Here is a 144,179-nt window from a genome sequence, read left to right as displayed (position 1 = left end):
AGTTACAAGCTGGTGGACCCTCTGAACCAGCGGGCTAGTTTGTACGGAGGATGGACGACTAACTACCACCTGTTTGCTGTACCACGCCAACAAGTAGAAAGGAGAAGAAAGCAAATACTTGGACATATGTTTGATGTATCTTTACGTGTGCAAATATCGTCACTTTTCTGCAGGGTATCCACAATTGCTGACCAAACACATCGACCTGGACAACATTCAACAATAGGAAGGATTGATTAAATGCAAATTCTTGCCTCCCACGGACTTGTGCCATCCCGTTTTATCACACCATTGCCAAGGAAAACTGATGTTTCCCTTGTGCCATACTTGTGTCAACTTATTTAATGTTCTGGACCTGGGATACAAACTGTTAGAAGTGTACGAAATTTACCACTTTCTTAAGACACAAAAATACCACAAGGGCGACGAGACTCAGAAAGACATTTTTGCAGACTACATGGATGCTTTTTTGAAACTGAAAGAAGCCAGCAGCTATCCTTCCTGGTGCCATACTCCCAAAGACCAAAAGAACGTCAAAGAGAAATACTGGGAACAGGAAGGCATCACTTTCGACCATGTGGAAAAAATTGAAGGAAGGTTATCATTTGCCATGATGTTAAATTGCTTGTGGGGCAAAATGGCACAACGACCGTCTTTACCCAAGATGGAGTATTTGACAGAACCTTCCCACTACTTCCAGATGATTCACAACAAAACTAAATGCATGAAACATGTGGAAGTCCTTTGTGAGGACTTGATCTCAGACAATTACGAAGAACTGGAAGCCGATGAATTTGGAAATGTCATCATTGTGGCTTACATGACAGTCCATGCTCGCTTAAAATTGTACAAAGTTTTAGAACTGTTAGGAGACCGTGTCCTGTACTATGACATGGACAGTTGCATCTACATCCATCGCATAGGTCATTGTTGCCCTAAAACTGAAGGAGACCGTTTAGGAGCCTGGATGGACGAGCACCCTGACGATAATATTCTAAATTTGCTAGTGGCTTTCCTAAAAATTACAGCTACGAGTTCAGAGACGCACAAGAAGTGCACACCAACTGTAAAGTGAAAGGATTGACTCTCAATTATTGCACCAGTTGAGTGGTGAACTTTGGCGTACTGAAAGTAGCCTTACAGTCTGGACAGGATAAAAACTTTAAAGTAACCACCTACGAACTGCACAAGATTGTACGATTACCCACATACTCGTCAGTCAACCTCTGGAAATAGTGTATCAAATCGTGTACCAGAAGCAAGTACAACTTCCCAACAATTTTACTTTACTGTCCGGACACGATGATATTGGCCAGCATATAAAGGGGAAGATGTTCGTGACCGATACTTGTAACTACCAACATCAATTGAGGAAGATGCATACTTTTAAACAGACATCATTAAAGTTCAGGGATTCTCAAGTGGAGTGCGATGCTGTGCCTTGCGATGAGAGTATTAGATCTGAACAACCTCGAGTCCGTAGTAAATATCGTTAATGTACATTGTGAAGCGTTTTAATTTTGGTGGCAAAAACAAATATTGATTTTGGTAAATTTAGTGCTGATTGCTGGTTCCATTGTTGCACAGTGCAATGTTAACTCCCGAAACATACTTACTGTTGAACTACAAACTCGAGGTTGTTCGGATCTTACCTTTCGGTCAAGGGTGAAAAGACCCAACGTCCATTGCATTGGAAGAGGGGTGGTGTTGTGCATACTTCGAGCATAGGCATTGACTGGTTCCCTGCTTTGTTTACTCCCTGTGTTGCACACCTCTATTCATATAGCGGAGTGCAACGCAGGGAACATAACGAAATAAGGAACCAGACTAGCATTGGCAAAGTTATGACAGAGTAGGTTCCCCTAATCTCGCAAGCTCTCACACGCTTTCCATCGAGCTCAGGAAGATGTCATCTTGATGTTTAACCTCAGTGCTTGTTGTACTAGAAAGTGATCTCCAGATTAAAATGTCGTGCACTAAGAATCATTAGCAAAGAAAGTGAAAGAAGCAGAACACAAAAGAGTAACTGTGGATCTAATTTCAATGAAAAATGGAGAAAATAATTCTCTTGACTGGAATACGGCACATCCATTAGTATTACTGGTGTGAGTTCTGATCGTGTGATTGCGAAGACTGCAAAAGTGATAATCCTTTCATGACAGGGTTTAAGAATTTTTAAAAAATCTGCCCTCATTTGCCACAAGATATCTGGAGAACACATTATAACCCAAGACATTCTTTCACAACAAAGAAATCAGTAAACTTGCCAAGATAAATGTGTTTATTTGGATTACACAGTCAGGGGTCATTGCAGATTTTGTTGGTTTTTAACTTTGCTGCAAAAAAGAAAGATCGTAAAGTTCAAGTGTAATTTATTAGAAACAAGATGAATCATTAGCCTCCTTGATTTTTGGATAAATTTTTCTAGGACGAAGTACAATAAAACCGATAATAGAACACATTTTATGACAGGCAGTAAATTAACTGCCATTTGGTTAAAAATATTTATTAGGCTTTTAGTATTGGCTTGTATGTAATGTGTTGGACTATAATACTGCTTTAAAAAGATTATAAAAAGACTGTTAAAAGTACGACTTTAAAAGAAAAATGAACTAATAAAATTATTCTTTAAATAGACAATGCATTTGTTTGTTAACTGTGCATGTTGGTTTATTTTTATGTTTAGAGAGAGAGAACGAGAGTATGCTATGCAAGTTGCAATATCCTATTTCAAGCTGAAAAAGTTCGAGTCAGATGAAAATTTATCAGTACATTTTTGACCCCCACATTTTATATTTGACCCCCAGTTCTGACACCAAGGTTTTATTTTTACTCTCAGTTTTACAGCCCTGGGAGATACACTGTGTCACAAACTGAACTAAGTATGTTGAGCTGTTTTGAAAATTGAACTATTCTTGATTACAACTGGCTTAAGTTGGAAATTAGCAGACGCAGTTAGGATAAGCTAGCAGTGTTGGAACTACCATGGGGTGCAGATTGGTGTCCTCCCTTGTGTTTTATTGTTACATGGTTTGAATCCCCATCCTTGATTCAAGGATGGATACTTCAAATTTTCTTTGTAACAAGCCCCTGTGGCTATGTGTACATATACACTGCTGTTGGGCATTTCTGCGCACCTAAGGTTTTCATTTCCAATACTGAAGCAAAACACATACCAAATTCGAGCGATTGACAAAAATAAAATACAGCAATGCTTACCATTTGAAAAGATGCATTTGTCACCAGAATATTCTGTTCAAAATAATACTAATTTTGGACACACAATATGTGGGCTTATTCTGCGCATAGCTTTGAAAAGATGTAAGGTTTATCCATCTTGCTATAAAAATGAAATATATTACTTTGGACTGTTTCTGTCAGCAGTTCAGTCAAGTAATTAGGTCAGGTTTATAGCTAGTTTTACAAAATTCAATGTAAAAATGACAATAAATGGCAAGAGATATTAAGCAAACTAAACTGATCTTGTAAAAAAAAGTTAGTAAAGTTCAACATTTTATGAAATATTAGCTATTAGGTGGAAGAGAAACAACAATGAATAGGATGTAATGTGTTTACAATGTCTTGTTGCTGGGGGAAATTACTACAGAATTTAAAAACAGATTATACACTGGGAAACTGCTTGAGAATTTATGTTCTAGCGGCAAGTAAAGATGTTGGGTAGCAGACGATTTTGTACGTGTGGGACAACTTCTTGCAAAATTGGAAACTATGATTAAAATACAGTTTTGTTTTAAGGTACACATTTCCATCTTTTATATAATGCATTTATTTGTATAATTCTAAAAGATGCTTAGTAAATTTAATTTTGTGGATTACAAGTTCAAGAAGGTCATGGAGTGGGACTTCACGCTGCCATTTGGATATCCCCTAAATGTGGGATATTTCTGTACACTTTATGAATATCACTTTTCTTAATTAATGTACGATTGTTCTTTCTGGACACACGGTACTAATTATATGGAAGAACTGTGAACCAGTCTAGAAATGGCTAGAAATGGGTGAAGAAATGATAGAGTATTTACAAGTTTGGTGGTCCATAATTGGTTAATAATGAAAATTAAAATTTTAGGAAAAATATCTTTTGAGAGCTTATCCTATATGTAATGTAAAACAAAGATTGACAAATTTCTACTGATGCAATTTTAGCATCTTTACAGGCTTGACTCGCGAGCACTCAATACTAAAAGTAGCACCCTATTCATTTGGTGCAGAATCAATAACACGTGTTTCAGGCACATGTATGTAAACAAAGTGCCGCGGGTCATATGGTGTTCTCCACACATAAGCTTGCACCAAGGTTAGATGTGCATGAAGAATTATAGATGTCATTATTATCACCCAGAAATTTTAAGTTATTGAATTTTGAATATGATAGTGTTTCCATATGTTTACCATTGGAGTAGAATTAGTACCGCGAGTCCTTCTGGATACAAAATGGATTTTTGACCCAAAATAGCACGTGATCAAATGTTTACAGAAATGACGTATCGTTGCGCAAAATTACCCGACGCGCAGAATAGGCCGACATAGCGGTACGTTGACCTACTGACGATTTCATAGGATGAATTTGCTAATTTGGCAAAATAAAGATAAGTTTTATAGACTTGGGGTATCTGAGGGGATCATATTCGATTACAGGAGACGATATTTAATAGATGTCATCGATCCTTATATAAAATACTGGACTTATTTGATCCGTCACATGTAGCGTTCGTAGGTCGCTGCCATTGCTGTTTATAATTCACTGAGCATGCGCATGGTAGGTCCAGTATGGTACACACGTACGGAGAGCGATATGAGTTACCAAATTACGGTTCAGCGATTGATTCTGGATAAATTTTCAATAAAGTATTCATTTTTTGGGGGGTGGGGAGGGACGATAATTTCAACAAATGTATCCTTTTGGTTGGAAATAATCATTATTTTTGCATAGATTTATAGTCTCAAAACTAGTTGGGTTTTCCATCATTTTTTCAACTTCTCCAACATCCAACGCTTTTCTACCAGTGTTCCAACTTTCAACGGTTTTCCAGCAAATTTCTAACTATATGGTATTTAAAGCCCAGGAAATTTTGAATCGAGGGCCAAAATGCCAGAACGCCGGTGTGCGAGCAAAGAGACAAGAGACCATCCAAAGCCCAAATTCGTTGGATATGTACAACAGTGTGTACCAGTCAGGTTTAAGAGTCAAAATAGCAAGACATGGGTGTCAACTTTTCTTTATTTTAGTTACTTATATAATTTATTTAACATTTATTTTGCAATTATATTTAATGTATTTAACAATTTCGTATGTTATAGAATTTTAAGATACACACAGCTAATGCTGTAATTTCAGCATTTAAAGTAGAACTTAAATTTCTCTTATTATTCTAAAATAACAATTTCTTCAGTTTTAATATTTCATCTAGGATCCATTTTCATGAGTGTAAAACATTTATATATGTGACATTTAGTTCCTGTTCTTTGGGAAGATTTGTTTGCAACTCCCAGTTGTGTAAATGTAAGAGTTCGCCTTGACGTCAGGATACATTGCAGTTAGAAAACTTCGTTTGGGTGATCATTGGTGACGTTTTCTCACCACAAATCGCCCCGTTCTAATTAATCGTGTGTGGTTATTGAATGAGTCCAAGTTCTCTTCACATATCACACTTTTGCTAATATTAATTGTTCGTGGTCATTGAACGAGCTTTTCTCTTCACATACTATGCATTTGCAAGTATACATTGTGTGATTATTGGATGAAAATAATTATTTCCTCATATCACACTTAATTCTATAAATGTACGTGTGATAATTGAATGTATATATCTATCTTCAAATATCACACTTTATTAGACTAAAACTCTCGATCTGATGAACGTACATGGGTTCGTCAGGCAAACATAATCTCCCTCCCACCATACTACATCTGACTTCAAGTTATCTGGTAGGACGCCGTCTAAGGGACACAACTCTTTTCTGTCGAGACAGTCAATGGACAAGTTTTCTCCCTTTGTCTACTGCAGTCCTGTATAATTCAAGTCTACATTATCTACTAGAATCCTAATTGATAAAAGTCGTTTTCTTCCCAGGATTGTGTATTATATGAATAAAGACAATCTTCTCAATAGTAAAACCCCGACCCCCTTTTCAAAGCCTGTAAGTAATAATAAGCTGAGTAGGAGTCAAGTCACACCGATAAAGAAAGTTGGTGATATTTTCCCCTGTATACCAGTGACTGCAAGCAAGGATCAAGGTCAAGGATACCCGAATACCAGACCTAATGCCAAAGTTTGCATCTTCGTCATCATGACGCGTTTCCGGGAATTTAGGTGATTGCTGAATATTCAGTTTATTGCTGCATAATGTATTTGAATCTTGCATCTTGAATAAATATGTTTAGTATGCATACAAAAGTCTGACTGTGTCATGCTTTTAATCAAGTTTATTGCATAAGGTGTCATTAGCAAATAAAGTATCAGTGGTGTCAATGGTTGTCGTATCACAAAAAGTGATAGAGAAATAAAGTACCTAACGGCCAAAAATCCGTTACACTTATTACAAGAACTGAGGTCATTGAATTGGGGTCGTCGTGTGGTGTGTTTCTTAGCGACTTCCTTTTTTGAGATTCGCATTACCAGCGGATTCCTTGTTCGCTGTTTACGAACAGTACTTGCCACCAAATAAAACATGAAAGTGGTCCCTTTAAATGTCCAAAAGAGACTCATTCTGTTAAAAGCCTTGCGTTTTCATCTAGATACTTCTCGACCTCTAAGATTCATCAACTTTTAGGTACTGTGCGTGTGCGCGTGTGTGTGTGTGTGTGCATTCGCATATGATTGTGTGGATAGTAGAGTGTGTGTTTGTGTGGATAGTATAGTGTGTGTTTCTATGCATTCGCATACGTTTGTGTAGATAGTAGATTTGGGGGTTTGTATGCGTACACCTACGTTTGTGTGCATAGTAGATTGTGTGTGCGCGTACGCTTCTGTGGATAGTAGATATTGGGGTTTTCGAAAGTATTATTGGAGTATATTTTATAGTAGATATTGGGGTTTTACCCTTCCCTTCTCTATGGATAGCAGAGTGTGTGTTTGTATGCGTGCTCGTACGTTTGTGTGGATGGTAGTGTTTTTCTTCCCCTTGCCCTTCTGTATGGATATTAGAGCATGTGTTTGTATGCATTCGCATACGTTTGTGTGAATAGTATATTTGGGGTTTGTTTTTTGCTCCTTCCCAAGTGTGGACAGTATATTTTGGGTTTGACTTTTCTTCTTACCCCTGTGGTGTGTGTGTATGTGTGTTCGCGTAAATTTGTGTAGATGGATTTTTGGGTTCGTATGCGTTCGCATATGTTTGTGTGGATAGTAGAGTGTGTTTGTATGCGTGCACGTACGTTTGTGTTCATATTATATTTGGGTTAGGTTTTTCTTCTTCTTCCCGTGTGTTGATATTATATTTGGGTCTTTTTCTTCTTCACCTCGTGTGTGGATAGTATATATATTTTTTCCTCTTCCCGTGTGTGGATGGTAGATAGTGGGTTTGTTTCTTTCCTATTCCCGTGTGTGGATAGTAGATTTGGGGTTTGTTTTTTGCTCCTTCCCGTGTGTGGATAGTATATGTTGGGTTCATTTTTTTCTTCCTCCCTCTGTCTGTGTGTGTGTGTGTGTGTGTGTGCATTCGCGTATGTTTGTGTAGATAGAAGAGTGTGTGTTTGTGTTGATGGTAGAGTTTGTGATTGTATGCGTTCGCATATGTTTGTGTTGATAGTAGATTTTAGGGTTTGTATGTGTGCGCGTACATTTTTTTGCATAGTAGAATGTGTGTTTGTATGGTTGTGCGTCCGTTTGTGTGGATAGTAGATACTGGTGTTCTTGATAGTAAATATTGTAGTATTGTTGATAGTAGATATTGTTGTTTTTTATCCTTCCCTTCTGTGTGGATAGCAGAGTGTGTTTGTATGCGTTCGCATATGTTTGTGTGGATATTATTTTTGGGGTTTGTTTTAGTTTCTTCCCTGTGTGGATAGCATATAATAGGTTTGTTTTGTTTTGTTATTTTCCTCTTTCCGTGTGTGGATATTATATTTGGGGTTTCTTTTATTCCTCTTCCCCTGTGTGCATAGTAGATAATGTTTTTTTCCCTCTTCCCCCTTGTGGAATGTAGATAATGTTTTCTTTTCCTCTTTCCGTGTATGGATAGTATATTTGGGGTTTCTTTTTTTCGTCTTCCCCTGTGTGCACAGTAGACAATGTTTTTGTTTTCTCTCTCTTCCCCTGTGTGGAATGTAGATAATGGTTTTTGTTTCTCTTTCCGTGCGTGGATAGTAGATTTGGGTTTTGTTTTTTGCTCCTTCCCGTGTGTGGATAGTAGATAAAAAAATTTCCTCATCCCGTGTGTAAATAGTATATTTGGGATTTGTTTTTTGCTCCTTCCAGTGTGAGAATAGTTCATTTTTGGTTTGTTGTTTCTTCTTCCCTCTGTGGAGTATGTGTGTGTGTGTGTGTGTGTGTGTGTGTGTGTGTGTGTGTGTTTGTAAGTGTTCGCGTATGTTTGTGTGGATAGTAAATTTTGGGGTTTGTATGCGTTCGCATACGTTTGCATAGATAGTAGAGTGTGTATTTGTGAGGACAGTAGAGTGTGTGTTTGTATGCGTGCGCGTACTTTTATGTGGATAGTATATTTGAGTTTGTATAAAAATAGAAGAAGCTCAACGGCCCTTTTTAAGAACCACTCATATGCCTCGAAAAGATTTGCTTTCTTGCCTAAAAACGTTTTAAGAGAAGAAGACCTATGCGCTGCCCTCTTTGTGACGGAATGATGTTAATTAAAAAAAACCACACCAAAGGCCCTTTTAAGGGCCACTCATATGCCTTGAAAGGATGTCTATGTATATGTCTATATCTCTACTGTATTTGTCTCTCCCTAGAGTAGCACATATTAATGTTAGCCCCTTGCTACATTGTTACCAATGTCCAGTACCATGATGCAACCTCACCTGTTCCATTACTGTTATATACAACAACCCCACTTTCCTTTGACGCTATACAGGCCCAATATTCCCCATGTTCAATTCCCCTTGACGCTAAATGTGCCCAGTGTGATCTGAAAAGTCTTGACGCTAAACGTGCCCAACGGGGGTCTGTCATTTATTTTCCCACTGACGCTAAACAGCCCCAATACACTACTTATATAACAACAGTGTTTTCCATCACGTCCGCGTGATGAATATTTCAATCCTCTTTTTATACTTAAGGTGCAATAAGATAACAAAACATAATTGGACTACAATATGCTAAGGTATATAGACCAACTAAAACACAAATTAAAAAAGCGCATCACATGCATTCACAAAACAAAATACGAAGCCCTTAGACACTTTATGTTTTCAACAGTAAGTAATTTATTTGCAGCTTAATGTATGCATTCAAAATTTCTTTTAACACGACTAGGTATAGATAAGGAATACAATTGGAATGGATTTGGTCTACATAGAGCTGTCCTAACAACTAAAGGGAATACTTACTACAAATCACTCACTAATACACAACACAAGGACAAAATGACTTTGGCAGAGTCACTCAACATACAAACCCAAAAGGACCAAAGGAATCCCTCCCCGGGACTTAATAATTTTTGGGTAAAAGTGCTTTGGGTTAGATTAGTAAGTCTGCACCAGACTCTAACATAAAAGAAAAGGAACTGAACTTACAAGATGGAATTTAGAGTTAAGAATGTTTGAGCTTCAGAACGAAGAAAAAGAATTGCAATTGAAGAAAGAGGAGAGTGAGAAAGACAAATGTAACTGCAGAGAGAAAATACTGTTATAGAGTTTAACGCCATTTTCAGCACAAGGTATGCTATACATGTCGGCCAGTATAAACGGTGGAGGAAGAATACGGGAAAACCTCAAAAGGAACCACCGACCCACGAGAAATTACTGGCAAGCTTTCTCACGTACCCACATTGGCCGAGCCCGAGACTCGAACCCACACAGACATAGGTGAGATGGATGTGATCCGTAACGGTGATCGCTTTAAACCACTCGACCACTCGGGGCCCCAGAGAAGAAAACAAATGCATTTAGATAAAGAGGAAATAGAGGTGCATATTCATTTACCGTTGCAGAGAGAAAGAGAAAGGAAGGAAAGTAATATCAGTTTAAATTAAAGGAATTATAACTGGCAAATGAAAAGCATATCCCCACAGACAAACTGAAGTTTGGATGTTACTAAAATATTAGGTTATTAGCCCATTTTAAAGAAAAAGAAGTAGATAAATATTTTCCTCATTTTGATAAAAATTATTGAAAGTTTGAAATGGCCAAGGGAGCATTGGTCTCTGTTATTAAAGAGTGCACCTTTTGGCGAAGTTCGTGACATCTACACATCCCTGTCAGTACAACAAAGTTCTGATGATGATCTCGTTAAAGAAAGTATCTAGACGAGCTATGAGTTGGTGCGTGAGGCTTATCGACAAAAGCTTATGAACTATAAAATAAAAAAAGAAACTGGACAGACCGATGTCGAATTTGCAAGAGAAAAAGAAGTTATTTGATACGCTGTGCTTAGCCAAGAAAGTTGGTCAATATTATGAAACCTCAGACAACTCTTATTAGTTGAAGAGCTCAAGAATTGCGTCCATGGTGACGTTAAGACTTGCCTTGATAAGCTCTTATAGCTGACTAGTATTCTTTATTTCATAAATTTTCTTTGTCACAAAGTCCTCCACTAAGCAGTCTTCTGGTAAAAAACCATTTCAGCTGAATACGAGCACTTCCGAATTTCAAACTGGCACAGCTTTCACAAATCAAGTTTCTGATAAGACTGATCAGAAGTCCTTATCTCCCCCTACGTGAACATGTTGTAAAAAGAAATGACACTTTATTTCTGATTGCCACAGACTAAAAACTAAGTAATATAATCAAAGCAGATCTATTCCGAATGTTCTTATTTCTAAGAGATAAATGTGACGGCCATGTAATGAAAGACTACATTTGTCGGGTCAAACAAACCCTAGTCTGATTTTTATTATAGAAATTATGAATCCTTCATGTCGAAGGGTTTAGCCTTACTCATTAATAATTCTGCCAATCCTAGGCGCTTCTCGGAGTCTTTTGTTATCTAGTACTTTTCCTTTTTCTGAGAAGTCTTCATCAAACGAGTGTGCTTATGCAGGGAGTAGAGTGCAGCTTTGTTAATGTTGTTCCCCATCGTGAAGAATTGTCATCCAACTAAAGTAGTGAATGGGGCCACCCTAGGGACAATGGGAATTACCATTACAGACCCCCCCGGGCCACTCTGGGGACTATGTAAATTTAACATGGGGAAAATTGCTGGGCCACTCTAGGGACAAGGGGAATTAACATGGGGAATAGAGTTTGGGCTTGTCTAGGGACAAGGGGAATTGAACATGGGGAATAGAGTTTGGGCTTGTCTAGGGACAAGGGGAATTGAACATGGGAATAGAGTTTGGGCTTGTTTAGAGACAAGGGGAATTTAACATGGGATTTTTTTTTTTAAATTTAAAAAAAGGGTAGGCAATGGAAAGTCAATCTCTTTTCGAGACCTATGAGTGGCCCTGAAAAGGGCCTTTGGGTTTATGTTAATGTATCCATTAACATAAAGGGCACTGCATTGGTCTTCTTCTTGTCCTTAGGCTGCGCCTCACTGTAGGACCGTAAATCAGCACTCTTTTGAGGCATCCTTGTCTTTCTACGTAGATCCTACGTATCCACAGACTGGTGTCTGTCCTGTGGACAACGGTCCACTTGGATCGGACATACATTAGCATGTCCGTCCTAAACATCATTGAAGACACAAGGGTGGATGATTCAACTGTGGTCCACATCTTGAGGCGACGAGAACAGGTGAATCAATGCAGTGAACTGCGCTTATTTATAGGTAGAGGAAGGATTGAAACGGATTGAGTTCATTCACCAATCCAAACACGCGTTACAAAATTCAGTCAGCCCGCATCCAATCCGAAGAGAACAGTCTGTGACGTCACGTGGTCTATATAGATTCGCTAGCTCCTGTGTGTAGTCAATCTATGCGACAGTGATTCAACATGACGGAAACTCGGAAAACGATCCATTGGGGTGCACCAGCAGTGGAGACCGCCCAAGGGAACCCGGACTTACTTTCAGAAGAGGTAAATTGGGATTTTGTGGATTTTCTTACCTCGCAAGAATTTGTTCCGGAACCTTCGTTACCTTCTTCATTACCGCAAGTGGAGAATTTTAGACAGAGACAGAAAGAAGAATTGGAGAAATTTATACAACGACAAAAGGAAGCTGAACAAGCTTTTCTCCTACAGCAACAGCAGCAAGAAGAAGAGGTAAGAAAAAAACAACAAGAAGAAGAAGTAGCAGCAAAGAAACAAGAGGGTGAAAATCAAACGGTCACGGTACTATTAGACATTTTAGCGGAGTTAAGAAGTCTGAAACAAATGTATCAGACTTTTTTATTACGACCAAAGAGAATACGACCTTCCCGAGCTAAACACGTCAACCCTGTGACTAAGCCTACAGTACCACCCTTAGTGATTTCAACCAAATCATCATCATCAACAGTACGCAGTCCAGAAGTAGGCCTCGGCCGTGGCAAAGGCTTAAGACAGTTAAAGTTGATTGCTTAAACTCACCCCTACACCAAAAAAAACCCCAAAGGCCCTTTTCAGGGCCACCCACGTCTCTCGAAAAGAAATACAATTTCAATTGCCAATAACTAAAAAAATAAAACATTTTACCCCTATAGTACGTGTATATGAGTGCGTGAGTGTACGTTCTTATTTTAAAATCAAAACTCAAAGACACTTACCTTATATAATTAATGTATTCTTTTATCAATAGTTACAATCCAATTCACAATTCACAACAGAGCACTTTAAAAAGTTCTTACACTCCTTCTGTCTCATTGTTTAGTCTCTCTGTTTTTTAAATTTCTTCACCGTCACAGTTTTTTCCTCCTCTTCCTCCTCACTTTCTTTCCTTCTTCTTTTCTTCTCCTGTTTCTTTTTCTTTACCTGGCTGCTTTCTTCCTCTGACGAATCCCTCTCTTCCTCTGAAGAATCCCTCTCTTCTTCTGAAGAATCCCTCTTTTCATCAGACTCCTCTTGTTTCTTTTTTGGGCAATCTGGAGACCAATGTCCTTTTTCTTGACAATAATAACAGGTATCTTGACTTTTGTCTTTTCTAGCCCCTTTTTTTCTTTTTTGATGGTCTGGACACTCTGAAGACCAATGCCTTTTCTTCTGACAGATATAGCAAGTATCTTGACTTTTATCTCGAAAGGAAGGAGAGTAGTCCGTCGGCTGGTCTGAAGAGAATTTTATAATGACCCCTTGCAAAGCTCTGATGAAACGTTCCATCTGGGTAGTCTCTTCCATCGTTGTGCTCGGTTTGAGAGTGAAATGAATAGTGAAAGGACAAGACACACACCCTTTTATATACGCTGGTCTGCCATGACTATAAATTAGTCTGTGGTGTTTAAACTTGAGTCATTTGACATTTTGCACTCAAGATGAAACGATCCAATTCATTTGAGAATAAAGAAGAAGAAAGTAAGAGACAGAAACGTGATCTATCGCCTCGTACCAGAGCTGAAGTCTTGGCACAAATTCATGCCAGTGATTTTGAAGAGGACATGAGTGAACCAGAATCTAAACCCTCTAAACAAAGTTAACCACCCTTAGTCAACCCTGAAAAATACTATTCCATTCGAGAGACGGAAAGGCGCTCCTCTAGAAAATTTAGAACCACGGCTTACAAATACACGGTGAAGTTTAAAGATTTCAAGGCTGAAGTACCGTTAGAGAAAGCAGAAGGGTTCATCACCGGAGTGTGGGATTCTTTGCTCACCACACTCAAGCGACAATGTCAACCCAAAGAAGACGATCGCTTGAGACTTTCCATACAACACGACGGTTTGAGATCCCCTGTTTGGATCGAGTTTAGCACCCCTGCAGAATTGACCACTTCCAAAGTCATGGACAAAATTCAACACGTGCAACAATCTAATGACCAGTTTGACATCACCGATGGAAAAGCCACACTGGACATGACCCACGTCTCTCTTCCTCAAGGGACTGGACGCAAAAAGATCTTATTGGTGAACGAGCTTCGCAACACCAAAACAAGTCTCGTCCGAATTAACAACCCTCAAGACCAGATGTGTTTAGCCAGGGCTATCGTGGTGGGACGAACCTATGCCAACAAGAACGACACGGTAGAATGGAAAAGAGCCTGGGAAAATATTCGAAAATCGGACCGAGCCAAACAACGAAACGAAGCAGGACTCCTGTTGCAACAAGCTGGCCTGTCCAAAGACACACCCTGTGGCATTCCTGAGATGCAAAAATTGCAAGATGTTCTAACTCCACGCTACACCTTGAAAGTGTACCCTCAAGAAATGCGCGGGCCTCTGTTGTTTCGAGGGAAAGACTTTAAGGATGGAAAATACATTCATGTCTATTATCACGATGACCATTTCGATACCATTACCAGTATCACCAGATTCCTGGGATACAGATATTACTGTGAGAAATGTGACCATGGTTATAATAATCGAGAGCAACACAAGCATTGTGGATTGAAATGCTCAGGATGTTTGGCCTCTCAACATTGTCTGAGCGAAGGACCAGTGCCTTGTTCAACTTGTCTGCGCACGTTTGTCAGCCATACCTGTTACCAACAACATTTGAAGACGCAAGGTTCACAGCAGAAATGTGCTTGTCAACTGCTGAGATTGTGCCCTACGTGTGGACAAGGCATACGTACCAATAATGCCAAGGCACACGTATGTTCAGGAAAGAAAAATTGTCACATTTGTCACCACATCGTGGACTTGGAACACCAATGCTACGTGCAAAAATACCAGCCCCCACCAGAGAAAGAGGACGGTCACAAGAAGAAAGGCAATTTCATCTTTTTTGATTTCGAATGCATGCAAGAGACCGGTATTCACATTCCTAATTTCTGCGTGGCTCAGCGAGCGTGCGAGAAGTGCATTCAGGAACCTATCTTCAGTCATTGCCCTCACTGCAGTAAGATTCCCGGAGGGCGTGAAAAAATCTTTCGAGGACCGAACACGTTAGCCGATTTTGCCCAATGGGTCTTAGACCCCATCGACAAGACGTGGAGCCAAGAGGACATCGAACGTTACGGAGATTGTCATCGTCATGCCACGGTGATGGCTCACAATTTCTCCGGATACGATGGACAGTTTCTTTTGAGATACTATACGGAACAAGGCACCGAGCGTCCTAAAGTGACTTTGAACGGAGCCAAAATCATTTTCATGCAAGTAGGACAAGTACAGTTTAAAGATTCGATGAGTTACTTGGCCATGCCTTTGAGACGAATGCCTAAAACGTTTGGAATGACAGAAATGGCTAAAGGGTACTTTCCACACTTTTTCAATACGGAAGCCAATCAACACGCCGTTCTACCCCATTTACCTGAGGCTCACTATTACTACCCCGACAACATGCGTACCGAACAACGAGAAGCTTTCTACGCTTGGTACCAGGCTCACGCCTCGGACCCTTTCGACTTTCAGGAAGAAATGTTAAAGTATTGTCGTTCCGACGTGGACATTTTACGACGTTGCTGTGGAAAATTTCGAGAACTGTTCATGGAACACGGAGGGGTCGATCCTTTGAAAGAAGCTTGCACAATTGCCAAAGCGTGTTCCTTAGTGTACAGACAACGATTCCTGCCTGAAAACACCGTGGCTGTCATCAGCCCTCAATCGACCAACTATGTCAAACGTCAATACTCGGTCAAAGCCCTACGTTGGTTATATTACTTGTGCGACAAGGAAGACAAATGGATTCAGCATGCTCGCAACGGAGGTGAAAAGACCATCGGAACGTATTCGGTAGATGGCTGGGACTTAGAAAACCTCAAGATCGTGTACGAGTTTAACGGTTGCTTATTTCACGGATATCCCGTCTGTTACCCTGATCGTAGCACTAAAAATCAGTTTTTACAACGAACCATGGAAGACTTGTACCAGGACACTTGTGAGCGACGCCTAAAGTTAGAACAGGAAGGATACCAAGTGGTGGAAATGTGGGAACACGAGTACCATCACCGTTTGAAAACCGATCCCGAGTTTAAACGCCTCGTGGAAAGTAACAAGCTGATGGACCCCCTGAACCCGAGGGATAGTTTGTACGGAGGAAGGACCAATGCCACCTGTTTGCTGTACCAAGCCGACGAAGAGAAAGGAGAAGAAATCAAATACTTGGACGTGTGTTCGCTGTATCCCTACGTGTGCAAATATTGTCGCTTTCCTGTAGGGCACCCACAATTGCTGACGGAACACATCGACCTGAAAAACATTCGACAATACGAAGGTCTGATCAAGTGTAAAGTTTTGCCGCCCACGGACTTGTACCATCCCGTGTTACCTCACCATTGCCAAGGCAAACTGATGTTTCCTTTGTGCCGTACTTGTGCCGAAACGTGCAACCAAGACCAGCCTTGCCATCACACCCAGGAAGAACGGGCTTTGACGGGGACGTGGGTCAGCGTGGAATTGTTCAAAGCTCTGGACATGGGATACCAACTGTTAGAATTGTACGAAATTTGTCACTTTCCCAAGACACAACAATACCACAAGGGTGACCCCACGCAGAAAGGCATTTTCGCCGACTACGTGGATGCCTTTTTGAAACTGAAGCAAGAAGCCAGCGGCTATCCTTCCTGGTGTCACACTCCCGAAGACGAAAAGACATTCAAAGAGAAATACTATGAACAAGAAGGCATCACTTTAGATCACATCGAGAAAAACGAAGGCAGGCGATCGTTTGCCAAAGTGACGTTAAATTGCTTGTGGGGAAAAATGGCACAACGTCCGTGTTTACCCAAGACGGAATATTTGACCGAACCTTCCCGCTACTTTCAGATGATTCACTACAAAACCAAATTCATGAAACACGTGGACGTCGTTCGCGAGGATTTGATCTTGGTCAATTACGAAGAAGATCTGGACTTTGTACAAAACGACCCTTTTGGAAATGTCATCATTGCGGCTTACGTGACAGCCCATGCTCGCTTAAAATTGTACGAAGCTTTAGAACTGTTAGGGGAACGCGTCCTGTACTTTGACACGGACAGTTGCATTTACATCCATCACCCGAGTCAACAGCACCCTGACATCGAAGGAGACCGTTTAGGAGCCTGGACAGACGAGCATCCCGACGACAAGATTCTAAGTTTCGTCAGTGGCGGTCCCAAAAATTACGGCTACGAATACCAGGACAAACAAGGAGAAGTGCACACGACGTGCAAAGTGAAAGGATTGACTCTGAATTATCGTACCAGTCGAGTGGTGAACTTTGGGGTACTGAAAGAAGCCTTGCAATCGGGAGAGGATGAACACTTTAAAGTGACCACCTATCAACCTAACAAGATTGTACGTTTACCCACTCACCACATCGTCAGTCGGACCTTGAAAAAGTCTATCAAATCGTGTACCAGAAGCGAATGCGACTTCCCAATCATTTAACCTTACCGTATGGACACGTCGGTATTGGTCTGTATATAAAAAAGAACCCTAGGCAAGATCGATAGTTCACTGTGACTACCAAGACCAAGCGAACAAGATGAATACTTTCAGAGAAACACAAAACAAGTTTAGAAAGGCACAATTCAAGTGTGGGGCTTCTGAAGTGGAATGCGATTGTGAGCCTTGCGATGGATACGATGCTGTACTTTGTGACCTTAGCGATGCCGTAAAGCATCGTGGGAACTTTGTTCTCACTACTCCTATCATGGAAAATGATGCTGTGCGTGTCAAACCTGAGGGATGCGAAAGCGATGCCGCTCGTCCTCTTGGACATTTTACTGGGTTTCGTTTTAAAGGGGAATGTTCACCTTCACGTCTACCCCCCTACGGATGTCATCCAGCTCTGAGCAAACTCCTGTCCATGTCACCCAACCCTCATCGAAACGAACCTGTGAAAGACGAATATTCGTTTCCTGTGCGTTTGTCGGAATACTGCGACTTTGAAAATCGTCTTCAATCGTTCAAAGGAAAATGGCCTAAGTATCTGGGAGGACCGACCCCCGAAGAATTAGCCAGAGCCGGATTTTTCTACTTGGGCGAAGGAGATAAAGTCAAGTGCTTCAGTTGCGGTGTGTCACTTCACCACTGGGAACCGCAAGATTCGGCCTACGTAGAACATGCTCGATGGTCACCGAATTGTCATTTCTTACCCTTAGTAGGACCGAGACATTAAAGTAACTTACCATGTCGTTGACGAAGAAGAAACCAGTTTGGCTAGGAGTCAAATGTTGGACATCAACGAGACCAGTATTTAAACTTCATTTCAAAAACGATATTGAATCATTACCTAAAGAACTGCAAGAGAAGATTTACAAGGAAGTTTGGCAGGGGTTTGCCAGAGTGAAATCTCAATGGGTGACTGTATAACTTTTGTGCCGAGAAATTCACAAGAGGAAAGTGAAAAAAGTCAACCAGTGTGTTAGATTTCTTTCGGCCAAGTGTGCATTCGTCCTATTGTATTACTCTAGACCGTTTACATCAAAAGAGTTCAGTGACATTCTTGGACGTTACCCTGAATGGCAGTGGTCAGAAATTACTCACTATGTGGATTACTTTTGCTCTAGGAGAAGATTGTGAATTGTACGGACTGACCTATTCATGGATACTTTACAAGAGAACATTCGTGCTTTGCCTGTGGAGTTGAGAGAACGCATTTACCGAGAGCTGGTCAAAATACAAGTCAAACGTAAAGAACAGTTGCATCCGTTACGTCACCAGATCTTTAACCACTGGTACCTGAATGGTATAAGAGAACTGATTCGTCAGAAATTGTTTCAGTGGTCAGACCTTGTTCAATACTTCCATGACCCCGATGATCCATGTGTTGATTATTTTGGTTACTTCGAGATTCACCTACAGCAATACATTGAGGAAGACAAGGTAAAGGATTACTGACATATTTTACGTGGAATCTACTTAGCGGAAGAGGAAACTTCTAAACGATCTCTGACGTTTCGGTTACATTATGCAACATTTAAATTCCCCACTGGAAAACGAAGATCTCTGGCTAGAAAGTACGTGTATTCTTTTCGAAACAAAGAGACTATAAAGACAGGCTGCCATGCCACGACTTTTATCACATGTAATCCAACAGATTCCGTGGAAGGAACTCAATGACCATATTCAAACCGTGGATCATTACCATCGATTATTACAAGAACTGTATCCAATCAATTTGGGACGACGCATAGTGTGTGTCTTAGTGACTTGTTTTCTGGGATTTCGTTTACCAGCCAATTCCTTGTGGACTCTTTACGAACAGTATTTACCACCCCATTCAACATGAAAGTGGTGCCTTTAAATGTTCACGAGAGACTCCTTTTGCTCAAAGCCTTGCGTTTTCATCTGGATACTTTTCGACCTCTACGGGAAAAAAAGATTCGTCAACTTTTATCTACCCAAGACGTGTATGACGATGTGTGTGTAGCTTGTGACTTACACCCCCATTGGACAGATGTCCGTGCCTGGAAAAAATGGGATTTTGAGGCTTGGACCCAAGAAATGGCCCAGTATGCTCGAGAGTTGTGATCCTTCCTTTCAACGTCCAAAGAAAAAAGTTACTTTTCAACCTGTGTTAGTGACGGTGCAGAAGAACCCGCCACCCAGGACAGGACTGTCGTGGACAGGCCTGAAAGACCCTTTCGGGAGGACACTAATGTGACCTTATCCCCCAATAGAACTGGTCAGAACTTTACCCAAAACATGTTGTACAGACACTTCTTTGTATTCCACGTTGATGGTTATCATGTGCCTTTTATCGTTGTACTTAAGCCTTTGGCTTTTATGTATTTTTGTCTTTCATATTCATGTTTAAAACATTCAATAAACGTGTTCTGAAAAAAAGTATATAAACTCTCGTCTTGTTTGTTTTCGTGTCACAAGTGACATTCCTGACACTATGGCTACCTCTGCTGTCTCTGCTCCCTCTTCCTCCACTGTCAAAGTCATCGACGAACACTTAGATCGTGCCAGATGGGAAGCTTTGTATCTTCGTCATCCCTTTAACATGCTCATTGCCAGACCTTGCGGTTCAGGCAAAACCGAATTCGTCAAACGTTTGATCGAACATAAACATCATTTGATCGATCGACCACCTCAGCGGATCGTGTGGTGTTACAAAGAGTGGCAATCGGCGTACAGCCTCTTGCGAGAAAGTCAAGGCGATTCCATCGTGTTTGTGGAAGGCATTCCTAAAGAAGACGACGCCATCGTCTCTGACTCCCGTCAAACCCATTTGGTCATTTTTGACGACATGTTAGGAGAAGACGAAGAAGAAATTAAACTGTGGTTCACGCGCAAAGGGCATCACCGTAATGCCAGTGTCGTTTACATCACCCAAAATTTGTTTCAACAAAGTAAAGCCCATCGCACCATCAGTCTCAATGCGCATTACGTGGTCTTGTTTAAAAGCCCTCGAGATAAACCGCAAGTGCAAGTCTTAGCCAAACAGTTAGGAACGCCTTGGCTGACTCAGGCGTACGACGATGCCACTCAAACTCCACACGCCCATTTACTCGTCGATTTGAAACCTACGACCACCGATGATTTGCGATTTCGTACCCACTTGTTTCACCACTGGTGCCAAGACGGAGGGCCTGTCCTGTACACGTCTCCGTCCTCGACTTAACTTCACTCAACAAAAAAATCTATAAAAACCTCAGACCCTTTTCGTCTGTCTCACACAACGTCAACATGACGTCCCTTCAGTCGCATCTTCCCGTCAAATTGATTCGTGCCTTGTATGGCATCAGTCAAGAAAAAAATCCACAAATACGAGCTCGTGTCTTAGAAGCTAGTCTCAAAGAAGTCTTACGATGGTTCACGGTGACGGTACGTCAATTACTCCAAGGAATCATACAGATTCCTCATCAAACCAAACGCCTTTTTGATCGAAACAAAGTCGCTTTGACCCAACTGACCGATCCACGCATCGACACTAAAACCAAAAAACAAATCATTTTGAAACTTGGAGGGAGCGGTACTCTACGAGGGGTCATCATTCGCTCTCTCTTAAGATGGGATCGTAATGCCCCCAAACTTCTCCCCAAGAAAAAGGTCAAACGAAGCTCCAAGAAGAAGAAAAAGACCAGGTCCCCAAGGAGAACTTCTCCAGTGGCGGGACCCTCCTCTTACCAGACACCACCCCGGAAAAAGAAAAGAAGCCCCCAGAAAAAGAAACAGAGAAAAAGTCCCCAGAAAACGAAAAGCCCACAGAAGAAAACTAGTTGCAAGAGAGGCACTTCGGCCAGGACGCAACCTTACACTCGCAAACCACGACCTGCCACGGCGGTGACTGCGTCTCCGGCAGCCTCACGTTCATCCACTTCTCCGTTGATGACACCAAGAACTGAAGAGTACTTGGAGACGTTGATCACACCAAGAACTTCTCCGTTGATGACCCCAAAAGAACTTCCCCAGTGGCAGGACCCTCCAATTTAGTGGCAGTGGCTGCTGCTCACAAAGTACCTGCTCCCAAAATCAAAGTCCAAGAAAGATCGGGCATGTTACAAAGTTTACTGGATTTGTCCAAGCAAGAACTGGCTCAATTTAGTCCGTTGCGTACCCCTGCACGACGTGTCATGCCTGTCCTGAAGTTGATACGACGTAAAGACAATCAGTGGCGACGCGTTCCAGTATAAAAAAGGCCTGTGACCAAGTAGGGTATCAGTGTTTTGGTGCTCCTAAAGATGTCACCCTCCAGAAAACATCCCTCTTCTAAACAACCCCAAGGAAAGAAAAGAAAAGGACTGCCTCCTCGTTTAGTCAAACTTGGGGACATGTTATCTGTCCTGTCCAAAGCTTCTCCACCCCTACGAAAAAAACTCATTCAATCAGCCTCCAAAGAGGTCATCGATACCGTGTGCGAATGTTGTTTGAACGTCTTGAAAGGCACGATCCCTTTGTCCAAACACCAGAAACAATGCTTAGGCAAACATCGTCACGTTCTTTGCCAAATGGTTCAAAAGAAAATTCCCCTTCGTCAAAAGAAGAAGATGTTGTTCCAACGTGGAGGTATTTTACCCCTCTTGTTAGGCCCCTTACTGAAAGGAGTCTTGGGAACCATGTTGGGAGGACTGGTGGGAGCAAGATAAAAAGGCCCTCGGAAGTCCCAAGATCTCAGAATCGACCCCTAACAACCCCATGGAAGGACGAAAACTAGCTTTAGTGCCTTACAAACGATGGATGGAATACCATCGTTGGCAAGAACAACGCACCCCGCATTTACCTCCCAATCCCCATTTGAGCGAGATGTCCCAGTTACAACACGAATTGCAGTCCTTGATGGATCGCCAAGATTTGTCCGAAACAGAAAAATCGCAAAAGTACGGTCAACTCTTGCAACGACTGCAACTCTTTCACCAGAAAGCTTTAGACGAAACAGCACTACCACCACCACCACCACCACCATCACTACTACCATCCCCAGGGGTCACCACAGATGCTACCCCACGAAGACCTGAGGAAGAAGAGATGCGAGAAGTGTTTCAAACACCGTCAGCAGCACCCATTTCGAGTAAGATTTCAGCATCCTTGTTGACCCCGTCCCCCACACCCCAACGAGAAGAAATGAAAGCTTGGGTTAAAAATATGATGTCCACTCCTCCTTCGACAGAAGTGAAAAAGAAAGAAGGGAAACCAGAAGTGAAAAAAGAAAAGAAGACCAAAGCCATTCCATTGCCACCTCCACCACCATTACGTTCGACTTCTACTCCCGTAGCCCATCGGGCACGTAAATCCGTTTCTAAACCACCCTTTCGTCCCACCCAAAGTAGCATCACCGAAGAGTGGATGACTTATTAACACACAAACAAACACAAAAAATGGAAAAAGTCTTAGCCAGCATTTACTACGATCCCTCGCATCCTGCAGGTTACGCAGGAGTTCAAAAATTGTATCGTGCTGCCAAAATGCGACTGAAAAGTCTCCGTTTACCTCAAGTGCAACGATGGTTACAAGAACAAGCTACCTACACTTTACACAAACCCATTCGACGCAAGTTTGCCAGAAGTCGCACCCGAGTGGAAGGCATCGATCATCAATGGCAAGCCGATTTAGCCGATGTCTCTCATTTGGCCAGCTACAATCGTGGCTACAAATATTTGTTTTGTGTCATCGACGTCTTTTCCAAATTTGCCTGGGTCGTGCCCTTGACTTCCAAATCCAGCAGCGAGTTAGTGCGAGCCCTGCAACGAGTGTTGAAACAAAGCGGTCGTCACCCTCTTCGATGGCAAACGGACAAAGGCACCGAATTTCTGAACCAAGCTTTCCAAAAAGAATTAAAGAAACGTGACATTCATTTTTTTACAACCGAGAATCCCGAAACCAAAGCCAGCATCGTGGAACGTTTTCAACGCACTTTGAAAGAACGCACGTGGAAATATTTTACGCATCACCACACTCTGAAGTACATCGACATCTTACCGCACCTGGTGCAAGCGTACAACCAATCTTACCATCGAAGCATCGGACGTGCCCCGCAAGAAGTGACTCCCGAGAACGAAGTGTTGATGTTTGAACGCCTGTTTGGTACGTCCCCGACGAGGGCTGTCCCCAAGAAAAGTGGAGAGTTGACCGTAGGAGATTGGGTGCGCATTGGCAAAACCAAACGCACTTTCGACAAAGGTTACTTACCTAACTGGACGACCGAATTGTTTCGTGTCACTGGACGAGTGCATGGCCGTCATCCTGCCGTCTATAAATTGGAAGACATGAACGGAGAAGTGCTCAAAGGAACGTTTTATTTGCCCGAGTTACAACGTGTCACCAAAAAAGAAGACGACGTGTACGATATCGAAAGCATTCTCGAACGCAGAACCCGTAAAGTGGGCAAACGACGTGTCAAAGAAGTCAAAGTACGTTGGAAAGGATATCCGCCCAGTTTTGTTTCTTGGATCGACGCTTCGCAAGTCATCGACTATAAAAAGAAGTGAACATCATGCCCTTTCACACAGACGCAGCTACTACGGCTACCAATCCTTCACCCAGTTCTTCTCTACAAGATTTGCAAAAACAACCCTTGTGGGTGTACTGCGGAGAACGTGTGCCTAAAACGCAAATCGTCTTTTTCTGCCAAATCTTCGTGGTGTATTGTGTCATCGGGGTAGCCATTGCCAATTTGAGTTTGCAACAAGGAGACAAACAATTGTGGACCATTTTATTGAGCAGTTGCATCGGTTACCTGCTTCCCAATACCTCCCTGAAATTCTCTTCGAACGGGAACCACGCGAACCTTGTGTCCAGTGCCAGTGCCAGTCACCACTCCAATAACAACAACAACGACCCCATTTTAGGCGGAGACACGCCTCTGACGTCCAGTAACCCCTCAGACAGCCACAGAACTCTGGAATTATGAGTCACCAAAACCAATTTTACTTAACCTTACCCAGTGACAGTTCTGTGGAGGTGTTCCCCAACAACACGTTGTGCTGTTACACGGCCAAATTACCTCAGGCCATCCCATTAGATCACGAAGCCCATTGGGAAGTGGCTTTAGTAGAAATCATTCACCCGACCCAAGTCCTCAATGTCCTTCCCAATCAAAATTTTTTTGATGTGGAAGTTCATGACGAACCATTGCAACAGTACTTGGATACTTATGGCAAATATGACAAGAAAACCCCTGGCACAAAAAATCAACAGTATACCACCTATCACTTGTTCATTCCTCCAGGCTATTATTTTAGTGGTCAACATTTGGTCAGCACCATAGCCTCCAGGTTTAATGTCGTGTTTCTTAAAGCTTTGGAAAGTGTCAAAAAAAGTGTCACCATGGAATACCACAAAGCAGCTCGTCGCTTCTTGATGAAATTTGACGGCAGTAAAATCCTGTCCATTTTATTTTGTCCTGAATTGTTTGACATGTTGGGCGGAGACATGGACATGAGAATGGCCATGATCAAGAAAAAGGAATTACCAATCATTTACGACAACGAGTCTTTTAGCAAGTTATTTCGTGCCCCGGTAGAACTGAACCAAGGACTGAATTTGATGTTCGTGTATTCCGATGTGGTGGAGTACAACGTGGTGGGACACACCTCTGTGCCGTTACTGCGTGTCATTCCTTTCAAAGTGGATTCTGCCACGAACGCTGACGAGGAAGGTGGAAACACTTATCACGTCCACCGCGAATTTGTACATCCTCACTATTTGCCTGTCAGCAAGTCGTATTTGGACACGGTCAACATTGCAATAAAAGGAGATCTGGGACAAAATATTCCATTCACCAAAGGAAAAGTCACGGTGAAACTCCATTTTCGAAAACGGTTCTCTCACAACTCGTAAGTCATGTATCCAGTGTACCGAGGGGTTGCTCGACAGCGAGGACACGGTTTAGGAGATATGTTAAAATCGGCCTTTCGTTCGGTGGCCCCGGTGTTGAAACCGATGGTGACACGCGGATTGCACGCCTTGAAAGATGCGGCACTGACGCAAGGCAAAGAATTTCTCCAAAATGTCATCATCGACAAACAAAACCCTAAAGAAGCCTTCATGAGGGCAGGCAAAAATGTCTTGCTGCAAACGGGCAAAGACCTTTTGGGCCGCCGAGAAACACCTATAAATGCCCTGCACGCTACCGAGTCAGGCATTCAGCAAGGACAAGGCAGAAAGAGACGACGAAGAAAACACCCTTTCACCAGATTTCACACTTCTAAAGCGAGAAAGGCAAAGAAAAGAAGAACCGTTCGAGACTTAGACGTTTTCGATTATTGAGACACAGAACAAAATGATGCACCGAGAATCTTGCGCTTGTTCCAAGTCGGAACTGGATCTGTTTGCCATGCCCCCCCCCCCATGATGACGATGCAAGAATCCCAGTGGGTGAAATTTCACCCCGTCTCCTCTTTGATGGATTCAGCTCCCATCGAGTTTGAAATCAAAGGACAGCCCGAAGATTACATCGATCTGAATAGCAGTTACCTGTATTTGAAAGTGAAAGTGATCGAACCACCCAACGCTAACATAGACAATGATGATGTAGTAGCTCCCGTCAATAATTTCATGCATTCCTTGTTTAGCGAAGTGGACTTGTACTTGAATAACAAACTGGTCAGCAGCAGCATGGATACTTACCCTTACCGAGCGTACCTGGAAAATCTCTTGACGTACGGAAAAGAAGCCAAGAACACTCATCTGGATGCTTGCGTGGTATGGAAACCTGACAAAGCGACTAAGTTCAACAGCCTTACAGATGCTGGGGATGCTCAAAATACAACGGGATTTGTAGAACGACGAGCGAAAATTCATCTAACTCGTAGTTTAGAACTGATGGATCGCTTGCATCTAGACATGTGGTTACAAGAAAAGTATTTGCTGAACGGGGTGGATATCCGCTTGAGACTGAATCGCAGCAGTGCCGCTTTCCATTTGATGGCTGCAGAAAATTTCCACTTACAAAACCATCATCCAAGATGCCAGACTCTACGTGCGTCGTGTGGAAGTGTTACCTAAAGTGGGAAACGACGTCAGTCAGACGTTGAGCTGAACGACCGCCAAGTATCCGATCCGACGCGTGGAAGTGAAAACCTTCACCATTCCTGCTGGACAGCGATCCATGATCGAAGATCATCTGTTCCAAGGACAGTTACCCAAGCGTTTGATTGTTGGTATCGTCAAGAATTCAGCCTTCAACGGAAACTACCATGAAAATCCTTTTGAGTTTCAACATTACAATGTGTCCAAGATTGAAGTCACTCGCGATGGCAAGACCTTGTGTACCCGATCTTTCGAACCTAACTTTGGTGCCGCGAAGAATTACTTGAGGTCGTACTTGTCCCTGTACGAAGCTACCGGTCAGTTAGGAACCAACACCAGTCATGGTATTACGTACGAGGATTATGCAGAAGGCTATGCTTTGTGGGCTTTTGATTTCACTCCTGACCAAGGGACATTTCCACCCTATAAAATCCGGCCAGATTCGTGTGGAAATTCAGTTTGCGAGTGCACTACCCCCAGAGAACACAGTCAACGTCATCCTGTATGCCAAATTTGACAATACCATAGAAATCAACAGTTTGAGAGAAGTCATTCTAGATTATTAGAAGCTATGGAAGACTGTTATCCCTCTTTACCTAGTGGAGAAACTTTGAAGATGGAATGTGAGGAGACCGTGGAAGAAGAAGAAGAATCCCAAGACGAAGAAGTGATCATGATGAAGTCAAGATGGCCAGAACAAGAAGCCCATTTAGTCTCCTGTTTTGCTACAGTCCTGACAGATGTAATGAAAGAATTGATCAAGGAAGAGTGTTATGGATGTCACAACGATCATCCCAGTCAAATTCAACACGACAAATGTCTGATGTTGAGCCAAGAAGAAAAATTGGACGAATATCTGGACAAAGCTTGGGGTCACATCGAGATAGAATTCGTGTTGATCGAGTGGTATAAAGGCTTGGATAAACATTCTTCTCCTCCATTAACGTCTCTGGAGTGCCGTCGCATCGAATCTCTCTTGGACCAGAATAAGAAGTCGGAGCCAAACGCCTTTTACTTGTCAGACATTTTCAAGCAAAAAGTCAGGATCGAATTGATGACTTATCATTACCTGTGAAGAAGAAAAAAACACACAAATCAATGGATACCTGGGAACTTTATTATCTTTTGAACCACAGTTCGTACACGGCTTCTTGGAATCCTGTCGTCTGTGCTAAAGATGAACTCCCTCATCGCAAACCTCAAGACCATCAAGCTTATGTGATCAACACGGACGACAGTCATCTCCCAGGAACCCACTGGGTAGCTGTCTACTTTCCTCAAGAAGGATGTGTGGAATATTTTGATTCGTATGGATTGCCTCCTTTGGAAGACGATATCATTGACTTTATGAGAAGAAATGCTCAGACCATCCGATTCAATAATGTGAAATTACAAGGCACAGATTCCTTGGTGTGTGGACAATATTGTGTGTATTTTCTGCATCATCGCAGCCTGGGCTACTCCTTAGAACATTTAGTGACTCATTTTGATCCTCGTTCTTCTTCTAGAAACGATGTGAAAGTAGATCGATGGTTTTGTGACCATTATTCTTATCTTTTGTCTCAAGCTAGGAAACGTAGTGTCCATCAATGTCCTAATGACTTCCAACAGTGGAAATCACAATTTCATTCACAACGTTGTCAGCCCTGTTTAAAGTAGAGTGTGAGTTGAAAAAAAAATTGTTTGTGATTTGAAAAAAATGTTTGATGTTATATTGTTAGATTATTGTTAAAAATGTTTGAGTTGTTGGTTAGTGTTAAGTGATTTTGAATAAAAAATGTTGTGTTTTGAAAAAAATGCCTTTGTCTTTTGCTTGGCTATAAGAATGTTGATTCATGCTCTTTGACTTCTTACTATCCCTCTCATGACACTCATTGAACGTTGCGGCTCGAAAACCGTAGAGGGATGTTTTCCTTCACGTCCGCGCTTTGACTTTAAGAACCGGCTTAGTTTCCAGTCTAACCATCCATTGTCGACTCATCCTCCTACGAAGATGTGCTCCAAACTAGCTAAGCTAAACGAAGCCTACGTGAATTTGCATAGGGTCAGACACAGTCTGATACCGAAGCCAGAAGAGATAGAGAATGTGAGAATGCTAAAAGTCACTGAAGACCTGATAGAACAGCTCTTCAGAGAGGAAGTGAACAGGGAGAAAGAAGAATGGACAGAGAAGTACAGACTTCAGAGACAGCAGCAACAGCAACAACAACAGCAGCAGCAGCAGCAGCAGCAACCTGAACCTGACAGAGGCTTTGTCGATTGTCGTATCGACACCAAAGAGTTCTTCTTCTCTTTCCGAAGAAGCAGACCTATCGTCAGAAAGTCTATCCTCAGAGGACGTCGCATTCTTAGAAACTAAAAGATTGCCATAGCAAACAAAAAAAAAACAGCCCTTTTCAGGGCTACCCAATACTCTAGAAAAGAAATAACAATCGATTTGCCAATGTGTGTAGGTAGAGTAGTGTAAATATAAACACTGACTCTTTTGTGATGTGAGTGTATGTGTTTGTGTATAGGATTGTGTGTTTGTAAGTGCTCACGTACGTTGGTGTGGATAGTAGATTAAGATCATGTTTTTGGCTGTTTGAGGTGTGGGGAGAGTAGATTTGGGGTTTGATTGGATTGCTTTGCGTATGTGAATAGTATATTGAAGTGATTAATGAAAATATTTTAGAATAGTGATGGGCAGTATAAAAAAGTGAGTGAGTGTTTCTTTTAGGTCCGCGCGTTGTTTGGTCATGATCTAGGTAAGATCAATTTTGTTTTAGGGGGATGTTTTCCTTCACGTCCGCGCTTTCACTATAAATTGAAACTCGCTGGGCAGTCTAGCTACCCTGTTCATTCGTTGACAAGACAATGAATACCAGAATTGTGAAACTGCTAGAACTCCAGATGCACCTGGAATATGCCAGGCGCATAGTAAATGAACTGGCCGCGGAGGCCATAGTAGTAGAGGCAAGGATAAAGAAAGAAGAGGAGGAGAGAAGACAAAAGGAAGAGGAGGAAAAGAAAATAGGAGAGAGGATGGCTTACAAGATACCAGAGACAGAGGATTGGGGTGATGAAGCTAATCATCCTCCCTCTGCGCTCCCAGTCAAACGAGTCAACTGGAAAGATTGGAGTAGAAGATGTGTGTGTGGTGCCAGGCCAGGAAGGTGCCAGCATTAGATAGGTGCATCTGGAGTTCAAAAACAAACAGCCCTTTTCAGGGCTACCCAAACCTTTAGAAAAGAAATAACAATCGATTTGCCAGTGTGTGTATGTAGAGTAGTGTGAATATAAACACTGACTCTATTTTTTTCTAGTGTGAGGGTATGTGTTTGTGTTTGTGTTTGTGTGTTTGTGTTTGTAAGCGCTCACGTACGTTTGTGTGAATAGTAGATTATGGGTTTGTTTATTGTTTCTTAGTGTATGTGGAGAGTATAGTTTGGGTTTTGTAACCGATCACGTACGATTGTGTGGATAGTAGATTATGGATTTCGTTTTAATGATTTGCGTGTGTAAATAGTAGATTTGGGGTTCGTTTATTGCTGGTTCACGTATGTGGATAGTAGATCATATGAAATGAGAAAAGTAGGGGATGTTTTCCTTCACGTCCGCGCGTTGTTTGGTCATGATCTAGGTAAGATCAATTTTGTTTTGGGGGGATGTTTTCCATCACGTCCGCGCTTTAACTATAAAACTAACAGTGTTTGCCATTGGAGCCCATTCCACGGAATAAGCAAACAAGAAGATGCCAGCAGCTTCAGCTTTATATAACAACCTTATGGGAAGTTGGTATTGGATGGTGGATGGATTGAATGTAGCAGAAAGGCTTGAACAGGAATGGAGGCATGCAGTGACAAAAGACTTCGTCTCAAGGCAAGTAACCAGCCTCCACTTAGCAATCGATATTGTGAAAGAAATGATAGAGGATGAGGAGAAGAGAATCAGAGGTTTAATTAACCCACCGTATGTGAAAGTGGGCAAGTTGAAAGAAGCCATAGTTTATGTGACGAGTGTAAGGTGTTTTTTAGAAGACATTGTAGAATGGACAGATTGGTCTTTTGTGAAGTGGGGCTTAGACAAGCTTAAGAAAGCGGAAGAAGTAATGAGGAATGTGCTGACCGAAGAGGTCAAGAAGATCAAAGAAAAGTGGTCAAAGGAAAGAAAAGAAGAAGAAAATAGAAAGAAAAAGGAAGAACTAGAGAAACTAAACGCTAACTGGATGAAAATCCAACAGAAGTTCCGAGCCATGGGTCACCCGGACTGGATACCGGAAACAGAAAAGAAGAAGAAAGGAATGATGGAAAAAATAAGAGGATGGTGGAAGAAGTTAAGGAGTTAGAAGAAGAAGAAGAAACCCAAAGGCCCTTTTCAGGGCCACTCATAGGTCTCGAAAAGAGATTGACTTTCCATTGCCTACCCTTTTTTTAATTTTTTTTTTTAAAAATCCCATGTTAAATTCCCCTTGTCCCTAAAGTAGTGTTTTTTTTCTCCCATGTTAAATTCCCCTTGTCCCTAAACAAGCCCAAACTCTATTCCCATGTTCAATTCCCCTTGTCCCTAGACAAGCCCAAACTCTATTCCCCATGTTCAATTCACCTTGTCCCTAGACAAGCCCAAACTCTATTCCCCATGTTAATTCCCCTTGTCCCTAGAGTGGCCCAGCAATTTTCCCCATGTTAAATTTACATAGTCCCCAGAGTGGCCCAGGGGGGGTCTGTAATGCTAATTCCCATTGTCCCTAGGGTGGCCCCTTTCACTACTAACTAAGTCTCAGTACCTGTGACAGTATAAACAGTGTCGTCTTCACCCTATCGAGGGTATTCGTTATTGCTAGGCAATAGCTTAGCTGGAGATAAGTTTGTGGTAAATCCACTTGTAACTGATAAGCTTTGTTTGGATCAGGAAGTCGATCCTATTGAAAAAGAAATCCCTGATTTACACCCAGCTTGTGAAGTTACTAGAGTTATGGCAAAGAAAGCTCTTGAGAATGATATTGATCAGGACATTATCCTTTACTTGAAACATGTGTTGGTCAGACATTTGATGAGGTCACTTTTGGTCCTCGTTTGGATCAATCAAAAGATATTGATCACAGTTATCTTCCTTTAACAATATATTTATAAAATATGAACCATTTTTATTCAGTTTTATAGCAAGTTCAACACAAGATTAGTTTGGATGCCAACGAATGATGAATATTTGTCTCTGTCTTCCGAGTGGATCTCCTCGGCATGGAAAGACAACTCTGGCTAAGTGCTAAAATTAGGAAAACTGCAGCAACAATACAATATTAAACAGATCACAAAAGGAAAGTCCAGTCTGAATAACAACGAAATAGTCATTTTAGTTGTATCGGTGTAGATATGTACGAAACACCATACATAAGTACGCAAAGTATGTTCCAGTATGTGGTATAGGGACAGACAGATCCATTTTCGGGCTGGGGCGGAGGGGGCATGGATTTTCTTTTGATCCGAAGTACTTTTATTTTGCTTCGAGATATCTTTTAACTGTATAATGGATACGACAGTTTGTTTGTTTGGTATATCTCTTCTTTAACTTAGAACAAGAGTATTTTTCAAGCTGATTTTTTTCCCCCAAAAAAATCCCAGTGGATCTTCCCAAGCACCCACCCACCCCAAAAATTAAATGTTTGGTCCCTAAATGCGCTGTCAATAATGTCTATCATGGCCAAGATAAATAGTGAATGCACATGAAAAGTAATCTTTGATTGTCTTTTCTAAAACCTTTTAGGACCGGAAGATAATTAAGAAAGTACAAGGACCTAATTGTAGCAATTCTTCTATATGCATGGGATATGTAAGGACAACATAGAGAAAAAAAGAAATATTTCTTGAAATTTTTTCGGGGGGGGGGGGTCGTGCGACAATGATCCAATAAATTTGCACAGTTTTGTAAATACTGGTGACCTGGGAGAGGTTTAATACTGTCAAACCAGACAAATATCAAAGCATGTCGGCTTCTAACTCCTCGTAAATGTGACGCATAAACTCGTTAAAAGAAAAATCGTTCCACATTATTACAAGACATAGATTATTGAAATGTTTCCAAGTAAACTCGAAAACTACTATAATAATTATAAAAATAAAAAAATTGAGGAATGGGTGTGAAGTGCAATTCTTCCATTTGCTTGTCTTGTTTCTTAAAATATTATGGCTTTTAAAATGGCAATGTCTGTAATTTTCGAGAATTACATTATGTATTTCAACATTCTAAATTGTTTCTTACTGGATACGAAAGATACAAAATTAATAGCCTTTCAATACGACAAGGCTGTATTGTAAAGTCTTGGATATCAATAGCCTTTCGATACGACAAGGCTGTATTGTAAAGTCTTGGATATCAATAGCCTTTCGATACAAGGCTGTATTGTAAATTCTTGGATATGCGGGCCACATATACTATATAAATATAACTCATACTTTCTTTTGCTCGTTTTTTTTTTTTTTTTTTTTTTTTTTTATATTAATCTATAATAATTTTCGGGGGAGGTGATGGCACGTGAGATTTTTTTTTTTTCTTGTTGTTGCCAAAACAATTCCGTTTATTAAACAGCCCACATGGGCTCGTATCGTTACTTACAATGTAACTATCAGTAATACATTTGTTTAAAATCTTATTTCATACTATATGTGAGGCTCTTAGACCAACAAGTTGTTCTCCACCTTTTTTTTTTTTTTTTTTGACTGGCGGCTAGTCAAACAAAACAAAAAAAAAAGGTGGAGAACAACTTGTTGGTCTAGTGAGAATCTTAGTTAAATTGTAAGCAAAAATCACGAGCCCCGTAAAAACAGGCTGCAAAAAATACTCGCAGAGAAAGAGAGGATACAGACGATCTTATGGTTTGTAAAGAAAAAGGCAATAATGACATGGCTAAACTGTGAATAACTTTGAAATCATAAAATTACCTTTATGCATCACACTTAACTTACTCGATGCGATCGATGGGTCACGCTTTCACTCCTCGGGGCGCAGGCCTTTGCCAAGTTTTGTAGCGTTGACAGGCACTTGATTCTGTGGAAACTAATGTGTACACTCACCATATTATATAGTGAGTGTCCACATTAGTTTCCACAGAATCAAGTGCCTGTGGTAGCGCTCTTTACTTTATGTAAACCAAATTTGACTTTTCAATTCTAAGATTCTTTTTATTTATTTAATCAATGTTAACGGTAGATCATATATTACCCCTCTCAACGAATCAAATTTAGAGTGTTTCGTTCAAGTTTTCGGTCATTATTTGTACAATACCCCTCACAATGATGTTGTAATGTACTTGCATCATTTCAGCTCAAGATAGCCGCGCCCCCGAAAATATGAGCAGTTCATTGGCTGTAATACAAGCCACGATGACCTTGACACAGAAATCAACATCCGTTACGGCAAATCGTCTTCTCAGAAGGTTGTGATCGTCGTATCTATACCGCAGTCGCACAAATAAGCAGAGATCGAGATGAAAATAGACATTCACACGCACATTCTGCCCGAGTCATGGCCAGATTTGAAAGAGGTAAGATGCACGGTCATTCATTCGACGAGTTTTGAAATCAGGTCAAATTTTGGTAAACAGAACCTACATGTATCATGCAGGTACCAAATCTAGTTCACAGGGGCTCGTATCGTTGCTTACAGTTGACCTGTCATACGTGTACTATACAGTTAGTATATAGTACACGCATGACAGGTCAATTTTAAGCAACGACACGAGCCCCTGTGCACGGTAGTAGTTAATGCATTTCAAATGTCCATTGTATGCGGATGGTAAATAAAATCCGTCTTCTTTTGACTCATCTCATTAAATCCTTCAGAACACGTATTTTTTATGTTGAAAAAAGAGCCATAGCCTGAATAAATAATTTTAAAAAATCACACCGACTGACAAAATTATCTCAGATTACCCCCATGCCAAGTTCTGACACAGGAAACTGTTTATCCATAGGTCATTATCCTGAAATTTTAAATTGCTTACTCATGCGTGGAAGGCAGCAACACCCCTATGGCATGAATTACGCTTGGAGACTGTCTATCTATGTCAGAGCGTCCGCCTCGGATGAGGGAGTTCGCGAGTTCGAACCCCGGCCAAGTCATACTTAAGACTAATAAAAATGGTACTAACAGCTGTTTCGCTTGACGCTCAGCATTAAGAGGTTAGTGTTAGGACTGGTCTGCTTCGTGTTAGGATAATGTGACTAGGCGGGATATCATGCTACATATTAGTTCTACAATGTAAGATATAGGACATGTTATTTTTGTTTTAGTGACGCCCAAAACATAAATATCAGCGTAGAGGTCTTAAATATAGGACTAGCTACATGTCTGCGGCATGATGCCCCAGTGCTAGAGATCACTATGAACTGCCACACTGCAGACATCGTAGCGATTGACTGACAAATTGTTAAAGCTAGCTGTACGTTAAAAGTCCAAATCTCTCTCTCTCTCACACACACACACACACACACACACACACTCACTGTATAGCGAGGACTATATCAGTAGTAAAGAGATGTTTGCACAGGTTACTACTAGTGTAGAGAGGGGCCCCGAGTGGCTGTGTGGTCTAAAGCGCTCTCCGTCACTGCCATCTCACCTCTGTTTGCGCCGGTTCGAGTCTCAGATTCAGCCAATGTGGGTATGTGAGAAGGCTTGCCAGTAGCTTCTTGTGGGTAGGTGGTTCTTTCCGGGTTTTTCCCGGGTTCTTCCTCCACCATTAATACTGGCCGCCATGTGTAGCCTATCGTGTGCTGAAAAATGGCGTTAAACCCCACAACAACAACTGGTATAGTGGACGATTTCCTCGTGATAAAATGCATTGGCACATCTACGGTATTCTTTAGATCCTAACGGGTAATTTAGATATTTTAAAGAAAATATCAACCAATTATTGAACTGTTTTTGAATTTATTTACTAATTCATCTAATGTTCATTGAGAATGACAAATCATCCACGTCTATAATAACATGTATTAAGATATTCACGACTGACCTAAATAAGGTGACAGCACCACCCCTTGAAGTATGTAAAATTCACAAGAAAGAATCTGGTGGTAACGAACCATTTTGTGATTTGCAGTGAATGTGTTGGGATGCATCGTGCCTGCCGCAGGCTAAAAATCGTTTTAAAAGCTGCCCACCCCACCACCCCCTAACAAATAATATCAAGCTCCATATATCCAAACCCTACTTACGAAACCAGTGGGAAAAAAACTATTCATTTTTATATGCAAATTAATTTTTTAAAATATAAAATAACACCATAAGTAAACATATTAAAAACTTACGTCAGTGTTTACCTATTACAGAAGAACAGAAGCCGTAAAAATCAGCAACTCTTAAAAGTATATGTTGTAGCTTATGTTCACCTATATGTATGCATACGATCCACATTTTCTCTGGGTCCCGGGTGGCCAAATAGTCTAAGGCGCTCACCTATATAGATCAATGACATCTCGCCTGTGTCTGCATGGATTCGAAGCTCAAGCTTTTTTTGAGGTGTGTGTGTGTGTCTTTTTCCACCAAATATACTGGTCGCCAAGTATAGCCTATCATATACTGAAAAATAGCGTTAAACCAGTACCAACCATCCATCTCAATTTTACAGATGTAATAGAACCAATGAATTATGATGTAATTAATCTACGTCATTTTACCGCACCGGGGAACTCTATATACCGCATTGTTGATCTGTATGTGTAGTATAATAAACACGGTGGTATTCGGAAGACGGAATGGCCGTAAATTGGAGACAAAAACAATGTCATATTATCAAATGACGATTTTTTTTCTAAGTGACATGCAAATAAAGAAAGACCGTGAAAGCAATGTGCTTCATGTATATGGTTTGATCAAAGCATGTATGCTCAGATCTGCCTGCCTTTGCGAGCAAAAGCTTGACATTATTCAACGAGTTTCATACATTTATTTTTAGATCATTACCTATCTCATATTATGTTTATCACATTCTTTTTATTTTAAACGAAATATTTTAGAGAGAAAGAAGAAGAATGCAGTCGATGCATTTTGCATTTGTTGCGCGATAAAGATATAGTACGGCCCTTTAGTCGAAATTTTTGCGCAGTTCTATAACCATTAAGATAATAAAGGATATATTTTTAAAATACAAATTATGATTCAAGGAGCAGCTGTCCTTCCGAATAAATGGACCATTTGACTCCGACATCATTTTTCAAAACAGAATGTCCTAAGGAAGTTTTGTTTGATGTCAGTTTGTCACATAGTTTGACGTCTGTTCTGCTGTCAGTTGTTGTTGGATATGTGAAGGAAAGATTGCTGGATGCAGAATTCCAGATCTACTGTAATGTATTTGTAACCAGATATTTGCATTATTTAATTTGAAACAGTAGGCAGAGTCAACAATAGACAGTCAGATTTTTATTTAGAGTCGGAATTGCATCACAAAAGATGAAACATTACAGTATAGATCGTTCGAGCTTTTTTTTAACGCGTAAACATGATGTGGTTGAATAACATTCTATCATTTGGGGGACCGGTTTATGTCGGCATTCTTCAGTGAACAGAGGTGAATTTACTCATGTATACGACAACACACACACATACACACACACCCATACGCTTTCAATTGACAAATACCCTTAGTTTTATTTGTTGTTCTTTTTTGTTTTTGTTGTTTGGGTTTAACGCCATTTTTCAGCGCATTTAAGGGTATGGATGCCGTAACCAGTCCCTGTAGAGTAAATTGGCCATATTCAGACAGACGTGACCATCCCCACCCCCATTCTCTTTGGACAGTCGATTCGAAAAATGACCGCCAAAATGTTGATAGTATTAGTAAAAACAAAAAGTTTAGCAGGCGAGGTTATGAAAACTTTCCCACGATCGCAGCCAATCAGTAATGAGAATACTGCCGAAGTATTTCATGAGTGGATTTGGACCAATGACATAAAGTGATATGTTAACAATTTGTGATATTAAAAATATGAAACTGCACGCTCTATGCTTAAAGTGTACCGACCATATGACAGATACTACCATAGATCTTGGTTTCTGGTACTCAAAATACACAAAACGTACAAACACTGACGAATATTAACGAAAATATAACATATTTTAATTTACCATCCGTCGTATAAAAAAACCCCACCCCTTTATGAAATTTTGATTGATTGGTTAGAACATATGTATTATACTCCGAGGTTCTTCCATTTTTCCGTCAGCGTCTACATCTGTTTCTGTTTTACTCTCTCCATTTTGATAAAGAAATCGCCAGTTAGAATCGATAATTGCTAATCGTGGATAGAAATATATATCTTCGGAGAAAATGCTATTTAATTTTATGACTAATAAATGAACGTAAGTAACTAGTTTTTTTTATGCTCTTCCGACCTCACTTGCCCGCTTTCTTAACAATATTCCTTATATATTGAAATTGTACAAATTTATGGTAAATAAAACTTCAAGTCAATGCTGCTCATTTTGAGTGTCTTGGGACTTTTACAGGACGACGAACTATCCGATTACCTTTTGGGGTTCAGACATGTAATGTACGATGTTATTGACTTCCAATTAACAAACTAATAATCGGTGTCCGAATCCCCAATCAAATGTAAATACAATAAAGAATATTCGGTGTCAGGATCCCCAACGATCAAATATAAATTAAATAAAGAATAAATATTGATATGTTTGCATGTGTCATTCAGGTCGTCCGTTATTTTTTTCTCTATAGTCATTCCGCAGAGTCGTGTTCTATGTTTATGGGTGCACGCGCGCTCTTGTGTGTGTGTGTGTGTGTGTGCGCGCGCGCGTGCGGCTGTCAGAAGCGAAAAGCAGCCCGGTTCCGGACGTAATAGTAAATTATTGAAATTTTACCAAAAGTTAGAAAATTACGCATCTGTCAACGAATAACAAGCTATTGTTGAAACGTGTCGCTAAGGTAACCAGTGAATGTATTGGTGTGCATTATTTGGCATTGACTTTGTTTCCAAATGTACTATCACTTAGGTTTATGTTGAATTTTAAGTATACTTTAAACTTCTCACAGCGTTACGGTTACGGAGGATGGATCCAGTTGCATCACACCTGTGGTAGTAATGACTGTGCTGATATGATAAAGGATGGAAAACTGTTCCGGAGGGTGCAGAAAAACTGCTGGTCCCCAGAGGCCAGAATTGAAGAAATGAATGCAACAGGTAATGATTAATTTAATCTATTGAACTATTGAATGATTGATTGTTTGATTTTTCATTCGACATTACACGCAGTGAAACTTGGCTGTTATATGTAGGCAAAATATTTGTCAAATAATGTCCTTTAATGAACATGTGTCCTGTATATCCGCTAAGACAGGTTTAATATATTTTATCGGTGCATGATTTTCGTTTTCACTTACGTTAGAAGAACATTGCAGGATATGAAAAGTCCTTCCTTGAATAGTCAGGCAGTGTCCTGTCACTCATACACCCTTTTGGATAAACAATACTGTGTATCTTACAATGCAGCACGATGGTTACCGCTCTTCTGAATAAAAAAGGAAGATTTCCTGACTTGACCTGTTTTTGGTGCATGCTTTCTCCTACCTACACTGTTTAAGACTGAGACATCAAAACTGTATTCATTATTAGAAGTTTTCAATGTTTCGGTACACCTATGTGGGCCGAAATATGAATATGAGTATGCATGGCGAAAAGGGGTAATTAAGGGAAAAAAATGTTAGTTCTAATATGTATAGACTTTATATTTAGAACTGGACTTAAGTTCTGGAATTGAGATTCTTCCTTTAAGATCTGGGTTTAAGGAGGGCTAGGTTTGTGAGACAGGGCCAGAAAAACATATTTTCGATTTGGATTTGTCTACGACTCCTCCACTTCCCCTTGTTCTTCCGGAAGAAACTACCTTAGTTGGTAGAGAGTCATAACCCAAGGGTCACCAGTTCATTACCCATCCATGTCAGCCCATTTTTTACTGCCTCAGTGTGTCCTCAGGAAAGGCACTTAGCTCCATTTTCTATGTAAGATATAGCCAATAATGTGTTAAACTGCCTTAAAACCATTAACCCCGACCCAAAGTCCTACAATGTAAAACCTCTGCCTGAAAATTTGTTTTGGGCGTCGAGCACTAAACCATGCGATACATCTTACATGGTTGAACTACCCAAACACCCAATCTTATTATCACTTTTTGATGTTGCTTCATAATGTAAAAAAAATAGCTAACGAAAATGCAAGTATCAAACGTAGCCAAGATAATATGTACAGAAATAAATGAATGGGTGAAAATTTGATGTGGTATTGAACAAATTGTTTTGTAAAGACTAGCTTTGTCTGATTTGTATCAGTAGGTTATAACAAAAAATGACAAATATCTATTATGTCTGCAACCTCAAGAGTTCACAACAAAAATGTGACATAAGCAGTTATAAGTGTATAAACTTGATATCATTTACAATGACTCAAAAAAGTCGAAAATGAAAACAATTATTTTTGACATAATTTATTAAAAAACTATGGAATAAAAATTATAAGTGCTAATGCCAGATGAAAATTGTGTTCCAATTAGTTATCATGATTTGAACATTCCTCCTTTTTCCATTTTCGTTTTTTTCATCATCTACTTGCTGAAGTTTTTGTTCAAGGTCTTTTTATACAGGCTGTATAGATATGTTTTGTGGATGAACATTATTTGAATATTTTGTTGTTTTTGTTAGGTGTGGATCTCCAAGTGCTGTCAACAGTTCCCGTTATGTTTAGTTACTGGGTAAGTAGCCTCGGTGAATGTTACTATAATAAGAGATACATTGAAACCTCTCTGGCTTGAACTCTGGTGTCTGAAACACACAATTGCTCCAACTGCCCATTTTGACTGACAGAATCTATAAATTGTTCTCGATGAATTGAACTCTGCTTCCTCAAACAAAGAACTGAATTGCCATCATCTGCAGTTAAAATCAGAAGGAATGACCCTTCCTGCTTTAAAGTGCCTATCCATTTTACTGTAAAGATTGCAAAGTCATGGGGGACTACCATGAACCACCTATCCATCTTATTATAAATATTGCAAAGTCATTGGGAACTGCCTTAAACCTATCCATCTTATAATACAGATTCCAAAGTAGTAGGGGACTGCCCTGAACCACCTATCCATCTTACCATAATGCCTGCAAAGTCATAGGGGACTGTCTTGAACTCTATCCATCTTACCTTAAAGCCTGCAGGGTTGGGGGCACTGCCTTGAACTGCCATTTCATCTTACCATAAAGCCTGCAAAGTGGTTGGGGACTGCCTTGAACCACCTATCCATCTTATTGTAAAGCATGCAAAGTGGTTGGGGACTGCCTTGAACCACCTATCCATCTCACCATAAAGCCAGCAAGGTCATGGGGGGGGGATGCCACACACATATATCACTTATGTTTCAAGTAAGCGTTGTTTCCGAAGCAATTAATTTAGCAAAACGAATAACACAATTGCATTGTGAAGCCAACAGCATGCGACGCTTTCAATGTTTGCAATGAAACAATGGCCATTTGATATACAATCATATACCCTTTCAATGTTTGCAATGAAATGATGGCCAATGTTTGCAATGAAACGACATCCAGTTGGTGTACTTTCATGTTCCCTGTTTGGAATGAAATGACAGCCAGTTGGTATACATTCAAGTTTCATTTTCAATATTTGCGATGAAATGACAGCCACTTGGTGTATTTTCATGTTCCTTTTCATTGTTTTCAATGAAACGACCAGTTGTTATACGTTCGTGTTCCCTTTCAATGTTTGCATGAAATGATGGCCACTTGGTATACGTTCATGTTCCTTTTCAATGTTTGCAATGAAACAATTGCCAATTGGTATACTTTCATGTTCCCTTTCAATGTTTACAATGAAATGATGTCCACTTGGTATACTTTCATGTTCCTTTTCAATGTTTGCAATGAGACAACGTCCAGTTGGTATATATTCATGTTCCTTTTCAATATTTGCAATGAAACGACAACCAGTTGGTATACATGTACTTTCATGTTCCTTTTCAATGTTTGCAATGAAAGGACAACCAGTTGGTATACTTTCATGTTCCCTTTCAATGTTTGCAATGAAACGACAACCTGTTGGTATACTTTCATGTTCCCTTTCAAATGTTTACAATGAAACAACAGCCAGTTGGTATATGTTCATGTTCCATTTCAATGTTTACAATGAAACAACTGCCAGTTGGTATACGTTCTTGTTCCATTTCAATGTTTACAATGAAACGACAGCCAGTTGGTATATGTTCATGTTCCATTTCAATGTTGGCAATGAAACAATGGCCAGTTGGTATATGTTCATGTTCCTTTTCAATGTTTGTAATGTGGCGATGGCCAGTTGGAATACATACATGTTCATTTTCAATGTTTGCAAATTGCCATTTGGTAAACTTTCAGACTTTTCAGCTGTGTTTATGATTCTCATTGGCTGGTTGGCTGCTGTGATCGGGATGAGTGCATGCATGGTATTGATCATTTGTTGTGAGCAGACAATCAGAGGTAGTTTACAGCAAGCGTGTTAAGAAGTATTTACTGTTAAGAATATACTCTCTTTCGATTAACCCCCAAATCAAATGGTTTATTCCTTAATGTCCACTATTTAATTCTGATTTAAAATTCAAGCCATGTCAGGATTACTGTTATGATTAAATTTATATTTTGGAAATATATTTACATCGGCACCGATTATTTCTACTGATACTGATTATACCGAATGTTCCAATAATTGGCCCGATTATGAGTATGGCCAATTAATCGGTACAGCTTTAGTGAGGGTCACCATGGTTAGTGGGGTAGTAAATGCATGTTTAGTCCAAAACAATAATCATTGCTTATGAAAACCATGAACACTTAATGATTTCATCGATCTTCAATGACCACAAGAGCATCTGCAATGCTCGACATCACACATCCAGACACTTTCGCCTGCCGAATAAAAACATCATACACTCACGTACCGACACTTCTACTTTTCCCGTTGGACACTGATTCAGGGTTCATGATGCAAAATCTGTCACAATTATGATGCGTCTCTCTGCATTGATTGTGGAATTGCTGAAGTATGCCTAAATATTTTCTCATTTGGAATGCGGGAATGGTCTTGGTTGCTTTGTCCAAAAGTTGGTCCAAGCACAATAGCTAGCCCTATTGCAAATGGGCACATCGGGCAAGTATCAAGTATCATTCATTTCCACTCAATTGTTAAAGAACAGACAAAAGGTATCATGATAATTCCAAACAATTTTTTTTTAAGCGTTGGCATAACAGCTGACTGTTATATAATATGTCTTTTTGTTCTTGAGATTGCATTTTGCATGCAGCATAATTGCAATATAACAGAAACTGGCCATGTATTCTCAAAACTTTCCAGTCTGAGCTTATACAAAATAAAAATTTGATAAGACACAAAATCCAGACTAATCTAAAAACAATTATGCTCTTATAAAGACATTCATACATTTTGTGATGCTAGATGTATTTGTGGTTCTATAAGTTACAGATTTTAAAAAAAAATTCCTTCAATTTGCCAGCAGAAACTGGAAACTGAAGAGAGAAAAAATCCACTCTGTTGTCATTTTGGTTGCTGTCAGTGTTCATTACGTATTCATTTCTCATATATTATCACTTGTGTTAATAAAGTGATGTCAGTGATAGCCTGTTTTCAGACTTTGCTGCCTTGTCAGACAATAGAATCGATGAACAGTAGTTTACATCTCCATGGGATTCCCCAGTTACTAATTATAGGTACATGTTTTGACTAAATCAAGTAAATAATCCAATGCCATGTTAACTTACATTTCCATTCTCATTTCTAAGATGATGCATCGTTTTCATAGTGGCATCTAGTATGGCATGAGCTATGAGAAGACAGTGGTATTCTTGTTGAATTTAAGTTCAGTGGCACATTTTCTATTTAACCTTGCTTTTGAAAGAATTTGCAAAGACTAATGGATAATATAAAAAATTTAGGAGTTAAAGCTCACAGATTTGCACTGTCATAATAAATGTATCAGTTTTTTCATAGAACATTCATCGCTAAATAACAGAAAATAACATTTCAAAATAAGGCTGATCAAATGGTCATTGGGGTGGGGTAGGATAAAAAGAAGTTAAATTTTCCTTGTAATGCAAGAATGATACTTTCCCAAATCTGGAAGAGATATTTGATTCTTGTTATTGTAGGGTTTAATGCCAATTTTCAGCACACAATAGGCTATACAATGTGGCCAGTATTAATGGTGGAGGAAGAACCCGGTAAAACCCCGAAAAGAACCACAGACCCATGAGAAGCTACTGGCAAGCTTTCTCACATACCCACATCAGCCGAATCCAAGACTCAAACTCATGCAGACAGAGGTGAGATGGCAGTGATCTGTAATGGAGAGCGCTTTAGACCACTCGGCCACTCGGGGCCCCGATATTTGATTGATAGATTATATGAGGGGATGTAATAATTCATTGTAATGATGAGATGACGCCATGTTTCATGTAAATATTGGCAGTTTGAACTAGTGTATACCCAAAAGATGCAAGATCAAGAATCGGATTTCCCTTGGTGTCAGAACTCGGGGTCAGACTGAGTAAAAATCAAACTTTGGTAGCAAAACTGGGTCAAATTAAAAAATCTGTGGGTCCCTGAAGCATAAATGAGGGTGAAGGGAAACACCGAGTTTCAATGCCGGAATGAGATGAATCCTGCATCAATATCTGTTTACAAAATTATGCATAATTATATCGTTCTTTTGCCTGTAGTAGAATTTTTGTTTGAATGAGTGTGTCTAGAATAATTTTCAGAGAAGCAGATGTGTCTTTAAATGTTTCCTTCTATGGTTTGACTTGAGCGTCATCTATGGGAAGGCTAGTGAAGCTTTCTGCCAGATCCTTGTATTGCGCAGATGTCTCAAAGCCACACAAGGGTTTAGCATAATGAAACTTTTGTGGTCTATATGCTGGAGGAAACCACAGAACAGAGGAGAAACCACTGATCTCAGATTAATGACAGTTTACCAATTTACCTTTGCATGTGCTGCAGCTGGGAATCAAACTTGGAATGCAGAGGTGTAATGTGAGTGCATTATTAACACAGACACTAGAGAGAAAAACATTCATCTCTTTACTGCTCCTGCATGCAAGATGAGCTTTGATGTTTTATAAAATCTTGATTGTTCGCTTTTTGATACATGCAGGCTAAACCAGAGGACACATTGGATCTTTCCCAGATTCTAAATGATGATTTAGCACGGATCGTGCAGAAATACCCAACCCGATTTGTGGCGCTCGGAACACTGCCAATGCAGGCACCAGATCTGGCTGTAAAGGAACTACAAAGATGCAAAAAGGAACTTGGTAATTTGACAGTCTCTTGTTTTATTTTTCTCAATATGTTTATCTTGTTCAGCTTGTATTTGGGAAAGTGACAGATGCTGGGAGAGGTTAGTAAAGCAGTCTTAGCGAAAGTGGTAGTCCATGGCATGTACAGTAGATTAAATTATGTACTTTCATTCTCATGTTTCTCTTTTTCTTTTTGTGATCTTATACTATTGCTGTTTATTGTAATTTACTGTGTGCATAGACACTTTCAAATCTTGAGATATAATTTAAGTTGGGTTGTGGCAGGCTGATAATTAAAATTAATCTACATTTATTTATGGATTATCTTCTATTCACTGTATCTGTATGTTGACAATATTGAATAATGTGGATATGGATTCTCTTTATATTCAGTATATCTGTATGTTGACAGTATTGAATCCTGTGCATATGGATTCTCTTTATATTCAGTATATCTGTATGTTGACAGTATTGAGTCCTGTGCATATCTATATGTTGACAGTATTGAGTCCTGTGCATATGGATTTTCCTTATATTCAGTATATCTGTATGTTGACAGTATTGAATCCTGTGCATACGGATTGTCTTTATATTCAGTATATCTGTATGTTGACAGTGTTGAATCCTATGCATATGGATTCTCTTTATATTCAGTATATCTGTATGTTGACAGCATTGAGTCCTGTGCATATCTATATGTTGACAGTATTGAGTCCTGTGCATATGGATTTTCCTTATATTCAGTATATCTGTATGTTGACAGTATTGAATCCTGTGCATACGGATTGTCTTTATATTCAGTATATCTGTATGTTGACAGTGTTGAATCCTATGCATATGGATTCTCTTTATATTCAGTATATCTGTATGTTGACAGTATTGAATCCTGTGCGTACGGATTCACTTTGACTGTATGATTTAAAGTGGTAATGATAAAATGTGCACAGAATTAACAGAAAGAAGACAAATCAGGTGCACAGTTGACCAAAACAGGACATAATCAGGCACACGTAATTCATGAGAAAATAACACACGAAAAGGTTCCAACATGAAAAGGTTCCAACACTGTAATGGTCACATTGACTTGAAATATATCAGTAGCAGGATCTACTTCTTTGTCATCTCATATTGGTATGATGTACTTCCACTTCATCATCTCATATCAGTATAGCATACTGCTGCTTCATTATTTATTATCAGTATGGCATGCTGCTTCTTTATTATCTCATATCAGTACTTCCAACTTATCATCTTGTATCAGTGTGGCATACTGCAGCTTCATCATCTCTCATATCAGTTTGGCATGCTGCTGCTTCATCATCCCATATCAGTAGTGATGTCCTGCTGCTTCATCATCTCATATCTGTATGATGTCCTGCTGCTTCATCATCCCATATCAGTAGTGATGTCCTGCTGCTTCATCATCTCATATCTGTATGATGTCCCGCTGCTTCATCATCTCATACCTGTATGACTTTCTGCTGCTTCATCATTTCACATCAGTATGATGTCCTGCTGCTTTATCATCCCATATCAGTAGTGATGTCCTGCTGCTTCATCATCTCATATCTGTATGATGTCCTGCTGCTTCATCATCTCATATCTGTATGATGTCCTGCTGCTTTATCATCCCATATCAGTAGTAATGTCCTGCTGCTTCATCATCCCATATCAGTAGTGATGTCCTGCTGCTTTATCATCTCATATCTGTATGATGTCCTGCTGCTTCATCATCTCATATCAGTAGTAATGTCCTGCTGCTTCATCATCTCATATCAGTAGTAATGTCCTGCTACTTCATCATCTCATATCTGTATGATGTCCTGCTGCTTTATCATCCCATATCAGTAGTGATGTCCTGCTGCTTCATCATCTCATATCTGTATGATGTCCTGCTGCTTCATCATCTCATATCAGTAGTAATGTCCTGCTACTTCATCATCTCATATCAGTAGTAATGTCCTGCTACTTCATCATCTCATATCAGTAGTAATGTCCTGCTGCTTCATCATTCCATATCAGTAGTATTGTCCTGCTGCTTTATCATCCCATATCAGTAGTAATGTCCTGCTGCTTTATCATCCCATATCAGTAGTAATGTCCTGCTACTTCATCATCTCATATCAGTAGTAATGTCCTGCTGCTTCATCATCCCATATCAGTAGTGATGTCCTGCTGCTTCATTGTCTCATATCAGTATGATGTCCTGCTGCTTCATCATCTCATCAGTATGATGTCCTGCTGCTTCATCGTCTCAATCAGTATGATGTCCTGCTGCTTCATCATCTCATCGGTATGATGTCCTGCTGCTTCATCATCTCTTTGGTATGATGTCCTGCTGCTTCATCATCTCATATCTGTATGATGTCCTGCTGCTTCATCATTTCATATCTGTATGATGTCCTGCTGCTTCATCATCTCACATCAGTATGACTTTCTGCTGCTTTATCGTCCCATATCAGTAGTGATGTCCTACTGCTTCATCGTCTCATATCGGTATGATGTCCTGCTGTTTGATGTTTACTTTGCTTGTTACATATGGCATTAGAATTCTATTAGTGATTTTAGTACTTATTGCAATGTTTGAGATATTTAGTAGAAAATGAGTATCACGGTCACTTATGTTGTGTAGTCTTATCATTGAAGAATTTTTTTAATGATTACATCAATACTTTCTCAGTCAAGGATGCACAGTTAAGTAGCAATCATGTTCAGCTTTTGCTTTTTATCACTCCTCTCAGTATTATTTGTGGATAATATTACCATGCCAACATCATCATTGTTGTCATCATCATCATCATCATCATTTTTTATTATTATTATTAAAGGATTTGTGGGAGTTCAAATTGGATCACACGTCAATGAATGGAATCTGGATGCTCAAGAACTCAGGCCAATTTTTGAGGTAGGCATGATGTAGTTCCTGTTTTAAAGTTGCTTGAGTAATTCTTTACTATAAATCTGTGTGTGATTGCTCCGGTGGCCTAGTGATTAGAGGATCCACCTCAGATGAGGGAGGTCATGAGTTCATTCCATGGCCAAGTCATACCAAAGGCTTAAACAAATGGTACTAACAGCAGCCTCACTTGGTGATCAGCATTAAGAGGTTATTGTTAGGACTGGTCGACCTGGTGTCAGGATAATGTGACTGGGTGGGATATGATGCTACATGTCTGCGGCATAATGTCCCAGTGCTAGACATTACTATAAACTGCCACACTGTAGACATCGTAGCAATATGACTGAAAAATCATTTAAGCTATGTTAAAAATCCAAATCACACAAACACACTATGAATGTGTGCAATACTGCGTGACTACACCTTTTTCACTGACATCATATCTAATTTACCTTAAATTACTGTATACTTGATATTGCTAAAGGATAGGGGCAATATTTTCAGTCAGACCATTGATAACATTTGATGACAAAAGCCATAAAGTTGTTACATTTTATCATGTAATTACCATCAACCAAAACAGTAACTTCAATGTTTGTTGAATACACAGTGTCATGTCTATGGAAGACAGTTTCATTATGCTTCTATCCAGAATTTTCCCTTTTGAAATCTCATTACCAGGAAGCTGAAAAATTGGACATGACCATATTTGTACATCCATGGGATATGGAGCAAGGTGGACGCATGTCCAAGTATTGGCTTCCATGGTTAGTGGGTAAGTCATTTTGTGTCTGTTCAAAACATTTGAATGAAATGGAATCATGCATGTAGGTGTTCGTGTGATTTATTGATTTACATGAAAGCAGTGATATGTGATATGTGAATGAATCCATCTAAAGGCAAATCAGACCCTGATTTTGTAGCATTTATCATAAATATGGAAAATCATGACAGTAATATCTGTGATACATGCAATGATGATGACAAATCAGATTCTGAGCTCAAAATGTTCAGAGAATGGAGTAGTGAAGCATAACATTGTTAAATAATTGCAAATAATCTGGAGAATTTTCAAGTGTAAAATGGATATCATTGTACATTATTTAACACTTCTCTTTGATGCTTTTTTTTGGACAATGTTACCTTTCCTGATAGATAGAGAAAAGGTTTAATTGTACTACTTTTTAAGAAACGTAACTCCAGTCATGCAAACAGTTATAGAGCAATAACTAGATACATGCAGTGAAATTATTTACTACAATTCTAAATGAACTCCTTAATAATTGGGCCAACAGCTGTGATAAGATCCCCTAAGAACAGGTCATGATGGATGTTCAACAATAGATGATTTTTATATTGCAATATGTGGTATAAATATCTTTTGAAAAAAGGGAATATTCGATTGCTTTATGTTGATTTTTAAAAGGGCATTTGATTCAGTGCATATAGAGAGGCTGTGATATGCATTATTACATAATAGTGTGCATGGTAGGATGCTGGCTACATCAAAAAAATATATGCTGGTACTAAATCAGCTGTCAGATCTTCCCAATATCAACCAAGTGAATATCTTGAATGTAAGCCTGGAGTGAGACAAGGTTGTGTATTAAGTCTCCTCCTTTTCTCCTTTTTTTAAAAATGATTTATTATAATAAATTAATGAAAATGGTGGAGCTGGAACCATTGTTGACAATGAATTACAGAATATTATTCCATTACTTTTTATTGATGACTTGCATATTTTTGCTAATACTCTTTTAGAATAACAAAGAAAGTTGGACACACTTTTTGTGTGCAGTGGGGTTATACTGTAAAAATGGATAAGCCAAATATCAGTGGTAGACTTAACAAGTCTTAAAAGTGGACTTGTTTTAATGAGAATATAAAAATATTAACTTATTTCAATGGTTTGGGAGTATTTGTTTCTAGCAGATTGAATAGGTCTAAGGTAGTTGAAAGACTTGTTATTCAAGTTGATAAATCTTTAATTCCAATCAAGAAATTAATTAGAAAAATAGGTTCTCCATCACCAAACATTGTTATCAAATTTTTTGATATTCATATTAAGATCCATTCCCCTCTATAATCAGAGATCTGGGGATACATGAATACAAAATCTGCAGAAAAATTCAGTCAACAGTTTTGTAAAAAAAAAAAAAAACCACTTTTGTCTTTTGGAAGACAGTCTTCAAACATGGGAATTCTTAGTGAATGTGGATGTTATAATATGTATATTAGATACATAAGATATTGGTATAAATTGATGCCAGAAAATGCTAAATGAAAGTAAAGTTACTGGATGATAGAAAGAAAATAACTGAGGCAACTTAGTCAATATGCATTTGGTTTTGTATGAATATCACATGATATTGGCAATGTTGATTCATTTATTGTGCAATTTAGATAATGGTGAATGGATTTTAATTTGTAAGAAAGATACAGTAAAGTAAATGGAACAACCCCATTAAAACATAATAATTATAGAATTCTTATGTTATTAAATATAATGAAATATGAAGGCTATTCATTCTCTTTAAAGTAGGATAACTTCCTATTCATACTGTTAGAGGTAGACAGTAAATGTTGAGAGTGCACTTAAATTAAGTCGTTTATGTTACAGCGGGGAAATTGAAGATAAATTTCTTTTTTTTAATACTCAGAATTAAGATTTAATTTTCTTCTATAGTACATTTACAAATACCCTTATTATGAAATTTTTGGGGCAATTTACTTTGTAATAAATCTGAAGAGGTAATCAGAAAAACAGCACAGTTTATATATTTTGCCTTCAAGCTAAGGAAAATATACTTTATACGAAATTTGTATTTATGTATATTTTGTCATGTATATGTTATTATATGACTTGCCACCATACTGTAGACCTAGAAGGTGCCAATATGTGTCCACCCCAAATATATATTTTTCTTCATTGTATAATTTTTGCTTGAGCCAATAAATTTTTATTTCTGAAATATGTGAATAGTTTAGCTTAAACACAGGCATCTTGAAGTGTACAAGGGGGAAATAGGCATACAACTCTAAATCATTGTTTATGAATGGAGAAGTTGCCATACAGAAGCTGTGACAGTAATTCATTTGTCAATTTAAAGCATCACAGCACTAGGTGTAGTTTCCTTCATTATCAGTGTAATGCTAATAACACTCCTTGCCCTTCATTTTGTGTGTTTGAACGCCAGCATGCTAAAGATTTCAGAGATACTCGTGTCATGGAATATTTGTTTTATTTTCTTTATTGTTGGATAATATGAAATCATTAATAGTCATGCTAACTCTTATACAGGAAAACTGATTCAATTAAAAGTTCACTAAGTATAGTAAGATTGATTTCCACTGAATTCTGCCACCAAGTATTGGCACTTATCCATATGGTTGATACTTTGTTTATTAGGAATAAATGCAACAATTCATTAACTGCTTATACAAAACATAAGAGTCTGACTTAGGTATCAAGACAGACTTATTAATAATAATAATAATAATAATGCTTTATTTATAGAGGGTGACTCATTAGTCAGGGACTATTCTCCCTTGAGGCCCTCTTAAGGAGATTATAACAATGCACATTATATGAAGATAGCAATAATTAGTGTTTATTTTAACATGTTTAGTATTAAAATACTAAATTCCATTATCTATTAGAAACACATACATGCTCATGATATCTTTTCTTAAATACTCTAATATTTTCAGCAGATTTTACATGTAGTTGAAGCTTATTCCACAGAACTGTACCAGAGTATTGAAAACTCTTTTTAAATTGCTCTGTTCTTGGTTTTGGTATTAGAAGGTTTCCATGTGATATTGATCTGAACTGGTATTGTGTTGAAAAAGGCCTGAATAAGTCCTGAAGATACTCTGGTGCAGTTCCATGTAGACATTTATATAAAAGAATTGCCTTGTGAAAATCTATCCTATTATATATTTCTTTCACTGTTGACCAAACTTGGGTGTTTTAAAATATAAAAGTGCCATTTTGCCCTCCTCAGTGCAGACTGCAGTGGAGTCAGAATCAGTAAATGTTTTGAAATAACACTGTTCCATTGACATGAAAATGTTTCTTCAGTCAATATATTTAAAATAACAAGGTCTTTGAACAATTATAGCATTTTATCTTTGACAAAGTAAGAACATCGATTGAGAAATCCTTTTTTGTTTCAGGTATGCCATCAGAGACAGCCACAGCAATATGCTGCATGCTCATGGGAGGTGTCCTTGAGCAGTTTCCTAAATTAAAGGTCTGCTTTGCTCACGGAGGTTCGTGCTTTTTGCCTGTTTCACATTTTAACACCGATAAGTCCAGAAAGATCAATAATATAGCACCCATGTCAGAGCAGTTTCATTTTTCTTATTCAGATACAGGTCAAGTGTTTTTTTTTCTTCTATGATTTTCTGTAAATGTATACACTGAATGTAACTACTAAGTAGTATTGATTGATGATTTGGAATGAAATACTGATGTGTATTTGCATTTCAAATTGTCCAAATTTGTGTATGAGGCATTAGAATAGGTCATAGGTTATTATTATAAAGGAATTTGAAATAAATGAAAGCAATGGTATTTCTGAATTAAGAAAGATATTTATTGCATCTGCTTCATAAATGTAATTTTGTATTGTACATTATCATGTAGGTGGAGCTTTCCCTTTTACTGTTGGGAGAATCGAGCATGGGTACAACACAAGACCAGACCTGTGTGCCACAAACTGTGATAAATCGCCCAGAAGTTTTATTGGAAAAATTTACACAGACTCCCTGGTTCATGATTCCATGGCTTTAGAATATCTAATCAAAATTATAGGAGAAGTATGTGTGACTGACAGACTCTCTCTCTCTCTCAAATATTGGAAAAGAAACAACATTTTTTGTAAATTGTGTTAATAATATCAATACTGGTCTTGCAAAATGTAGAAGTGGAAATTAAAATCATTTAGGATTAATGCCATTAGTCAGACACTAAGTGGAAATTAAATCCATTTAGGATGAATGCTATTAGTCAGACACTAAGTGGAAACTAAATCCATTTAGGATTAATGTTAATAGTCAGACACCAAGTGGAAATTAAATCCACTTAGGATTAATGCTACTAGTCAGACACCAAGTAGAAATTAGATCCATTTAGGATTAATGCTATTAGTCAGACACCAAGTAGAAATTAAATCCACTTAGGATTAATGCTATTAGTCAGACACCAAGTGGAAACTAAATCCATTTAGGGTTAATACCATTAGTCAGACAAAGTGGAAAATAAATCCATTTAGGATTAATGCTATTAGTCAGACACTAAGTGGAAACTAATCCATTTAGGATGAATGTCATTAGTTAGACACCAAGTAGAAATTAAATCCACTTAGGATTAATGCTATTAGTCAGACACCAAGTGGAAATTAATTCCATTTAGGATTAATGCTATTAGTCAGACACCAAGTGGAAATTAAACCCATTTAGGATTAATGCTATTAGTCAGACACTAAGTGGAAACTAAATCCATTTAGGGTTAATGCTATTAGTCAGACACCAAATGGAAAATAAATCCTTTTAGGATTAATGCTTTAGCCAGACACCAAGCAGTTTGAAACATATGAGCATTATGTTTATTCCTGGAAGGAAATAATAACTTGATCTTGTAGTCTAAACTCTGAACGCTGTTTTACTTTGAATGCACAACTATTTCTAACAAGCTGCATCAAGCACTGCCTTAAAACAAGAATTTCAGTTTATTTAGTTTGTCTTTGAAATGGCAGTAACATGAGTTAAATTTTGTGTAGATTAGTCATTGAAAGGGTGGTAACTGAAAAATCATGAGAATATCACCAAGTCAGTTCACTAAATCTTGAGTATTACATTATCGAGTTCCAAACCCAGGTTGTCAGAAATGTTAAGTCATTGCTTTAAAGTAGGTAGTGTGATTGCCATTCAGATTATTATTGTGACTTAAATTTCATCATCACTCAAGAAATAGCCTTACTTGAATTATGTATTGAACAGTTTACTATAAAATTTGTCTTGCAATTTAAGCCTATTGAGCTTAGCACACAAGTTAAGACTTTTTTTATTTTAAAACAGGACAATGTGATGTTGGGGTCAGACTACCCATTTCCTCTTGGTGAGGACCATCCAGGAAAACTCATTGAGTCTTCTAAATTCAAATCTGATATTAAAGTAAGTAAAGTTTGACATTGATCAGTGCTTGCACTGCCTGGTGTGTGAGTAAAGTTTGACCCTGATCAGTCTTGTACTACCTCTTTATTACAAATTATTTATTGCCTTCATTGCTTCACCTGTTTATTTATTTACAGGTTTCTCTTAATGTGAACATGTTCTAACAACAGACAATTTGTAGTTTGGTAGTTGCGATGTCATTTTGAGTTAGCAAAATACTTAAAAAAGGAAACAAAAAGCAGTTACAAATGAAGACTGATCACCACCTCTCACATCTTCTGGCATTGGGATCTAACCTGAAGTTCCAGGGATTCAAAGCAGGTGCTCTGCCATTAAAATCAGATTAAAAGACTATTTTTCGTGTTCCATTACTTACATCTACCACAAGGCTGTTATTTTATTTTGATTAATATTCTTTTAGATCCTGGACACTATTGCATGTACAGTCAGTACCCTTTAAAATTATTTGTCTGGAAAATTTTGTGTCTGGATTTTAGACTTTTTGGCCTCAGATTAAAGGCAGACTGGTCACACACAGGTGAACCTTTGCAAAAAGTAGGATAAGATGAGCATTTGGAATAAAGTGGTCTCGATACGAAAATGATGGGTTCATTAAGAAAAGAACTACAACTTTTACCCTTCTGCTCATGTGTGAGAAAAATAACCAATGGAAAATTATTTTTCTAATACAACTAGGCATTAGTCTAATGGAAAATCAGTTGGAAGTCGATGTATTAGGATGTATTCAAAAATAGCTTTCAAAATATGTTTCCTACTCAAATTTCCAGTGAAAACGACAAAAACCTGCAGAGGTTAACGAGTTAAAGGGACTATTATTTATGGTCCAGTGACAAGGCTTGCTTTTTGAACAAAGTAAGTGTGAAAAAGCATTCCAGATTATTTTATGTTATTATTATTATTACTTTCAGGAAAAGCTGTTGTCTGACAATGCATGCTCTTTCTTCGGCTTGGACAAATCAAAATTCATCAACAAATTAAAAGATGAGGATGGCTTGACTGGATCTTGATACCAGCTCATTCGTTTCAAGATAAAATTGTTGTGTTCCAAGCGTGAGAATAAATTGTATTCAGAGAAGAAACTATTTTAAATATACAGTCAATTTTCATTGTTTATTGACATGCATATATGAAGTTAACTTCTCCAGTACCATATTTCATTCGTTCAGTCATGTTCTATATAACTACAAATCTGGCTGATAATAGTGTAGCATTAAAAGGTGTATATTATTTCCCTTTTAGGGAATCGTTATATTAGTGTTCTTTTTTGTTTTGTTTTGTTTTTCTTTATTAAAGATGTACCCTTTATTTTTGGTATTGTTGTTTGAGTAATTTCTTCACAAACGTTATCTCTCTCTCTCTTTCTCAGTGATTGAGAAAAACAAGATCATGATAATAAATAGGTTCCATTATATAGTGAATCTTCTTTGTGTCATATAGTCAGTCATTATATTAATTCAAAAGATGTCCTAGCACACAAACACATAGGCGCACACAAGCAAGGATACATATTCACAACATGAACAACAATTGTGTATAAAAATTGGTTTCCTTCGTACAACACTAGCACATGTATTCATATAAGTTGTTGTGGGATTTAACGCCATTTTTCAGCACACGATGGGCTATACATGGCGGCCAGTATTAATAGTGCAGGATGAACCCAGGCAAACCCCAGAAAGAACCACTGACCCACAAGAAGCTACTGGCAAGCTTTCTCACATATCCACATTGGCTGAATCTGAGACTTGAACCGGCGCAGACAGAGGTGAGATGGCAGTGATCCGTAACAGAGCGCTTTATACCACTCGGCCACTCATGGCCCCCATTCATATAAGTAAGAATAGGTGTGTGAAATTTTAAAAATTCTGTTCCACTGTTTTCTTGAGTGTAATTCCAATATATTAATGACAGAACAGGTAAATATTGATCTTTTATCTTATTCGTGTTTTACTTCTTTCTGAACAGTAAAAAGACAGCAAGAAAGAAAACACAGTGAAATAACTGAAAATTGATAAAATTGTTAAACATTATCTAATAACATCTGTGTACTGCTCCGGTGGCCTAGTGGTTAGAGTATCCACCTCGGATGCAGGAGATCATGGGTTCAAACCCAGCCCAGTCACACCAATGACTCATAAAAATGGTACCAACAGCTGCCTCGCTAGGTGGTCAGCATTAAGAGGTTATTATTAGGACTGGTAGGCCTGGTGTCAGGATAATGTGACTGGGTGGGACATGATGCTACATGTCTGCAGTATGATGTTCCAGTGCTTGACATCACTGTAAACTGCCACACTGCAGAGATCATAGCCATAAGACTGAAACAATGTTAGAGCCACATTAGAAATCCTAATCACACACACACACACACACACACACACACACATTCATCAACATCCATGAGATATAGTTGCATTATATCATTACAAAAGAGTAGCCACCAAATTGACAGTATACTTGTAGAGACTTTAATTTTTTCCTGAAGCCTCTTGGTTTATGGGTATCAGGCAGGATTACAGATGGACCTGTCTGTGATTCATTTCTTGCCAGAGACGAAATATGTTTCAATATAAATGAACCACTACATTGTCTATAAAGGCCACTACATAACAGAAAGCAAATAAATAAAAAAATTACTTTGCAATAAAACTAAATAAAAACTCATTTGGAAATGGCTTAAAATATACACATGAAATATGAAGTAAACCAAAGATAAACATGGCAGAATAATTTACATTTTGTGCAGAAGACCTGCTTGAGACAGTCACTGTGTGTATGCAGTATTTACTATTAAGACTGGTTTTAAACTAGTAACTGGAAAGAGCAGAAACCAACATGTTTTATAAAATTCAACAATTTCTTTTCCTAGAATACAAAGTGAAAATTTAAAAGGAACGTACAATATTGTGAATTAAATCCCGAATAGAAAATTTCTTTCACATGTTCAAAAGTATATAGTATTCCAATTGAATTCCTGTTGTGTTCCAATATAAATTTTGATATTGAATGTGCTGTTGTGCCAGTAATCTGGAATAGTTTGATGTGCTAACAGTCTTGATTCATCACAATGATATAATTCAAAATCCCCTTGAAGTCACAGTAATTTCCAAGATATTGATTTAGTCCTAACAAATCTGGTACTTTGTAATTCCAATGAATAATTTAAATAAATCCTCCCAAGTGACTACAACTTGATTCCTCTAAAGACTGATGTTATAATTAGAATGAAGGTTTTGTTTCAAATTTCAAGCTTATGTAAAAATGTAAGACACCATAACAGCTATGATGCGGGTCATTTTTTAATCAAATTCATAAACGGCTTGTTTCTAGATCATTCCTAATTTCTGAGTAAATTCTCGACCTTGAACTCAATATCGGTAAACATGTTTACTTCCAATTAATAATGTTCTTAATATATAATCTAAAATCATAGAGAAATATTAGCCACGTAATGTGTTGTTTACAAAAATGAAAACAAAAACATGTGAGTAGTCAGGTAGGCCCTAAACTGAATTACTGACCAAGGTCAGTCACAATATAGGTAAACATGATACATAATTATAGAGAAAAGCCAAAATGCAATACAGATTAAATATACTTTACTATAGTAAAAAAAATTACCTCCTTATGTTTTGAAACTAGAAATGAATTGAGGTAAGGTAAATTTCAACAAGAGGAAGATGAATAAGCAAGATTTCAAACAGAATCATAATGAATTAAAATGAAAAGCCTTAGAAAGTCATTTAAGGTAAATGTAAGCAAGTACAGATTTTATGATGGTAATATGATTTATAATTTGTGTAAATTTTTCAGTGACATTAAACAAAATTTAAAGAAGATGGATGTTTGTCAGGATATTCAACATTGCACAAAGTTAAATGTGTTTATAGATTTACTAGAATGGACTCAGAATGAAAAAACTTTAGCTTTTTCAAAGATTAGTATCGTCACAAATAAATAGACACAATGAACAGAAACATCTTTGTAAAAATGCATGTTTTCATACACCACACAAAAATTAATTCATAACATTAATACTTTACTGTAGATAAATCAGTATATATAATACCCTAAGATAGCACATTTATATAAAAAAAAAAAAAATACCAACATTAATTGAAATTTTCTTGTGTTACTCATGTGATACTGAAAGTATCATCATGCCAGAGGCACCAACTGAAACTCTTCAATCTGACGTTATGGACAGCCTAACAAATTCAAGGAGTTTTTATTTACCTCAATCAATCCAAAATATATATAAACTAATATGTTAAACAGAAACAGATTGGATTGGAGTAGTTTATGACATGTTTGGTAAGATTTGCAAACTCGTGTATCAGAATTAACTCTCTAACTCAGAGTATAGCAACAAAGTGCAGCATGCTATAAATAGAACACCTGTTACCTAGTCGACCGCATATGCATAGGCCTGCCTGTGAACTGTTAAGCAATGTAGTGTATGTTACGTTTAACAGCAATTTTCACCATTTTATATTTTTGGTACACATCTATTATATGGGAAAAAATTTCAGAGTAAAGTCTGATTATCATAGCTGTGTAATTATTTTTCATGGAAGAATTTTTTATGTACTTTAAAATCTTGAGAGAACTCGTTCACCAGCATGTCAGTGAGGCTGCGTGACCAACCGTAGTGCCATTTCCCATACTTGAAATTTACATGTTTTTCGTCATCGTCTGAATTTGATAATTTATAAAAACTAATTGCTGCCTACATCAATATCAGAGTCTTTACCTAAGTTATTGAATCTTTCATAGTTGTGATTCTAATCATGAAAACTTCGTAAGTACTGAATGAAATCCTGCCTGTGAACTGTTAAGCAATGTAGTGTATGTTACTTTTAACAGCAATTTTCACCATTTTACATTTTGGTTACACATCTATTATATGTGGAAAAATTTAAGAGTAAAATCCGATTGTTATAGCTGTGTAATTATTTTTCACAGAAGAATTTTGAGAGAACTCGTTCACCATCGCGTCAGTGAGGCCGCGTGACCAACCATAGCTACCATTTCCCATGCTCGAAATTTACGTTTTTCTTCTGCATCTACATCACTAAGCCATCTGAATTTGACAATTTATGAAAACTAATTGCTGTCTACATCAATATCAGAGCCTTTACCTAAGTTATTGAATCTTTCATAGTTGTGATTCTAATCGTGAAAACTTTAAAAGTACTGAATGAAATCCGCGACCGCCATCTTGGAGAGTGGAGATTACAACCCAGTTACTTTAAATAGCAGATATCAACCAGTGCATAAACATCGACCACGTGATCTGACATAATTGTCATTCGCAGAGATTAATGTAGTATCTAATGGGGGGTTTTCCCCAAAGATGGTGCTACAAAAACCAGTTAAAAATGGCCGATGTTTACAGCAGGCGTCAAAAGGCGCTTCCATGCTAATGGAGTAGAGGCGTCAAAAGGTGCTTCCATGCGAATGGAGTAGAGGCATCCAAAGACGCTTGCATGAAGTAAAGGGTTAAGACTGAAATATACAAATTCTACAGTATTCACAGAGTAAGATGAAAAACATTTGAATGAAAGAAACATGCCATGTATGTGAGAGAAAAATAATTGAGGCCAAAGATCACGACTATTATCCCTTAATGGGCAAGTATAGAAGTCCAGCATGTAATGAATGTGCTTTGAATTACAAATATCCAAAATAAGACCATTATTAATTTAAATCATAGGACAGTCGTCAAATTATATTGGTTAAAAATGATCCAGATGATGAGGTCAAAGTCATGTCGAACAATGATAACTTATATCATTCAGTAAAGTTTTCGTAGTTGATAGGTTTATCATAGAAGAAATAACAGTTTAAAGGACTGGTTTGTCGATGGCATAAGATTCATGAGACAGTCAAATATAACAGTTTGTTAAAATCTGAGTGATGAAAAGTTAACAGCTAAAACAGTTTACAAATATGAAGTTAAAATATTTTAGCAGACCATTTACTCATAAAAATACCATGGATGGCCTTGAAAGATTTAATAAGAAAGCTATACCACCAGTACAAATCTTTTATCAACATGAAACAATTTTAATCTTGCAAACGATGATTGCTAATAGGTTATCAGTATCTTGGATTTTAATCTTCAGAGGCTTAAAGATTTTCTTGATTATTATGTCATGAAGGTTTTATGTCTATCTATACTAAGTGTATTATTTGCATAATAATATTTTTTGTAAGAGTCATTTAGTTAATGACATTTTAATACTAATATCCTATGATTGTAGTTCACACTTTAAAGATGAGATATGTATAGCATGTTATTATTTAATTTATACGTTTCACAGTTTAAATGTACTGTAATGCCAGTAAACATCATGTCATCCAACAATCACATGAGTAGTTCTTGTGAATAGACGCCATGTTCTTTCTAAAAAGGCAACTGACATTTAAAGCTCGTATTGTATTTTGCGCTATTGTGCATTATCATTTTATACAGTGAATTATTACGCGGAATTATTCATTTTTAATAGTACTATTTTTCTTGGAAGATCTGCATTGAGAGGATTCATTCTTTAAATTTTAATCATTAATTGGAATTATAGTGCTCTGACATACATTTAAAGACATTTTGATTTATCACTGTAATGAATTATGGTGAATTCACTCAAAGACATTTGGACTAATACCTGTATTAGAAATATCGTAAATTCATTAAATGACATTTTGGGATTATATCATTGATTTTTTCTGCGCTGTTGACACAACAGCACAGTAGTGACATCATTCGGAATACTTTTGAAATGATTCAGATTACTCTGAACATTTGGAATTGAAAGAAGTTTTATGATTTTAGGAATTAATTGGCCATACTGTAAGATATTTTTAATTCTTTTGCTTCATATTTTAGGGAAATAAGTAATACTTTTAAAATTACAGAAAATGTGTCGATTTTGCTCATTTGTGTTATGTAGTTTAAGATCCTAGAGTTGTAACAAATGATACGTGATATTATGGGGAATTTTAGAACATCTTTATGATCTGTACAAACTAGATCCTGCTCATTAATATTGTGCTTTCAAATTAGCACGTGATTCACATGTAAAGATAGCAGACGTGGAATAAGAATTTTTGACAGGCTATGGCATGTTCCAGATGACAGAGAGTGGACTAAAAGGAGGCATGACACTACATAAATATGCTGTATCATATTACTACTTGTACAAAAGCAGGCATGACACAACATAGATATGTTGTATCATATTACTACTTGGACAAAAGGAGGCATGACACTACATAGATATGCTGTATCATATTCCTACTTGTACAAAAGGAGGCATGACACTACATAGATATGCTGTATCATATTACTACTTGTGCAAAAGGAGGCATGAAACTACATAGATATGCTGTATCATATTACTACTTGGACAAAAGGAGGCATGACACTACATAGATATGCTGTATCATATTACTATTTGGACAAATGGTGGCATGACACTACATAGATATGTTGTACCATATTACTACTTGTACAAAAGGAGGCATAACACTACATAGATATGCTGTATCATATTACTACTTGTACAAAAGGAGGCATAACACTACATAGATATGCTGTATCATAACTACTTGGACAAAAGGAGACATGACACTACATAGATATGCTGTATCATATTACTACTTGTACAAAAGGAGGCATGACACTACATAGATATGCTGTATCATATTCCTACTTGTACAAAAGGAGGCATGACATAGATATGCTGTATCATATTACTACTTGGACAAAAGGAGGCATGACACTACATAGATATGTTGTATCATATTACTACATGTACAAAAGGAGACATGACACTACATAGATATGCTGTATCATATTACTACTTGTACAAAAGGAGGCATGACATAGATATGCTGTATCATATTACTACTTGGACAAAAGGAGACATGACACTACATAGATATGCTGTATCATATTACTACTTGTACAGAAGGAGGCATGACACTACATAGATATGCTGTATCATATTCCTACTTGTACAAAAGGAGGCATGACATAGATATGCTGTATCATATTACTACTTGGACAAAAGGAGGCATGACACTACATAGATATGTTGTATCATATTACTACATGTACAAAAGGAGGCATGACACTACATAGATATGCTGTATCATATTACTACTTGTACAAAAGGAGGCATGACATAGACATGCTGTATCATATTACTACTTCAACAAAAGGAGGCATGACATAGATATGCTGTATCATATTACTACTTGTACAAAAGGAGGCATGACACTACACAGATATGCTGTATCATATTACTACTTGGACAAAAGGAGGAATAACACTACTTAGATATGCTGTATCATTACTATTTGTACAAAAGGAGGCATGACACTACATAGATATGCTGTATCATATTGCTACTTGGACAAAAGGAGACATGACACTACATAGATATGCTGTATCATATTACTACTTGGACAAAATAAGGCATGACATAGATATGCTGTATCATATTACTACTTGTACAAAAGGAGGCATGACACAACATAGATATGCTCTATCATATTACTACTTGTACAAAAGGAGACATGACACTACATAAATATGCTGTATCATATTACTACTTGTACAAAAGGAGACATGACACTACATAGATATGCTGTATCATATTACTACTTGTACAGAAGGAGGCATGACATAGATATGCTGTATCATATTACTACTTCAACAAAAGGAGGCATGACATAGATATGCTGTATCATATTACTATTTGTACAAAAGGAGGCATGACACTACATAGATATCCTGTATCATATTACTACTTGGACAAAAGGAGGAATAACACTACTTCGATATGCTGTATCATTACTATTTGTACAAAAGGAGGCATGACACTACATAGATATGCTGTATCGTATTGCTACTTGGACAAAAGGAGACATGACACTACATAGATATGCTGTATCATATTACTACTTGGACAAAATAAGGCATGACATAGATATGCTGTATCATATTACTACTTGTACAAAAGGAGGCATGACACTACATAGATATGCTGTATCATATTACTACTTGGACAAAAGGAGGCATGACACTACATAGATATGCTGTATCATATTGCTACTTGTACAAAAGGAGGCATGACACTACATAGATATGCTGTATCATATTACTGCTTGTACAAAAGGAGGCATGACACTACATAGATATGCTGTATCATATTACTACTTGTACAAAAGGAGGCATGACACTACTAAAAGGAGGCATGACATAGATATGCTGTATCATATTACTACTTGGACAAAAGTAGTGACATAAAACGAAGGCATGACACTACATAGATATGCTGTATCATATCATATTACTACTTGTACAAAAGGAGGCATGACACTACTAAAAGGAGGCATGACATAGATATGCTGTATTATATTACTACTTGGACAAAAGGAGGCATGACTACTAAAAGGAGGCATGACACAGATATGCTGTATCATATTACTACTTGGATAAAAGGAGGCATAACACTACATAGATATGCTGAATTATATTACTACTTGGACAAAAGGAGACATGACACTACATAGATATGCTGTATCATATTACTACTTGTACAAAAGGAGGCATGACACTACATAGATATGCTGTATCATATTACTACTTGGACAAAAGGAGGCATGGCACTACATAGATATGCTGTATCATATTACTACTTGTACAAAAGGAGGCATGACACTACATAGGTATGCTGTATCATATTACTACTTGTACAAAAGGAGACATGACACTACATAGATATGCTGTATCATATTACTACTTGTACAGAAGGAGGCATGACATAGATATGCCGTATCATATTACTACTTCAACAAAAGGAGGCATGACATAGATATGCTGTATCATATTACTACTTGTACAAAAGGAGGCATGACACTACACAGATATGCTGTATCATATTACTACTTGGACAAAAGGAGGAATAACACTACTTCGATATGCTGTATCATTACTATTTGTACAAAAGGAGGCATGACACTACATAGATATGCTGTATCGAATTGCTACTTGGACAAAAGGAGACATGACACTACATAGATATGCTGTATCATATTACTACTTGTACAAAAGGAGGCATGACATAGATATGCTGTATCATATTACTACTTGTACAAAAGGAGACATAACACTACATAGATATGCTGTATCATTACTACTTGTACAAAAGGAGGTATGACACTACATAGATATGCTGTATCATATTACTACTTGGACAAAAGGAGGCATAACACTACATAGATATGCTGTATCATATTACTACTTGGACAAAAGGAAGCATGACACTACATAGATATGCAGTATCATATTGCTACTTGGACAAAAGGAGGCATGACACTACATAGATATGCTGTATCATATTACTACTTGTACAAAAGGAGGTATGACACTACATAGATATGCTGTATCATATTACTACTTGGACAAAAGAAGGCATAACACTACATAGATATGCTGTATCATATTACTACTTGGACAAAAGGAGGCATAACACTACATAGATATGCTGTATCATATTACTACTTGTACAAAAGGAGGTATGACACTACATAGATATGCTGTATCATATTACTACTTGTACAAAAGGAGGTATGACACTACATAGATATGCTGTATCATATTACTACTTGTACAAAAGGAGGCATAACACTACATAGATATGCTGTATCATATTACTACTTGGACAAAATAAGGCATGACACTACTAAGGAGGCATGACATAGATATGCTGTATCATATTACTACTTGGACAAAAGTAGTAACATAAAACGGAGGCATGACGCTACATAGATATGCTGTATCATATCACTACTTGAACAAAAGGAGGCATGACACTACACAGATATGCTGTATCATATTACTACTTTTACAAAAGGAGGCATGACACTACTAAAAGGAGGCATGACATAGATATGCTGTATCATATTACTACTTGGACAAAAGGAGGCATAACACTACATAGATATGCTGAATCATATTACTACTTGGACAAAAGGAGACATGGCACTACATAGATATGATGTATCATATTACTACTTGTACAAAAGGAGACATGACACTACATAGATATATGCTGTATCATATTACTACTTGTACAAAAGGAGGCTGTTGTTGTTGTTGTAGGGTTTAACGCCATTTTTCAGCACAAAATAGGCTATACATGGCGGCCAGTATAAATGGTGGAGGAAGAACCCTGGAAAACTCAGGGAAGAACCACCGACCCACGAGAAGCTACTGGCAGGCTTTCCCACGTACCCACGCTAGCCGAGCCTTGGACTCGAACCCACGCAGACAGAGGTGAGATGGCAGTGATCCGGGACGATGAGCGCTTTAGACCACTCGGCCACTCGGGGCCCCACAAAAGGAGGCATGACGCTACATAGATATGCTGTATCATATTACTACTTGGACAAAAGGAGGCATGACACTACATAGATATTGTGACGTTTGCACGCATTGGGGTGGGGTTCTTCCAATATAATTTAATTAAATTATGATGAAAGTTCCACCCTGGCTCGTGAGGTTAGAAAGTTAAATTAGTGACGAGGTAGATTTACAGCTCTGAGCCCCCAGTCAGCAATGCCGACGGTTAAATTATAGAGAACACAAAGATGAAAATTCAATCAATAACAATTTAATAAATTCAATTAATTAAAATGATAACTTCCAATCACTCGTCTTTCCCTCGACCAAGTGACAGCCTAATTCATCTCATGATTTACAGTGTGAGTTTGATTTTCCCCCTGTCCTTGCATCTACTCATCTCTTTCTTTCCTGCTAATTCCTTCCTTCTTTCCGTTCTTCTAACTCCTCCTTTGTCTCCGTTTCCCTCTCTACTATCTCCTCCTCCAATTTCGCTCCCAGACTTCAACTTCTTCTTCTCCTTTCCTCCGTCTCTCTATCTGAGACTACGGGACCAAACTGTAACTGGTCTGTCCTTCAAAGCTTCCTGTGAAAAACCACAAGGCGTTAACATATGTTTAATCGAATCTCACCTCACACTATATCAACAATTAATCATCAGGTAAGGCCATAACAGTTTCTGTCACGCATGTGTACACATCAAAATTCCCACACACTTCTTGCAGGGTAAACAATAGCGTAATAACATGGTATCAGCGAATTGTCATACAGACATCAATACATTGTGTCACATCAGTATATACACATATATATTTAATCTCATGGTACTACAATCTGACAACAATCAGATGCATGTCTGTACATTACAAATATTCAACAATGGCAAAATCTATAATCATATGAACACATGTGTTAGTCTACTATAAAATACCCACATAGCGAATTACAATATTAACTCTTACGACGACTAGCAAGCTATATAATTCTTTACAAATATCAACTCATTTCTTCAAAATATGCAAACATATTAACAAAACAAAGTAATTCTTTGTACTACGATTCTAGTAATAATAAAGTATGCATACGACTTACAATTAAAATGCAGTCGCATTCCACAAAGACCGAACAAATATCCCACTGACCTTATTTGAAGCTCTCTTTACTTAGAATTTGCTGCTCTAAGATTTTCCCGCCAATAACGAATGGCTATTCGGAGTTACACTAACCTCTCCTCTGGGTAATTTCTCTTAGTGAACTAATTCTTGCCGGAAGACGCGGAGATATCATTCTACCCAAATCAAGATCTCTCCCCATCTCGATTCTGATTGGTTGGCGCTGTGACCCTGTCCAATCGTCTTAGCGGCCAGTTCAACCCATCTGTCTGTCTGCAGGGAAAAGAAGTTAAGACACTCCCACTTCTTCAGGCAACTTCTTTTGATCTTGGATAAACATTTCCACACCTAGGTGATAATTGGCTATCTGTGACTTCACAACTCCGAGGTCTGGCTCTCCACTTCTAGCTATGGCAATCTTACATAATGGATTAGTGCTAGCCTGCGGCAATGTTTAACATCAAACAATGGCTTGTCAGAATTACTTTGATTATACATGTTTCAACTGGGCTACTCTGGGTCGGGGTAAACATGACAGATATGCTGTATCATATTACTACTTGGACAAAAGGAGGCATGACACTACATAGATATGCTGTATCATATTACTACTTGTACAAAAGGAGGCATGACACTACTAAAAGGAGGCATGACACAGATATGCTGTATCATATTACTACTTGGATAAAAGGAGGCATAACACTACATAGATATGCTGAATTATATTACTACTTGGACAAAAGGAGACATGACACTACATAGATATACTGTATCATATTACTACTTGTACAAAAGGAGGCATGCCACTACATAGGTATGCTGTATCATATTACTACTTGTACAAAAGGAGACATGACACTACATAGATATGCTGTATCATATTACTACTTGTACAAAAGGAGGCATGACATAGATATGTTGTATCATATTACTACTTGGACAAAAGGAGACATAACACTACATAGATATGCTGTATCATTACTACTTGTACAAAAGGAGGTATGACACTACATAGATATGCTGTATCGTATTACTACTTGGACAAAAGGAGGCATGACACTACATAGATATGCTGTATCATATTACTACTTGGACAAAAGGAGGCATGACACTACATAGATATGCTGTATCATATTACTACTTGTACAAAAGGAGGCATGACACTACATAGATATGCTGTATCATATTACTACTTGGACAAAAGGAGGCATGACACTACATAGATATACTGTATCATATTACTACTTGGACAAAAGGAGGCATGACACTACATAGATATGCTGTATCATATTACTACTTGTACAAAAGGAGGCATGACACTACATAGATATGCTGTATCATATTACTACTTGTACACAAGAAGGCATGACACTACTAAAAGGAGGCATGACATAGATATGCTGTATCATATTACTACTTGGACAAAAGTAGTGACATAAAACGAAGGCATGACACTACATAGATATGCTGTATCATATCATATTACTACTTGTACAAAAGGAGGCATGACACTACTAAAAGGAGGCATGACATAGATATGCTGTATTATATTACTACTTGGACAAAAGGAGGCATGACACTACTAAAAGGAGGCATGACACAGATATGCTGTATCATATTACTACTTGGATAAAAGGAGGCATAACACTACATAGATATGCTGAATTATATTACTACTTGGACAAAAGGAGACATGACACTACATAGATATGCTGTATCATATTACTACTTGTACAAAAGGAGGCATGACACTACATAGATATGCTGTATCATATTACTACTTGTACAAGAGGAGGCATGACACTACATAGGTATGCTGTATCATATTACTACTTGTACAAAAGGAGACATGACACTACATAGATATGCTGTATCATATTACTACTTGTACAAAAGGAGGCATGACATAGATATGTTGTATCATATTACTACTTGTACAAAAGGAGACATAACACTACATAGATATGCTGTATCATTACTACTTGTACAAAAGGAGGTATGACACTACATAGATATGCTGTATCATATTACTACTTGGACAAAAGGAGGCATGACACTACATAGATATGCTGTATCATATTACTACTTGGACAAAAGGAGGCATGACACTACATAGATATGCTGTATCATATTACTACTTGTACAAAAGGAGGCATGACACTACATAGATATGCTGTATCATATTACTACTAGGACAAAAGGAGGCATGACACTACATAGATATGCTGTATCATGTTACTACTTGTACAAAAGGAGGCATGACACTACATAGATATGCTGTATCATATTACTACTTGTACAAAAGGAGGCATGACACTACTAAAAGGAGGCATGACATAGATATGCTGTATCATATTACTACTTGGACAAAAGGAGACATAACACTACATAGATATGCTGTATCATTACTACTTGTACAAAAGGAGGTATGACACTACATAGATATGCTGTATCATATTACTACTTGGACAAAAGGAGGCATAACACTACATAGATATGCCCTATCATATTACTACTTGGACAAAAGGAGGCATAACACTACATAGATATGCCCTATCATATTACTATTTGGACAAAAGGAGGCATAACACTACATAGATATGCTGTATCATATTACTACTTGTACAAAAGGAGGCATGACGCTACATAGATATGCTGTATCATATTACTACTTGTACAAAAGGAGGCATGATGCTACATAGATATGCTGTATCATATTGCTACTTGTACAAAAGGAGGCATGATGCTACATAGATATGCTGTATCATATTACTACTTGAACAAAAGGAGGCATGACACTACACAGATATGCTGTATCATATTACTACTTTTACAAAAGGAGGCATGACACTACTAAAAGGAGGCATGACACAGATATGCTGTATCATATTACTGCTTGGACAAAAGAAGGCATAACACTACATAGATATGCTGAATCATATTACTACTTGGACAAAAGGAGACATGGCACTACATAGATATGATGTATCATATTACTACTTGTACAAAAGGAGGCATGACACTACATAGATATCCTGTATCATATTACTACTTGTACAAAAGGAGACACGACACTACATAGGTATATGCTGTATCATATTACTACTTGGACAAAAGGAGGCATGACACTACATAGATATGCTGTATCATTAAAACTTGTACAAAAGGAGGCATGACACTACTAAAAGGAGGCATGACATAGATATGCTGTATCATATTACTACTTGTACAAAAGTAGTGACATAAAACGAAGGCATGACACTACATAGATATGCTGTATCATATTACTACTTGTACAAAAGGAGGCATGACACTACTAAAAGGAGGCGTGACATAGATATGCTGTATCATATTACTACTTGGACAAAAGGAGGCATAACACTACATAGATATGCTGCATCATTACTACTTGTACAAAAGGAGGCATGACACTACATAGATATGCTGTATCATATTACTACTTGGACAAAAGGAGGCATGACACTACATAGATATGCTGTATCATATTACTACTTGGACAAAAGGAGGCATGACACTACCAAAAGGAGGCATGACACTACATAGATATGCTGTATCATATTACTGCTTGGACAAAAGGAGGCATGACACTACATAGATATGCTGTATCATATTACTACTTGTGCAAAAGGAGGCATGAAACTACATAGATATGCTGTATCATATTACTGCTTGGACAAAAGGAGGCATGACACTACATAGATATGCTGTATCTTATTACTACTTGGACAAAAGGAGGCATGACACTACATAGATATGCTGTATCATAGTACTACTTGGACAAAATAAGGCATGACATAGATATGCTGTATCATATTACTACTTGGACAAAAGGAGGCATGACACTACATAGATATGCTGTATCATATTACTACTTGGACAAAAGGAGGCATGACACTACATAGATATGCTGTATCATATTACTACTTGGACAAAAGGAGGCATGACACTAAATAGATATGCTGTATCATATTACTACTTGTGCAAAAGGAGGCATGAAACTACATAGATATGCTGTATCATATTACTACTTGGACAAAAGGAGGCATGACACTACATAGATATGCTGTATCATATTACTATTTGGACAAATGGTGGCATGACACAACATAGATATGCAGTATCATATTACTACTTGTACAAAAGGAGGCATGACACTACTAAAAGGAGGCATGACAGATTTGCTGTATCATATTACTACTTGGACAAAAGGAGGCATGACACTACATAGATATGCTGTATCATATTACTACTTGTGCAAAAGGAGGCATGAAACTACATAGATATGCTGTATCATATTACTACTTGGACAAAAGGAGGCATGACACTACATAGATATGCTGTATCATACTACTATTTGGACAAATGGTGGCATGACACTACATAGATATGCAGTATCATATTACTACTTGTACAAAAGGAGACATGACACTACTAAAAGGAGGCATGACAGATTTGCTGTATCATATTACTACTTGGACAAAAGGAGGCATGACACTACATAGATATGCTGTATCATACTACTACTTGGACAAAATAAGGCATGACATAGATATGCTGTATCATATTACTACTTGGACAAAAGGAGACATGACACTATATAGATATTCTGTATCATAGTACTACTTGGACAAAAGTATTAACATAAAAAGTGATGGTGAGTACAAAAGGTCAAAGTCAAAGAAAATCATTATGCAACTAGATAATAAATATCTATATAAATAGAACATGAGCTTGAAAAAGTCATTTGATGGGCAATAAATACACAGTACAGGGTCTAATACAAAATGACACTTGTGTTGACATTCTAGGAAAAAACTAACATCATTGTTATTTCCAAACACCTGTTAAAAGTAATAAAGAAAACTGTACTTGTAAAAATAATACTTAATAATTACACCATTCAGTTGTATTGCAGCTTTTATTCACTTAGTCATAAAGTTATCATTGTAAGATTAGCTGAGAAAGACCCAAACATTACAATAAAAATGAACGAGATCAGCCCTAGATTTAATATCAAATAGATATTTAAAATCTTGGATTTACTCATCTGCCATATATCTTCATAAAATTATCAAGGTACAGGATCTGTGATGGTGAGGTTCAGAATTGGGTATTTTTTTTTTTCAATTTTCCACTGTTGTTTTCTTTTCCTAACAAAACAGGTCAATCAGTTACCATTCTGGAATGATAATTCAGTCTTCTGGACATTATGTTGCAATAACTGGCCACAAATTTTCATAAAAAAATTTATCGCACGACTATGACACAGGTGGCATTTTTAATAGTGGATTTAGAGATTTTCTTGAATTTACAATGACTTAGCTGAAAAAGATTTCTCAGAGTTACGGAGGAGATTGTTAAATCTCCTCGGGTACAAGACCATTTTACCAAAATCATTGCCTAAACAAATAGAACCGTGTCATTTACTACTGAACCTTAGAAGCTGTACAATGATCTGCCTAGTTGTCTTTTGCATTCAACAGCCTTGGTTAAACATGTACTTAACTGCATACACATTTGAAATTAAAAGCAACAAATGATTTCAAGGAAACACTGTAAAACTTCTGAAAACCCCTGTAAACCCCACCACCCATAAGCAACAAGAAAAAAAATCTAGAGAGAGATTATATGCTATAGGTCGTGAGTTTAGACGGGTTTTTTGGGGGGTGTCCTAGCTTGCGATACAAGACCATTATGTTTGTATGTTTGCAGGCATTGTTGAAATTACGCTTGTCTGCATTACTGTTGTTTTCAAATTAATTCTTGTAATAGTTACAATTTTTTAAGAATATATGAAACAGTAGAGGTTCTGATGCAGAATCTTTCCCCAAGTTTTTGTAGTGTAGATTTTGTCTTAGATTTATTCATTGATTAAATTGTTTCCTCTAAGGATAGTTAAATTCTACAAAGCTTAGCTAGTCATTCTGGTATCTTGATATGTGAATGAATTCTTATTTACATGTATGTACTGATTTGTTTCCATTTAAAAATCATTTGAGTGAATATGGATCTTAGAATACTGTTTTTTCAATCTCCATCATCAAAACATCAAAGGCAAGGCCACATGCCTGATTAATAAAGCCATGATATTTAAAAAAATTTAAATGTTCTATTGATTGTGTATACAATGAATAGCATCAGTCACAAATAAATTATAAGCAGACAAATATAAATGGCTTACCTACATACATTTAGGTATTTATAATTCGCCTTAAAAGCTGGCTCATTGTTTTAATGTGCAGAAATGTCAGATTAACCTATTGTCATCACTAATATGTGCTAGCATGTGTCAAAGTATTGTTTTAACCTTGCGTGCCCTTAGGACATTTTCCAGGGCTTTGTCTCCAGATAATTCGACTTCAGTATTTGCTAACCGTAATGATCATATTTCGGTGCGTGGTCAGGAATTTAGCAGCTGAAATATGTTTAACTTTGAATTGTGTTTCGGTTTGGGGAGGGGGAGTAACATGAAATTTAAATTTTGGGATGAAAATTTGTTAGTTGTTGAGGGGTTTAGTTTTTTTTTTTGGGGGGGAGGGGGAAATTATGGCATTAAAGAAGGAAAATTGGCACTTCCCAAAAAGTTTAGTCTTGAGGAGATTCTGGTATACTGAGGTTTGGGATTTGAGGGGTTTTGCTCTATTTTTTAAATTGACAAATAACAGTAGTAATCGAGTGGAGAATTTGAGGAAGTGACAGCAGTTAAAACTTTTAGTTTAAATTAATTACAAAATGTCCGGAAGATTTATTATTTGCAAAGAGAATGATTAATATTGATGGCTTCGCCACTCAGGTTAGTTGGGGAGGGTGACAAGAAAATTAAACCTTCAACACAAATTTATGAAGACTTTACAGAGCTAGAATGATCTAAGTGAATTGTGTGTAAATACTGTTACAACAAGCTCGAAACCAAATGCGTTCATAAAATGAGTGTTAACGATTGACACCAATTCGTTGTATATCTGTGTTATATCTATATAATTGTACTTGTACATGCATATCTAGGTTGCAACAGAAAACTGTTTTAGCATTATGAAGGATATCATTAAGTGTTGTGACACTGGTGACTACCAAGCATCGTTAAGTGTTATGACGCTGATGACTACCAAGTATCATTAAGTGTTGTAACACTGGTGACTACCAAGCATCGTCAAGTGTTATGACACTGATGACTACCAAGTATCATTAAGTGTTGTAATACTAGTGACTACCAATTGTATCATTAAGTGATATGACAGTAGTGACTACCCAAAGCTATATTTGGTTTGCCACAACTGAATGCAAAAGTTTCTGAGCTTTTTAAGATGAGTGGAACAGTGTTCCATCAGAGAGTTTTGTGGGTTGACGTCAAAACTGTATTCATTCAAAAGAAAGACATAAAGGAATCAAGGGATGTGTGTCAAGTAAAATAACAAATTTGAAGAAAGATCACTTATTTCATCATTAGGAAATTTACTTTGAAATAAATTTGCACACATTGTACAATCCTACTTTGATAAATAAAATCACTAAATTATTTCCTGTATTTTATTGTGGTTTAATCATGTGAATATTTTTGTTTTATAAAACACACCATTTCAAAATAATTGGTCTAGGCATAACAATGTATTCAGGCATGGACTACAGGTAATAAAAACAACATCGACTCCTGGGTTAAATTATACTGATGTACCAAATAAAAAAGTTCCCATTTTCCAAAAATACCGATCCCAAACTATATTAATGCCTGCCATTTAAAAGCATTTTCTCTGATTTTTATTGAATTTCAGAGGTAATTTAATTTTGTCAGACCGTTTTGGACAAAACTATGCATTTATAAGATCATGGAATATTTTCTCATTTCATAACAAACCTCATATTTCACACAAATTGTAATAATGGTGCTATTAATATTTAATATTAAAGTCATGATAATTAACACAGTATCGGGGGCCTAGTAATTGGAACTATTTTATTACTCTTAACATACAGACGTGTCCTCGGACTTGGTCAGTGTAGGAATAATATCCAAAATATCCAGATAGCAGGGCAATTACAATGATACAGAATGAGCAAATTGCCAGAAGACAGACTTAGCAGAGATGGTGCAGTGTGATGTGCACATGCTCTCTGTACATTTACTAGTGCACTTTCAAATAGCATTTAAATGTTTTGGATTTTTCATCTGTTAACGAAGTTTCAGAAACTTACAAAAGTTAATTTGATTGTTCTAGTGATATATTATTGGATATTTCAACCAATTTACCAATACCATGAATGACTCTTATTAATTACAACGTATAGATCCTGCTTTGCTCATATGAAGTCATGTGGCCAAAATGGTAGATAAACCTTAAATATAAAATAAAAAAGATATAAGCTTTAATATATGTGTTTTGTTGCAAATTTTCTTTTCTTCTTCAATCCCCAATCAAACTATTACAGAACAAAGAAGCATTTATTCGGATTTGTACAATTTAAAAATACCTGTAAGATTTGTTCTTGTTTTAGTGTTATAGATATTTAATTTGCATTGTGTGACTGACATTTGTCCATAACTGAGGGTTGGAGTTTGGGCCTACCTGACTAATGTCTTTCTGTAAACAATATATTACATAGCTAATTTTTGTCTATGATTGTATATTTAATTTAAAACAATTATTATTTATAGGTAAACATGTTGACTTGGATTTGAGTTCACATCATTGGTATTCCCTTTGGTAATAAACATGGTCTGCCTGATCTTTACCAGGTAACTTGCTAAAATTTAAGTTAACAGACCTCACCTTGTTTACGAAATTAATGGAAAACTCCATTAAGATAATATAGTATTTACAGAATCTGGTTATTGCTACATAGGTCAGGTGGGGAGGTATATAAAGTTGTTAAATCAAAAGTAGTATTTCTGTCTTAACATCTGTAGTGAAATCAGTCTTTAAGTTGGGTTCAGTTATTATTTGAGAGTAATTTGTTTATTTAAGTTAACCATTAAAATTACAAATTGCTCATTTATTTTGTGACAAAATCACTACTTTAGAATTACTGTGAATTCATTTTAGATTATATCAGTGTGACAAAACAAGACTATTGGCACATTAGCACATGCAAAACCATTGGCACATCAGCACATTCAAGATTAGAACTTATTTGAAACACCACTGGAATTCATTTGGAACACTCTAAACTTTTGGATTTGTTATAGAACTTTTATGACTGTTTGGGATTTAATTCACAATAATGTAAGTTCCTTTTAAATTCTCACTTCTTTCTATTTTATAAAATAAATTATTTGTTGAATATTTTACAAAACATGTTGGTTCTTGCTTGTTTATGTTACTTTGTTTATGACCATAGAGTCGTAACAATAGATGAAAGGGCATTAGAATGCATAGAAACATGAAGACTTCTTTCTAAATTTCTTGCAACTCATGAAGACTGAGAAATTGGTCTATAACTTTATATTTTACAATAAGATCAGGATAATATTGTGGTAACACACTTGCTATCAACATAGTCCAGGTATCTGAAACTTCCTCCTAGGTGCCATCTTTTAAATGTACCTGTATAATGTATATATAACAGCATTTAAACAGGACATGGACCTAGGTTGTTATTGTCTGTAGAAAAACCTCAGTTTAGTTTGTGTTAGTCGCAATGAAGTGCCGGCTTTCAACATAATTTAATTTACTTTGACGTTATCATTATTATTATTGCTGTTGTTGTTATTAATAATAATAATATTAATATTATTACATGTATTATAAATGTTTTCGTGTTCGTAGTTGAAGCCGTGGTAGGTTAAAAAGTGGATCGGATTGATATTCGTAATAGATCATTATAGTTAGACTGGATACTTATTCCGTTTCCTCCTTATGATCCTTCGTTTTGCAATAAGTATAAGCCAGTCATTCATAAATTATGGCGGATCCAAAATACGCCAGCCTGCCGGGGATTGTATGAATAATTTGGATTTCTTTTATACGACAGCAAATTAGAATTCATTCTGTTGCACTCCTGTCTATTATTAGCCCTATAATTGCCCATAATATCACTTTTTTGCTTGTTTATCCTGGAATCGTAGAGAAGCCGCTTTCGGACGCTCTAATCGATTATCGATTTATTGACCTGAAGCTGTATTTTCATATTTATTCATAAATGGAATACTTTATATTCTCTTGTATTCCCGTGTCGCAAGAAGTAATAAGTGTGATTTGTCACTATGCACTAAAAAAAAAAAACGACGGATTCTGGAAGCTGTTCAAATCACAGCAACACTGACCATGTCCACCTTCCTTCCTCACAGAAGGATCCTTTAGTAAAAACGTCGAACCTGATATGCTTGATGGGAAAGGGTTTAGTCACCTTACTACTAGAAGGAACGGTGCTGCATAGTTTGTTCTGCAGCTGACTGACATTGGAAATAGTGGCCGAAGTTTCAAGAATGTTATGTAGTCAGCCCATATTGGCACTTTTGCACAGATTGGAGGCTATTGGCTTTGGTCGTACTATACTCGCTGATGCCTTTTCCCTTATTGAATTGTAGCAATGCACAATCAAGTTCTTAAGTTTTAAAACTTTGTTGATTGCCATTTCAATTAGTTCGAGAGAGATGTTGGTTGAGGAATACAAAGTCAGTTAATATTTTATACATTTTCTTTAACAAAATGAATGATCCCATTTAGCCAGTGTGAATAACCACGTTCATTTCATGAAAGAAAATGAACCCTTAGTTTTGCTGACTTTGGCATTACTTGATGTCTATCGTTCATGACCCACCTGCAATGTGGAGGCAGTAAATAGACTAGCCACTACAATGCATGACACTGTTGACATCTTGCATTGTAAAGGATCAATTAGCATGAAAACTGTTATGCATTAATCCCAGTGGTATTTTATTTTATGTTTTTATTTATTGAAAACCACAATTCTTGTTTGGATAAAACTGTAGAAATCCTAATTCTGAGTATTTGTCACTATAGTTAGCACTGTGAGAGATCTTATCCATAATTTGAAGAAGTCTTTATAGTGAAGTTATCAGGATGTACATGTATGAAGATTTTCTATAGATTTTGGCAAAAAAATGGCAGCCATTTCAGAGAGTTTAGGTGTTGATCCAGTAATTGGTGACATATGTCATAGCATATGCTGTGCAGTCAGAAACCCCATGCAGTCTAAAACGGATGTGATCTGACATTTTTTTCTTGTAGCCATACTAAGCGTAACTTTTCCTATTATGCCTCTGTTTGCTTTCAAAGAGGATGTCTGAAAGACTGACTGCTCAGAAAAACTGAGAAAATTTATTTTTCTCATTAATATATATTTTCTTTAGAACCAGTTTTCAACAAAACTTCTTGTGATTGAAGCAGTCCTTGTAAATACAGTATGTTGTAAAACTTGGATGACAGTTGTTGCATTTTCCAGTATGATTGAGTTGCTGTAATAACATGTACTATTAATAAATTTAACAACTATTTCATAGCACTGATGCATTATGAAGAGAAGGTTAGGCAGGGTTTGTAGCATGTGTGAAAATATAAAAGCTTTGCAGGATATACAAAACAATAAAATCAGCTTGACAGTTTATTTAGTTACTCAAATGCAAAGTAAAAACAAAATCATTCTGTCTTCATATCATCAATATGATAAAGTATGGTCAGTTTTGTTGGAGTGCATAGCCGTGAAGTTTTTGGATAGTGTCTTATTTTAATGATCCTTTCATATAGGAAACTTCTGGATCTCAGATCCTTTAAATTGTTGTAGTGTTAAGCTCTACTGTTAAGCTTCCCAAAACAAAAAGTGTTTAGTACCAAGGCATCAGGAATCAGAACAGTATCACTTTCTTTCCCTATGCCGGTATAGAAATGTGAAAATTTATAATCTAATTGTTTTGATAGTAATATAAAATAAAATAGTTCTGTTTATACATGAGACATAGTGTTTCACATAATATTTGTTTTACATTGCTTTCTTTATCAATATTGCTCATGTTAATGAAATATTGCTTTCTATATACAGGATTTAAATTCACCAGATGTATATGAAACCAGTGACCTGCCTGAAGATGAGCAGGCCCTTCAGCAGGAATTAGTATGTAACTATTCTTCCTTCAGTTGAATTTTTATAGTGTTCCTGGTTGTAGTGGGGACATCTTCATTTTGTCTTGTTCATCCATTTGCCTGTCCTTCCATCCATCCATTCCAAGAAGTTTGTTTGCGACATTGCACAACACTGCTCAACATAGACAAATTAATTTTGGTTGTCATATTTCAGTACATATGCAAAAGACCTAACTGGATTTTCATGGCACCACACCTATTTTCATTGAACCCTTTTGACATTTGATTATGCAAAAACAACTTTAGGTAAACAAATGTAATTTTGATCAGATTATTTGTATTTACATGCAGATTATCTTATTCTCAGGCCATTACAACAGTTTGTCAGTTTTTGTACACTTTTAAAAAACTTGTTGGACTTAAAAATTTTCATGAAAACCAAAGCATGTTTGAAACATTAGCACAAAAATACCCACTTCAGGTAGACAATCATAATTTTATATGCATATTTGTATGACTGTATAGATGACGGATTTGATCTTCATGCATTTATTGCAGTATTTAAAGTTTATCAAAGTTTATACTTTTTTTACAGGGATATTTTGGTCTGTCTGCATTGGTTGCATACACCTTTTGAAAAATTAAATGTAGTTGTTTTTCCCAAGAAGTCAGTAGACTAGTCAGCAAATAAACTTTTCTTTAATGAGGTAGATAAATTTAATTTTATCCATGAATAATTTGAGTGCTTTCATCCAGTGAGATATATTTCAGTGTTTTCACCCAGTGATACATACCAGACAGATTCATGTACTTGCCATAATGCCTTGATTTTTGTTGCATGTCTCAGTCCCGAAATTGCAAGTTTCAAAGACTTTGTAAAATACATTATTATTTTGTTTAGTTATTTGCAAAAATCATTTGATAATTGTTTACGTGCGTGTACTAGAATGACTTCCATGTCCCATTTATCCATATAATTGTTTTAGACATATTCCTTTGAAAGAATAAAGGAATGGAACCCTATAGTGCCATGGCTCATGCATCCCTATTGCCATAGGATTTTATTATGATTTTGGCAACCATCTTTTATCAGATCCACCAGTTGTCTGATTTAAATGTGGGGTAATGAGGGGGTGAGGTAGATTTTGGGTGAAATAGTTGAAGCATACCAGGAAACAAAATTTGACACTTAAACCCATTTTCCCATTGAAACCATTGATATTCTTCCCAAAAAGGTGAATCTTGCCTGCTTTTTAATTAAAGTAAGATATGCATTAAAATACAGAAATTTGCATTAAAATCAAGTTTTGTTTTTAATTTAGTATCTTCTGGTGCCTACAAATTCATCAATTATGACTTTGCCACCAACCATGCAAATATGTAACTCAGACGTGAGTTAAATCCCAAGGTTGTTCAGCCACCAAACCAAATTTTGTATCTGTTGTTATGTATATTTAATTTAATTATTTGTTTGTTAGCCTTAAAGAAATTGTTTTATGTCATTCCATGCTATTGTAATGTAACTTTGTATACTAGACTTGACCTTGTCCAAAATCAAGTTAATTTCTGCTTGACCTGATTGACTTTTATTTTATTTCATTTATGTCAACAACTAATACATAGCTAAATTATTCTTTATGCATATGAGCTTAATATAAGGGTTATTATTTAGGTAAACAAGAAGGAGTAAATATGTTTATTTGGGTCAGTTTCCTATGTGAATTTTAAAGGTTATTGTGTTGTAAACAAACAAGGCTCATTAGATCATTCTTGAAGGTTATTTTCTATTAGTTGGTGTTTTGTGTTTTTTTTTTTTATAGAAAATGCTAATTGTGACTTGAGGTCAAGTAGAGAACTATATAATCTTGTGATTGTGAGGATTTGGTCAATCATGCTTTAACATCTAGCACCTTCAAGTATATATTATGTTGTGACCAGTTTGGGCTGAATTTTCTTTTCTTCAATTTATTGAATTCAAGTGATTACTTTCTCTGGAAATACAAAAGTTCTCTGATAAAATTTCTGGATAAAAACATTCAGTGAAATTTATGATATATTCAAACCTGGAGTTATATTACTGTGATTCAACAAAAGACTGTTGACACATCAGCACTGCATAAGGTATAGCAGACAAACCCATCACTTTCAGTTTTGGATCTCTTCGGGATTTGTACTGAATTTTATTCAGGACTTTATATTATTAGGACTTGTATCTGATCTAAATTCTTGGATTATTTTGGAATTTAATTTGCAATACCGTACGTTATTTTTTTCTCATTTTCTCTTTGATTTTTAGGTAAATAATTATATGTTTAATTTTACAGAGCTTGATATCTTTCACTCTTTTCTGTTACTTATTTTAAGAGCATAGACTCATAGCACTGTAATGAAGTTTTGGGACTAAATGCTATGAATATATCTAATATTTCACCAAAAATGCAGCATGTACTTAGTTTCTTAGTTACTTACTTAATTCCCAGCCGAGTCATACCAAAGACTTATAAGAATGGTACTAACAGCTGCCTCGCTTGATGCTCAGCATTAAGAGGTTAGTGTTAGGACTGGTCGGCCTGGTGTCAGGGTAATGTGATTGGGTGGGACATTATGCTACATGTCTGTGGCATGATGCACCAGTGCTAGACATCACTATAAACTGCCACACTGCAGACATTGTAGGGGTATGACTGAAAAATTGTTAAAGCTACATTAAAAATCAAAATCACACAAATCATACACAAAGCTCTGTCTATCTTGGCCATTTTCTCTAGTGCTTCCCAGCTGTGGTGAAGGGTTTTCATCTCAGTCTCAACAGTACAGCACCATGTTGTCGTAGACCTCCCACGCTTCCATCAGCCCTCACATGTCCAGTGCAGTGCAGTCCTTAAAACTGCTTCTGCCTCCATATCACATGCTCGAACCATTTCCAGTGTCTTCTCATGCTGACATTGGCCATGCTTTCTTGGTGGCATCACACAAGTAGGTCATGGTTGGAAATTGTCCTCAGCCAAACAATATGCTGTATCCTGTGAAGGCTAGTGGCGTGGAAGGATTAGAGCTTGGCGAGATCACACTCTATCATACACCAGCACTCTGAGCCATACAGTATCTTTGATAAGACACATGCCCAGTAAAGATCACTACCTTGATATGGTTGGGGGTCTGTGTGTCTCATTGACACCAAGAGCTATGCTGGCAGGACATGTCGAAGGGTTGACCAGAATAAACATGATCCACTGTTCCTCCAGGTTGGAGGGTTTCTTCAGTGCTAATAACCAGACATAGAAATAAAAACAATTGTTATGGAAACAGCAACAAAATTGTGGTACAGTGTGGAAATGAGGACTTGGCTTATGGTCTGGTACTTTCTAAGTTTGAGGAGGTCAAGATTTGAATATTTCAAATTGTCTACTATTGTTGTTGCTGTTCACACATGCTGAGATGCGTGGGCTTAATGAGCCATCTACTTGATCAGTGAAAACCAGCAAAGTTTTCAGTGCTCCAATATGATTTCAGATGGGAAATTTGGCTCCAAAATATATCCACATTAAAATGAATTTGTAACACCTGACAACAAAATTGGGTACAAGATGTTAAGATCTAGTGTAAACCCCAATCTCCACCCACTCATATACATTATCACCAAATTGATTTTATTCCTTCTGAAAACCCACTGTTTTGTGACAGTAGCATGGCTTTACCATCAGTTTTCATGGAAGGTTTTGACCTATTGTCAGTGCAAGATATAGGTCCTTTGAATATTTCTGCTGCATAACATGTTTGGATGTATGATCTTATCACCATTTTGAGCCTTCCTATTTAGAAGTCAGTCTGTTTGACTTTAACAATTTTTATTTTTATTTTATTAGACAGTATTCAATTCTGAGGTAAGTTTTATGCTCTGTCACATGATCTGTATAAAAATACCGTATTTTCCGGCATATAAGTCGATTCGTAGTATAAGACGAGACCAGGTCAATAACTTGGCTTTGTATTTTATACTACCGGTAGTAACTTCCGGTTGCATGAATATTGATGGTATCGTTGTATGATATTCCATATTACCGGCAATCGTGAAATTGCATTACCGATGCTAACATGCTTGTGATTTTACTTCTGAACTGCTATATTTTGTTATCAATTGACACAGCTGAATAAACAGTCCATGCTTGTCATATTATAATTGAAAGCACATCCATGTTGTAGTTCATTTTGTTACCTGTAGTTACGAACGTAACTTATACAAACTTGTCATTTTCTATCGTAAGTTTGAAAGTCATGGACTCCGTTAAATCGATGTGTATATATGTATGTATATATATATATATATATATATATATATATATATATATATATATATATATATACTATTTTTTAAGTGTTTGTTCTGTTTGGACTTGTATATAATTAACATTTTATTACTAATCTATTCAATGCTATACCCCACTATTATCTTTATCTGCAAGTTCGAATACAAAGTAATGGGTATGATCTCTTGTCCTTATAACAAATTTTGTATGGACAATGACTTCAATAAAATGTTGACAGATTTTCATTTCCATAAAATAAGCCTCATTTCCCTACTGGCAGCCTCGCTGATTTGACCTATTCTGTCGATTCTTGCCCTCAATCTGGTTTCAGTTATAGCCAAAGCGCTAAGCATGTTTAATTACCGTGTAAATAACACTGCATAGCCATGTGGTTGTTGTGACAATGTACATTGTAATTAAAACAAGAATGAATTGTTGATTTAGAGGTGTTTATTGATAATGGAATATAGTAGGCTCGTAATACATGAGGATTATCACAATCGTCAGGTAACTCAAAATACCGTCTTTTTTCTCTTTGCAAAAGCTACAAATAAAAACCGCCCTGAATAAAAGAACGATCTTGTACACGGACAATTTTTTTCATCTCTCACTCTCTCTCTCTCTCGTGCGCACACACACAAGCACGCATGCGCTCACAATATATCTGATTTTAGTTTAGTTTAAACCATATTTGTTTTAATTATGATATCCATTGCAACAAGAGCCACGTGGCTGTGCATGCTATGAAAAGATTGATCAAAATATACCGAACTCATTAAAATGTGCCCGTACTATAGCAATGAAAACAATGCCCATGGCTAAATTCATTATTTACATCTAGAGAAGGGAGTGGGCATCATTTCCTGTTGTACTTAATCCCATTGATATTAAAAACGGGTAGCGTAATTGATGCGGATTAATGATAAAGAACAATGGGGTACCGGCAATATGGTAACTAGTATCGGTAGCTAAAGCCAATATCAAGGTCTAAACAATTGCGGCAACTAGCTTTGATTGTTGTTGGAAACCAAAGACCAATTTATCAACAACCGGTATAATCAAAGAGAGACACCGAATCGTCAGCTGGTTAAGAATGAATATAGGTGAAGTGTTGACATTACAATTTGCTTTAAACTGAATTGCGAAACTAAAAATCATGGATCACTGATGATCTATGAGTACTGGTAGTCCATCTATATATCTGATTTTAGTGTAGTTTAAACCTAATTTATTTGAGAAACTTTGTCAAATACAGTTAGAAACATATGATTTGGGGGATTCAGTAGAATGCATGATCTACATTATTTTATAAATAATCATAGAACTCTTGAGTTAATATGGATTACATCCCTTTGTAGGATCAATTGGATCAATTAAAAAGCTATGCCGGTAATTGCTCACGTGTGTCCAACATTATACTGGAAAATCAAATATTAATGGACCAGTTATTTCATAATATTTTTTTTAGGAACAAACAATATGCTTTGAATTAGTACAGTACACTATAGAGTATAGACCGTAAGTGTGCTATGCGGCCAGGTGAAGTTTTTACCGGTACGGTAAATTGTTTTCTTTTATTTTATGTTTGAGAAATAAGAAAAAACACGCAGAATGCAAAATAAATAATGACAAAACTTACAAATATAAACGCAGTCATATTAATTTATGACAATTTATTGACATAGTAATTTAACATGAATTTGTATAATTTTTTTGTGACCTGTTTTCGATTATGCTGATTATAGAGCAATGTCAATAGCATACCGGATACTGTAATCCATATATAAGTCGATGCAATTTCAATGACACAATCCATATATAAGTCGATTCGGAGTATAAGACTAAGACCGAACTTTCAAGTCAAAAAGTATCGACTTATATGCCAGAAAATACGGTAGTTATATTTTTTTATTTTGGATGCATGAAATTTTTTTTTCTGGAAAACTTCTTTTTTTATCTGTTTCTACATCATGAGTATCAGTGTATGTTATCAAACAGATCATAGGGATTAGATGAAGTCGCAATGCCAGATGTTTGTTTATAAAGAGCTTAAGACACCTGCTTATATTGATTGTCAGTGTTTTATCATTGTTTTGATCAAAAGGCTGATTACACACACATTTAAGTCTCTTATTTCAGTAAGCATCACTAGGCACACTTTAATCCATCATACTTTCAATCCTTCCACGATATTTAGAGCATTTGCATTTTATCATATATCGTATTTAGAAAATTAGTGCCAAGATTTTGTGAAGATATTTTGCTTGGAAGGAGAAAGCAGAGCTCGCATGTCCCAATTTAATTGCTATAAATGATTTTAAAAAATGTGCATGTATACTTATTTTTCTAGTGATTATCTTATATTTCTCATCATAAAATCATAATACAAAGGACTGTGAACATTTAAAACAAGAAACTGTAACAAAACTGATGAGGGTAATGGAGGAATGCCTAAACATTAAGAAATAATATTCTTAAACAAAGTGAATGGAATTTTGTCATTTGTTTCTTTATCTAGTGTCTTGGGAAATTTATTTATTTCAAATGGAATTTAGCTTGTTGATAAATATAAACAATATACTTTGTTCTCTAATGTAGTTCCTCCTTCTTGTTGCACACACAATTAGAGTATGGCAAGATAAAGTCATTGATAATTGTTATAATATGTAACATCACAAACAGTCACATGTATCACTCCTTAAATATTTTTGATTTCATTCTTTTATAATAATTGTACAGAATTTAGTATTTTGAAGACATTTATATTGCTGACATCACAATACAAGTTAACTGGCCACTATACATAGCCTATCAGATGCTGAAATAGGGTGTTAAACCCACAAACCCAAACCAGTCAAGATTGTCACTTTCTAACTCAACAGATGACAGACTCAACGACAAGGGAGTCACTTGCAGCTGTGATTAGTCAATCCAATCCCCTATGTTTCGTGCCCAAGGAGATATGTATACTTAAAAGAAAATGAAGTCTAGACTTACATTAATCCAGAAAATATTGTTTTTAGGATGGGGTATTGGAAATGTCATTAGAATGTTCTTGATTTATGGGACAATTGGGTTGATTTTAGTCCTAATGGAAATAGTTCTTGATTTATGGGACAGATGGATTAATTTTAGTCTTATTGGGAATACTTCCTGATTTACAGAACAGCTTGGTTAATTTTAATTTCTTAATGGGAATAGTACTTGAATTGTGGGACAGTTGGTTTAATTTTATAATCTTAATGGGAATACTTACTGATTTATGGGACAGTTGGGTTAATTTCATTGTCTTATTGGGAATAGTTCTTGATTTTATGGGACAGTTGGGTTAATTGTACAATCTTAATGGGAATAATTTGGATTGGATTAGATACGTTACACTGAAAGCAAAAGTAAACAGGTCCAAGGACCAATATTTTATCCTGCCACAAAAAGAAATATATTAAAGTCATGCTTAATTCTCAATTTTAACAATTATAAAATTGCCATCTCAGTCAGGTTTTTTCTAAATGGTTTGGGCAAACCCTCATTTCCAATCACACAAGAAAAATCCTGTGTGTGTATGTATGTGTGTGTATATATATATATATATATATATATATGGTGTTCCACAGGGGTCTGTTCTTGGACCTGTTTTCATCATTCTGTACACTCAGTCGCTCTCAAGTGTCAGAGATCATCATCGAGTATCTCACCAATTGTATGCTGATGACACCCAGATATACAAATCTAGCCACCCAGCTGAAGTTGATGCTACCATCCAAGGTGTAGAGAGGTGCATTTCTGATGTGAAATCATGGATGACATGTAACAAGCTGCAGATGAATGATGATAAAACTGAGGCCATTCTGATCACAGCACAAAGACTTTCTCATTCACATCCTTTACCTCAAACAATAAATATCAGCAACACCAACATTAAATTCACACAATCAGTACGAAATCTAGGTGTTACTCTGGACAATACTCTCACATTGCACCAACATGTCATGAACATATGCAAGGCTTCATATCTTGAGCCGAGACGCATCAGCTCAGTTTGCAAATATCTTTCAGTTGATGCCACTAAAACACTTGTGTGTTTATTACATGTAGTACTTTCAAGACTGGACTATTGTAACTCAATTCTGTCTGGTTCATCTCAATATCTACTCCAGAAACTTCAAAAAGTTCAAAACACAGCTGCTCGAATCATACTTAGAGTACCACGATCAGAGCACACCTCCCCTCTGCTCTGTGCCCTACACTAGCTATCCATTCGATCCAGAATCAACACAAAATTTGTTCTCTGTGCTACATTTCACTGTCGGACTCTAGTCCAACATACCTTTCTGACCTCACCCATGTGTACACACCAGCAAGATACTTACGCTCCTCTTCTGACATTCGTATACTCATTATTCCCACTATGAAAACAAAGTCATATGGACAGCATTCTTTTGCATACCAGGGCCCAGCAACGTGGAATGAATTGCCCACTGAACTTAGACACAAAGACACAGTGATCACATTCAAGAGTGCTCTCAAAACTCACTTATTTCGACTGCAAGAACAAACTTAAAGGCCTAATAATGTTTCCTACCTGAAAGATTCTCAGCATGTTTTTTATTTTTTAATGTTTTTCTAATTTCATGTTGTTTGTTTTTGTAATAATGTTATTATGTTTCTTATCTTATAAGTGTTGTCCAGTGTTGTCAAGCGCTTAGAGCTTCTAAAGATTAGGCGCTATACAAAGTCCTCATTATTATTATTATTATTATTATTATATATATATATATAATTTCCTTATTTGACTTTGTCTTTATATTTTCTTTTAGCCTGATGCAGAAAGTGAAAGCATAGAAAAATTAGTTCTTGACACAGGTGCTGCATATGGCCGGTTCAGGGGAAAAGTTGTAGATAGCAAGGGAATAGGTAAGAGTTGTCATAATCATTAATTTATGTCAGAGGTATAAGTACATCTCATAATCACTCATTTATGTCAGAGGTATAAGTACTGTATATACTCGCGTATAAGCCCGTTCGCGTATAAGCCGACCCCTCAAACTGAAGTGGTAAAACTGTTATAAAGTGCATGACCCGCGTATAAGCTGACCCATAATTTCTATACTACCGGTACATCACAAGATGCACAAAGTGAGTTCTGAATACGTTTATTTCAGCAAATCACATTATTAAATAAAATGAAAGTAAGAAAGCTAATTTATATGTTGAAATAAAAACAATTCTAAAGTGTTAAGTCTTAATGGAAATTTAATTAATCCTCATTCTAAAATCATGAATTATAAAAGTTCTCTAACTTTTAGAATCCTTCAAAATCTGGCTCTATATCAGACTCGCCAAACAGTTCACGAAACTCTGCTTCTGTTACGGGAATGCTTTCATCATATACGTCATCATTGTCAACATGGTCATCCAATAGTGTGATTCAGTTGATCAAAATATGATTGGTTTCAGCGTGGACATTATTCAAGCATTGTGACAGTTTATAACTTTGAGCAGAAACCATGTCCACAACCATATCTCATTAAACAATACATCTGATTAGTAAAGTCATTGGCACTGTGCCAAAAAAAAAAAACCTATCAGAGATCTTGGGAACGCTTAATTATGCGTATTTGGACGCCAATTTTTGATCTGGGACGCAGAAAATCCCTGAGGCGGGAGTCCTCCATACGCATGTTATAGGTGTGCGGCAAATTTCAAAGACTTGCCAGTCCAGCTTCAGCCACCTGCTTTGTGGGAAAATGTGATGATTAATTAGCTATGCTGATATTTACAATGACAGAATTCAGTGACTGAAAGACCCCTTGATGTACATACATGTTGCCATTATAAGAGTACATAAAAAAGAACATGATGCAGTAGCTGTGCGGCAAGATCAAAGGCTTTGTTTGACTGGTGGCCGGATGTGAAAATGTACTGATATTTACAGTCATTGAATTCAGAGTGAGAAAGACCCAGAGATGTCATTATTATGTACATGTGGTCATTTATAAAAGTACATCAAATAAACAACTTTAGCTTTCGTTACTGTGTTCATTTCCGAATGTATCAGAATAAGTAGTGCACGAGAATCAAGACATGTTGAGATTTAGACAAAATGCCATTCGTAATTTGGATAAGTATTTTGGGATTAAACGGCAAACTTACGAAGATTGTAATGAGATTCAGAAGAGTGCTAAAGCTGATAGCATTGATAGTTCGGATAGGACAGTAGCCAATTGTAAGAAAGTGTGTGATGCCTAGCTTAGTGTTTGGAATAAGTCCAGACTTGGATTGACAAAATTCAGTATCACTGATGGACGAACAAGAGCTATTTAAGAGGTACACTGACTGACCATACTTTTTTTTTTAAATGCAGCTCGCCTTAGCTGGGTTAGTTCTAGTGTTGTAGCAAAATGTATTCATCAATACATCAGTAGCTAGGCCTAGTTTTGATATCAATTACGTTGACAAACAAATTCTTGCCCATTCACAAGCGTATGTTTTGATAGCTGATTGACCATTAAACCTTTTCCGAGCAAAGTAGCAACTATCAATTTCCTGCATGATACCCTTTAAAGATAAAACATACAAACTTGTGTTTTAAGATCAGAATCGGTGATTATTAACTGCCTCGTGTACACTATTTCTCATAAAATTAGTTTGAAACTCTAAGTGAACCATTAGGCCTAATGGGAAATAATGGCGGACTTCGCTAAGTCTGGGATGTACCAGTTTATTAGATTGTCTGTTTTCTAAACCATCGAGCAACTATTTTCAGAAAAATATACAGATCATTGAAAGCAAAGCCAAGGTATTATTTTATTAAAGATTTAACTTTAAATTGAAAATTATGTAGGTCAGAAAACGTAATAGACAATGCTATGTTGTGGAATTCGCGAGATGCGCTTTAAGGTCTAATCTGTTTTCCGACCTGACACGTATTTGCGAAAATACGGGAAAAAACAACAAATAAGATACTATTTAATAATTGCCTAAAATTACTACAAGGATGTAGACAAATAAACAAACCAAAAACATTGTGATCATGTCAATGGACCATTTGTAATGAAGCTATATTATAGTGAGTGATTACATTACGAAAACCTCTCCTTCTAAAAATAGATGCACGTATGTATATGTTGATTCTGTAGGAAAGAAGGGACTGCAACTTTTGATGGTGGGATTCCTATTTTTACCAAAATGGGAGTCATGGACTCCTAGTTTTAAAATCCTAGCGAGATCTCTGCATATTATCCCCGAGGCATTTACCACAGATTAAGCAAATGGTAGCTATTGTACAACACTCAACCGCTAACAAACCACTTTGCTTTACTAATAACCAAACAACAGTAGTATATAAACTGTGGCTGCCGATTACTTCTAAAACACCTGTCAAAGAAATTCCACAAATTATATTGTTTTACAATTATTCACGCTGACTCGTATATTGCCCTGTTATTTACCCTTCCTAAGCGTGCGCACAACAAACCCCTATGGAGCCTCTCGATATTGTTCCTTTAAGACTGTTGTACATGTATTTCTACTCTCGATCAAAATGTTTGTCGTATATACCTTCAGTATCGTAATTCTTTTATTTTTTTATGTAGATTCTTTTCATATTTACAGTGAAATAAGCTAGCGTGCATTTGTACGATACCGTAGAGTTCAATGATTACTGATTAGCTGAGGGTTAAATACTTGACTGGAGATTACTAACATGGCGGTTCTTTTGGAAAATACACGCACCACCGTGGCTCAAATAACATGTATGGTTGCATTTTCAGGTAGATGGACATCTGTCAAATAGATGTCAATACGTTAAAACATGTTTTTCATTCATTATCCTACCACTTAAGTTAGAAATAAAATATTTGTTTCACTTCACGACAGCACAAATCTTGAGCCATGTGGCATCATTAGCATGTGATCTCATCTTCGGTGATCGACAGAAACAATAAATACTAAAAATCGAGGGAAAAAAGCGTTAAAAATTTCAGACTTGGACCTTGACCCGCAGATAAGCCGACCCCCATTCTTCCAGGCCTTATTTTTTTCCTAAATTTTTCAGCTTATATGCAAGTATATATGGTACATGTTCTTATAGTCACTCATTTATGTCAAAAATGTAAGTACATGTCATAATCCATCAATATTTGGCTTCAGATTTCTCCAATTCCACATCCAGGCAGTTTCGGAATGTTATCACCTCATCTTAAGTGTTAGATTTGGCCTCCTTGGCTTTTTTCTGACTTGGGGAAAAACCAAAATGCCTGGGACTCATGGAACATACTTGAAGGAGAAAGCAAATTTTTAAGTAAATTATGTTAATCCAATAATACGTTACTTTTTTTTAAAAAAAACATCCCAACCACCCCGTCATTGGTATATAGCTCAGCTGAAAAACCTATGATATCTGGTGGTAGAAAGAAAAAGTAATGGGCAAGAGACATGGCCCTTTGTTGATTGATAGAAACAATAAATTTTCATCCTTTTACTAGGGCTGATTTGAGAGGTAGCAGGCTTATAGCCCTAACATTATTGTGATTGGGTAAGTATTTTCGAAGAAATATAATTTTCTAAAAAATTTGCTACTTCTGGTTATAACCAGCCAATTCACATGGTGTTATCTGTGTCAATCCATCCATCAATCTTTCATACTGCGGTTAAGTTTGGCATTGAATTCACTGTGACAGGACATTTAGTTCAGACAGCAGTAAAAACATAACCAGTTCCAGATCTTCAATTAAAATTTTCTTTTCAGAAATGTACATATTACAGGATTAGATCTTAATTGCCATTTTTGAGTATTCTTGTAATTGTATCCACTCAAGTATTTTATGCCAGTTTGTTTTGTTGTTTGCGTATCATTTTGTATTTAAAATTATTATTCCAGTTAGTTTAATGGTGCCCTGAGTGAATGAGTGGTCTAAAGCACTTACCATTAAGGATCTTCGCCATCTCTAACCTCTGTGCTTGTGGGTTTGAGTCTCAGGTTTGATCAATGTGGGTATGTGAAAAAGCTTGCCAGTAGCCTCTTGTAGATCATGGTTCTTTCTGATGTTTTGCCAGGTTCTTCCTCCACCATTGATACTGGCCACCATGTTTTTAGCCTATCTTTTGCTGAAAAATAGCATTAAATCCTACAACAGCAACAGGAACAAGAACCAATTAGTTTAACCAGCTGTCTAATATAAACTTTTTGTGCCAAAGTTTATATTTTATAACCCTGACTTATGTTTTCTTTACAGATTTTTCAGACAAATTAAGTGAAGAGAGAAGAACTGGATATGACATTAAATCAGAATATGAATTGGTAGGTTTCTTTGTTTGAAGAACACACAAACACAAGTGTGCTTGGATGCATAGGTGTCTGTGTGTGTGATGGATGCATACCCAGCTGTCTGCCTATGCCCAGCCAGGTTTTGTACGACCTAGCCTGACCTGGTTTTAAGATCAAAATTTGATCTTGCCACATTGGGTCAACACCTGCTGGTAGTATAAAATAAACTTTTTATGGCTGAAACAAATGGGGGTGAGAGAGCAGGGTTGCAAGACCAGACAAAATGGGAGTGGAAAAACTTGTCCAAGTGGGGTTGTTCCCTGCCAAGTACCTGAACCTGGTACCAGGCAGTATCAAATTTCTCTACAAGTCCATCCCTTATATATATATATATATATATATATATATATATATATATATATATATATATATATATATATATATATATATAATGTAAATAGAATTATGTTGAACTGCACATGTCCTATTAACTGGTGATTATCTTGTTTTTTCACTAGCTTTTTTATTTAAAAAAATAATGTATTCTTCACATGGTGAATTCTCAAGTTCTTGTTTGCAAGCTACAGGTTGTTTTGTATTTTTTTAGACCATTTGCAATATCCCTTTGACTCTTGAATTTTATGCCTAGCAATTGTCATTACACTTATTTTACTTTCAGTTATTGCCACATCAGATGTTTATGCCTATTTCATTTTGGCACTATTGCAAATGCTGATATGTACACTTATTACCGGGCCTTCTTGGTAGAGTGGTTTAAGGCACTCACCTTTGCACATCACTGACATTTCACCTCTGTTGACATGGGTTTAGGGTCATGGGCTCTACCAGCGTGGGTATGTGAGAAAGCTTGCCAGTAGCTTCCCATGGGTTGGTGGGTTATTCCCAGGGTTTTCCCGGTTTCTTCCTTCACCAGATGTACTGGCTGCCATGTCTAGCCTGTCTTCTGTTGAAAAATAGTGTTAACCCACAACAACACTTCTTTCATTAAATACTATTGCCACATACTAACGTTTACAGCTTTTTTTTAAGTGAGCACTAAAGCCACATCCTAATGTTTATACCTGCTGTTTATACCTTTTTAAGAGAGCGCTAAAGCCACATCCTAATGTTTATACCTGCTGTTTATACCATTTTAAGAGAGCACTAAAGCCACATCCTAATGTTTATACCTGCTGTTTATACCTTTTTAAGAGAGCACTATTGCCACATCCTAATGTTTATACCTTTTTAAGTGAGTACTATTGCCATATTCTCATATATATACCATTTTAAGTGATCACTATTGCCTCATGCTTCTGTGGATTCCTTTTTAAGAGAGCATTATTGCCACATCCTAATGTTTATACCTTTTTAAGAGAGCACTATTGCCACATCCTAGTCTTTATACCTTTTTAAGAGAGCACTATTGCCACATCCTAATCTTTATACCTTTTTAAGAGAGCACTATTGCCACATCCTAGTCTTTATACCTTTTTAAGAGAGCACTATTGCCACATCCTAGTCTTTATACCTTTTTAAGAGAGCACTATTGCCACATCCTAATCTTTATACCTTTTTAAGAGAGCACTATTGCCATATGCATGTGTGTTTTAGAGCTGCATTGTACATACTGTGTGCCTCTCTGCCCTATTCAGTTCACTTCTCTGCCTTGAACTGCAAAATCATCAACTTTTTATGCTCATTACTTGAAGTTGCTTTTTTTTAAAACTTGAATAACTTGCAGAATTGATTACCAATAATATTCTGTATGGATTAAACACCAAGTGGCAAGTGTGTGTACTTGTCTGAGCTTAACTTTGGATCCAAAAGCAGTAATGCTTAGAACCATCTGTCTCAAAGTTCACTATCCCAAGATGGTTTTGGTCTTTTCACAGTAATTAGGATTAAGTGTTAAAGCCTAACTGTCCTGGCCATAAGCCAATTTTTTGAACTTTCAATGCAGCTTTAAACCTTTCCAGTTTATTATGGTTGTTGAGGGATTTACACCTTTGGTACACAAAAAAATGGGGGAAAACAGACTTAGCTGGCTTGAAAATAATAAAAAAGCTGAACCCATAACCATTCATCAACTCCTCTTTGGCAAACATCAGCTCTTCTAAGAAAACATTTAAATGTTTTATAAAATCAGTGCTGTGTTTATCACTGCCTACCATATTACATGATACATAACAATTTGGCCAGACATGTTTTGTATGGAACGAAACGTTAGTGAGAGGCTGTGTAAGATGAGCAATATTGCATTGACTATATAAAGATATGATAAAACCATTGCCATTGATGTTACTTCAACTGTTGCACAACTGGAAGGTAAAATAAGCCCATCACAAAAAGTCTCATCACTTGGCTCATAAAACATTTTTTTGTGCAATGGTTCTATATCATAATATTTGTATAGTTTATGTTGTGATTGAGGAATGCTTTTTGTGTAATTTAAATGGATGTATAATATTGGACAACTTTTTCTTGTTTATTATTGATAAAAGCCACACACACTTCCATATTTTTCATCATGGAGTAATTGTACTCATTTTATCTGGATTTCATTTTTGTTGTCAATACTTGAGGTTACTTATTGTTTTTAAAACCACCCTCCTTTCCATTTTTTACGCCTGTGTTACATATAACAAATCAACAAGCATATAAGTAGAGCATTGTTTAGAATATGTACATGGTTGTAGTTGTGTTGACACTTTCTGTTTGGGGCAAGGTCTTTTATTGAGGTGCATTATACACAAGTGGTACTAGTGTTAGTCTGGTTTACTGTTTATATCTTAAATACTTCAAAAGAGAGCTAAATCTGAATACCTCTGCTAACAGAACACATATTTCACAAGAATATTTTAATGATGAATGAGTAATTTTAGCAGAAATTTAAAAATTGTCAGTTGCCAGAAAGTATTGGGGAGTTGTGGGTGTGCTTGGACAATTATAATGGGTTCTGTTGATTTGTTCAAATATGATAATTTACATTGGAATGAGTTTTTTAAAGCCTTCATATACATTGGATCGAAGATCTTTTTATTAAGTCACATTTGTGGTGGTAGAAATTTAATTAAACTATATTTCTTTGTTATTAAATACTTTATAATCACTGTTGTTTATACCTATATTGCTGGCATGCTATTGTTTAAAGATAATGTGCTTTTTTATTTTGATCTTTTATTTTAAAATAAAACAAAAGCAATAAAAAAACATGTCTATCTACATTGTTAGCTTGGATTCAGTTTGTTTTCTTCCTTTCGTGAAGAAATTATTGTGCAAATTTTCATTATAAACTTATAAGTATTATTATGACATTGCATCGTGACTTGATACAGGCCCCTTTTCACACACAAAAGTGCCTTTGAAGTGTGCCCCTCCCAACTACCACCAAGACATTTCTGGCTAGAACACTATCGTTTGTTGCTGTTTTCCTTGGGAATACTTTCTGGTTGTGTTTTGTGGGGTATATTGCTCTCATTTTTGTCTTGAGAACTATACCCCACACCAGACAAAACTTGAAGAGAACAGTTCCCTTGGGGGAAGGCAATGATAGCAAGGCTTTGCTGTAAATGTTTTCAGGTTGATTGATCTACTAAAAGCAATTTTCCTTGTCAGTCCAATGAAGCATATTTTTTTTTCTGACCTGAAATTGAAATTGGTCATTTTTTGTTGCATTAAAGGGCCAGCTGAAGCTTACCTTACCACCCCCATCACATTAGGGGGAAAATGATATCATAATTCAATACAATTAGCAGACACTGATTATTAGTCCGTATCCTACATATCACAAGTAGTTAATTTGTATGTATACATGCACTCCCAAAATTGTAACTGTTGTGTATAAATTGTGATAATACAGAGTTTTAAAAAATTAAACGTTTGATTAGGAGTGACATGGAAAGAAGATTTGACACATTGTTTTTGTATACACATTTTTAAATTTCTTTATTCTTTGAAGTACTTATAATACAGACAGAGTTAATATCACATAGGTAAGTCATATTAGGATGACAATAAACCTATAAACCAAGATGATTGCATGCAGATGTCCAGTGCATGAGAGAGGGTTGATATCATGTCCAAGAAACTTAAATTTTCATTTTCTTTCAAGCTTGGAGAGGGCATGGGAAAAATGGAAACACCACAACAGAAATATGTGCGACTGCAGCATGAGATAAGAGAACTTGCTGAAGAATTGAATAAAATAAAGGTAGATTCTCTCAAAACATTTCTAACATACCAAATTATGATGAGTCATTTTGAAGTTTGAAAAATGAGTTTTTTTCCATTCCTTTCATTTCTGCAGTAAGGAGAGTTGGTCAAACTTTAGTCCACTAACCAACACATTAAAATATTTGTTGACAATGATAAAAAGATTTCCAGGAAATGATTATGGCTTAAGTTGTTAATTATGTTGTAAAATATTCATATTAATAATTGTATGAAAAATTACTTATCTGTATCTGACAGAAGAGAAAACAAGAAAATATTCATCTGATTGTTAGCTTTACAAGCTAGAGACCAGAGAGATTGTGAGATGGTCTGTTGTCTATCGTCCATCTCTCCATTTGTGAGATGGTTTGTTGTCTATCATCCATCTCTCCTTTTGCAAGATGGTTTGTTGTCTGTCATCCATCTCTCCTTTTGCAAGATTGTATGTTGTCTGTCATCCATCTCTTCTTTTGCGAGATGGTCTGTTGTCTGTCATCCATCTCTCCTTTTGCAAGATGGTATGTTGTCTGGCATCCATCTCTTCTTTTGTGAGATGGTCTGTTGTCTGTCATCCATCTCTCCTTTTGTGAGATGGCCTGTTTGTCGTCCATCTCTGCTTTTGTGAGATGATCTGTTGTCTGTCATCCATCTCTCCTTTTGCGAGATGGTCTGTTATCTGTCATCCATCTCTCCTTTTGCGAGATGGTATGTTGTCTGTCATCCATCTCTCCTTTTGTGAGATGGCCTGTTTGTCGTCCATCTCTGCTTTTGTGAGATGGTCTGTTATCTGTCGTCCATCTCTTCTTTTGTGAGATGATCTGTTGTCTGTCATCCATCTCTCCTTTTGCGAGATGGTATGTTGTCTGTCATCCATCTCCGCTAACACAGATTTGTTATTGCTACTCCTCCTAAACTAATTAATGATTTCTGTAAGACATTACACACATTCATTTCCATGGTCTTAAATGAAGATACAATCAGGATACCACAGCAACAATGTTGAATTTTTTTTTATCACTTCTCCTGAATAGATGGTTTTACCATTATGAGATTTTCACTAAACAAGTTCTTGTGATGTCTAGTCGGTCCTAAGTGAAAATGGTGCTGATCTGATGTTAATTATGGTTTGGATTTTCACCAGAAGATGACTTATAAAGTCTAGTTGGCCCCAAATGAATATGGTGCCGATTTTAGGTCCAATATGGGTGCCGTAGCAGCCCTGTTGAATACTTAGTTCTCAGTATTTCTATTCAATGGATGGTCATGTGAAGATAAGGCTTTTAATAAAAGTTTTTATAATGTCTTACGGATCCTAAATGAAATTGTATCAATCTGATGTCCACTTTGGCTGTCACATTGGCCATCTTGTTATTGTTACTTCTGAACGGATGCTTATATCAACACAGGTTTTTCACTAAAAGACTTCTTATAAAGTTTACTTGGTCCTTTCTGAAAATGGTGCCAATCTGATGACCAGTATGGCCACATCCACAGTCATCTTGAAAATCTTATTAGAGCTACTCCTCCTGAATGGATAGTCATACCAACATGGGGTTTTCACCCAAAGATGTTTCCTGATATCTAGTTGGTCCTAAGTGAAAATGGTGTCAATACGATGTCCAATATGGCTGCCACAATGGCATGTTGAAAACCATGTTACTTCTCCATAACAGATTGTGTTAATATGAGGTTTTCACTGAGATAAGTCTAGTTGGTCCTCAATGAAAATTTTGCTAAGCTGACATCCAGTATATGTAACACAGCACCTAATTTAAAAATTGTGTTATCGCTTAAGAATATCAGAGATGATAACACGGCAAGTTTTAGACCAGAAGAGCTTATGGGATGGTCTGTTGTCTGTCTATCCATTAATACAAGACTTCTTATGCAGTCTAGTTGGTCCTAAATCAAAATGGTGCCAGTCAGATGTCCAATATGGCCACTAAAGCAGTCATCTTAAAACTTTTTATTGCTATTCCTCCTGAATGACTTGGCTTGTCAACGTAGAATTTTCACTAAAAGACTTGGAAGGGGTGGGGCTTCAAGTGGGCAGGTGGTCCAAAGCGCTCACCATCACAGATCACTGCCATCTCACTTCGGTCTGTGTGGGTTCAGTCAGTGTGGGTATGTGTGAAAGCATGCCAGTAGCTTCTTGTGGGTCGGTGGTTCTTTCAAGGGTTTTCCTGAGTGTTGAAAAACAGTTAAACCCTACAACAATAACAACTCAATGACTTATGATATCTAGCTGTTCCTGAATAAAAAATGACAGCAATCTAGAAAATCTTGTTATCACAATTCTACATGAGCTGAAAGTCATATTGATATGGGGTTTTTGCCAGAAGACTTCATATGAGGTCCAATATGGGCACCACAGCAGCCATCCTGAAAGTTTTGTTTTTGCTACTCCTCCTGAATTAAATTCATATCATGAAACTAATCTTATCTCTGCTCTATTCCAAATGGATAGTTATATAAAAATTGGGTTTTTGCCAACATCCTTATTTTGTTACCTAGTTGTTTGATTCATTCATCCATTATGGATGACACATTGTCTGTTTTGAAAATCTTGGTGTCACTATTACCCCTGAATTGATGATCATTGTGATGGGATTTTCACCAAGTCCTACGTGAAAATGGTAACAGTCATACATCTGGTATGGCTGCTATGATAACTGTCTTGTCAATACTTCCCATAATGGATGATCATTATGGGATCGGCTTTTACTGAAAGACTTCTAATGGTGTATGCATTGTTGTAAATAAAAATGATGCCAAGCTGAAAACCAATATGAGTACCAATGCAGCTAATTTGAGAATCTTGTCCTCACTGAAGTATAGCAGAGATGGTTTCACAGAGGTCTCAGAAGCATTTAATCATGCGTATTTGGCTGCAAATTTTTTATCTGGGATGCAGAAAAGCATGTACACAGGATTCCTACATAATGCATGCAATAGCTTATGGCAAATTCAGTGGCTTGCTAGTCCCTCTTCAACCACTTGCTGAGTGGGAGAATGCGTGGATCAGTGAATCATTTTAGCTATGCTGATATTTACAATGACAGAATTCAATGGCTGAAAGGCCCACAGATGTACATGTTGTCATTATAAGAGTACATCAGAAGAACATGATACAATAGCTGGGTGGCAAATTCAGAGACTTAGACTAGCTGCTGAGTGGTAGGAAAATGTGCTGACATTTACAGTGACTGAATTCAGAGGCAGAAAAAGCAGAAAAAGACCCAGAGATGTACATGTGGTCATTATAAGAGTTCATCAAGTTAACAACTTTAGTTTTCAATATCTTGTTCATTTCCTGATGTTGCAGAATAAGTAGTGCATATGACCTCAAAATCAAGGCATGTCAGGACTGAGACAAAATGCCATTTGCACATTTGGATAAGTATTTTAGGGTTAAAGGACAAATTGACGAAGACTGTAGTGAGATTCAGAAGAGTGCTAAGTTGCTAGAACTGATAGTTGGAACAGTAGCCAAGTGTAAGAAAGTGTATGATGCCTGGCTTAGTGTTCAGAATAAGGCCTTTCCATGAAATGACAAAATTCAGACTGGTTCTAATGGACAAACAAGAGCTGTATGTTGGTGGTGTAAAGAATTCGGAAAAGTAAGCTCAGTGACAACAACTGGTTCTTCTCATCTGGACATTTAGCCACTTCATGTATGCCCAATATGCTTATGGGAGGGTTCTAAAACTTTTGCTAATGGGACTCATTTTTACCAAAAAGGAGTCCTGGACTCCTGATTGTGAAGTCCTAGCAAGACCTCTGTATCAACACTTGTACAGTTAGAAGGAAGCCATTATCTTATTTTGAATTCCTGGAAATTCCTTTTGCCTGGTAGAGCATCAGTCCCTTCAAAGGACTTGGCTTGTTTTAAAATACCATGAAAATTGACACCTGCAAATATAAATGAATCCACATTATGGTAGGTGGAAAATAACTGAGGATATATATATATATATATATATATATATATATATATATATATATATATATATATATAAGGAGTAGATGAATGACTGAGGACTTGGGATCGATATAAGGAGTAGCAGAGGACTTGCTATATTTTAGGGTAATAGTTAGTGGCAGGTTACTTATTACAGAAGGTCGAACTGTATTTTTTAAAAAACTATTTGAAATAAAGTCTAATACTATTAACCTTTTTACTAGGAAAATGTGAAGGATGAAGTGACCTCAGAGAAACTGTCTCCAGTGGTTACAGGAAAACAGTTGGAATACCTTCAGCATCAATTGACTGACCTTCACCTTGAGAAGCTGCTAGGTCCTGAGGCATCTGTAGATCTTTCAGACCCCCAGGGGGCGCTCCACAAGTAAATATTTGTTTGGGGTTATAGCCATCATGGTGGCTGCATAGCATAGTTGTCCTAGCAAACTTAAATGCTGTTACATTGAGTCATTCCTGCATGAAATCGATATAAAATTTATTTATTTTCTCAGAAATTTTAAGTTTTACCTTGTTATATCTTTAATCTGCTGAAAGATGAAATGAAACTACAGCGTTTATGAAAATTTACTTGGTACTCACAATTTGCATTGCTAGTCGCACGAGTACACAAATCTCACAATCTACATGTTCATGACATCATAGATCTAGCAGTCGAGTGTATCAGTAATAACCTATTTAAAATATTGTAGAAAAAATCAAAATATTAAATAAAAGTCGCATACTGTTTTTAATAAAAAAGAACAAAAAAATCTATATTTATTTAGAGATTAACTACACAGGTTTTGTTGTATCATGTGACTAACATGTTGACATGAGTTCTGTGCATGATGACTCTGACTGACGAGATTTCTGCTTCAGTGACAGGTTTCTAGTCTTTGCTCTCAAAATAAATGTTTTGAGAATTATGTTCTTTCTGGTTTTTACAAAAGGTATTTGACTTTCATTTAATATATTTGAATGTACAACATCATTAGGAGTTTTCTATTAATATCATTTAACTCTATGACTTCCAAAGTTGTAGTCTGAGATTTGTGTAGTCATGTGACTAGTAATGCAGATGGCGAGTACTGGGTCTGGTTTCATCTAATCATTTTAACTCAGATTTGTTTTCCAAAATGTTGACTCTTTGAGCTGAACTTGGGTGCAAAACTATTACACTGCGACATGTAGCTTGAATCATTGGTGTCATGTCTTATTCAGGTTGCAGGAGAAATGGGAGACTGTCATTCCTTGTATTAAATATCACAAAACAATACAAGCTTCTGTAAGTATCAGTATAGGGTTTTGGAACTGATTTATTGCAATACAGACAGACTGTTGATTTTACAGAAAATTCAGTCCTTGTTTATACAGTAAATCATTCTTGTTACAAATTAACAGTAGTTTCTTGTTACAAATGACCCTGACAACTTTACTATAGTACCATGGTCACCTAGCCATATATTGAACTACACTCTCCAAATAACTGGGTCATCAATTTCTGGAATTTGTTTGTTCCCTGTCATTTTGTATTGTTGGTACGACTTGCACATTCTATGTATTTTAATTCTTTTTATTGGTCTTAAATAAATTTTTAAAGTCAGATAACAGATATGTAACTTCAGTACTGTTGCTGCTTGACAGATATAGAATGAAAGCTATAAATAACTTCTCAAAACTTCACAGCAGCTTTTACATTTTTTTTAATATTAGTTCATTGAACATTGTCAGTTCACCAGTGCATGAAGTGGCATTCATTCAGAATCTACCTAAAACTAGTAAACAAGTATAATTGGACAGAGAGAATGGATTAATTCTTGCCTCTGTTTTGCTTAAAATTGGAAGGAAATGCAAGGTCTATTTCACCCTGTCTTCATCAGAGCTCTCTGTAGCCTTTTGACACTGGGAGTCCTAGACCTCAGTCTTTAGAAAATGGGAGTCCAGATGTGAAAATTGGGGGACCAGGTAAGAAGATGAGTTCATTATTAGATTTCAAGCAAGTTAATATAACTTTTATTAGGGTAAATATTTTGTACTGTTATCATCACTTGTTTCTCCAAATCAGTTTTGTATTTCATGCTTTATTTCTGTTCATTTGACTGGTGTTCTCGCCAACTTGAGTTCATTTTACTAAATCTTTGAAGGGGGAAAGCAAAAATATGCACACATTTTCAGAAAGTGATGTACAAGATGTGTTACAGAGAGCTCTGCTTTGTGCTTGTATTCAGATGTTTAACGAGTATATGAAATGAAATTAAACTCATTTTACCTTTCTACCACTTGATTATTAATTGGCTTAGTTGACCTTTTCTAAAATAGTAATGTGTCAAACGTGCATGCCCTCCTGTCCCCTTCTAGCTCATTGCCATTCTGATACTTGATGGCATCACTTTTAGTTTGAGCTCAGACACTGAGTGTGCAAAACGTAAGACAATCAAAAATGAACAAAAGTAATAGAGTAAGACTCTTGTCAGGACAGACATAGAAAACCATTGATGTGATGACATCATCACTGATGGTTGTGTCTATATTTTTTTAAAGCGAATGAAATGAAAGAAGCAATAATATTGGCTGACAAATGCTGAAAACTATTTTTTAAACATTTTTTATACCAGTTTGCATGTGTGGTTACATTTTAATTTATATGAATTGTCTTGCATTTTATGCATTTGCATTTCAATGCAGTTTTAGTAAAAAGTACCCATTTTTACAGTCTGTACTTACATTCAACCATCTCTCGGTTAGTAATATAGTGTGTATTATCCTTCCATGTTGAAGATTATGACTTGAAACTTTGGGATTTGATTGTGTGTAGCCTTTAGATGTGCACAACATTTTAAAAATTCTTGCATTAACCTCATGGATGGTATAAGGGACTAGTATGGATTTTAAATATTTTTAAAATGTTCTTGAATATTATAGATCTGGACCTGAAAGTATCATCTTGGACTTCAAAATAGAATGGGTTTTGGATTACACCCTTGGGTATTGCCCCAAGGGCATCAAAATGGTGCCTCAGATAAGTACTTGGAATTTGTTGATATCCCCATTCTAGAACACTATGTGGGTTTTAAAGATATGAGACAAAAATAAGACATTTATCCAGTACAGTTACTTTGTCACGCCAGGGAGGGTAACAGAATTGTCCATATGTCCTGACATGAAAACTTGAAATCCCTACCCTGTAACCAGGCTTGAAAAGCATGATGAGATGAAACCAGACATATCCAATACATACACAAAACTACTTGTTTTGATCTGAGTCAGCAGAAAGAATGAGTTTGATTGGGCATAAGGATCTGTCAAGGATGTCAGGCTGAGAGGTATTTATTAGATGTATTCAATAAGTTCTTTCTCCTGACTCAGAACAAAACACAAATGTGATTTTGTATTTTTTACATATCTTTTCTTCTATGCTTTTGAAATATTTGTAGCTTTACTAGATGAATGAAATTTAAAAACAAATTGGTATTTATAAAAGTTCCATTCACAGCATCTAAAAATTTGAATGCACAGACGTCAAAGAAGAAACACAAGTACAGCTCTCCCCCATGATGATTATACTATGGACCACATGACTTAAATCATAGCATAACCATATAGATTGAATGAAAACAAGGTGAAACTGAGTCTTATATCGTCATTTCCTTTTCAAAACACCACGACCACTCTGGTGGCCTAGTGGTTAGAGTGTCCGCCTCGGAAGAGGGAGGTCGTGAGTTCGAACCACAGCCGAGTCATACTTCAGACTTACATAAATGGTACTAACATCTGCCTCACTAGGCGCTTAGCATTAAGAGGTCAGTGTTAGGACTGGTTGGCCTGGTGTCAGGATAATGTAACTGGCTGGGGCATCATGCTACATGTCTGCATCATGATGCCCCAGTGCTAGACATCACTATAAACTGTCACACTGCAGACATCATAGCGATATGACTGAATTTTTTAAAAAACCACATTAAAAATCCTAATCGCACACACACACACACACACACACTCAAAACAACAACATTTCACAATATTATATGGTGTCAATCATAATGCATTTTATTATATTATGGTATTCTTAGTATATCATCATTTTGTGTGTATCACGGTTCTCAGTATAACACAGTTTGGTATATGACACGTTTGGCAGTTGTGGACCTTGACTGCAGTATTACAATGAATGAGAGCTTATTTACAATATGGTTGGTTGATATGGAAATATTGATTGAACAGTTTTATCTCACGCAAGATGAAGGAAAAATTTAATGGGTATATAATTAGATCATGCTCCTAAAGTAGAGCAAACCTGCCAACCCTTACAATTTTGCCATAAGTCTTACAAAAATTACCCTTAAAATACAGGCTTATGGCATGAAAGCAAAAACTATGGGAAAATGATCATTGCTGAAAAATCCAGAAAATTTGTTCATCCATGTTTGATTTGGATCTGGGTTTCATATTAGAATTAGTGAAATTAGTCAGAGAACCAGACTAACTTTACAGCAGCACCTCAGATGTTTTAAACTGCACCTGTTTGTTCAGGCAAATCATCTGCATGATCAAACTGTTGAATATAGAATTTTGTACAAATGGTGTCAAGCAAGCGAGCAATTTTAAGATAAAAGGGAAAATAAGCCTCTTAAAAAGTGTTAATAATCAACACAGAAGAATAAAAAGGAATCTTCAGATTCTTGTGAATAAAAGCTAGAAGGGACACAATTACGTTTACTGGACATCACGTGCCAATTTGAGTATGACTCATAACTGGAGATATAATTGCCCTGGTCATGTGAAATGGAAAAAGAATTTCCAAGAATTATGTGAAGGTGAGAGATAGCAACAAGCCATTGAGCTGCATAGGGTTTGGAACTTGAGTTTGTGCAACTATACTAGTGGTATATAAAGTCTTCGTGTACTTTTCAAACTTTTCAGTTGAACATAATGTTTATCTTCGTTGCATGTTTCAAATACCAAACTTTTAATTATGTTTTCCAGCTTTACAGTAGCAGTTTATGATATTTTGTTACACCTTACTGAAAACTGGTCAAGCTTACAGAAAAAAAATCAACTCCCTTACTGAGATGGACTCATCAGGGTTTTCAGGTCTGAGTAAGGGACTTGTTCCAGAGTCTTAACTTGGAAAGTCGAAAGATTCCAATCTTATTACCATGTATACATTGAAAAATAAATGCATGTGTACAACCAGCACATTCCTGGTTCATGATTCTGGAGCAGAGAACTTGGACTTGACTCATAACTTGGAAACTATCACAATCCCAACTTTATAACCATATATACAGTAACTGAAGGTGAAGATATATACATATTTACATTGTTGTAACATTGGCCCCTTGGTCAGGCCATACCCCTACTGGCTTAGCTTGCAAGCACATGGATATACAATGACATGTTGTTTACCTATTTTCATTCCATTTGTATTACAGACGTCTTATGACACAGTTGGAAAGTTTCAAACCTAGTCCAAAAAGCATGGCATCAACTGCAGAGGAAAGTCCCAGTGACCATGTGACTTATGAACTTTACTACAAACCTGAGCAAGCCCAGTTCAGTAAAAATGCCAAGGTAAGTTTAATGAAGGAAAACAATGTTGGATGAAGAATTTATTTCAGCATCTGATTAGTTAACAAAAAGTCTTTCTCGAAGTAAAAAGAAAAAGGATCAAAAGAACTTTGAGATTTTAATAACAAGTTTTTAATTTTATTGCATATGTGAGTATAGGTTAAGGATTTTTTTTATTGATCTCTTGTTGTAAATTGTTTGAGGAAAGAAATTCAGAGCCAACTTTTGTACTCTTTCTTCTGAGAGTGGAGTAATAACATTCTGTGCATATTGGAAAAGCCAACCATTCTGGATTTGATGCAGAAAACACATAACAAATTCTGCATTTTACTGTCAGTGGATGAAATTTCACCAAATTATTTTGTGTTATACACCTCTCCCTTGATAACTCGCGCACAACGGGGTCCACAGACATAGACTGCACTATAAGCAAGACACGAGTTACCAAGGGACCTCCAGAAATTGAAAAAATCCCTTTGACGTCGAGAAAATTGTGGTTTGGGGAGCGGCGTTAGGGAACTGTGCTGTTTATTGACTGAATCCTTATTTTATAATCACGTCGATAATAATTTTTAATAACATGCTTTTTATAATGAAGTTGTTCATTATTCTGCTTAAATAACATTTATTTACAAAATGTCCAACATGTGAGAGATCGTTCCAACTGGTTTCAACAACCATCACGTATAGGTAAAAAACATCTGTATTACGTCACTGCTTTTTGTTTTCTTGATGAGTCTGGATCCTGCAGTGGTATTTAATATTATTTAATAACCTAATTGGGAGTCCACAGAGCAGGAAACTAGACTCACTGTTGATACACCACCAAACAAAATTCTTTTTTTTCGAAAAACACGCGACATTTATTTCAGGAGACAATCGTCTACATTGAAACTCAATTTTTGTATTGCTCAATTAGTACAATATTGATGTTGGGAAATAATTAGTTGGAATTAATAATGAAACTTTTCATCATCTTTGAGGATATCTTTAAATGCCAGTTCAAGAATTCTGAAACTTGTTTGGTTCTTATCTATGAAATTAAACTCTTTATTTTATGAAGTATTCATTTCGCTTGGCTGCCGTGTTATCTTTGATCACAGTTATGAAAGAGTCGGATAATTTAAAGTAGTTTATGTTACATACACAATAACATTTTTAAGTGTTTGAATGATAAAATGAAGTGAGTTCACCCGACTTATGTCTGGGACCGCTAGATTATAAGTTTGTATAATTTTCATGCTTTTTAACTTTTCTTTTATTGCACATCCTTTATTTGATTCAAAACACATAATGAATGTGATAATACAAGGGAGGCCAGCTTTTAATTCACTGCAATAATACAACAAATACTTCCAGAAGTCGGTTATCAAAACACTGTCAGCACTTAATTAGATTCTCAGAGAATCACTCACGGACATAGCTGTTATGGTATATTGATGCATTTTATGTTTAATTACATGAGGACCCATTGCATTTATGATGATTACACTTAAAAGGAACTAAAAGATAGAACTAGAACACAAATTTTAATTGATAAAGAAATTATTTAATTTGTATTTATTTATTAAAGTACTGCCTCCACTCAGCGTGATTAACGTGATTAACATTTTCATTGATCGACATTTCCTTACATATCTTTAACCGTGGTATACTAGGAATGTCATTTGGAAAGAAAATGTAAAATATTTTATGACCTATTTTTAAATATGATATTTCATAGAGGTGATTTAAATTTCCAGGTCCTATATACCGTTTTTGACGATAAAATGAGTGATACATCAAAGTTTACATTACCAATTTTAATCGCGATTTTCTTCAAGTTCAACAATTAGGGATCAATTTTGGGGGTATTTTCTGGTTTTAAAAATGATATCCACACCTGACCCCATGTTATAAACGGGTTTGCGAGTTATCAGGGCGCAAGATATTGAGGGAGTGGTGTATTTATGATGTAAGTTTTTGGCTCACCCTGGTGTAATATATGGTATAGCCCTGTGTATATCATGCATCTTGTACCCACCCTTATGCAATTGATTGTTGCCAATATGGAATCCATATTTCTAGTCCGATTTCAATCAAACTTGAAACATGGGTTTATACATCAAAATCTCTAAAGTTTGATAATGAGCCAGATCCATGCATACTAATGAGGCAATCTTGCACTGACTTACTGACCTTGTTATCACTCTAAAGGCCATATTTCTGGTCTGGAGGCCAGATTTCTGATATAGTTTTGATCAAACTTGGAATATAGCTGAGCTTGTTACCATTCCAGATGTCATATTTCTGATCCATTTGTGATTCAGATTGAAATATTTGCTAATATCATCAGTATCTTGGATGGTTCTAATAATGAGTTTACTAACGATGTAATCTTGCAACTGATCAGCTGAGCTTGTTGCTACTCTGGAGACCAGATTTTTTGATCCAGTTCTCATCAGATTTGGAATATATGCTAATGTTATTATGATCTCAGATCTCAATATTATCTGTATAGATTGCTGCTCCTTTTTGTGCTTAAAAGTTTTAACCTCATGATAAGTACTGAACAATGTTGGCAAGTTCCCAGTTGATTAAAATAACTAAGGTGAAAATTCCAGTTGTTAAAAGACTTATTGATCGTAAGAATTTTCATTTACTGAGTGGCAGTGATTAATTGGAGGAATACATCTTGGTAGTGATTCATTGATTGGAATACATCTTGGCAGTGATTACTTGGAGGAATACATCTTGGCAGTGATTCATTTGGGAGAATAAATCTTGGCAGTGATTACTTGGAGGAATACATCTCGGCAGTGATTACTTGGAGGAATACATCTTGGCAGTGATTACTTGGAGGAATACATCTTGGCAGTGATTACTTGGAGGAATACATCTTGGCAGTGATTCATTTGGGGGAATACATCTTGGCAGTGATTCATTGGGTGAATAAAGCTTGTCAGTGATTCATTAGGTTGGATACATCTTGGCAGGGATTAATTGGAAGAATAAATCTTGGCAGGGATTCATTGGTAGAATACATCTTGGCAGTGATTCTTTGTGGGAATACATCCTGGCAGTGATTCATTAGGGGGAATACAATTTGGCAGAGATTCATTGGGGGAATACATATTTGCAGTGATTCGTTGGGGGAAATTCATATTTGCAGTGATTCGTTGGGGGAAATACATCTTGGCAGTGACAGACATGACTTTTCTCCATTTTAAAAGAGGAATTCTGCTTTTCTCCTGACTTGAATCAGATTTTTCTTGATATAGTCCGTTTTTTATATCATCTCTGATCCGTTTTTTTTCAAAAAACAGTCTGTCCGGTCCCATTCTGCAACGACCCTTGTAAAGTATTGGTTCCATATATTAGTTAGTACAAGAGTCTTGTAAAGACTACTCTGATTGGTCAAAAGTTTAAATTCATCCAATGAATCTTCGTGTAAAGGAAACTGATGGCAATGGAAAGAAGAAGGATGCTTGCAAAACATGGCATCCTGCATTGTTGAGAGAGACCATGACATGAAATGTTTAGATAAAGGTTTAAAAAATGTATGGAAATGGGAATGGCTGAAGCAAAAAGTTTACAGAAATTTAGTTGGTCAGTTTATTAGAAAACAATGCTTGAGGACTGGCATTTTGTGACCTCTGCAAGAAATATCAGAATTACGGTAATAGCAGTTGGAAGAGTTTGGAATGGCACCCACAAAAGAAGCTGCATATGGAAAATCTGAAGTTCAGAAGGCATCTGGAAAAAGTGCAGTTAGTTACTATAAGAAGAAAGATTTCTTGCATGAGAGAACAGATGTAGCCCTCTGTCAGAATATGCATACTGCATGTTGCCAATACAATCACCAGCTTGAAAGGAAAAAGGCTGTCATTGAGAAGGAAAAGAAATGATTGCATATTGAGCCCAAACAGTCAGTGGTGACAAAAAGGAAGGCTAAAAAAATCTTTGCCAAAGCCGCAAAAAGAGCTTGACCTGCATATCAACCGGTTGTGTCCAGTGGAGAAAAAGACAAGTGAATGTATGGGATTATTTGTATATAGTTGATGTACTTGGGTGTTTATTTTACAGATTTGTTATGAAAAGAGTGAAGTATTATATGTTTGCTGCAAAAATTGACAAATTATTGTGACCTAATTATGATGTGAACACTGACATGCACATGAAATAACTTCAGCATCAATAGTATTGGAGAACAAATTCATGTGACAATTAATATTGTGAAATTATTTAAGTCAGGTTCAAATAAACTTGTAAGTTTTTTAGTTTTTCAAATGATTATTTTGTTTTATATTATGATCATAAGTTGCACCACGAGCAGTGTTTTTATGATTGTAAAATGCATTTTTGGCCAGGGGCCCATATCAGGGGCACTGCCTCTCGAGACCTCATTGGGGGAGGACCCCCAAACTCCCCTTGAAATTTTTTTAGCTTTTTTTTACGGAAGACCAAAATCATGTCTGCAGTGATTACTTGGAAGAATACATTGTGGCAGTGATTCATTACGGGGGAATAAATCTATATATCTTGGCAGTGATTCATTGGGGGAATACATCTTGTCAGTTAATCATTGGAGGAATATATTATGGCAGTGATTCCTTATGGGGGAATAAATCTTGTCAATGATTCATTTGGGGGAATACATCTTGGCAGTGATTCATTAGGGGGAATACATCTTGGCAGTGATTAATTGTATTGGTTGATAGGTTGTTGAGTTTAATGCAATTTTTCAGGACATGATAGATTGTAGATGATGGTAAATGTATTTGATGGAGGAAAAACCCAGAAAAACTCCAGGAAAAACCAATAACCAATGGGAAGCTACTGGCAGGCATTCTTAAATAATCCCATTGGCTAAGCTGAGAATTAAACCCATGCGGACAGAGTTGAGATGTCAGTATCTGTAAAGGCAAGTGCCTCAGACCACTCGACCACCCTGAGCTCCTGATTAATTGGCTGGGGGGGGGGAACACTTTTACAAGTGCATGTCCAGTTAAGATTACCTTTCTAATGTAAAATTCTTCATTTCCCTTTTTTTCCAGCTAGCAAATTTGGAGGAACGGTTAGATAGAATTGAGGCTGCCATAGGAAATTGTGGAAAAGAAAAACTGGTGAGTCTTTTCATTTATACATACATGGTACCAGCGAAGACACGTTGAGAAAATTATGCCCAGGTACTCTGGGTACTCACAGAGTTCATACAAAAATGATACAAAATTTAAAATTGCATCTTTGGTTGACTTCTCATTGAAAGCGCCTTCCTGTGTCCCAAGTCTGTTTTACTTGAATAGCCTGTAACTTGTACCTATGCATAAATGTCATATTTGTCAGGATCTTGAACATAATGTCATATTTGTCAGGATCTTGAATAAAATGTCATATTTGTCAGGATCTTGAATAAAATGTCATATTTGTCAGGATCTTGAATATAATGTCATATTTGTCAGGATCTTGAATAAAATGTCATATTTTTCAGGATCTTGAATATAATGTCATATTTGTCAGGATCTTGAATATAATGTCATATTTGTCAGGATCTTGAATAAAATATAATATTTTTCAGGATCTTGAATAAAATGTCATATTTGTCAAGATCTGTCTTCCACTCCATAGGAAGAGACCCTGACTCAAAGAATGGGCTTGGGACTTGCTGTTTTTTGTTAAAATGCTATGTAAAAAGCATTTGTATTTACAGTGGGAAAATCAAGTGTTCAAATCCACATTAAACTAGCTGATATCAGAATTTGATGAATAACTTAGGAAAAGTTTATTGGTATGATGATAAACAAAGAATTTTCTGAAAATATTTATGAGATCTGTTATAAAGGTAAAATTGCATTACCCATAAATAAAATAACAATTTGGGTTTCTTTTTCAGGGACAGATAACTACTGATACAGATCATAAAAGTTTAGTGGTAAGTTATTTTTCTTATGCCCATCTGGGTGCCCCGAGTGGCTGAGTGATCTAAAGCGCTCACTGTTACTGATCACTGCCATCTCACCTCTGTCTGCGTGGGTTTGAGTCTCTGGTTCGGCCAATGTGGGTATGTGAAAAAGCTTGCCAGTAGCTTCTCGTGGGTCAGTGGTTCTTTCCGGGATTTTCTCAGGTTCTTCCTCCACCATTTATACTGGCTGCTATGTATAGCCTGTCTTGTGCTGAAATATGGCGTTAAACCCTGCAACGACAACAACTTATGCTCATCTGTGAAGTGGGAAGCGTGTATTTGGTGTTACTGTTACCATCACCTGTCTGCCTATCAATCACACCTTAAGTTTTGCATTTAGATCAAGAAATTCATATCTTGCTATTTGATTGATGTTCCATTGCTGTATGATTGATACTCTGTTGATATGTGATTGATGTTCATTTGCATAAATATGCCTGTGGTTTCACAGCTTAGTTGTCATCTTTGTATGCATTGAAACGATGGCTATGAATACATCATGAAAATGAAAAGAAGGGAATGAAGAGCAAAATAAATATACTTTCAAGTTGTTGTTTAGTACTTCTGTTGTTTTTTCCAGATGCATTAAGTTTCTGTATTTTAAAGTTAAAATTTAGATCATTAAAAATTTTAATCCATGAAACATATTTAATGTTTTGGTTCCACAGTCTCTGGAGCACTACATTTGCCTTCTTGTTTGAGGTTGGAAATTTCAAGTCTGACTGAATTTCACATCAAGGGGTGTAAGGATAATATGCAGTGTTGGCTTCGGTGGATTTTATTCATCCAGAGCACATGGCATGCTCTCTGCTTTCAGTTACTCAGAATAACGTGTTTGTGTCTATTTATAGGGCACTTATTGTATTTTCCTTCTCTGCCCTTTGGATCTTAATGGCTACTCTAGATAAGTTATGGAGCATTACCCAAATTTAATCATAAGAGATAATGTTTAAGAGTGGTTATCTCCCTTGATATAGTGTACTGACCTATGTGTAGCACTTAACACATTAACCCCTGGAGGTTTTTGTCGTTTTCGTCTGAAGTTCGAGTAGGAAACACATTTTGAAAGCTATTTCTGAATAAATCCTAAAACACCAACTTCCAGGTGATCTTCCAATAACGTACTGCCTAGTTGTGTTAGAAACATCATTTTTCATTGGCTATATGGCTCGCACATGAGCAGAAGGGTAAATGTTGGATTTTTTTTGGATTTTTCCATATTGAGACCACTCTTTATTCCAAATGCCAATCTTATCCTACTTTTTGCAAAGGTTCATCTGTCTGTTTGCAGTTCATACCAGTCTGCCTTAGATCTGAGACCAAAAAGTCTAAAATCCAGACACACAATCGGATTCTGACCATGGGCGAGTTTTGGGTAGAAAATAATCAGGTCCAAAAAAATGAGTTTTTTCCCCTCTGTATTTTGTAGTGCAACTGGAAATTCCAGATTTGTTGGTATCATTGTAGAGCTACATCTGTCTACCTTTCAATAATACCACCCACTTTAGTGTATCATAACTTGACGCTACAGAGCTCGGCAGTAGGCTACTACCTCCTGCCACTTAAACTTGTCACCAGGGGTTAATGTGTTAATACAAGTATGGATCATTTTAACAGAAGATGTTTATCAGTTATTTTGCAAACATAATTTGTGTGTTGATAAAGATAAGACTTAAAACTTAAGATTACATTTATTTAATGTAGTAATACTAGGGTTTAACAGGTTGCATGGTGCTATTTAAAGTGAAGATTAAAAAATGTAAATACTGTAGTATCATCAATTTTAGTGGGGGGGGTACCAGTTTTCGTTGTTGCTCCAAACCACAAATTTAAATCCCCAAGACAAAATGAGCTATGTAGGATGGTGCGCCCCCCCTCCCGTTTTCTTACAGTGTTTCATTCCTAGAGATTAATACAGCTACTAGTATTTGATAAATCAAGGTCAACAGTGTAATCTTGTAATTAAATATTAGCTTTTACATGTTTTTGTTTAATTTTTTATTTTAACCTTTTGAAGTAAGAATTAAAAATCATTTTATATTGTTTCAATGCACACGTTCAGTAAGGTATCTGATAGCTGTAATTTTACACTCACTGCCTTAAATTGATATGTGAGGTAAGTAAGAATAGAGAGAAAATAGAGAAAAAGCAAAAGGTAATCAAACAATAGTAATACTGAAAATGAATGAAAAAATAATACAAAATAACAATATATGAAAATTAAATTTAATATTTATTCAAATTGATCCTTCATTTGAGTACAACTGTTGTTGAAATATTTAAATCCTTCTGAATGCACATTTCATTTTAGACATGTATTTTTAATCCAAAAGAACAACAATCCTGTAAAATACTATAACTATTTCTTGAAACACTATTATTAATGAAACACTATGTATATACACTAATTACAGCAGAATATTAAAGCTCACACTTCACAGATTTTTGGACAAAGCCACTGTATCAACATGCCAATCATGTCTCATGGTACTCACAGATGCTTCTCAGGTAAATAATCCCCATATTGCTGTATTAAACAAGTCCAGCTTTCTCAAAACCACTGATAATTAAATCCGATCTTGCACTCATTGTCGCGTGAGCTGCAATTATTCATTCACCATGAATCGGCTTGATTAATGAGGTTGCAAGGTTCCCTTATACTGTGTCCATGACTACTATTCATGGAAGTGTGCCTTTAATCTTATTTGTACTCTTTATTTAGACTGGTCTGGTGGCCTAGTGGTTAGAGGTCTGCCCCAGATGCGGAAGGTCATGGGTTCCGACCCTGGCTGAGTCAGACCAAAGACTTCTAAAAATGGTACTAACAGCTGCCTCGCTAGGTGCTCAGCATTAAGAGGTTAGTGTTAGGACTGGTCAGCCTGGTGTCAGGATAATGTGACTGGGTGGGACATCATGCTACATGTCTGCAGCATGATGCCCCAGTGCTAGACATCACTTTAAACTACCACACTGCAGACATCATAGCGATATGACTGGGAAATTGTTAAAGCTATATTGAAAATCTAAATTACACACAAACACACACACATATTCTTTATTTACTGTCAAGTCTAGTCATCTTTGCACTTTAGTGGGCTCTAAACACATTAAATATTGCCACTGGTTGAATTTTACCACTTTTAAGTCACTATGTAAATGCCATGATTGTCAGAAAGTAATGATGGTTCAACTTGATGAACAGTGGTTCAAGTAAGAGATCATTCATATGTACTTTAATAACCAGTTGGCTTAGTGTTGTTGGCTGCATCGGTTTCCTTTGATGTTGAGCTCTCAAACGAAAAAATGTAGAAGGTGATTAATCTTGACAGGTGTTTTATTTGTGCTCATAGAGATGGAAGTATTGTTTTAGTGTTGTTGGCTGCACCATCTTTGACTAATGTTATTCACTTGGTCGAAAACATGGTGTTAAGTATTGAACTTGGCAGGTCTTTGATTTGTGCTCATATAGGTGTTAATGTTGTTTTAAACATTAAAGTGACTGCTGTTTGCATCAGCATAGTTTTATTCTTTTGTATTCTTTATTTTGGGTATTTGTAGAGGTTAAATGATGAAATTAAATACCTACTAATTTGCAAACTTTGACTGGCAAAACCATGAATTTGAGTACAAAAAAAATGAGTTTTTTTTTTTTTACAAAACCACAAAAATTGAGCCCAATGAAAATAAGTGATACTACAGTATAAAGAACTGTAAATAAAACATAGGAAGATGAAGCCTTCCAAAAGAACCATAATTACTTAACAATAAAAGTTAAGAGGTAAAATGTGAAGATTCTGTAAAAAGTGTATGTGATAAAAGATAAAGGTAAAACATATAAATCACTAAAGGATACAGTAAAACTTTTTTTTACCTAAACTGCATATCATCAAATTGTCGAAGATTGTATCACGGTACATCATCATCAAGTTTCTTCATTGAGTTCACAACAAAATATTTGTGTCTCACAGTGTAGAAGCTGACACACAAGAAAAATTTATTCAATGCTCAGGGTAGGCACTTGGGTTAATGCTCAAGGAGAATGCAGTAATCGTGTATATGTGTCTGATACTCAATTCAGCACAACCTCATCTCTGCAACATGTTCTGTATGAGGGAGGCCACTCTCCAATGGTAGGTTTGATTTTTTCTAGTATTGTTTTGTTGAAGTTTTGATCCACATATTTCTCCTTCAAATAAGTTCCCCAATCACATTAACGTTAGGGATATAAACCTGCTACCTCTCGAATCCAGCCCTACTAAAAGACGAAAATTCGTCTTTTCGGTCTATCTCATATAGACCAAAGGGCAATAACTCTTGCCCCTTACCTCCCCTTGCCACCGCCAGGTGTCACTAGTTTTTAAGCTTCGCTTGTACGGATAACACGTACATTATACCTCCAAACAATCCAAGCCATCTTAGCGTTAAAATGGACCATACAAAGTTAAATTTGGATTTATTGCGTCGGACAATCATTCTTCTACAGGTTGTATACATTATTTTAACAATTTTTTTCAAAATTGAGTGACTTTGTCACCCTTACGGATTTCGTCTACTGAAGAGCATGTTACACATGCTATCGCTGAACTCGTGTTGTCAATTAAGAGTTAACGCGACACTGACTAATTTCGCTTACTCCGTTAGTAACGGTTGTGGTATTAGCAAATTAATAACATGCTGAATTGCTAATTTGTGCTTTGTTTTCTTTTCTTGTGTCGTTTCAGTAGAAATGTCAACCAAATGCATGAAATGCAAAAAGTTCAAAGCAAAAGAAGACAACCATGACTCTTGTATTGTATGTACCAAGTGTACATCATCTATACCATGCAGCGTGTGTAATACTTGGACAGAGCAAACGTGGGCTGATGTAGTCTAGAAGGCAGCAAAAGGGAGGGATAGACAGAATAAGTCGAAGAAAGATAGCATTGATGTCCTCAGTATACATCCGAAGACAGCCTCCATCGCGAGCCTTGTGGGGGACATTGGGGTCCCCCCTCCACTTAAAGTTCGTCGTTTGCAACCGTCAGCCACAGTAACATCAGCGGCAGTGGAGGAAAATAATGTTGACAGGGTACAACAGTCCACCTTGGAACAGATGTGTCGTTTGGTCCAGGAAATGACGATGCAGCTATTGACATCAGGCCAGATATTACCCTTATTTCCCTCTCTCGCTTCCACAGCTTTTTCTGACTCTTTGGGGGAATGTTCCCCCAATTTTAGGCTGCCCAGTGGGCGTAAGTCCCCCCGCATGCCCGAGCATGGCCTTCTGGCATGTAAGTCAGGACGCATGGGGTTTTTACTGGATCCATCGGATCCATTTCATTATACAACCTCTACGTCACCGGCCGTCCAGCTGTCCCCATGCTAAAACGGTCTGACCAAATGTGACTTACGGGGATTTTAGTGATAAATCCGTCCGTCAAGCTGTACTGCCGGCAACATACCAATACTATGGGGGAGATTTTAGTGAGAAATCTGTCCATCCAGCCAGGCCATTGGAGCAGCCGGTACCAGTGATAGCAGGACCATCGCCAACATTCAGGCCAACCACAAGCCAGACAAACCAGCCGGGAGAGTTAGTGACAGTGTTAAGGATGATGGAATCGCGTCATCTATGCCACCTGGTATGCTCTATCCAGAAATGCAAGCTATTCCAGAACACAACTCGGTACACAGTGAGGGTGACAAAACTCCTGCAAATCAGCCATACACAGATCCAACCATGGAATGGACTGAGTTTGGCTTCAAGGCAGCAGTGGAAGAAATTTATAGGGTGTTAGCAACTTCAGAATGCCCTCCACCTCCTACCGCCACTCAAGACTACAAAGTTAAGGCATCTGTAGATCTTGATGGGGAGGAAGAGACGCCGTCCTTCCGGTTCCTTCCCCATTCAGCAAAAATTAAGGAGATCAGTGATCGTCTATCAGGACGAATAGGTGATCTGGGGAATGCTAAGGCGTTCTTTTCAGAAAGCCAAGTACCAGCGACATTCTCGGGTCACTGGTACAAAACTCATTCAGACGTCTTCAGTACGGATCTTCCGGCCCTGGACAAAAATATGTCAGCTCCACTGTTTTACAGAGTGGACAAAAATGTGTTCCATGCCACGTCAAAGCTAGTCCGGAACGTAGTCGCTACGTCTTCAATGTTAGACTTAGCTTCATTAGCCATTTTCCGACTCGCAGAAAAATCCGACAATGACCACGCTTGGGAAGTGATGGCCCGGATCGCTAGAGTTATTAACAGGGCAGCTCACCATTCCATGGCTAATGCGTTGATTGCGGTCCATGTCGCTCAAGCCCCATCATACTCTGGCTTTACGGATGACTCCGTTTGGGTCGCCTTTACTCTTTGGAGGGAAAATTGAAGAAGTTCAGAAGCAGGCAGCTCAGGAACTGCCCCTCCAACTCGCCGCCCAACCCTCGCAGGCGTTTAGAAAAAAAATCAGCCCCGGCCACAGCGGAGGGATGATTGGCGGACCAGATCCCAACCCAATGCCAGGAGACAACAGTCTAATCAAGCTAGGAGGCAACCATACAGAGGCGGTAAGAAATAAAGTTTCTCCGTCTTCAAGCCTCCTAACTCTAAAAATTGACATACCCTCTCCACCACCTGCGGACAGCCTACCTGTGGGCAGCTGCCTCCTGCAATTTCAGGACCACTGGACCACCTTTTTTCCTCAGAACGATTGGGTGATCCAGGTCATTTCGGAGGGACTTAGGATTTCATTTATCCAACCCTCTCCCCTGTCCTCCTCTCCTCTCTTCACGGACGTACCGTCCGATCGGGAGAAGGATACCTTTCTACAGCAGGAGATACGGTCGCTCATAGAAAAACGGGCGGTGGAGATTGTGAAAAAACTGCAATCACCGGGGTTTTATTCCAGGCTGTTTCTTATCCAGAAGGCAAAAGGCAAGTTGAGGCCAATCATTTACCTGAGGCGCCTCAACCAATACATTTTACCACCGAAATTCAAGATGGAAACGGTGAGATCAATCCGTCTTTCCATCCGGCGGGACAAGTATGCTGTCAGTCTAGATATGACCGACGCATATTTTCACGTCCCTATCCACCCCGCGTCACGGAAATTTCTCCGATTCACTTACTGCGACGCGGTTTATCAGTTCCAGGTCCTACCCTTTGGCCTCAACATCAGCCCTTGGGCTTTTACCAAGGTTATGGATTGCATCGTCACCCTGTTCCGCTCGACTTCATCTATAAGGATGGCAGTGTACTTGGACGACATCCTCCAGAAACATATGGTAAGTTCTATTCTGCTCAAAGGCAGAAACAATCTTTTAGCACTTTTAGATCATCTAGGCTTTCTCGTGAACTGGAAAACGTCCGATCTCTGTCCATCCCAGCGTTTTGTCCATCTGGGTATGGAGTTTCTCACCGATCTGAATCTGGTACGGCATCCTCGCGCTCGCGTAATCCGGATCGTCGAACTCGTCGAGTCCGTTTCCAACAGGACGTGGATTTCAGCGAGAGAATTCTTGCAACTCCTCGGATTATTCAATGCGGCGGTGGACTTGATCCCGCTTGGCCGTCTTTTTATGCATCCCTTACAAATGACGTTACTGGCACAGTGGCGCCCCTTTTCAAGTCCCCTCAATCAAACAATAATGATCACGCCTGAGATACGATCGTTCCTGTGTCAGTGGCACAACCCCGGTTGGCTGTCCACAGGGATTCCTCTGGAGATGCCCCAAGCGGAGATAACGGTATGTACTGATGCCAGTAACTACGGTTGGAGTGCCCACCTGTTGCCGGACTTTGCTACAGTCAACGGCACGTGGGAGCCAGGGGAGAGGCCTCTCCACATCAACCTTTTAGAAATGAGGGCTGTCATCAATGCCTTTCATTTCTGGAAGGATCAACTCTCAGGAAAAACTGTCCTCATTATGTCAGATAACTCTGTGGTGGTGACTTACCTCCTCAAGCAAGGGGGCACAAAATCACCAGACCTGTGCATTCTGATCTGGCAGTTTCTACGTTGGTGCGACAACCTCCACATCAGTGTACAAATCAGACACATTCCCGGCAGACTCAATGTCCTGGCTGACACTCTTTCCACGAAAGGCCAAGTCATTCACACGGAATGGTCACTCCATCAATCAGTCTTTCTTCAGATTTGCACACTTTGGGGGCGTCTGATGATCGATCTTTTTGCGACAAGGTGGAATCGCAAGTTGCCCACCTTCGTCTCTCCGGTTCGAGACCCAGAGGCTTGGGCCGTGGACGCTCTGTCAATTAGCTGGGAGGGTTTGTGGGCATTAGCCTACCCTCCCACGGTTTTGGTACCGAAAATAATCCAGAGGTTAAGGGGTCAGAACTGTTGGATGATTCTGATTGCCCCTCTCAGATGGAACAAGTCCTGGGTCACCGATCTACTCGATCTAGCGATAGATCTACCCAGGAAGATTCCAACCAGCCCAAATCTTCTCAAACAACCGTGGTCACAGGTGTTCCACCCCTGCCCGGACCGTCTTCTTCTTCACGCTTGGCTCTTGTCCGGGCAGCCTTGCGAGACAAACAATTTAAACCTTCGATTGTGGGGAGAATCTCAAGAGCAAGAAGGCCCTCCACTCTGAAGGCTTACGAGGGAAAGTGGCGTGTTTTCAGGGACTGGTGCCATATCAATAACATCATCCCTTTGAGTGTCTCAATCCCTCAACTGGCCGACCTTTTTTCTCAGGCTTTTCGAGGAGAAACAGTTGGCTCCAATTGATATCAAAGGCTACCGCTCCATGATATCAGACACATTCCGCCATAATGGTAGATGTGATATTGGGCATAACAAAGATCTATTAGATCTTTTAGACAATTTTGATTTCAATCGACCAAAATCCCTCACCCTGTTTCCAAAATGGAATCTGTCCTGGGTTTTAACATGGCTCAATTCAGGCAAATTTGAACCTTTAGCCCACACTTCATTAAAGCTACTATCATACAAAACATGTTTCTTGATAGCCTTAGCTTCAGCATGCAGGGTGAGCGAGTTACGTGCCCTTTCCAGTGACCCAAACTTTCTTCAGTTCAGATCAGATGGTTCGGTGGCCCTCCTGACGCAAGCAGGCTTTGTAGCCAAAAATAGGTTACCATCCATTGGCAATCAAAGAATCGTCATTCACTCGCTCTCTTCCATAGATAAGTCAAGAGCAGCAGCCATGCAAGATCCTGTTTGTGCACTCAAGCACTATTTAAAACGCACAGAGGCGTGTCGGGACACACATAAGCGCCTCTTTCTTCCGGTCAAAGCTGGTAAACGGGATATCAGCCCTTGCTTCATGGCTCAGCATACTCTGAGGTCTCACAAGATCAGAGTCGCCTCATGAAGATTACGGCTCATGAGATTAGAGCAATCTCGGCGAGCCTGGCATTTGAACGCAATGTTTCAATCCGAGATATAATAGAAGCTGTTGGCTGGCATGCAGAGTCAACCTTCTCTAGTTTTTATCTCAGAGATTTGGCTTCGCAGAGGCAAACCTTGAATCTGGTAGGTCCGGTGTCAGCAGCCCAGATGACCACCAGACCCATTTAAAACGATCAGCACAGCCTATCAGCTTCGCTGGATTTGCCAGTGAAATTTCGTAGGTAAGAAGATTTCAATAACTATCTTCTTAACCGTATATAGGGGTCACATATCACGTGATCCTAGGCTGTGTTGCTGATGAAATTAGGAGAACGGGTTATCATTCAAATGGGGAATCCAGCCATCATTCCCTAGAAGGTACCCGGGCTGGAGGTAGGATGCTCAGCATTCCCTGCTCCTATCACTTATTCTCCTAACGTTAATTGGGGAACGTATTTGAAGGAGAAAGCAAATTTTTAGTAAATTGTGTTTCTCTGAGGATACTTACCCGATCACATTACTTAAAAACCCTCCCAACCACCCCGCTATGTGAGCATCCTCATATAATATATGTCGCTCAGCTTAAAAAAATAGTGACACCTGGCGGTGGCAAGGGGAGGTAAGGGGCAAGAGTTATTGCCCTTTGGTCTATATGAGATAGACCGAAAAGACGAATTTTCGTCTTTTAGTAGGGCTGGATTTGAGAGGTAGCAGGCTTATATCCCTAACGTTAATGTGATCGGGTAAGTATTCTCGGAGAAACACAATTTACTAAAAATTTGCTTTTGCCAAGTATAAAGAAGATGCTGATTGATATATTTGATGTCAGTATATGGAATATTCCATTCAGAAATGGGAGACTGCAGGATAGCTTTGGCATATCTTCTTCTCCTTGTCACTAATGTAACTAGGCAGTCAGTTGTGTAAAATACTTTTACAAATTGTATGAAAAGCACATCTATTTAGAGGGATATTGGTACTTACTTTTGATCTTAAAAAGGAACAAGATTATCAGTATCTCACAGGTAATGCCCCTCCATTTAGTATTGCCTGAACCCTCCAAGTAATGTCCATGTCTTTGATACAGTTTTATGTTTTATGTTATATTGCCTGAACAGTCCAAGCCATCATTATTCTCAGTACTACATAATATCAGTGTGTACTAGGATGAATAAGCTTTGCATATATCACAATGTACAGATATAGATTTGGTATTGAAAGACTGTTAAGTATAGCGTTCACAGTTATATCTAGAGCAGGGCTGTCCAACCCGATTTTAAATGGCCCGCCAGAGCTTGAGCAGCTATGTAGTCGTTGCTTTTCAGTTTTCTTCTGCAGCCCGCAGCTTCAAGAAAAACATTTTTCAGTGGTCCATCGTGTCAAAAAGGTTGGACAGCACTAATCTAGAGTATTAAATTTCTCATATTTTTAGGGATCTGTGTCAGTCTTGAACTCCAAGTTGTCACTGTTGGAGCCAGCAAACTTAGAACAGGTGGAGGCCAGGCTCAACACTGTCCTGCATAAAATGAACCAGATTGCTGAGAAAAAGGCTGGACAGGAGGATCCAGATAAACAGTCTAAGGTAAGAATGTTGATCGCTTCATCCATAGCTCTGTTTGACATGTAGCACCACTGCATTTGGGCCCTAAAGGACGTTGAGTTTTTTTTTTTGCCCGCAATACAAGACTAGACATTAATATTATTTTAGACGCAAGGTTTAGCAGATTGTCATACCCTCACAGTTTGACAATAAATCTTGCAGTAATGACCCTTAAAATAGGTACATAAAAGCTTTAATTATGGAAATGTGATTGGTGCAGTTATTATGGATTCTGGCTTGTCCATATTTGTCTTGGATCTGGATTCATATCATATTCAATGGAGTTGGTCAGGGAACCAGGCTAACTTTACAGGAGTAGCTAGGACACTTTAAACTGCAGGTTTTTCATGCAAAATGCCTGCATGATCAAACTGTTGCTGATAGATTTTTCTAAAAATGGTGTCCAACAGACTATACTTGTTCAAGACAAAAGGGACAAGAATCCTTTTAAAAGTTTTTAATAGTACAGAAGAATGAAAAATAATATTCCGATTCATGGGGAAAAAGATCAGGAGTGGAAACAATTAGGTTTATTGGACATCATGTGTTGATTTGAGTATGTCTCGTGGCAGGACAGATATTAGCTGTTGCCATGTGAAATTGAAGAAGTAACCAATTTGAGGATTACGTGAAGTAGAATGATAGTAAGTAGATATTGAGCTCCATATAGTTGGAACTGCAGTATGCTGGAGTTAATTAAGGTCTAAGTGTACTTTACAAGTTTTTAATCAAACACATTGTTTACTAGCACTGCATTGACAGGCATATTTTTCAACTTGACATTAGCAGTATGTGATATATTGTTATGCCTTACTGAAAACAGGTCTAACTTACTGAAAAAATGACAGACTTACTGAGGTCTTGTGAGGATTGGCAGGTCTGGTTCATTGTTGGATTTTGTATTGAACTCAGTTGCATGTACCGTCATGAAACCTGATGGGTAAATTTATATAGAGAAATACTCACAGCTAGTAAAAGTAGGCCTACATTTAATGATCGACTGATATTGAGGATGTGCAGCAAATACTTTGCAGTGTATGTTAAAGCTGATTCCTGACTTTGTTACTACGGTATGGCCATTTGTCTGTTGTCTTTGGCATGTCCATCAACAATTCATTGATAACATGCTAGATGTCATATGTCTTATCTATATTCAGGACTGGAGTATGTGCATATATCATCAAGATCTTAGATGAATTCAGTAATGAGTGAGATTGATGCATATCAAATAATCTTGCATCAGATTGGCAGAGCTTGCTAAAACTCAGTTAATTTATTGGAGTCTGCAAATTTTAGACAAGGGAGACAACTTTTGTTATTTTTACAACATAGTGAAGATAGGTTTATCAATGTTACAAATCTCCTTTATTAACATTTGATCAAAATTCTGTAAAAATAGGAAGAGTTTTGTCATTAAGCATGGGCATATCATGAGAGAATCATTGTATGTAATTTGATAGATAATTTGATGAACATTCTTGTATACAGAGCATTGAATTTCCAGATTTCTGAGCTGTATGAGATGGTGAAGAAGTGGGAGGCCATTGCAGACTCAGTTCCACATGTGGTGGACAGGTTGGCTGCCTTAAGAGAACTTCATGAACAAGGTTAGTGCCCTCTTTGTAGCTTTATTATTTAATGCCATAGAATTGAAAATGGTGTACCTTTATTCATTGTTCAAATTTGCATTGATTTGATGTCATGACTACTTAGGTTGATATAGCTACACGAGAATTTTTCTTTGTGTAACACCAAGGTATCTAATTCATATTTCAAAGTCATTTCACTAAAAAGTTATACAGTTTTTTAAAATAAAATCAGTTTATGTTGGGCCATGCTAGACAAAGTTGGCAGAGCCCAGCATAATCATATAATTCTACTATTATAATGCTGTCCACAGGAGTCCTAGAGTATACCACTATAATGAAATATATATATATATATATATATATATATATATATATATATATATATATATATATATATATATATACTATTATAATGCTGTCCACAGGAGTCCTTGAGTATACCACTGTAATGAAATACAGTTTACATATATTTCTACTATTGTAATGCTGTCCACAGGAGTTGTGGAGTATACCACTGTAATGAAATACAATATACATATAATTCTATTAATAGAATGCAAGTCCATGGGAGTCCTGGAGTATACCAAGATAATGAAAAGTCCTAAAGTATACCACTGTGATGAAATTCAGTATACAGATAATTCTACTATTTTAATGCTGCCCATGGGAGTCCTGGAGTATGCCTCTTATGTTACTTGTTTAGGCTCTCATAAACAGTAACAGAGAAAAAGTGAAAACAACAAGCTTTGTAAAATTTAATAAATAATTTATTTCCCTGGAAAAACAATATAAAAATGAGGAAAAGAAATTACGGTTTTAAGAATCAGATCCAAAATAATCAAAGAATAATCCACCAATTAAATTTTAGAAGTTCTAGTGATGGAATATTCTAATGAAATTTGAGTTCTGGTCCCAACAAAATCCAAACTGGAAGGCGATGACATACGCTATAGCTAGTATTGTGCTGTTGTATCTACAGTTCTTTGTTGTTCCACAGACAGTAATCTGGTGTTTGAATTCCAAATAATATTTAAAGAAATATCTTTGTCCAAGAATTCTCTATGAGCATTCAGATATTTCCAGAAAAAAGAATTAATCTTTTAGAATCCAAATAATTTGAATAAAAATTAAAATGCAACTCCAAACTGGTCACAACAAAATAAACACCTTGGCATCAAGATTTTTTAAGCCCAAACTTACTAAAGTGTATATAAACATTGGTATTAAAAACATGACTACTGTGCAATTCCAGTTAAACCAGAATTTTGAAATAAGAATAAGATAAAATATAAAGTTGTTTACTTGACTCACTGGTTTCTGAATCGAGGTCAGGCACTAGGTCAGCTTTAGGTGACAACAAAACACTCAGATCAAACTAATTTCTGGAAAATGTCAAATTTCAGTAAACAAAATTACATTACTTTAACATGTAATAATTTTTTTATTAAAAAAACTTAGAGATAATTAAGTTAAATCAATTACAGATTAAATCAAATATACATAACAATACCACTGTAATGAAATATGATATACATATAATTCTACTAGTAGTATGCTGTCCATGGGAGAACTAGAGTGTACAACTATAAAATGAAATAGAATATACATATAATTCTTTTGGTAGAATGCTGTCCATGGGAGGCCTGGAGTATACCAGTATAATGAAATGTCATGGAATATACCACTATGGTGTAATCCAGTATGCATATAATTATACCATTATAATGCTGTCCATGGGAGTCCTGGAGTATACCAGTGTAATGAAATAGAATATACATATAATTATATTAGTAGAATGCTGTCCATGGGAGTCCTGGAGTATACCAAAATAATGAAAATACCACTGTAATGAAATACGATATACATATAATTCCACTATTATAATGCTGTCCATGGGGAGTCCTAGAGGATACCACTATAATGAAATAGAATATACATATAATTCTACTAGTAGAATGCAGTCCATGAGAGTCCTGGAGTATACCATTATAATGAAATACAATATACATAATATTCTACTATTACGTAAGGGGTCCCTAGTGGTCGAGTGGTCTAACACGCTCTCCGCTATGGATCACTGCCATCTCACCTCTGTCTGCGTGGGTTTGAGTCTCAGATTCAACCAATGTGGGTATGTGAGAAAGCTTGCCAGTAGCTTCTCGTGGGTCGGTGGTTCTTTCCGGGGGTTTTCCCGGGTTCTTCCTCCATTAATACTGGTCACCATGTATAGCCTATCGTGTGCTGAAAAATGGCGTTAAACCCTACAACAACAACAACTATTACATAATAAAATGGGATCCGTGACTGTACTTGCCTTTTAAAAAGAACCATGATAGAATGAAGGACTATAGTGAGACCTCAAATGTGTTTGAATTTGATACATCTAAATCATTATTTAGAGGAGTTATGGCTCTCGATTGCCCTTCTTCCTAAATTTGGTATATGCAAGATCATTTTACTAAGAATAGTTGGATTTCCACCAGATTTAGTGTGCAGTTTTCCATTTATGAGGCCTCAAACAAGTTAAATTTCCAACATTCCACAACCTGATTAATAAGAGTTATGGCTGCTGATAGTGCATCTCCTTAACATTGGTTTCTGCTCTATATCTTTATCAAGATTTGGTATGCACCTTGACATTGATGAAGGTTGAATGCATTTAGTTTTCAGTATTCCACAACTAAACTTGCAGGATTTATAACCCCTGATATTCTATCAGCAATACTTTATTGATCATTCTTCAATGCAACCAGTTTTAACTTGCAGCTTTACATCGATTAGACCTCAGATAAGTTTGATTTCCAGCTTTCAATGACAGCTTGACAGCAGTTATGTTCCCTTATGGCTTCTCCTTATGACTTTGGTTTATGTAGCATAACTTTACTTAGGATTATTGTACAAAATTTGGCATGCACTGTGATATTGATGACTCCTTCAATGAATTAGGTTTCCATTTACAGGAGTTAGGGCCTTAATTGCACAATTTGCCCATTTTCCTTTGATTCCCAAACATAATTCACTCAGCATTGGTTGATTTTAAAAATCTAGTTAACATGCACCACTGTATTGTTGTGACCTCCTAATTCATTTGATTCTCAATGATCCCAGCTATCAGTTACTAGAATTGTGGCCCCTGATTGCCTGTCTTAATAAACTATGGTTTCAGCATCATTATCTTGTCTGGAATTGTCAAATTTCAACCAGATTTTGACGTGCAGAAGAATCTCCCATTTTTTTTCTAACTTTGGTTTTGTTCAGAATCCAGCAATTAAAGTAAATTAAATTTTTTAAAACTCTTACTGAACAAATTACAGCAAGTAGGGCCTTTTGTGATGCACCCATTGCTAATAGCTTTAGATAGTCATGCAATAAATATGTTCTTATATTTTAGTTCATTTCAAATTAAATTCTGGACACTTGTGGAATAATTAGAATTTTTCTTACTAAGATTTGAAAAGTCTGCACAAATTTGACTCATTTTATAAATGTGATTTGAAAATGAGCATGTGTTCAAGATTCTCTATTGATATCACAACTTTTATCATTCTATGGCAACTGCTCAGGTGGCCTATTGGTTAGAGCATCCACATCAGATACAGGAGGTGGTAGGTTCGATCCCTGGTCGAGTCATACCAAAGACTTGCAAAAATAGTACTAACAGCTGCCTCACAAGGCACTTAGCATTAAGAGGTTAGTGTCAGGACTGGTTGGCCTGGTGTCAGGATAATGTGACTGGGTGGAACATCATGCTACATGTCTGCGGCATGATGCCTCAGTGCTAGACATCACTACAAACTGCCACACTGCAGACATCGTAGCGATATGACTGAAAATTTGTTAAAGCTACATTAAAAATCCAAGTCACACACACACATCATTCTATGGCTTAGATGTTGGCATAAGGTGCAGGAAATTGGTGGAATCATTCAGCATATCTCGGCAACCAATTTACCTTATTACATGCTAAAACAGAGAATTGAACTTTCACCTGGAGAGCTACATTGCAGGTTTGCTATCCAGATCCTATGAAAAGCATTTGTGGCCTTTTGGCCAACTGTTCTTTTCATCTTCGCTAAACTTAAGCATTTTAATTTGGTTTTCTAGGTGGCATTTGGGCCATGGGCCACAAGAAGAGTTTGACAACACTTAGAACTTGTCTGATTTAAATGATGATTCTTGATGGTTGATTCCCTTATTTTCTGAACCAGTTATGTTGAAATGATTTTTAGACTAGCAGGGCCCCGAGTGGTCTAAAGCACTGTCCGTTGCGGATCATTGCCATCTCACCTCTGTCTGCTTAGGTTCAAATATCAGATTCGGCCAATGTGGGTATGTGAGAAAACTTGCCAGTAGCTTCTCGAGGGTCAGTGGTTCTTTCTGGGGATTGCCCGGGTTCTTCCTCCACCATTAATACTGGCCGCCATGTATAGCCTATCGTGTGCTGAAAAGTGGCGTTAAACCCTTCAACAACAACAACATGAACTTAAGCATTTTAATGGGGTTTTCTAGGTGGAATTTGGCACATGAACCACAAGAAGAGTTTGACAACACTTAGAAATTTTCTGAATTAAATGATGATTCTTGATGGTTGATTCCCTTTTTTTCTGAACCAGTTGTTATGTTGAAATGATGTTTTGACCAAGGGCATGAATATCAGAACAATAATGTTCTCATTTTACATATCTGCAATTCCTGGTTCAGTCACAGTTCTAACACATGTAAAGGATGCCATGATTACTTGCATGCAAGTTGGATACAACTACAAATGTATAAACCTAGGTCAGTCATTGCATAATGTCCTGGTAGATCTGGGTCTTAGCATTTTGCTGGCATTAATCAGTAGAATAAGCAACACAGACCCTGATCTGTCAGTAAAGTATGTGATGGTATGCAGTTTGTAGTTGCACCTGACTTATGTGCAAATATGTATGGTATGTGGTTTCAGAAGATTTCCTTCATATCATAGATCACCCCTGCCAACATTTGGCTTCTTTGCCATGAATCATCGCTTGGTTCAAAATGTAGCTCTGCAATCAAAAGGCTGCATTTGTATATTTTGAGAAATGTTTCCATGTCTAGAGTAGCATTATATATTCTGAGTATTGTTTCCATGTCTGGAGTAACATTTGTACATTCTGAGTTAATGTTTCGATGTCTGCAGTCACATTTGTATATTTAGAGTAATGTTTCCATTCTGAGTATTGTTTCCATGTCTGTAGTAACGTTTAAACTTTATGAGTAATGTTTCCACATCTGGAATAGCATTTGTGTATTGTGAATGTTCTCGTTCTGAGTAAGTGACAGTTGATGATAGATCATTTATTGGGTTTTTAAAATACAGTACTTGTGGATTCTGTTTATTGCAGATAGAAATGATACATAGATGTGATATTGCTGCCTATTAGTTTTTTAGAACATAAATTAGCATTAAATTTTTTATTTTTTAGGCATCAGTTTTCATCAATGTACAAAAACATTCAGTTTTCTTTGTTATTTAAATAAACAGATTTGGAAAAGAGCTATATTCACATACAACTCATTGTCCGTTGGGCTATAACAAGTCCTTTTATATCCACAGACAGATCATTGTCCATTGGGTCATAATGAGTCCTTTTATATCTACAGACAGATCATTGTCCATTGAGTCATAATGAGTCCTTTTATATCTACAGACAGATCATTGTCCATTGAGTCATAATGAGTCCATTTGTATCCACATACAGATCATTGTTCATTGGGTCATAAAGAATTATTTCTACAGGCAGATCATTGTTCATTGGGTCATAACGAGTCCATTTATATCTGCAGACTGATCATGGTTCATTGAGTCATTACAAGTCCATTTATATCCACATACAGATCATTGTTCATTGGGTCATAAAGAGTTATTTCTGCAGGCAGATCATTGTTCATTGGGTCGTAATGAGTCCATTTATATCTGCAGACAGATCATTGTTCATTGAGTTATCACATGTCCATTTATATCCACAGACAGTTCATTGTTCATGGGGTCATAAAGTGTTATTTCTACAGGCAGATCATTGTTCAATGGGTCATAATGAGTCCTTTTTGTTCACAGACAGATACGGTTCATTGGATCATAACAAGTCCATTTATATCCGCAGACAAATCATTGTTCATTGGGTCATAATGAGTCCATTTATATCCACATACAGATCATTGTTCATTGGGTCATATATAGTTATTTCTACAAGTAGATCATTGTTCATTGGGTCATATATAGTTATTTCTACAGGCAGATCATTGTTCATTGGGTCAAAACATTATTTCTACAGACAGATCATTATTCATTGGGTCATAAAGTCCTTTTATTTCTACAGACAGATCATTGTTCATTGGGTCATAAGGATTTATTTCTACAAGTAGATCATTGTTCATTGGGTCATATATAGTTATTTCTACAGGCAGATCATTGTTCATTGGGTCAAAACGTTATTTCTACACACAGATCATTGTTCATTGGGTCATAACGAGTCCATTTATATCCACAGACCATTCATTGTTCATTTGGTCAGAAAGAGTTATTTCTGCAGGCAGATCATTTTTCATTGGGTTATAATGAGTCCTGTTTTTTTCACAGACTGATCATGGTTCATTGGGTCATAACGAGCCCATTTGTATCCACAGACATATCATTTGTTTATTGGATCATAATGAGTTATTGCTACAGGCAGATCAATGATCATTGCATCATAGAGTGCTGTTATTTCTACAGGCAGATCGTTGTTCATTGGGTCTTAAAGAGTCCTGTTATCTCTACAGACAGATCATTGTATATTGGGTCATAATAAGTCCATTTATATCCACAGATAGTTATTGTTCATTGCTTCATGAAGAGTTATTTCTACAGGCAGATCATTGTGATAATTGTTCATTGTGTCATAATGAGTCCTGTTTTTTACACAGATAGATCATTGTTCACTGGGTCATAACGAGTCCTTTTTTATTCACAGACATATCAATGTTTAAAGATGTACTGACTAATCGGCGATACTCATCGGGCCAATTATTGGAACAATCGGTATAATCGGTATCGACAGAAATAATCGGTGCTGATGTAAACAAATTTCCAAAGTATAAATTCAATCATAACATTCATCTTGACATGGCTTGAATTTTAAATCAGAGTTAAATAATGGAAATTAAGGAATAAACATTTGATTTGGGGGTTAATTGAAAGACAATATATTCTTAAAAGTAAATACTTTTTAACACACTTGCTGTAAACTACCGCTGATTGTCTGCTAACAACAAATTATCAATACCATGCATGCACTCATCCCAATCACAGCAACCATCCAGCCAATGAGGCCTCGTGTGGCTGTTGAACTTAGAGCATACACATTATAGGGATGGTCCTGGCTTTTAAAAAGTTGTCACCAAAAAAAATCACCAATCTCAATATTTTGTTGCCAGTTTTCAAAAAGTGTCGCTAGAATAAGTAGTGAATATTTTTCCAAAACTGTTAATGTAATAGGCAATGAAAATTGAAAAAGATGGGATAGTTATTACTTTATTGACAGCAAGCAATACAGCCATAATATTACAAAATAAATCATTTCATGACTGTTTTGCACTACTTTCATGGTCTTTGCATTGCGAATCACCATTAGTGCATAGGTCTAACTGTTGTCACCTGAAATAAATGCATTATCAAATGTAAAATATCTACTTTACTACAGTCTCTCTTTTTTAATAGAAACATCAGGTATTAAGCAAATCTATATTATGTATATTATTTTCCAAATAATAGTTTTGTAAGAAACTTTATTTAGATGATGACATTTTAATACTAAAACCTTATGATCGTACTTTGCAATGTAAGATAAGTGACGTATAATGCGTCTGTCAATTTCATGCATTCAGGAATTAAATGCCCCTCCCCCTTTATGGCTAGAATCACAAAGTACATCTCTGTCAACCAGAGTTCAGAAATTTATTTTTGCCACGCTTTACATGCTTTGCTTGTTTGTGAATTGCTTCCTAAATCCCAGAAATGATCGCTGAATGCTGTAGATTTTTCTCGACAAGCAAATTACAATCTTCATTCCCACCAATGAAAGTTACACAAGTCACCTTAACCTGGCATTACTGTACCTTATATATAAGCATTGATTACCATCATTAAATTAAAAGAAGGAATGAAGAAACATATCACAGAGCATATGTGCCCCCAAAAAACTAATTCGGAATAAATATGTTATTTAGTAAAGAGTTTTATTTGCATATATGAGTTAACAGTAAGAAATAAGGTCGGATATAAAATGTAGGAGATAGTTTTCACATGTATGGTAGCTTGAAACTTAAACTGTTAACATAAATCCGCACCCATTTTAGGCATTGTTAGTTATAACAAAAATAGGGCATGGTTTACTTGTCAATCAAAAGGTAGTACTTTCACAAATTGTAGAACAGGCGGTTTTTTGAAATAATCCGTCTCATAATCAGTATCAGCAATTTTAATAATTAGCTATACGCAGTATCGGCATAATCGACAAAAAGTGGCATCGCTACAGCTTTATATATCATTACTCATTGGGTCATAAAGAGTTATTTCTACAGGCAGAACATTGTTCATTGGGTCATAACGAGTCCATTTATATCCACAGACAAATCATTGTTGATAGGGTCATACATTTTTTGCAGCGACAAAGTTCTTGAAACTTAGTACATCTACCATTTGAAAAAGCTGACTTCATAGTTTGGTATATTCATGTTTGCAAGCTCAAGAATTGCCTGGAAATTTCCAGTTTCGAGGATTTTTAAACACACCAGATATCTTAAAATATTAAAAAGGTTCTGTGGGCATATTGACAGGTAACTAATTGTGTAAATCAAGACATATTAGTTGGGGAACTGTTTGTGTGAATGGGGACATTAATGTGGGAATTGATTTTGTGAATCATGCCATAATAATGGGGAACTGGTTGTGCAAATCAGGACATATTAATGGGAGATCTCTTTGAGTGAATTGGGACATAATAATGGCGGAACTGATTGTTTGAATGAGGACATACTAATGGGGAAACCAGTTGTGTGAATTAGGACATATTAATGTGGAAACTGGTTGTGTTGTTGGGGATATATTAACAGCCAGAGTAGTCAGAACTTGCATTTGATCCCATTTCCTTATAAAACTGCAATAGATTATGTACACTAATTGGTGTGTTTCTATAGTGAACAGACAACTAAAGTTGTCAGAGCTTGCATTTGATCCCTTTTCCATATAAAAAGGCAAACAAAGTAGTACACATGTGCTTAGTTTCTGTTGGAATGGGGCCGTCAAAGTTGTTAAAACTTGCATCTTTCTCTTTGCTATATCAAAAGGTAATAAAATATGTACGCTAGTATATAAGTCTTTATATTTTCAGCCCTCCAGTTCAGTCAGGCTCTTACCTATCTTGACACAACTCAGCAGGAGATTAATAATAGCCTGAAGTCCCATGGGGATATGCTAAAACAGGTAGACCCTTTTTAAATATCAGTCATATAAATTTCTTGGTTTTTAACTCTACTGGTCATAGACCAGACAGGCTTACAGGATGGTCTGTTGGCCATCATCAGTCTGATAGCACCAGCGTGCCATTGCTACCCCTCCTAAATTACCTGATGGATTGCCTTGAAATTTTACACACATTCATCCCATGGTCTAGTTTGTCCTGTTTGAAAATGGTGCTGCTCTGGCAGTCAGTATGACTGCTTGAGTGGAACATGAGTTGTCACAGGTGAAAAGGTCTTCATATCTCCCCAAACAAGGAAATTAATTGTTTATTACTCCAAAATTGTACAAGAAAGGGCAACAATCATGCAAGGGAGACATGATGTTTTGCTTCCCTGACAAGCGATATTCTGTGCAGAAATCATGTACCCTGTTTCTTTTATAACATATAGTTAACACTGTTACATTTATGAGGTATAATCAAGTATCAGCTTAAAGTTTCTTAAAACTGTGTTTCAAACAAACTACATCAATTTAAAGGATTTTAAGTACTGTAGAACTTTGAAATTTCAAAGTACTAGGAACTATATTTGTTTCTATTGTGTTTTTCTTAGTTGTGATGATCTTTTAAAGGTGACATACAAGAGAATGTTATACACTGTGACTGAACAATCATTTGAGCAATGCCAAGAATTCAAATAACTGGTGCTTTGATGGTCATAGTTTTACTCTATCACCAGTATGGACTTAAATTCAAAGAGAACATTCAAGAAATAGTTACATGAGTATAGAACATATTAATTTAAAATTATGTAAAGATTTTTAGTTAAATTATGCACCGTAAACTAATAGAAAAAGGCATTTGAATCATTCTCACATTTTAAGATCTCTTTTGCAGTCAATTCCCATAAATGCATAATTATTATCTGAAAGTCCATAAAAATAAAATGCAATTATCTGAAAGTCCATTGTAATCAAATGCATTTATCTGACAGTCCTTTATAATAAAATGAAATTATCTGGAAGTCGATGATAATAAAATTCAGTTTGTACAGATGCAATAACCACATCAATGATATAATAAAGCACCAGTAAGTGACAGAAACAGTAATATCTCAGTAATATCTTTTATTTTGTTATTTCCAGTTGCAAGAGACCTTCACGCAGAATACAGATAGCTTGAAGATGAATTGTGAGAGCTTAGACACTAGAATAAAGGCCCTTAAGAAGTGATTAATCTTAAACTACTTTTATGTCTTGTGTGTCTGGAAAATAATACTTGTCTGGAAAATAATACTTATTTTCCTGGTATAGGATAGTATCACATCTTAAGGATCCTACTATTTTTTACATTTTGCAACAAATTTTACATTTTTTGTTTTGTTTTTTGCTGACGTATATTATTTATTGAATCGAACTATGGGGATGCCTTTGTTGGAATTTTGTGTACAATTAAAGTATTGGGAAAAATTGTGTTATCCTCAGCAAATGTAGGCCTTAAAATAAAATTGCATATGAGACTTATTATATTCAAGGCTGATGGGTTTATTATTTGTATATATATCATCCAGGTTGGGGTAGATTCGTGCATATATATGCCTGTATGAAATGCATTTTGTTTATGAGAAGAAATGGATTTGTTTAAATTTGTTTTTGTAATGCTGTTGCTCTATTAACACTACTATGGAAAGAATTTAAGGAGTTATTTCCAGCAGATTGATATGTATTTATTTAAAATAAGGTCAAAGTCCTTAGTGTACTATTCATCGTCTTGCACATGACTCAGATGTTACAGTCATCCCTGGCAAAGTCCTTTGTGTTAGAGTACTATTCATCTTCTCTCACATGACTCAGATGTTACAGTCATCCCTGGCAAAGTCCTTTGTGTTAGAGTACTTTTCATCTTCTCTCACCTGACTCAGATGTTACAGTCATCCCTGGCAAAGTCCTTTGTGTTAGAGTACTGTTCATCTTCTCTCACCTGACTCAGTACTCAGTTGTTAAACTTACTTGCCCTCTTCAAGGTTAATCTCATATACAAACCAACAGATATCTGTATAATGTTACAATTCACTTGACATCACTACCATTTCTATCCCTTGGAGATAAAGAAACTTGTGTACATGAGAATTAGATGAAATAAAGTGTGGTGTGTTATGAGAATTAGATGAAATAAAGTGTGGTGTGTTGCCCAGTACATATATGACAAGTTAAAATATTATGACACTTCATTTTGTAAAAGTAAATAAGATATCTTTTTATATTTCTGGTTTACTCGCAAGATATGTCACACTTTGAAAAATCACAACCATTCATCGGGTCAAAAATTATTTAAAATTTTAATGACTAATTAATTTATTCAGACAATTATAAATTCATTTTTCAAGCTTTTTGATATTTGGAGTTAATTTATTATTTATGGTCTCGGTTTTCATGGTTAATTAAAAACTAACATTTTCCTGTATGCATCATTTAGTGGACATGGCTCCAATGTCCACTAAATAATGTTTGCAGGAAAACAAACTTTTAATTAATTTATAAATATAATTTTTGGATTCTTAAATCAATGATTTGAAACAAGAACAACAATGCTGAAAGAAAATTCATACCTACGGGGGGGGACGAATTCACAATATCCTGCATTCTTTGAAAAACTTTTTTTTTAAATTTAGAGCTTTGCAAAATTGATATCTTATTTTGAATATTTCTGTATGTTTAAATTTCACACTTTGATCCCTTTTATGTAATTTGACATTTCATTTATTGGTTTATGTTTTCCATGAAGGTGTTAATGATCGATGAGGTATTGTAACATGGTTGCTCCATCAGCCAGATGTTACTTCTTTAATATGATAGCTATGGTGACTTGATACTGTTAGTACAAGGGAGGACCTTGGGATGTTACTTTTTAAGTGCAATGTCGTTTATCTTATCAGACTATTTGGCTTTATCAGCAAGAAAGTACTCATACATTTGTGGTGTTGTCCCTTTGTGATATACGAATACATTTATGTTATTCTTGCTGTATTTGTCATTGCTATTTTTTTGTTCAGGTATTTCAGTTTCAGTTTCAATTTTAAAAGTGCCACATAATAAAAGTCTACTTATTAACAAGTCTTTCTTGTATCAATTGGTTAAATGAAAGGATGAAGAAAAAAAGAAAGCTGACTGACAGCTGCACTTGTAAAAAATTGTCTAGACCTACTTATGAACTTCCATTTCTCATTCCACCCATCATTATGGATTAACATCCACAGATCATTTCTTTTTATTCCAATGACTGTAATACCATCAGCATTTAATAGTATCTACACTACCCTGCAGCCATGATATGGTGACAAAGCATAGATGATGTGCATGATTTACACGCATGGATCAAAAGCTTAAATTTTGGGATTTATCATCAATTGAGTAAGTTGCACACACTTATAAGACAGGATTTGATGTCACAGATTTGGGTATAAGTAGGGTTCCCCCATGGGTCAGGAATTATAGAAAAAGTCTTAAATTTGAAAATTGCTTTTCCAAGCCTTGAAAAGGTCTGGAAAAATTTTAAAATGAGTTAAAAATCTGGAAAAAGTCTTACATTTTCATTGTTCCCTTTCACATGATGTCTTTAACACTCTTTCCTTTCACTGGTTTTAATTGTCACATTGGGTCCTGGACAAGACATGCTGTCGTAGCTCAAAATATGCATCGAGACAGTTTTACAAAAGCATGTTTAAAAGAGACTAGAAATAAAACTTCTCCTTTTATGTCTGTAGTTCTCAACAAATTTTAATTCGACTGTACTCTTTATAAAAATATCTTTGATGTATATTAATTACATTGCAAAGAAGATACCACAATTCTGTAAATTTCCAAGTTTTCAGAGTTTTAATGAGACAGAAGATCATGTGGTCATGTGGTGCAATACTAACCAGACTTTGGAATGTAAACATAAGGATGGTGAGCGAGAAAGACATCAAGCTTTACCACTGTTAACATTCATAATGATGAGATTTCTAGGCAGTCTCAATCTTAAGTGATAATCAAGATAACACTGACGGAGTTGGAGGAAGAATGGCAAACACCAGTTGGTTTTTAGATCTATCATCATCATATTATACATGCATACTACTTATCATCTAACATTAGTAGAATTATGCATGAATACTTATATTCTAAAAATAATGCTGTTATGCATGAATACTTATCTTCTAATAATAATACCATTATGCATGAGTACTTACATTCTAATAATAATACCGTTATGCATGAATACTTATATTCTAATAATAATACCATTATGTATAAATATCTTCTAATAATAATACCGTTATGCATGAGTACTTATCTTCTAATAATAATACTGTTATGCATGAATACTTATCTTCTAATAATAATATCGTCATACGTGAATACTTATCTTCTAATAATAATACCATTATGTATAAATATCTTCTAATAATAATACCGTTATGCATGAGTACTTATATTCTAATAATAATACCATTATGCATGAATACTTATATTCTAATAATAATACCGTTATGCGTGAATACTTATATTCTAATAATAGTACTGTTGTACATGAATACTTATATTCTAATAATAATGCCGTTATGCATGAATACTTATATTCTAATAATAATGCCATTATGCATGAATACTTATCTTCTAATAATAATACCGTTATGCATGAATACTTATATTCTAATAATAATACCATTATGCATGAATACTTATCTTCTAATAATAATACCATTATGCATGAATACTTATCTTCTAATAATAATACCGTTATGCATGAGTACTTATCTTCTAATAATAATGCCATTATGCATGAATACTTATCTTCTAATAATAATACCGTTATGCATGAATACTTATCTTCTAATAATAATACCGTTATGCGTGAATACTTATATTCTAACAATAATACTGTCATATGTGACTACTTATCTTCTAATAATAATACCATTATGCATGAATACTAATCTTCTAATAATAATACCGTTATGCATGAGTACTTATCTTCTAATAATAATGCCATTATGCATGAATACTTATCTTCTAATAATAATACCGTTATGCATGAATACTTATCTTCTAATAATAATACCGTTATGCATGAATACTTATCTTCTAATAATAATACCATTATGCATGAATACTTATCTTCTAATAATAATACCGTTATGCATGAATACTTATATTCTAATAATAATACCATTATGCATGAATACTTATCTTCTAATAATAATATTGTCATACGTGAATACTTATCTTCTAATAATAATACCGTTATGTGCGAATACTTATTGCCTAATAATAGTACTGTTGTACATGAATACTTATATTCTAATAATAATACCGTTATGCATGAATACTTATATTCTAATAATAATGCCATTATGCATGAATACTTATCTTCTAATAATAATACCGTTATGCATGAATACTTATATTCTAATAATAATACCATTATGCATGAATACTTATCTTCTAATAATAATACCATTATGCATGAATACTTATCTTCTAATAATAATATTGTCATACGTGAATACTTATCTTCTAATAATAATGCCATTATGCATGAATACTTATCTTCTAATAATAATATTGTCATACGTGAATACTTATCTTCTAATAATAATACCGTTATGTGCGAATACTTATTGCCTAATAATAGTACTGTTGTACATGAATACTTATTGTCTAATAATAGTACCATTATGCATATATACTTTTCTAATAATGGTACCAATATACCTGTATACTTATTGTCTAATAATAGTACCATTAGACATGTATACTTATCTAATAATGGTACCATTATACATGTATAATTATTGTCTAATAATAGTACCATTAGACATGTATACTTATCTAATAATGGTACCATTATACATGTATAATTATTGTCTAATAATAGTACCATTAGACATGTATACTTATCTAATAATGGTACCATTATACATGTATACATATTGTATAATAATAGTATCATACATATATACTTATCTTCTAATATTAGTACCATTATTGTCCAACAAAAGTAGCCTTATGCATGTATACTTATCGTCTAAAAACAGTACCCTTATGCATGTATGCTTATCATCTAATAATAAAAGTATCATTTTACATTTATACTTAATGTCTAGAAAAGTACCCTTATGCATGTATACTTATTGTCTAATAATAGTATCATTATGCATATATTCTTATTGTATATTAATAGCACCATCTAATAATTTTTGTTTAGAGTATGTCCATTATAGTAGGATTAATGGATAACAACGCCATATCTAGGCATTCCCAAATAAATTAAAGATGCTCATGATTTGGGATATGTTGCTTTATTTAGGGTGGGATTAATATATTTGTTAGTTCAAGGCAGTAGTTCTGATGAACAGTGCCAAGTTTTAGTCTTGCATAGTATTTGCGTATCTAAGAGCAGCCATTTTTCAGGATCCCTCATGCAACATTCCTTTTTGAAATGTAATGGGCATGTAGTGTTGTATGGTGTTTGATTTGAAATCAACTAGCTTGCAATAATATATCCGTGCTTTCTTTATGCCTTTATCTTTTGGAAAAAAAGGGGAAAATTAGTCCAAAGTAGTGTCAATAATTAATATTGGTATTATGATTGGAGATGATGCTTCAGAATCAGATTTTCTCCTACAGTGCTCACACTACTATTGTATATTTCCACTGATTTATAGTCTCCTTTAAAATACGGGCTACCTGGACAATCATAAAGGCCGAATCCTAGCACGGTTCATATTAGATGATTCAGTTTGGCAAATAGGCCTCATGGCTGATGATAGTGATGGCAGTTTATTTTAAAGCTTTGAATTACATCAAATTATTTGAGCTAGAAAAGTACTAAAATTGAGAATTTTAGCTGATGCGACTTGAGCTTTGAACTGAGTAGTTCACACTTCTAATCAGAACCGGAACTGATCTCATTCTGAAAGCTTGAAAATGTGTTACACTGCAAATTTATGTCAACTTTTTTATCAAAATTGGCACACCATATAACATACTCATAACTTTTCAAACACTAGTTATGTAATTTTAATAGGTCTGATCACCAGCATGAGAGGTGTAAACTTCTGGACTATTCATTTGGTGAGTGTTAGCAAAAATCTCTGGTCATAAACATGGACTAACTCTGTTTTATTCTTGTGGAGTGTTTTAATATATTGCCTGGATATTTTATTTACTACTCATTTTACAGGTAGAAGAATGAGTGCAATTTAAACAATAAATAGTAACAGGGATTTATATTCTTTGATTCACATGGGTTATATTTTTTTTTCGGAGTAAATTAATGCAAGGTGAATTGTAATGCAAAATAGGGGATGATTTATGCCAGATTATCCTAGATGGGAATAACATTGGGATGTAAGTTTTCACTGTCTTCTGAATTCACTTTTAAAAAATGTAGGGATATCACACATTTATTTAATTTAGGGTACTATAAAAAGTGTTTGTATTTTTAACATGTTTGCAAAATCCCAAAGTCTGGAAATTTATGATTTCAATTTTTAATCCGCTTTTGGCATAATATCTTAAGGATTATAAGTGGAAAAAGAAAACAAAAACATAAATGTGTAATAATGAGGGTAAATCCAAAAAAGTTAACAGTTCTTCTTAACAGTATTTGATTCAATATGCCCTGAGCATAGCTACATATAGCCTTTTAAGTGTTCAGATCAATTTAACAAATAATCTAAAAATAAAATGATGAAGTAAATATTTGTATTTGATCAAAATACCATTATCAGAACAAGTGATTTAAGAAAGTGAAATGTAAGCAGAGCTTATGTTAGTGAAAAATCTTAATTTGGAGCTAAAGTATTGAAAAGACATTACCCATGAGCATTGAAACAAATGTTCATAATAAACATAAAGGACAGTTTCCAAACTTGTTCCAGCTGGTTAAACTAGCTATGTATATCCCCCATCAGCAGGGCATCTCAGCATTGAACAATATTCATATGCTGGTGAGGAACAGATTAACTCAGAAAAATCAAATGATTAATGCATATACAACTAGAGTTAACATCTTTTAAAGATTTTGATTTCATTAAGACTCTAACCTCACAGCTGGAAGAAAGATAGATGTAGTGTTAGGCCATTTCCTCCTCACCCTCCTTTTTGTTATACTCCCCGTTCTTATTTTCATAACAAGTGGGTATACCCCACCCACCCCATTAGAGAAAATCCTGACAGTATCTCTAAAGTGAAAGCAGCAGAGTTGCAGCTGGAGAAGAAAGTGTAGAAGCTAAAGGGCAGTGGTTAACATCTGGGTTACAATGACTTTCTTTTTAAATATAATTTCCCGTTCATATTACATTTTTTATTTCTGTATTGGTTTTGTATTTGTTTCTTGTATTTGAATTAGTAACTGAAGCAGAACACTTGATACCCAGAGTAGTCACTGAAAACTGATCATTGAAAAGTCATTAAATTTCAGCTCTGATCTTTAATAGCCCCGTTTCATGGCTTATTTCGTTATTTATGTTTTGTGTTGTGGTAGTGAGTATTCATTTTAATATCATTGGATTTTATTTGATTTGACATACTTGGACGAATCTTTTGTGTGCCTATGTGGACCTGATATGTAAAGAATGCTTGGACATGTTTTTATAACCCTTGTGGGAAGAAACTGATGACATTAAAGTCTGGATAGGGTCTTCCAAACTTAAGACTTCAAAGCCTGGATAGGGCCTTCCAAACTTAAGACTAAAGCATCATATCGGCTATGCAGGTCATTAAACTTGTCACATGATTAGGTCTGTAAATTTTTATTTGTTGGTTTAGAAAAGGTCTGGACAAGACCTTAAATCTTTTTTTAAATTTGTGGCATGAATCCTGTATAAGGGTTTTGGCAATTAAAAAACAGGCAGACCTGAAAAACAACCAACATTAGATGCATAACCACTTACCTCTTTCTAGTCTTTTTCAGTTCGACACGAGACTCCTAACATCACTTAATTCTGAGATAAGCCTGTCCTAAACATAAACACATTTACAAACACCAGTCTAGAGATTAATTCAGATCTGTACAGACCTCTAGACATTTATGAGTTCTTTCAATTTCTTTGAATTTGTTCCTATTTTTATCACCCCCCCACCAACCATGACAGTGGTTGAGACATGTAATGTTATTTCTGGCTGTATGTCAAACCATCCATCCATCCATCCATCCATCCATCCATCACACATTGGTTAAGTTTTTGTTATGTCATTTTAGGCACTGGAGAAGGTATCAGTGTTCCATGAACACATTTATAATTGTTGTGCCCCTACTGCTTGCAGTGTAGGGATCTTAACTAGGTCCTGTCTATCCCTCTACCTGTCCATTAATATTTGCATTGTCCAGTACATAACATTCCCCAAATATTTATCATGGCTAGACAGTGCATTGTCCAGCTCATAACTTTGTCCAAGTATAATTAGGCAGTGTACTGTCCAGCCCATAACTTTGCCTAAGTATATATCATAACTAGACAGTGTATCACTTACCATAATCATTCCACCTTAAGTCAAGGACATGGAGAGGAAAAATGAAATTATGTTACCTATATCTTTGTCATAACTTTCAGATCAATGATGATACATGCATTTCAATAAATCTGTAGTGTTTTACAGACTTAAATTTAGTCATTTTTATATAGGACTTCATTTGTACAATAACATTTACTGTTGACAATGACATAATATTGACTGATATTGTTATGTGTTGTGTGTTTGTGTTTATTTTTTTAAATAGCTTTAACAATTTTAGTCATATCTATGATGTCTGCAGTGTGGCAGTTTATAGTGATGTCTAGCACTTGGGCATCATGATGCAGACATGTAGCATCATGTCCCACTCAGTCTCATTATCATGCCACCAGGCCAACCAGCCCCAACAATAACCTCTTAATGATGCCAAGTGAGGCAGCTGCTTGCACCATTTCTTTTATGTTTCTTTTATGGCTGGGCAAGGGTTTGAACCAGCAAATTATTACATTTGAGGTGGACACTTAGGCCACAGTTATTTGTTTTTAGCTCATCATAGCAGAAGTTCATATGAGCCTATGGTATGGCCATATTTGTGAATTGTGCATCAACAATTGCTTGTTATCACTCTGGAGTCCATTTTGTTCATTCAGTTTCAATCAAACTGGAATTTGGGTCTATATCATCAAACTAATGACCAGGATCTATGCGTATTAAAAGGGGGCCCTGCATCTGATTGGTTAACCTTGTTACTACTCTGGAGGGGCCCAGTATCTGCTTCAATTTGGATTAAATATGGAATGTGTACTTATATTATTAAAGTCTCAAAACGTTTCGTAATGAG

At 36.7% G+C, this 144,179-nt stretch overlaps 2 protein-coding genes across 3 annotated transcripts; both read left to right on the top strand.

Annotated features, from left to right (window-relative positions):
- Positions 1–33,897: 33,897 nt before the first annotated feature.
- Positions 33,898–55,273, top strand: LOC149776474 (2-amino-3-carboxymuconate-6-semialdehyde decarboxylase-like). The gene is made up of 10 exons (XM_089940902.1): positions 33,898–34,071; positions 38,581–38,728; positions 40,243–40,292; positions 44,748–44,907; positions 47,721–47,797; positions 48,473–48,566; positions 51,971–52,066; positions 52,443–52,615; positions 53,876–53,971; positions 54,901–55,273. The coding sequence occupies exons 1-10, from the start codon at positions 34,015–34,017 to the stop codon at positions 54,997–54,999; spliced, it is 1,050 nt and encodes a 349-aa protein (XP_089797028.1). The 5' UTR covers positions 33,898–34,014; the 3' UTR covers positions 55,000–55,273.
- Positions 55,274–76,384: 21,111 nt separating this feature from the next.
- Positions 76,385–136,948, top strand: LOC149776473 (dynactin subunit 2-like). Of its 2 annotated transcripts, XM_089940899.1 has the most exons (14): positions 76,385–76,471; positions 78,533–78,604; positions 82,440–82,457; positions 87,698–87,794; positions 92,117–92,181; positions 96,263–96,361; positions 100,549–100,709; positions 105,757–105,895; positions 110,929–110,997; positions 111,765–111,803; positions 122,618–122,767; positions 124,290–124,392; positions 133,767–133,858; positions 134,981–136,948. In XM_089940899.1, the coding sequence occupies exons 1-14, from the start codon at positions 76,436–76,438 to the stop codon at positions 135,065–135,067; spliced, it is 1,227 nt and encodes a 408-aa protein (XP_089797025.1). In that variant the 5' UTR covers positions 76,385–76,435; the 3' UTR covers positions 135,068–136,948. The 2 variants fall into 2 exon arrangements, with proteins under 2 accessions (XP_089797025.1, XP_089797027.1); XM_089940901.1 differs by lacking the exon at positions 82,440–82,457.
- The last annotated feature ends 7,231 nt before the right edge of the window (positions 136,949–144,179 follow it).

This window comes from Sinohyriopsis cumingii, chromosome 18 (assembly GCF_028554795.1).
Source record: "Sinohyriopsis cumingii isolate HCF-2022 chromosome 18, ASM2855479v2, whole genome shotgun sequence".
NCBI classification, from domain to species: domain Eukaryota; kingdom Metazoa; phylum Mollusca; class Bivalvia; order Unionida; family Unionidae; genus Sinohyriopsis; species Sinohyriopsis cumingii.
Note: the sequence above shows the minus strand (reverse complement) of the source record. Positions and strands in the feature narration are given on the sequence as shown.

Coding starts and splice junctions, on each gene's coding strand:
- LOC149776474 (XM_089940902.1), top strand. CDS start 34,015: ATGAAAATAGACATTCACACGCACATTCTGCCCGAGTCATGGCCAGAT. Junction 34,072..38,580: donor CATGGCCAGATTTGAAAGAG/GTAAGATGCACG, acceptor AACTTCTCACAG/CGTTACGGTTACGGAGGATG. Junction 47,798..48,472: donor AACTCAGGCCAATTTTTGAG/GTAGGCATGATG, acceptor TCTCATTACCAG/GAAGCTGAAAAATTGGACAT.
- LOC149776473 (XM_089940899.1), top strand. CDS start 76,436: ATGGCGGATCCAAAATACGCCAGCCTGCCGGGGATT. Junction 96,362..100,548: donor AAGAATTGAATAAAATAAAG/GTAGATTCTCTC, acceptor CCTTTTTACTAG/GAAAATGTGAAGGATGAAGT. Junction 124,393..133,766: donor AAGAGAACTTCATGAACAAG/GTTAGTGCCCTC, acceptor TTATATTTTCAG/CCCTCCAGTTCAGTCAGGCT.